This window comes from Rattus norvegicus, chromosome 2, assembly GCF_021556685.1.
Source record: "Rattus norvegicus strain SHRSP/BbbUtx chromosome 2, alternate assembly SHRSP_T2T, whole genome shotgun sequence".
Lineage (NCBI taxonomy): Eukaryota > Metazoa > Chordata > Mammalia > Rodentia > Muridae > Rattus > Rattus norvegicus.
The window spans coordinates 192,886,973-193,031,151 of NC_141535.1; the positions used below are offsets into that span (position 1 = coordinate 192,886,973).

Genomic DNA, 144,179 nt, shown 5'->3' on the forward strand with positions numbered 1-144,179 from the left:
AACAAATCCACACAAAGAAGTCTATTATCTAAAATTAGAAGAATTAGGGGGAATTAAGGGTCTCTTATTTACTGAACTTACCGAAGACTGCTAAGCATATCTAACAAAGAGAGTTAATCAAGAGAAGAGCCTCTGTGAAGGGATACTGCTTGAGACACAACAGAAGCTTGAGTAGGTGGTGGTGGGAATGGTCAGTCCAACTAAATAGAAAAATGTTCAAGATCCCTAAGCAATGGGAATGTGCTCAGAGAGGTCACTGAAGGCCAGTGAAGCTACAGAGGGAGCCAGGGGAGAACTGGGCATGTGCAGTTAGAGACAGTCTGGGCCAGGTACCAGGCCTTGGAAGCATTTAGGGCCTTTCCTTTCCTTTCCTCTCCTCTCCTCCTCTCCTCTCCTCTCCTCTCCTCTCCTCTCCTCTCCTCTCCTCTCCTCTCCTCTCCTCTCCTTTCCTTTTCTTTCTTCATGTTAAGAGCAATTAAAGACATGGACATAGGGATCACTTTCTTCCTAAAAAATTATGCAGCTTAGACAAGTATTTCAGAGGAGACAGAACATAAAGATGACATCAGCATTATCTTGAGGTAGAAACTTCATGTAAGATGGTGACTGTGGAATGGAGACAAATGGAGAGATCTGAACAAATATTTGCAAGATCAAACTTGAAAGAATAAAATACATTTTTCTTTGTTCTGTTTTGAGATAGGGTCTCTAATTCATGTTTCTTTTACTTTAGCCTCCCAAGTGCTGGGATTGCAAGTGTTAGGCTGCCATTCCTAGCAGAAGACTGGACAGGAGGAGTCAGAAGTTGTATGTTGCAAGCGTGACCCATTCTCTATTCAATATAGGAAAAAAATAACATTTAAATTTTTTAAAAGATTTATTTATTTATTATATATAAGTACACTGTAGCTGTCTTCAGACACAGAAGAGGAGGGCATCACATCTTGTTACAGATGGCTGTGAGCCACCATGTGATTGATGGGAATTGAACTCAGGACCTCTGGGAGAGCAGTCAGTGCTCTTAACCACTGAGCCATCTCTCCAGTCCTCATTTAAATTTCTTAAAGAACTTTTTATTAAAGATTATTTATTTATTTTATGTATGTGAGTACACTGTCACTGTCTTCAGACACACCAGAAGAGGGCATCAGATCCCATTACAGATGGTTGTGAGCCACCATGTGGTTGCTGGGAATTGAACTCAGGACCTCTGGAAGAGCAGTCAGTGCTCTTAACCACTGAGCCATCTTAATTAAGCTCCTCTTAATTAAAAAAAATTGTGGCTGTTTTGCATATACAGGTGTACACTGTGTGAATGCCTGTGGAAGCCAGAAGCAGGTATCATATTCTTTGGAATTTCAGTTAAAGACCACTGGGAGCTGGGAGCTGAACCAGGGTCCTCTGGAAAAGCATAAGTGCTCTTAGCTGATGGGTTATCTTTCCACCTCCTTGTGTGATTGTGTCTGTGAGTATCTGCCAGAAGTCAGCATCAGATACCCTGAAGCTGGAGTTAGTCAATTATGAGCCATTCAATGTTTTTTCTGATGATTGTATTCTGGTCCTCAGTAATAACATCACGCTTAATGGCTGAACCATTTCTATATCCTCCAGTATTTAAAGTATCTTTCTACTGTAACCCTTGAATCATAATACCATCACTGAGATTGGGAATGTGTGAGATGAGGAACATCTTCATGGAGAATGGAAGTTTTCAACATATTGAGTTGGTGGAGCCTTTCGGCAGTAAGAAAGAACCTAGATCTCAAAGGGCTGGAAGCTTCTAGCCTATGTACAATCTAATCTGCAAAGCTGGATCATGAGGCTTCGACTTCTAATCTCCACCTGCTAACCGAGGCCTACAATGTTTCAGCCTCTGAACTCTGGCTGCTTGGGTCAACTAAGGTGTTCTGCCTCAAACTCCTTTCCAAGCTGTCTGATCTAATCTCGCTTCTGTCTGAATTGCTCTGCTTGGAAAAACTGCCTCTGAACTCCATGAACTGAGCTCTTTCTCCCTGTGTCACTCTTTTTTTTTTTTTAAGATTTATTTATTATTTATAAGTACACTGTAGCTGTCTTCAGACACACCAGAAGAGGACATCAGATCTCATTACAGGTGGTTGTGAGCCACCATGTGGTTGCTGGGATTTGAACTCAGGATCTCTGGAAGAGCAGTCAGTGCTCTTAACCCCTGAGCCATCTCTCCAACCCCCCTGTGTTACTCTTAAGTAGCCTCTCTTTCCTGTGCTATTCTCCTGAGAGTTGGGTATATACTATCTTTGACTTGTAGTGTTAAATGTTTCTCTGATTCATCACTTTGTCTGCTCCTTAATCAGATGCCCCTTTCAAACATTGCTGTTTCCTTCTACAAACTAACTTTACCTTCATTGTTTGGGATTAAAGGTGTGTACTAAGGGCATATTTCAGCCAGATGGAGCAGATTAGGTCTTTGGATGTGATTCCTTGCCAGAGTAGCCATGTTGGATTAAAATTCTTCTACAGTTATTGTATCAATCGTAAATGAACCTGTGGCATGAATTTGTCATGAGAAAAACATGATTGAGATGAGAAACTACAGTCAAAATTTGAGAAACTCCAACGCTTGACAATTCTGCATGTGAAGTTTAGCTTTGTAGGCCTGTTCAAACTGTACACATTCTACCAAAAAGCTTGTCTTCAGGCTTCCTGGGAAATAACTCCAAGTCCTTGGAATATTCTAGTAAGAGTTTTTGTCTGCTCGAGGAATTGGCCATAGTGTACGTGAGATATCACGAGAATATTGCATGCCTATAGGATTGACTCCCAGTAAAAGTTCTGACAGCATGGCTTGGGTGAGCTTCCCTGATTGGGAGCACGATCTACATGTTGATACATATCACTGTTGGGCAAACTAATTTAACTCTAAGACAAAGGGACTCATGGAAACTTTGAGCCTGCTTTCCACTGGGCTTTGCTCTCCTAGACCTGTCAACTTCAATAAATTATAGCAGACTTTTGAAATTTTGTAGCTCCACTCAGCAAATCACTGAGCCTAAGGCTGGTACTGGGGGCCTCTGACACAGTCTGTAGTATGGAAACTACATGTTCTAGTGGCAGGAGGACAATTAGGAGAGGGTCATGTCATAAGAGACAAGGAAATTATTCTGACAAGGGAGATGGCAACAGTGTTAAATGGCCTTGAGAAGAAAATGAAGGTTTGGAATCAATCAGGCACACTGAATGTAAAAATATGCATGTAAACCACAAGGTTGGAGAAACTGTCTTGGCAGAGTGGTATGAATGGAAATCTGGGCAGTCTGGATTTAGGAGTAAATGGAATATGACAAAAAAAGAAATATCTTTAGAGACACATGAAAAAACTGAAAGGTGTTTTTTTCATATTTAGATAAAAATGCATCACGACTATTTGGTTATTTTTTAAAAATAAGGGTTCCTTTTTTGTCCACATCCTCTAACATTTGTTTTCAGTGCTTTTGATGATTGCCATTTTAACTGGGGTATAGCGGTATCTCGAAGTAGTTTTTATTTGAGTTTCCCTGATGACTACGGAAGTTGAACATTTTAAAAAATAGTCATTGGTCATTTATTTGCATTTTTTAAAGTATCTATTCCTTAGCTCATTTGATGACTGGCCATTTTAGTTGCTTGGTATTCACTTTTCCCAGTGTTCAGTAAATTCTGGGTATTAGGCCCTTGTCTGAGCTATAACTGGTAAAGCTTCCCTCCCATTCAGTGCAGTCTCTGTGCTCTACTGACAGCTCCTTTGCTGAGTAGAAACTTTCCCATTACACGTAGTCTCCATCTGTTTACACTTGTGGCTAATTCTGTGTTATTATTCTGTTTAGAAAGTTCTTGCCCAGCCTAGTGATTATTTAATAGCCTACGATATTGAATTTGTACTATGAAAAACCTTTACGATGGCTATACTATGTGAATCAGAGATTCCATTTTTAAAAATATTCAGAATAGAGACATGTGAAGTATAAGGCTTATCACAGTATTAAAAATTAGAAACTACCTTATTGTTTAGCAATAGATAGCCAAATGCATAATAGTACATTCATATAATATTAAAAATCTACTTATTGTCTAAACTAGTATACATTTTACTAATTGCCAGAGTTAGGGATAATATGCTTGGAAGCACTTTGTAAATTGGAAATTTCTGCTTCTGTACTGTTGCATTATTTCTGGAATACCAATGTGCTCCTCAGTGAAATACAGAAAAGCTGATGATTAGATGCTGATTAGATGCAGAACTGTTCTCTTTGATATTTGTGGTTTTCAAACTTGGTGACAGAGCATATGGAAATTAAAGTGTTCTTTGCACACCTTTGCACACCTCAGTGACATACTTCCTTCTGATCCTTTTAAGCAGCTCTGCTCCCTGGTGACCAACCACTCAAATAAATGAAACTGTGGAGGCCATTCTTATTCAAACGGGTACAAATGTTATCTCGTATTCCTCCTTTCCTTGTCGCAGCCATTCCACTCACACTACTTCCAGGGTCTGTGTTTGCCTCAGGCCCTTTGTTTTTTGCCACCTGCTCCTCTATCTGGAATACTCTTGTGCAAGCCAGGTTTCTTCACCTTATCAGCAGAGCCCTTGCTCAATCAGCACACATCCTTCACACCTGTCTTATTTCTACTCCATAGCATTTATCACTCCTTGATATGCTATCCTTGTTCATCCTTTAAACTGTCAACATCTTGAAGGCAGAGAGCTTCTTTGTTCTCTTGCAGGAGTCCCAATGTTTCTATCTTAACACATAAGTCGAAGAGATTTTGAAGGAATTGATGAAAAACCTTTTTCTGTGAATTTAAAAACTCACCCAAATAAATTTCCTGTAAAACATCTACTGTCCAGGATGGACTTCTGAGACTAACATTAACAGCTGTTGCACTACATCATGTCCCCTCCCCCATTTGTTTTTGGAGGCAAGGTCTTCCTCTGAAGCCTGAAGCCTAAGCTGGCCTGGAACTCAACAGCCTCCCCGCAGGTGACTACAGGTGGGCACTATATCGTGTTACACTTGTTCTGGCAGCGCTGGTTAAGTGAAGGTGTGATGGCAGCCTGAGGCAGAGGCCCGATAACAACAAAACAAAACCCTTTCAGAAAGCTTCCGAGACTGAGGTGGTGAGGACAGTCAGCTGGCTTACTCTGAGTGAGACCCTCAGGATACAATATTGGTTAGAAACGTGGTCTCCCAAACTGGCACATCAGCCACAGGGACTTTTCAACATTCATCTGCTTTCCAACTTCCTGATTCTGTTTTGGGGTGTGGCCCTGGCATCTCTGTTTAGAAAAAGCTCATTTGATTGGCTTTCAGGTATGCAGCAACGTTGGAGAATCACCTTAAGAAGCTAAAAATAGCTATTAGGAGACTTCTCTCTCCCCGCAGGAGTCTATATATCTGGAGACCTTAGGGGTGTGTGTTGGGGGGGAAGGTCTGCGCAGCCGCTCTCTGGAGTCACAGCCCTCTAGGGAACGCGGTCCAGCAACAACCAGCGAAGACCCAGGTGGTCCGCACCTCTTAGGTAGGAGGCCTCCGCGTCCAAGCGCGCGACCGGGGAAGCTTCCGCGGAGGCGCGCCCGTCGCAGGGGACGGCGTCGCCGCGGAGACGCTCGCTTGGGGGCGAACACAAGCTGGCCTCCTACCCTTGCACGTTTTCCCTCCTTTCTAGCCGCACTACCGCGGCTTCGGCGCTAGCAGCCAATCCCACGTCATAGAGACCCAGTTCCACCAGCTCCTACCGAGCTACAGAATTCCAGCTCTGTGGCAACGAACGAGACCGAGGCGCGGAGCAGCACCGCGGTCTACTCCGCGTGCGCGCTCGCGGACGGAGTTCCCGCCTCCCTCGGGAGGACGTCGGTGCGTACGTGCGCGCGCCCACCACTCCCGCCCCGCGACGCGAGGGCGGGGGCGCCGTGTGCGCGCGCGCTCTCGTGTGTTCGCTCGCTCGCTACTTCGCTCGCTCTCGGCGGCCGCTCTCGCTGTGGCTGCGGCTGAGGCTGGGGGCGGCGGCGGCGGCGCGAGCGGCGGGCGGCGCGGGGCGGTCCGGCGGGTTCAAAGAGGAAAACATGGCGGAAAACAAAGGCGGCGGTGAGGCAGAGAGCGGCGGCGGGGGCAGCGGTAGCGCGCCGGTAACCGCCGGGGCCGCCGGGCCCACGGCGCAGGAGGCGGAGCCGCCTCTCGCCGCGGTACTGGTGGAGGAGGAGGAGGAGGAAGGCGGCAGGGCTGGCGCGGAGGGCGGTGCGGCTGGGCCCGACGACGGGGGGGTGGCCGCGGCCTCCTCAAGCTCGGCCCCGGCCGCCTCGGTCCCCGCGGCCTCAGTGGGCTCTGCGGTCCCCGGGGGCGCGGCATCGACGCCGGCCCCAGCTCCTGTCCCGGTCCCGGTCCCGGTCCCGGTCCCGGTCCCGGTCCCGGCTCCGGCTCCGGCTCCCGCTCCGGCTCCGGCTCCGGCTCCGGGTCCTTCGTCGGGCCCGCCTCCCGGACCACCAGCCTCGCTTCTGGACACCTGCGCGGTGTGTCAGCAGAGCTTGCAGAGCCGGCGTGAGGCGGAGCCCAAGCTGCTCCCCTGCCTGCACTCCTTCTGCCTGCGCTGTCTGCCGGAGCCGGAGCGCCAGCTCAGCGTGCCCATCCCTGGGGGCAGCAACGGTGACGTCCAGCAAGGTGAGCAGCAGGCCGCACCCGGGAGAGTCTTGTGACGCGGGTTAGGGTGCCGAGGGTGCTCGGACGGTGCAGTGTAGAGATGTCTCCGAGACCAGAACCACGGCCCTGGGGACGGTTACCAGAGAAGCTGCACCGCCGGAGATACGGAGAGGCAGAAGGGAGGGGTGCCGGCAGCGAGGGGCTGGGGGAGGGGATGCAGAGAGGGAGGTTTGAGGCGCTTCTGCAGAGGGTGGACTAACAGACAGGAAAGGGGTCTACCGAACTCTCCGTGAGAAGTGTTTTGGTGTGGAAAGGCTTGGTCCGACAGAGTGTTGTTAGCTAGGGGTTAGGATGGATTGCTTTGGATTGGGAATTGACCTGTTCTCGGTTAGGAGAAAGAACTACAGATTAAATGGTAATGAAAGACGTTGGAGTCCTTGGGCTAAAAGAAAGGCACCATGATGACATTGCGATGAGGAGCTTGGTAAGTGATACTAGTTGTGAGGGGCCTACATGGTTAGGGGAAAGCCTGGGATTTGAGGATGAAGAGAAGAACTTGGAAGGGAAGAGTGTTAGGGAGAGTTGGGCTTCTGCTATTTAATTTGTTAGGCACTAATAGCTCAACATTCAGGGAACTGTGCTAGGACTGAATAAAATGCTCAGTGAGAATCTCATTTAGTCTAATAGTGGAATCTGTGTAACCTGAAGCAATAGAGGTGGGTACCATGGTTGTGGCATATTGGAAGGAAGGCCTGGAGAACTTCTGGTAAAGGAAGTTCTGGGGCATGATTCTTGAGGAGTGATCACTTCAGAGGGGTGGATAATATTCCCAGCACAGGACACTTTATACAACTCTAACTGATATGTAAAGTGAAGTTAGATGGAAGTTAGATTGGATTAATTGGCTAAATAGTTAAGGAAGTCCAGTTTCTGAAACTGTTAGGTTTAGATGTGTTTTGGATTTGAGATGCCATATTGGGTTTTTCTATTTCCTAGAAAGATCTCTTGCATAGTACTCTAGCCAGGGTACTACATTGCTCATTATGAAAAGTGTTTATATAGAAATTAAATGTTAATTGTGTAGATAACATCCTACAATTAATAGGTTTTGTGATGAGCTTGCTAAAAGGTTTAAATTTCAAAGCTTTTGAATTAATTTTGGAACTTCAGGAAAGGGATTTGTGGACTGTCCTAAAGGGTTGGTTAGGATTTATTCTGTGGACCAGAGGACCTTCCTGAAGGGTATCTTATTCTACCTAGGCTGGCTTTAGAGTGTGTTGAGTCTAGGATGACCTTGAACTTTTGATCCTCTTCTGCCTCCTTGTAAGTTCAGGGAGTTCAGCCATTCATTCACCACAACTCCAGGTTTTATGCAGTGCTGGTGATGGAATTGGGGGTTTCATGGTCAGTTGAACTAGCCCAACTCTTGAGGAATTTTTATATCAAGAGGAAAAATAATCAGATTTTGATCCATCAAAAATGTCTTCGGGCACTTGGAGGAATGAGGAGAGGCAAGACTGCAGGTGGGAAGACCAGTAAGGAGGAGAACCTTGGCAATTTTAGGTAAGAAATTGTGTGGAATGGGTAGTAAAGACTGATACTAGATGTTACACAAGGGCACATTTGCTATTACAGTGGGGGTTAGTTTTTTGAGAAATGCTGATTTTTTTTTTTTTAGGCTTTTCCCTAGGTCCATTTCCTACTTACGATCTGGACAGATGAATTAATTCATACTAATTTATCTTCTTCATTTGTAGGATAGGGACAGGGGTAGTTAGCACACTATCGGGTTGAGAATATGAAGTGAGAGAAAATCTAAGTGACTGGTACATGGTAGTTACTAACAGTGGCTGGTAGTTTATTATCAGTAGCTGAGTGTAAGTGGCCATAGAGGTGGAGGTGGAGGAGGGCAGTGAGATTGGTGTCAAGGAGACCACCATTGTTAGATGAATTGATTCTGGGTTTCTTGTTTAGTGGGTTGTACCTCTATATAAATGAAGAATTTCAGGCACATAATCAGGTATTGATGATGGAAGGATATGTGGTTTTTGAACATACAGGAAAGAATGGTAGGAATAAATTCCTTTGTTTTTGTTTTTGTTTTTTTTTTAGAGACAGTTTTTCAGTGTAGACATGACTGTCCTGGAACTTACTCTGTAGACCAGGCTGGCCTTGAATTCAGAGAAACTACTTCCTCTCCTCCCGAGTGCTGGGATTAAAGGCATGAACCACCACAGCTCAATCAAGAATAAAGTTCTGAGGTGAGGGTGGTGGCATATACCTATAATAATACCACTTAGGCTGAGGCATGATGATCACTATTGAGTTTAAGGCCAACCTGCTTTGCATACACAAAGAATCTGTCTTCACATAACAATATCAAATACATTAAAAATTGAATTTTGGTTGATAGAGATACTAAATTTTAGGTTTAAAGAGGATAACTGCATAAGGCCTGTAAGAGCATAGTAAGACACATGAGATTCAGTGTTCATGTGAAAGTCTGTGTTAGGGGATACATTAAGTGGGAACTGAAGATGCAATTGTATCTGACGATTAGCTGAGAGACTGAGGTTACAAAATTGTCTCTCTGAAATTTGTGCAGGAATGTATAAATTCCCTCAGTTCTCTTTTGTTTTTGAACTAAAATAAGTGGAAAGGAATAAACACAATCATTTCTAAGTAATGGTGCTTTTTGAAGAGTATATAAAACACATTGAGTATGAAATCAGCCATATTTTTAGTCAGGCAGTCTAGAAGATATTTTGTCAGCAGTAGTTTTATATATACCCTTTGCATTTCATAGCACAGTTGAAATCTAATTTTTTTTTTTTTTTTTTTTTTTGGTTCTTTTTTTCGGAGCTGGGGACCAAACCCAGGGCATTGCACTTCCTAGGCAATCGCCCTACCACTGAGCTAAATCCCCAACCCCGAAATCTAATTTTTTACTTGCTCGTTTCTATTTCCTGTTAGAGTATTGTAGAATATGTTTTTAATAAGTGGCTTTTGAATAAACGAGTCATTTAGAGCAGTGGTTCTCAACCTCCCTAATGCTGTGACCCTTTAATACAGTTCCTCATGTAGTGATGACCCCAACCATAAAATTACTATTTTTTAAAATGATTCATTTAAACTGGAACTGGAGTTGTAGACAGTTGTGAGCTACCATGTGGGTGCTGGGAATTGAACCAGGGTCCTCTGGAAGAGCAGTCAGTACTTTTAGCTTCTGAGCCATCTCTCCATCCCCCCAAAGTAATTTTTGTTGCTATTTCTTAACTAATTTTGCTACTGTATTGAATCATAATGTAAATAGTTTTGAAGAAAAAGGTTTGCCAAAGGGGTTACCACCCGTGGGTTGAGAACCACTGATCTAGAGTGACTGGAGAAATAGTCAGGGGTTAAGGACCTGTACCATTTTGTATTTTCAGGAAGGGGGGGGCTGTCCTTTGTGCATTAACCTTGGGATTTATGTCCCAGGAGTACATACACTGTATGGCTAGCTTCTGTGTAGCTTACCTAGGTGGGCACTTACATTTTTTTGTTATTGTTTTAAGATATTTTTAATTATGGATATTTATCTGTGTGCAGGTATGTGCATATAAGTGCAAATGATTGCAAAGGCCAGAGAATTAGAAGTAGTTGTGAGCTACCTGATGTGGGTGTTGGGAATTGTACTCAGGTCCTCTGGAAGAAGTGTACTTACAATAGTGTACTCCTCAACCCACTTTAAGCTTTTTAATTTTAATTTTTTGAGACAGTGTCTTATCATAGTCAAGTCTTGAACTCAGTATAGAGTTGAGAATGACTTTGAACTTTTGATCTTTTCTCAAGATAGGGTCTTGCTGCTATGTACAGACTGTCCTTGAACAAGATCTTGGTCTCTGGGCTCAAGTAATTGACTGATCCTCCTGGTTCAGTTTCTTGAGAAATTAGTACCTTGGGCCAGGACCACCTTGCCTGGCTAAGCAGTTTCTTAAGAGGTGGTCCACAGAATGTGAGTGCAGTTATCTCAGACCTTTTCATCGTTTGTAGGATTAAAACTTTTTCTTTAAAAGTAGCTATGCTGCTACATTATTTGCTTTAGTCACTGTGCTAACACAGTGATAGTAGAAGAGCAGTAGTGGCTAAAACTGTTGGCCTCATAGCATAAGATGGTGGTTTCATTACCACTGAGCTGTATCTCCTACCAAGCCTAAGTTAGTGTATTTTTACTGCCACTTTGTTAAGAGTTCTGAGTTAACTATGCTTTTTTTAATGGAAAATAATATTTTAATTGAAAGAGACTGACAGACGATATTTTCAGGCATGGTGTTTGGCAGTCATTTTCTCAAGAATGAATGAATTGAGCCTGTCACTTCTGTGAAAACAAGTTGCAGTATATGTTTGCCAAGGATAAAAATTGAGCTTTTAGATGAAAATTGCAATTTTGGAAAAAAGGGTATCTGTCGCTAAGAGTCTGACAGTTTTTCAGTATTTAAATCCTTTTCTGATGATATGTGTGTGCATGTGCATGTGGATGTGATCGTGCACATGTATTTATAATGGGTAATAAAATTTGGAAGAGTTGTACAACTCACTGAATGAGTATTATCCAACTGACCAAAGGAAAGAATCAAAGGACAACAGACTAAATACATAGATTCCACATTACTGTGGATACTTAAGAAATAAACTTCTAAAGTTTTTCTGTTATATCAAAGGATTGTCATTTTTTTCCCTACAATTACTTAAAAAGACTACTAAATGCAGTTTTCTCTTTTCTTAAGTATGTAGTTATGAGGTTACTTTTGTTGATTTTGCTTTTTTGAGACAGGGTTTCTCCATGTAGCCTTGGCTGTCCTGGAACTTACTCTCTAGACCAGGCTGGCCTTGAACTCAGAGATCTGCCTCCCTCCTCTGCCTTCCAATTGTGTACCACTACTACCCAGCATGAGGTCAGGTTTTTATGTGCTTCAAAGGAAAAAAAAGATTAAGTTTGGCTTGGTGTTGCATTTCTGAAGTTCTTGCTACTAGAGAACCTGATAGATTGCTTAAGTCTACAAGTTCAGGGCTAGCCTGCATTCAGCCTAGTGGAACCTTGACTAGACAACTCAGATTAAATGTAGAAGCGTAGATCAGGCCAGCTTCTATTAAAGCAGACACTAAGAAGACTGGAAGTAACAGTGCCGTCATATGTGTGTGTGTGTGTGTGTGTGTGTGTGTGTGTGTGTGTGTGTGTGTGTGTTACTGTGGTAGGTAATGATCATGTCCTGCAGCATCCCATACACATGCTTTACCACTGCATTATAAATTTAGATTATACTCCCCCCCCAAAAAACCTATTTTTCATTCAGTTCTTTTATTTTTTTTTTGTTATGTGCGTAGCATGTATATTTGTATATATGGGTACATGTATGTGCAAATATATGTTTATGTGTATGCCTGCTTGTGGAAGCCTGAAATTTATGTTGGGTATTTTCCTTGAATATACAACTTTACTGAGGCAGCATCTCTTGCTGATCCTGGATCTTGCCATTAACAGCCTAGCTAGTGGTTTTCCTGTCTCTGACACTCAAGTGTTGAGATTACTGGCAGGAGTCAGGCATTCCCCACCTTTTTTTTTTTTTTTTTTTTTTTTGTTCTTTTTTTTTGGAGCTGGGGACCGAACCCAGGGCCTTGCGCTTCCTAGGTAAGCGCTCTACCACTGAGCTAAATCCCCAGCCCCCCCCCCTTTTTTTTTTTTTTTTTTAATGAGACTGTTTCTGACTGGCTTGGATCTTTCTGTATAGACCAGATTGCCTTGCATTCATAGAGATCTGCCTTTGCTTTTGCTCTCTGCCCCTGCCTTCCTACTTTCCAAATGCTGGATTAAAGGTGTAAGCGATTTTGCTTAGCACTGTACTACCCTGGTTTTTTAAAACGTGAATTCTGGGGGTCTGAACTCTAGTCCTCTTGCTTGAACAGCAAGTATTTTATCCGTCGAGCCATCTTCCCACTCCCTAAAATACTAAAATACAAAGATTTTTTTAAATAAATTGATAAATATTTACAAAATTCTAAATATTGTATGTATAAATAGCTATACTGCAGACAAAAGTGCTTTGCATTCCTTAAGCACTCAAGATTCTGGGATCAAAATAAATTCTGGTTCCTTGCAGGACAATAAAAAAATAATTTACAGTCATTGAGACAGTGAGAAAGATAGGAGATAGTGGAGTAATCCATTTGAAGTCTTTAGATTAGGTCAGTATGCCTGCAACAGAATGTAAAACTGAAACATTTCTTACCTAGAGTTAGCTTTTATATAAATAGCTCACCATAACTTACTGATTTTGTTTTATGGCTATAATATTTTCATCGTATTTTTCTAGTGCCAAGTTCAGTGATTAGGCTCGGGGTGATGGATAAATTAACCTCTGTCTCTTTCTGTGAGTCACAGACTGCTCCTCTGTTCCTAGTCATTAGACTCACAGGAAAGTGGGAAAGAACTGCTGGAGTGAACACAGATGCATCCTTTGTAGAGAAATACTTAGGGTCTGTGGCTTAGTGATGAAAAGGCGTGTACTACATGGTACTGATGAACACCACACACACACACACACACACACACACACACCCACCCACCCACCCCAGGACCTTTACATGTCGTGTTAGACAAATGCCTTACTGTGGTGCTACACCACAGCTCCAGTTTTGAGTGCATGTATATGATACATGATTTATGTTCCTCCTATGAATTGTTTGTATGTTTTCTGTTTTTCTTCATACTTTTTTTGCAAATATTCTCAATGGATTCTATACATTATCTTTTGTTGAATATGTAAATTGGTTAATTTGAGCCCATGTATTCTGTTGTGGTAACCATCCTCTAAGATAGTATCTTGTTCTTGTCTTCTTGACTTTTTGCTTATGTCTACTGCTGCTCAGGGATGCTCCTATGACCAAGAGAGCACAATTAATAATGATTTCCAAAACAGCACCACCAGCTAGCAACCAGGTGTTCAATATCAGAGCCTAAGGGGAACATTTCTCACTTAAATCACCACAACAAACAAACAAGTCACACAACATAGAGTAGAGTGGCCATTTAGTGAAGAGGGAAGATGAGACTACAATAGAGTGCTCAAGATACATGCGTGCATAAAAGGGAAAAGAAGAGGAGGACGACAGAGTTGTGATCACTTAAGGTTCTAGGGGCTGGAAAGGAAAAATAAAACAAAAACAAACAGGAAAAAAAAAAGCCAGAAGAGGAGCCAGCTGGAGCCAGCTGTGCTGTGGTGGTATTATGCCTGTGATTTCAGTATTTGGTTGGTTAGTGGCAACAAGATCAAATGTTCAGTATTATCCTCAAGTAGAGCAAATTCAAGGACAGTGTGAGCCATATAAGACCTGTTTCTTCAAAGCAACTCCTAAAATATCCCAAGTACCTCCTCCAAAGAGGCTACAGTCAGAATACTAGGCCACAATGATCTGAAATGGAGTAGGCTGGAAGATGCAACATTGCTCACTCAGATGGCAGAAAACTCACATGTTTGCTTTATGGCCCCTTTCAAAGTATTATTAGAATGCTGTCATAGCACAACTTTACTTCAAGAATGAAAGATTGGGGTTGGGGATTTAATTCAGTGGTAGAAGGCCCTGGGTTCCGTCCTCAGCTCCAGGGGATTTGGGATGGTGGTTTACAAAGAATAAGGAAATAGTTGTGTGCCTTTATTGACTTCTCATGAGTCCCAGCAGACTTTCTTAAAAATAAAAAGTGAAAATTACTTTATGAGCAAGGTAAATTTTTGAGTGTCTTATTTCTAAACCAAGCAAGGAAAGTTCTATAGATGTAGGAATTCTATTAAATCTTCAGTTAAGCAAAATGTTTCAAAATTCTTCTAAAAAATTTCCATTTTTATTAGTAGAGCATTACAATTTTACTAAATTAATTACCTTTCAAATTTTTGTTAATAAAACTTATAGAAACTAGTTTTCTTTTGGGAAGTCCTCTCATGTCCTTGGTGTTGTATTGAAGCTTAAAATACTTCCCTTGTCTTCTGATACCACGTATTGGGTCTGGTGGGAAGTATTAGGTAATGGTTATGAGTTGGGTTTCAAGTTACACAGGATTTGAAAGAGTTCATTCAGAGTCTTACTTGAACCAATACAAATAATGGCTGGAGTAAGATGTTTGGAGCACTTTGGCTTCTTATACCCACTTGTGGTCTACTAATAGAATGCTAGTATCCAGACTATACAACATAATTTTTAGGAACAAGTCTCATATAATAAGTACTAGTGTACAGGGTGAACGTCATTCATTGAAAACGTACTCATTTTTATGTGGAATACGGTGGATATGGGGGTGGGGTGCTTAGAATCATTTCATTGTGATTGACTTGTAAGTCTGAAGAATCAAAAGTAACAAAAGCACTGCCCTTCAGTATTCTGTTTATTAGATTTTGTGTTTTCCACTCAACAGTATCTTCATGTATTATGAAGCATATTATAAAGGGTGTATGAGAAAACCTTGAGTCTGTTGAACCTTGCTGAGATGTTAGCACTCAAATTATTTAAAAAATGATGGGGCTGGGGATTTAGCTCAGTGGTAGAGCGCTTACCTAGGAAGTGCAAGGCCCTGGGTTCGGTCCCCAGCTCCGAAAAAAAGAACCAAAAAAAAAAAAAAATGTGAGATATTTTGTAACAGTAAATCAAATAGTCATTGAGATGTTCAAAAGTAGAGATTGTGACTGAGTTTGCTGCTTCTGCTTGACATTGGCTTGAAGGGTGATCCCTTTTTCTCATATGCATATTATATATGACTCATTTTGGTCTTTATCCTTTTAGTTGCAACTCAGGCTGTTCTTGTCGTGTGTCCCCCCCCCCCCCCCCCCCCGGAGCTGGGGACCGAACCCAGGGCCTTGTGCTTGCTAGGCAAGCGCTCTCTCTACCACTGAGCTAAATCCCCAACCCCAACTTAGGCTGTTCTTAACATCTATCCAACTATTTTCTCATTTGTTCCTCATTTAATATTGTATGCTTTCAAGATAGATTGTCTGAATTAATAAAGGCAGGAAAAATTAGCTGTAGACAATCATTGAATTATTCGAATATTTCCTATGAATTTGTTTAGACTACTACTATGTAAAATAACCCAAGTTCAAGCCAGATGTGTTACTGCTTGTTTATAATCCAAGCACTTGGGGTTTGGAATTTAAAGCCAGCTTGGCTTATAGCAAGAACCTCTGTCAAAAAACGAAACAAAACAAAGAAATGGTCAGTCTCAATGTGTAACAATTTCATGTTATCTTATTTGCTTATAAAGATTTGTTCAAAGAGATAATGTTACTTTTCTGGTGCTAAGAATCAAACCTAGGGCTTTGAGCATTTCAGTGAGCCATTTCTCCCTAAATTATTTGTACATTCATTTCTCTCTTGTGGAAAAAAATCAAGTTTCACTGTAAGCCCTCTCACTTTTTTTTTTTCCAAATTAATAAGGCCACTGAGGTAGATTGATAAAATCATACTTAAAAATGGCTCTTCTACGTTGGAGATACTAATGTATAAGATACAGGGAGTGATGAGAAAATCCAGCCTGAAATTGAGAAGAGTGTTGGACTGAACTGCAGACATTGTGAACTGCCATGTGGCTGATGGGTTCCTCTGGGATGACAGCCACTGCTTTTAACCACTTAGACATGTGTAATCCCTCAGTTTGATTTTCTAACTTTGAAGTTTAAGTTCTTTAAGTACTCAAGTAAACTTTTCCCTTTAGAGGGTTTCAGTAGCTATATTGAAATACAATATATTTTATTTGTATGTGTGTGCTGTCACATGTTTGTCTACAATCTACCCAGAAGCCAGAAGTTGATGTCAGATCTTCCCAAATTGATTCTAGACAAAGGGTTTCATGTTGAATTAGATTGAGCTAGACTGGTGTTGAGCAAACCCCAGAAACCTTCCTATCTCTGCCTCTCCAGTGTGTACTGGGGTTACAGTGTATATCACAGTGTTAGCCGATCTTTCTTTAAATCGGGGTGTTAGAAATTGAACTTACATTCTCCAGTGAGGTCATAAACACTTATCCAAATGAGCCTTTTCCCCAGTACTATAATATGTTATTAACAACAAGCATCATTATAATTATCAGAATTCACTTATTCACTGTATAAGAAGCAAATGAAGCATGCTTACAAATATTTGAATCTTGTAAAGTGATCGGAATGTTATGTAAATGGTTAGGTCTCAGAATTCACATAAGTCCTTTTAATTATGATATAGATGTCTTCAGCATAACACTAAAGCTTTATGGTGGGTATGTAATAGTGTAGAATATTAAAAATTTAAAATGTGTGTGTGTTCAGATGGCAGACCTAGCATACACCTTTAATCCAAGAGCTATTGTTTTTTTTTTTTTAAGATTTATTTATCATATATAAGTACACTGTAGCTGTCTTCAGACACACCAGAAGAGGGCATCATATCTCATTACAGATGGTTGTGAGCCACCATGTGGTTGCTGGGATTTGAACTCAGGACCTCTGGAAGAGCAGTCAGTGCTCTTAACCACTGAGCCATCTCTCCAGCCCTCCAAGAGCTATTGTAAACAGGATTAAATAAAGTCAACTATATGTCGAGGTAGAAGAAGCAGCCAGTTGACAAGGAGTGAACATAGGAAAAAAAGGAGTATGAAGAAGTGACAGAAGGATGTATAGAGAGATGCACAGGAAGTAGAGAGGGAGGGACATTCAGTTCCAGAGATTTAGAGCATGGAGAAGGAGAGCTGCTTTTTGGGATGTCAGCTGAGGAAGGTCAAGCTGGGTGTTTTCTCTGCCTCTGAGCTAGCAAGCTTTCACCTGACATCTGGCTCCTGAGCCTTTATTGGTAAAATTCAACGTTTAAGATTTTGTTAAAAATTTAAAAACAGTATTTGTCACTTTAGTGCATGGCACAACCACATGGAGAGAGAAATCACACCAGCTTTGGATTGACTGAGAAGCCATCTAATTTGATGAGTAACCTGGGAAGTCCTCAAGGGGAGAGTTAAGGATGGGAAATATTATAATAGAAGGTGCTAGAATCTTGTATAGTGCTACTTTTTCTTTAGATGGCTTGGAAGTTGAAGCAGAAAGTGAAAATATAAACAACTTACCTGGCATTGACATAATGATGATAATAATTACTGTCAGTCTCATAATTCATGTTATCTTTAATAGTCATAGTGGGTTTTTTGGCATCAAACCATCAAGTGGATTAATAAGATACAAGCCTTAGAAAGACTTGTAAATGAAAATAAGAAAAATACTCAGACACAGACAGAGGAGTTTAGACAAGACCCTGCTGCAATAGACATGATGAAACTGAAGAAGGGCGTCTCAAGGTTGTTAGAAAATCAACCAACCTTAATTTATCTAGTTATTATACAAGACCTACCAGCAGATAAGTACTCCCAAGGTTATAGAGAAATTAAATGGAATCTTACAGGCATATTAAATTTGAAGAGATTCAAGAGAGTGGGCGTTTTATATAGTATAGTATGGATTCATATATTAAATTCATGGGCAACTCAGAACAGTTATCCCCCAAGACTGGAAAAAATTGGGAACACCAATATTGGAAGCTAGTCCTCAGTTGAACATGGTGGAAAGAGGAAGCGAGGCCATAGAACAAAGATATAGGACTAGAGGTATTATTGGTAATATTTCCCAATATTTCAATTGATAGTTAAAGACCAATATGCTGATATACAAAGGCAGCTTGAATTTGATAATCACACCTTGGCACTATGCCTTTTAGCAATTTTAAATGCTCGGGACAGGGTAGAAGATTCAGGAAAAAGAAGTCTTAAGTCATTTTCTAAAATTATACAAGGTCCAAAAGAAGCCTTCATTGATGTTTTGCAAAGTTGACTTCAGCTGTAAATAGAATATCATCATACTCAGAAACCATATAAATATTAACTGAATCTTTGGGTTTTGAAAATGCTAATTCAGATGTGAAAGGGTGATTAGACCTTTAAAGGCAAGATCCATTACAATAGGTGAATGGATTAGAAATTTGGCTGATGTTGGATTTCATATTATGCTACTCTGATATGATAGCAGGCAGAAGTAATTTCTAAAAGGTCTAAGAAAAAATATAAGGGCTAGAGAGATGGCTCAGCGGTTTCTTGAAGACCAGTTTGCTCACATACATAAAATAAATAAATCTTAAAAAAAATCAAAATACCAGATTTTTCTTTTTAAAGATTTATTTATTTGTCATATACAAGTACACTGTAGCTGTCTTCAGACACACCAGAAGAGGGCATTGGATCCCATTACAGATGGTTGTGAGCCACCATGTGGTTGCTGGGAATTGAACTCTGGACCTCTGGAAGAGCAGTCAGTGCTCTTAACCACTGAGCCACCTCTCCAGCCCCCAAAATACCAGATTTTTTAATTGTGATAAGCAAAGTCATTTGAAAAGGGATTGTAGGCAAGGTGTTATTAGGAATAATTTTTTTTCTAGAGATAATCCAAAAACAACACTGCTGGATATAATCAAGGACAGAACAGTTTCAATAGATAAAACAAAAAATTCAGGAAAGACAAAATCAAACAAACAAACCAACAACCCCCAGAATCCCCAAGTATTTGGCAGACTGCTATAAATGATCAGAGACCAAAGCTAAAATACAAATAGAAGGCATGGAAGTTGAACATTTAGTAGTCACCAAAATCTTGGTATCCAGAGTGGTCTCTTCAGGAGGTAAATACTCAGCTTCTAGGGATTGGAACTTTATCTCAGGCAAAACTAAGCGCAAGATGGTTTGTGCGTATAGGGCCAGAGGGACAAATAGGAAAATTCAAGCCATTGTGGCTACTACAGACATGAATTTATGGGTACGTGATTTTTTGCAACAATGGAAAACCAGATTTATTACTCCAATCTCAGACACAAACCATAAAATAAAGAATGCTTCTGAGAAAAATATTAAAAGGTACTGTCAAGAACAGTCAGATAGTCCAGGTTTTCTATAAGTGGGGCATGACAGGTCTTTCAAAGGTACCACCACCATACCTTTAAAATGAATAACTGATAATACTCTGTATGATTGGATCAGTGGTCGATGAAAACAGAAAAATTACAGGTAATAGAACAGCTGGTACAGGAGCAGCTAAATGGTCAATATATTGAGGAATCCATGGAATTCCCTGTGTTAAAAGAAATCAGGAAAATTGAGGGTGTTAATAGATTTAAGAGCCATAAATAAGATCAGCCAGTAGGCTCTTTACAGCTTGGAATTCCATTGCTAAGTCATGGCCTTTGATAGTAATTGATTTAAAAGACTGACTTTTCACAATCCTTTTGCCATGAGCATGATAGGGAAAGGTTTTCTTTCTCAGTACCTACTTATAATAATAGTTAAATAAAGAGATATCATTGGAAAGTCTTGCCACAAGGAAGGTTAAACAGTCTTATGTTGTGCTGGTATTTTAGAAAAAATGTTTGATGAAGAGAATTTTGCCTTGCTGGGGATTTCAAATTGCTCCTGATAAAGTACAAAGAGGGAGATTCTGTTAATTATCTAGGCTATAAAATAGGTCTACAGAAAATTTGACCACAGAAAGTACAAATCAGGAGAGATCAATTACAAACTCAAGGATTTTCAAAAGTTGCTGAGAGATACTGACTATGGCACCAAATTGGATAAACTACTCAAGGTAAGTAATTTGTTTCAAAACTTATGAGGTGATAAGGACCTAAATAGTCTAAGGTTATCAGCTAAGGCTGAGAGAGAATTGCTCTGGTAGAAAAGAAATTACAGGGTGCACTTGTGGACCATTTGGATCCAAAGCTGGATTGTATTTTAATTATTTTGCCCTCTACCCTTTTTCTCACAGGAATTCTTATGCAGAGAGAGGATAATATATCTTAGAATGGATATTTTTAGCACACAAACAGTAAAAAGTTAAAAACCTATGTAGAAAAGGTTTCTAAATTGCTTCTGAAAGAAAAAAAAGTGAGACTTCATTGATTAGCAGGAATAGACCCAGCTGAAATTATGGTACCTTTTACTGATGCTGAAATTGCCTCATTCTGGGCAGAAAGTGAACATTGGCAAAGAGCTTGTAGTAATTTTTTGGGCGAGATTAACAACAAACATTGCAAAAGCAAGAGACTTCAGTTTTTATAAAGAAGTAATTGGATTCTCTCTTATGTAGTAAGAGACACCAATTTCTGGAGCCCCTACATTTTACACTGGTGCAAATAAGTCATGAAAGGCAAGTTATAAACCAGGAAAAATAAAGTGGCTCAAAAACCTTATGATTGAGTTGTATGCCATTCTTACAGTAGCACTAGATTTTCCTGAATCTCTTAATATAGTTATTGAGTTTCAATATGCAGAAAGAATTGTTTTAAACATTGAAACCACTAAACTTAGTCTGAATGATTCAGAATTATCTTCACTTTTTATTTAACTACAAGTATTCAAAAATAAAAAAAAAATCATCCATTGTATATAACATCAGATCCCATATGGTTTTACTAGGCCCTGTAGTACAAGGTAATGATGAAATTGATCAGTTTATTAGGAAATGTTCTAGAAGCCTCAGAATTTTGTAAGAAACACTAGTAAACGTTTGAAGATTTTTCCGTCACTTGACAATGAGGAAATTATAAGGAATTATACTTGTTCTTGGTATAACCAAACTTCATTACTTGCAGGAAGTAACCCAAAAGGTACCCAAAGAAATGAAATTTGGCAAATGGATGTGTTTCATTTTGCAAGGTTTGGAAGATTAAAGCATGTGAACCGTATCATAAATACATATTCAGGATTTCAAATGCTTGACGTTCTGAAAAGGCTGAATTTGTAATCACACATTTAATACATGTTATGGCTATCATGGGGATACCTGTACAAATTTAAGACCAAGAATGCCCCACATATGTCTCTAGTAAAATGCATGTTACAACATACAGGATATTACAGGTATACCACACAATCCTGCAAGCATAAGCAGTTATAGAAAGATCTAATTGCAATTTAAAAGAATTGCCTAATAAACAGAAATAAAGACCCCCCCAGAGATAGGTTACACAGTATATTAACTTTTGAATTTTTAAAATGTTAATGAGAAAGAGACGACAGCTGTAGAGAGACATTGGATAGTTAAAAAAAAAAAAAAACAAAAACCAAAAAACTGTTGAATTAAATTTAAATTGACTTGTATCTTTTAAAGATATGTTGACCTCAGAATGGAAACTGGGATATGTGTTGCATTGGAGAAGAGGTTTTGTCTTTGTTTCCACAGGAGAAGAAAAGTTGTGGATACCATCAAAATTGATAGATTAGATTCAAACAGGAGAGACCTGAATAAGGAGAGGTGGTAGGTAGTTCATCAGACAGCTTGGTTATTCAGTCCAAACTAATTTGTAAGGACTAAGAAATGCCTTTCATTTGATCAGTCATGAAAAAAACAAAAAAAAAATTTTTTTGAATGAAAATTTACCAAGGCACACTTGCCTTATTGGCATGAAAAAAAAAGGAGAGAAAAAAAGTTTTCTTAAATTGATTGTCTTAATTCCATGTTAGAATATTAGATCGTAGATAGCCACATGATAGCCGCATGGTCCACACCACATCAGCTTTTGAGTTTTCTTTTTTTTTTTTGAGCTGGGGACCGAACCCAGGGCCTTGCGCTTCCTAGGCAAGCGCTCTACCACTGAGCTAAATCCCCAACCCCGCTTTTGAGTTTTCTTAAAAAGGACATTTTTGTTCTTTGGTATTAGACACAATTAAGAGATTTAAATTGTTTTAAGTAAAGTCAAAGGGTTATTACAGTTCAAACTTGTTTTCTAAATATATAAGAGAGTGATTTGGAGCTAAGATAAAATATTTAAGCTGGATGCTGGTAACCCATACCTTTAATCCCAGTGGAATTCGAGAGTTATCATGAACAAAGTGGTGGCACACACCTTTAATCCCACCACCCAGGGACAAAACTCAGATACAGCTCCTAATTGGCATGTTTGCACACTAGAGAAATTACATACTATATTTATAGATTATTATAAAAACTCTCTACAGGGTTACTAGAGAGGCAGCTAATTTCCAATGGGGACAGGAACAAAGAACAGCTTTTTTTTTTCCTTTTCTTTTTCTTTTTCTTTTTTTCAGAGCTGGGGACTGAACCCAGGGCCTTGTGTTTGCTAGGCAAGCGCTCTACCACTGAGCTAAATCCCCAACCCCAAGAACAGCTTTTTTAACTGCCAGTAAGCCCATCTCCATGCATACAAGTGTGATCAATATTGAACCAAATGATACCATAATTGTGGATATCATATATTTATTGGTGTATTGGCAACTGGGGACTCTTCATAAAGCAAAAAGGAGTCCACTGCCATCTGCCTGTTGGCTTTTATTGCAAACATTTCTCATATATGGAAAGTAAATATTCTTTGAGAAACAAATCTGGACATTTTACAGGGCATGGAGAACCTTACCAACCACTCTATGGTTATAAAGGCACCCTTTATAATGATGGATTGGATCTGTTTGAGGGCAGAGTCCTTTCCAGCCATGGAAGGAAAGGTACTACAGTGAAACTGGTACCTGTATGAACTCCTTTTGACTAGGAGGTTGTAGCGAAGGGGTCTTGCCTTCCTGCACTGAGGAAATAAAACTTAGTTGGTTATAATCCCCATCCCTAAACTACTTACCCTTTCCCCCCAAACAGGCACCTATTGAACTGTGGGGACAGATGGGTGGAATGGTCACAACATTTGATTAATGAATGGTACTGATGGTTCATCAATCACTGATAGAACCAAAAGTAATGGGAAGTGGCAGCCTATAGACCACAGGATGGAATGGGAATGGCCAATACTGAGGAAAAAAACCACAAAATCAGTGCAATACTATTGGCTATCAGGCAGACAACTAGGAAAGCAAAAGGAAAATATCTTTTCCAATTCATGTCTATGTAATAGAATAGATATTGGTCATCAAAATGGAGAACCACTAATGGGCAGATTAACGGCAAAGGTATCTGATCATGGGAGGGATGAATGGAAATGGTAAAACCTACCAAAACTTAGCAGAGAGATCAAATTTTATGTAGCTCATACAGGCAAGAGAGACAAAATAATGAAAATAATGAAATAATGGACAAATTGGCATCAAGTTTAGTTAAGACCCATGCACTTCACCCTCCCAGCTTACTGCATCAAATGCAATTAAAATTAATGTACTGATTTTTACTTTGTAATAGATTCTGAGGACATCTTTAGAGGATCATTATTATTTCTATCTTAATACAGCCTCTCCAGTTATAGAGAGTTGAGCTGCCATGTAGGTGCTGGGACTCAAAACCAGGTCCTCTAGAAAGAAGATCTTAACTGAGCTCTCTCTCTAGGCATGTGTTACCATTCTTCTCACTGTTTGTATGACATTTTTTTCCCACTCTTCTATTTTGAATGTATTTATATATTTGAGTGTAAATCGTCTTTCATTTTCAACATAAATTAGATCTTGTTCATTGACTTTAGTCTAATTATATATACATATATAATGTGTATATATATGTATATGTATATACACACACATTTTTGTTTTGTTTCTGAGACTTGAATTGAGGGCTCTGTTTGTGTTGTTACCACTGAGTTATGGCTCAGTACCAATGTCTGCTTTTGGTTGGATTCTTTAATCCGTTCATTCTTTAATCCGTTCATACGTAATGCTATTATTGGTAGAGTTGGATTTATACCTGCTATCTTGGTTTATCTTATTTCTCGTGTATCATATGTTTATTTTCTAACATCACCTGCATTTATTTATTTATTTATTTATTTATTTATTTATTTATGAGACAAGAGTCTAATGTTCCAGCTCCCTTCCAACTTGTTATGTAGCCAAGAATGACCTTGATCATCCTGCCTTACTCTTACATACTGGGATTACAGGTGTGTGCCCATAACTGGCTTTCTGAGGTGCTGGAGATCAAGCTCAGCATCAAGATCATGCACTGATCATGCACACTTCCTGCATAGTAGGCAAGCATCTAACTCCTGAGCTACATTCCTATCCCTGCTACCTAATTCACATACTGTTTCTCTTCACTTCTAGCACTCTCGGTTGTTATTTACTGATTTTTGCCTAGTAGTTTAAGGGAATCATTTTATCAAAGTGTATATTCTGAATTGTGAAACCTGATGTCTAATTTTAGAAGGCATTGGCCTCATTTTTCACGAGAGGTAATGGATTTAGCAGGTTCATTATGACAGATTTCTGTTAAGTGCTTCTCTGTTATTACAGCTAGCAGTTAGGCTATAGTAAGTCTGTGTGTGTGTGTGTGTGTGTGTGTGTGTGTGTGTGTGTGTGTGTGTGTGTGTGTGTGTGTGTTGGGGGCACTGTTGTAGTTAGTTGTGTAAGTCTGTGTGTGTGTGTGTGTGTGTGTGTGTGTGTGTGTTGGGGGCACTGTTGTAGTTAGTTGTCCTCATCTGTCAGTCCTTGTTTCCCATCCGTTGGTGTGCCTCACCTCTACCCCTTACCCCACCTATGGCATGAGCCACATGTGTTTGAGGTGAATCTTAAAGAGATTTGTTCTGAGTCCAGAAGAATGCTTTTTAGTGGCCTTTTAGTTTCATTTGTTCTGTGATATCGCCATCTTCATCTTAACTGTTTGCCATCAAAATTTCCTGTTTTTGGTTGGGGATTTAGCTCAGTGGTAGAGCGCTTGCCTAGGAAGTGCAAGGCCCTGGGTTCGGTCCCCAGCTCCGAAAAAAAAAAATTCCTGTTTTTAAGAGTACTCTTAGGTTTGATGTTTTAAGTATCCACGAGCTCGAAGCCCTGCACCCCCTCCGTTCCAAATCAAGTCAGTTTTGGGATAAAGAGCTCGATCTTTCTTCTTAGGGCCTCCTTTTCCCTGAGTGGATTCATAGCTTCCACCTGTGCACCTGTGTGGCTACACATGTACACATCCATTTTTTTTCCTCACAGGCTCCATTGTGTTTGTATAAATGCTAGAGAACAAAGACAAGACAACCTTGGATAGCTGTCTCACCTTTTTGCGACAGTTTCTTTGTTTTGCTACTGCGTATGTGATCTTAGCTGTACTTGCAGGGATTCTTCTGTTTTTCCTTCCATCTTGAAGTAGTAGCATTGTGATTATATTACACACCTGTTTTACTGTGTGGTCTGGGGATTCTAATACAGGTTCTCACATTTGTGCAAGTGCTTTACCCACTGAACCATCTCAGCCCTCTGAGCAGATTCTTGAGCCTCTGCTTTGAAGTGCTAGATGGGAATAGTATCTTAATTCTTGATGACATGAACAAGGTGTTGGATAGAGGGAGCCATAGCTGTTGGTTTCGTTGGATTGACTTTTATAGAACAGATTCTTTGTTCTACAAGTGAGCTGCTTCAGCATCTCTTGGTCTGCATTGCTTTGGGCAGAATCTTTGCACTGGAAGTTGGGGAAAAAAGGAAACTCCAGATCTGGCTACACTGTCTTAGCTTTGGAGTTCAAAAATCAAACACAGGTGGGAGGAGAAATGCTTGTGGCTGGTTCTTCCTGGGAAGAAAATTGTAGTCCTTGACCTGACATTGGTGGATAGTGTCTTTTTGGCTATGTTCAACTGGAATGTTGCTTTCTGAGAAAATGTCATAGACTTTAGTTTTTATTTTTTCCAGTCAGGCTTTCTTTTAATTTGTATTTGGCGGTATTTTCATTATTAGCTCAATTTAAGATGATTATTGATGTGTCACAGCTTAAATATTCTACACGGGGTGTTCATCTTTTCTGACTTCACGTGAGATACCTAAAACATTTTTAAGATTTAAATTTTATTTAAGATTTTATGATTTAATATAGTGTTTTGGCTAGTTTCTTTTTCTTGAGACAGTCTTGCATTATATCCCTGGCAAGCTTGGAACTTAGAAAACAGCCTGCTTCTGCCTCCTGAGTTAAAGATTCGATTTTGTTTTTTAATGTGTATGTATTTGTGTCTCTGTATGGATATGGGCACATGAGTGTACATGGAGGCCAGAGATGTCCATTCCCCTAGGGCTGGAGTTAGAGGTGCTTGTGAGCCACTCTATTTGGGTACTGGGAATTAAGCTCTGAAAATGCAGTAGACACTCTTAACAACTGAGCATTTTCTCCAGCTCATCTAGTTTCTTAATGTCTGTTCTAGGTAAAATATTTGTAACTTTTAATTTGTTTTTATTGATGTGGAGCAAGTTAAAGAAACTTGAGGCTGAATGTGGTGACATACCTGTGATTCCATGTACAGCACTTGGCTGGGGCAGGAGGATTGACAGTTCTAGGCCAGACTGGGGTATATATGAGACCGTCTTTTAAAAAAAGCTTTCTCTAAAGACTTCATTTGCTAATGATTTTAATCTCAACTATCCTTTGTCACTGAAAGTAATGTGTTTAGGTTCAGTGAGAGACTCTGTCTCATAAACATAAGGTAGAAAATGAATGATTAAGGAAGACATCTACACACAAGTGAGCTCAACTGCACATGATTGCACACACTTTTGGGCACAGCACCTGTGTGCACCAGACCTTAGCCTAAGCAAAAATTTAAGTGTTTATTATGTGTGTGTAAGTTTGTGTACAGATGTGCTGGTACCCTCAGAGGCCAGAGGTATTGTAGATAGAATCAGTTATAAGCTGCCTAGCATGGGCGTTGGGAACCAAAGTCTCGTCCTCTGCAAGGACAGTACTTGCTTTTAATTTTAGATTGATTTCTAGTCCTTAAACAGACATTTAAGTGAGCTCCAGTTCTGTTAAAAGCCCAATGAAGTTTAACAGGGAAACAAAATATTTAATCTTTGTTTTATAAGCTTAGTCCTTTTAAATTTTTATTAAAAGTAGAGTGACATTTTGAGAAATGGCTAGGCAACTCTTAACAAAGAAAAACATTTAATTGGGGCTGGCTTATAATATCAGAGGTTTAGTCCATTATCACCATGGTGGGAAGCGTGGCAGCATGCAGGCAGACATGGTGCGGGGGAGCTGAGAGTTGTATCACTCGATCCACAGGCAGCAGTAGGAGACTGTCACATTGGGTGTAGCTGGAGCTTCTATGAGACCTCAAAGCCTTCCTCCACAATGGCATACTTCCTCCAACAAGGCCACACCTCCTAATGGTGTTTCTCCCTGAGCCAAGCATTTAAACTGGAGTCTCCTCTTCCTTTCTGCCTCCTTCTCTCCCCCTCCTCCATTTTTTTTACACTTAGGTTTTCTTTTCTTCTTCTTCTTTTTTTTTTCTTTTTCTTTTTTTTCAGAGCTGGGGACCGAACCAGGGCCTTGCGCTTGCTAGGCAAACGCTCTACCACTGAGCTAAATCCCCAACCCTCTTCTTTTTTTTTATATCTCCATTTAAGGAGATTCAATAAATATTTACTTCTTTACTTATTTTTGAGTGTGACTCCCTTTACAGGATCAACTTTGTGCATGACTTTGTAGTTATTGTTCTGTGGTGAGTCAGCAAACCATGTTAAACATGATACCCTTTGTTTTATTTGCCCTTTATTGACTACATTTTCAAATTAAATGTCTTATCCAAAGAATAACATCCTCACTGTTTTCTGCTCAGCTAGTACAAATGGGTAAGAATAGACCTCTTGACCTTTTCATTTGACTGAGTCTCTTAGTGTAGAATTTGGATAACCTCTTAAAGGAGTTAGTGAATAAGCGGTTATGGCAACTAGATGGTTGTGAGCTACCACATAGGTGCTGGGAATTGACCTGGGTCCTCTGGAGTAGCAGCTAGTATGCATAACTGCTGAGCCATCTTGTCAGCTGTATCTTGGCATTCTTCAGGTCAATACAAGTTATAGGAGTCAGTTTTCTGCCTCCCAACATGTGAGGCTTACAGTATTTGGAATAATTTTTATTGGCCCTATTTTACTTTTTTTTTTTCCTTTTTTCTTTTGTTCGGAGCTGGGGACTGAACCCAGGGCCTTGTGCTTGCTAGGCAAGTGCTCTACCACTGAGCTAAATCCCCAACCCCCCTATTTTACTTTTTAAACTAGCACATAGCTAACAGACTACATGTTGAAAAACCTTGAATACCTTATTCTAAATGATGCTGAATATTATTAATATATTGCTATATTTGATGACAAATTGACTCATTGGTTTCTGATTACATAATATTTTAAAATTTCAATTTGAAGATGTACAGATTTTTAAGAATATATGAAAATAAGATGTCACTAATTATTGACTATAATATCTATATTGTCTCTAGATAGATTTCATTGTTTGATACCAGAGTTGGGTTTAATATGATTGTGTTTGCACACATATTATCGCATAAATATAAATTTGATATTTTTATGCATAGTGCTAAAGCCAACTTGTGAAGTTTGCTGGATATTTATGAATATAATATAAACATGTTGCTATATGGTATTTAGAAGTTGAGCCAGTTCATAATTTTTTTTCTGTATTACAGATGCCAATTTTTTTCTTTATTAAAATTTATCTTATATGTAAAGATATTTGTCTGCATACATGTCTGGGCCCCATGTGCATACAGTGGATTCAGATGCCAGAAGAGGTGTTAGACCTTCTGAACTAGAATTAGAGATGGTTGTGAGCTGTCATGGTGATGCTGGGAATTGAACCCAAGTCCTCTGGTTCAATTCAGCGAGTGCTTTTTATGACTGAGCCATCTTTCCAGCCCCTATCCAGTTTCACCTATGTCAAGTAATGTTTAGATGTTTATTAATATGGCCTCTCTCATGGCCATTCTGCCCTTTTACTTTGTTGCCAGTTGTTTTGTCATAGTTTTAACACTTCTGACCTCCAGCTTTCCATATTCTTTTTGCTGCTGTGCAGGGCAGTAATTAAACACAGGACTTAGAAGCCCAGGGGAATGCTTTATCCTGAGCTATATTCTAGTTCTTATCTGGATTATTTAATTCAGACTTCCTACAATTTAATGTACAGGACACTCTAATCACCTGGACTGGCCTCTCACTGAGCAATTAGGGGCCTTATATGTTAATTCTAGCAGTTTTTTCCTTTAACTGAAAAGACATGTCTTTTTTTTTTTTTGCATATTTTCTGAGGAAGAGGGTTGTTTATAATTAAAAGATGTGAATGATATCAGAAGGAAAAGCTAGGGCTGAGTAAAAAGATTATTAGGTCGTGCAAAAAACTGATGATTAAATTTAATACATATTGGGGCTGGGGATTTAGCTCAGTGGTAGAGCGCTTACCTAGGAAGCGCAAGGCCCTGGGTTCGGTCCCCAGCTCTGAAAAAAAAAGAACCCCCCAAAAAAATTTAATACATATTTAAAGGAAATTATAGTGATGAGAAGTTAATTATAAGTGATTAATAGAAAATTATTTTGTTTCAGTTAAACATATATTTCAGTTTGAAATGTTGGAAAGTTGTTTTCTGTATCTTAGAAGTCTTTTTTCTCTTAGATGTGTGAATACTGACATATTCAAGGGCTCTGTGTCTAGGCTGAGGACTTAATATTAAGTCTTTATGCATGATAGGTAAGCTTTCTACCATTGAGATGCATTCTCATCTAGCTCAAGCCTTCCGCCCTTTACTTGTCTTTAGTAATCAAAGTTGCATTCTAGGTTTGATTTACTTATATCCCAGTGGTTCAGCTGAGAAGCAAGTTAAATAGTATTTATTCAAAACCTACTTTTTGACTAAAACCTTTCCCTTATTTTGAATAATTGTATATTTTCTATATGAAAATTAACCACATAGAAACATGTTAGTCACCCAGAATTCTTAATTTCCTTAGCTATAAATCTTACTGCATTATCATTATGAAGTCATTTCTTTACGTTTTTGTGTGTATGAATTTTGTGTGTTGTTGTGCTTCTTCAGAAGCTGTATACATTGCCTTTTTAAATAAATGGTGTGTGCGTGTGCCTGTGTGTGCGTGTGTGCGTGTGTGCGTGTGCGTGTGCGTGTGCGTGTGCGTGTGCGTGTGCGTGTGTGTGTGTGTGTGTGTGTGTGTGCGCGCCTGTGTGTGGTGTGTGGGTGGTATTTGTCAGCCAGGAAGAACTGCGTATCTGTTCACACAGGGGAAGACAAACAGTAATAACTAGAACCTGAAGCAAGTGGCCACTGATGTCTTCCGTAGAAATTTTAACAGCAGTGGAAGTGATAGCAGCAGATGTTAAGAGAATGATGATTTCTTATTGTCACAAGTAACTCCCCAGTTAGACCAAGCTGACAAGCTAGCAAACCATACTTGGCTTTTTAAGTATGTTCTGGGGATCAAGTTCTCAAGCACTTTACTCACTGAATTATTCTCTCTCTAGCCCCCACTTCAGTCCATTTGATTCCGCTGCATTTCTTCTTCTTTTAAAGATTGTTAGTTTATGAGTGTTTTTTTCTGTATCACATGCATGATGTGCTTGTAGAGTCCAGAACTGGGAATTAGATTACCTGGAACTGAAATTACAGGGGGCTGTAAAATGTCCTGGGGGTGAGTTGAACACAGGTCCTATTGGAGAACAGCCAGTGCTTTTAATCTCTAAGCCCTCCAGTTCTACACAGTTCCTTTTAATTTAACCAGTTAATTTATCATATATTTATTTTACTTTTAAAAATTATGAGCATACGTGTGGGGGTATGTTTATGTGTGTGCTGGTGGTGCCTGAGGAGGCTGAAGGCATTTGATTACTCAGAACTAGTTACAGATGGTTATGAGCTACCCGTTGTAGGTGCTAGTAACTAAATTCAGGTCCTTTTCCAAGAGCAACCAAGCATTCTTAACCATTGATCTGGGCTGGAGAGATGGCTCAGTGGTTAAGATCACTGACTATTCTTCCAGAGGTCCTGAGTTCAAATCCCAGCAACCACATGGTGGCTCACAACCATCTGTAACGGGATCTGATGCCCTCTTCTGGTATGTCTGAAGACAGTGACAGTGTACTCATATAAAAATAAATAAATCTTTAAAAAACAAAAAACAAACAAAAAACCCATTGATCCATCTCTCTAGACCCTTAATTTAATTTTCAAAAACATGTGTTTAGGTGTATGTGTGTGTGTTTGTACACATATATTGTTGTAAAATTATATAAAAAGAATGCTGTCTTTTATCCCACTCTAGGTCTGGCACCGTAGTGCTCCAAGATATCTTGTAGATATCTTCATCTCAGTCAGCAAAGCGTATCACCCGCTGTGCTCTATCCCATATCACACTGCCAATGGCTACTCTCTGTGCCTGGCAACAATCTCTCTACCCATCTAATTCCCAAGGCAGGTTGCCACCATGCCAGACATACACATCCCAGTTCTGTGACAGCCTAGTGTCTCCAGCCACCACACACTCTCTTAAATTCAACTAAATCGCCATGAGAAAGAACACAGAACACAATAACCTCTGGTCCAATTGATAAGATATAATTGCCTGCCTAGATAACATATAGTTTGCTCATCTACATACACAAAATCCTGTACACATCCATCCCTAAAGAATATAAATAACAACCTGTAAATGTGCAGAGAGGAATCTTAACATCTGCTTCCATGTTCTCTCGGCCACTCCCTTTCCCTGTCTCTTCTCCTCTCTAAAACTTTTCTTCAGCCCATCCTTCCTTCCTTGTCCAATGACAGGCCTCGTTCTATCTTGTGCTTGCCTTCACCTGCATAGTGACATCGTCCTACATACATATATAGGTGCCTGCCCTGCAAAAGCAGGAATAGGGCATTGGATCTCTGACGCTGGAATTACAGGAAGTTGTGAGCACCCTGGAAACCAAATTCTGGTTCTTTCTTTTCCAAGAGAAGCAAGTGCTTTTAACCTGATTTAACCCCCGCCCCCCACACCCTTCACACACGTATCTTATTTTTCTTGAAGCAGTTTCTCTTTTATGTACCTCTGGCTTCCTATAGCTTGCTATGTAGATAAGACTGATCTTAAACCCTCTTGTCTCTGCCTCCCAACTGTAGGGATTAAAGGAGTGTCCTATATCATGCCCAGCAACTTACTTGTTAGATTTAATTAATTAATTAATTAATTAATTAATTTTTATTTTATGTGTGTGAATATTTTGCCTGCCTATGTATATGTAAATTCATATTTCTCTATGGCTGTCCATACAAAAATGGTTTTGGTTGACCTTTTCCCGTCTTCTGTCCCCCATATCTTGGTCTCCTATCCCTGCTTAAATCTTTGCACTCCTAGAATTCTTACTTCTGTTTTCGTTTCATAATGTGTTCTACTATTACTATCCAGCCCACCGTATCCCCATTCTTTTGGGCTTTTTTTAGTTATGTGGCCTCTACGTACACTTCTACATAAACATATATACACATATATTACTTAAACTACTTTCCATTAATTATTCTCATCACTATCAATTTAGTTTAAAACTTATACACTATGTTTGAATATGCTATAAAATTTAGAAGTTAGAATCTGCATATGGGAGAGAACATACCACACTTTCTTAGTGTGGGCTACTTCAGTTCATGTATTTTCCATTTTCCTGAAGATTTAGTAGTTTTCTTTTTCTTTGTGGCTTAATAAAATTCCATTGTGTTTGCAAAGCACACTTTTCAGTTTTTCTGTAGTGGTTCCAATTCCAGATTGCTGTGTATAGAGCAGCAATAAAGAGGCCTGTGTAAGCATCTCTGTAGTATGGTATGGCATGGAGCCCTTTGGACATGATACTGCGGGATGGTATGAGTTCTAGTTGTATTTTATTTAGTGTAGATGTTTCCACACTGATCTTCATGGTAGCTGTATCTGTTGACACGTTCATCAACAGTGACTAGGAGTTTTCTTTCCTTGAGCTCTTTCAACTTTTTATTTTTTGTATGATTGTCATTCTTTTGACTGGGATGAGTTGGAATTACAAGGTAGTTTTAATTTGTATTTTTCTGTCTGTCCCAATCTAAGGAGTTAACAGTTCTTAAGTATGTGCTATAGTTCTTGAGATTTTGATTTAGGTACTGTGCGCCTCTGATCCATTTATATGTCCCTATGTCCTTAAATGAGTTTTCTACTCTCTGAATCTATTTCTTCACCTTTATAATGGGAGCAGTAATTGAAAGTACTTATGTTAAGTAGACTTAAATGAAACTAATAAGGTACATTTTATAACCTGGTATTGTGGAATATAGTGGTACATTCCATTGATCCCAGAACTCAGAAGGCAGCGGCTGGTGGATCACTTGTGAGCTTGCAAAGTGAGTTTCAGTCCAGCCAAGTCAGCATATTGAAAATGTATTTCAAAAGGAAAAGGGTAAAGAGATGGCTCAACAGTTTAGAGCAGAGGACCTGGGTTCCATTCCTAGCACCCCCTTAGCGGCTCACAACTGTTTGTAACTCACAGATACCCAGGCAGGCAAAACACTAATACACATAAAATATAAATAAATAAATTTTTTAAAAAGCAAAGATGACCCTTGTATTAATGAAAATTTAAATAAAACTTGGGCATTATTGACTCCTGTCTATCATAGCCCCAATTTACAAATGGACAAGTTAGATTGTTAAGTAAGAGAAAAGTGCAGGGTAGAACACAGTTTAACTGGGCCCAGAGCATCAGACAGACAGGAAGTGGTAAAGTGTAAAGATGTCCTCACTGCTTTCATGGGCATTTGGGGGAGGGGTTATTGAGTTTGTTTTTGTGGATCAGAAAATCTTGAAATTCTCATCCATAGTTTAGAATAGTTCTTGTCAAAGTGTGGAGTGAGGTCCATGAGAGCTGTAGCTTTCATGTGACGTTCAGCTGTTCTGTTACCCTCCAAAAGCAGTTACTGGCTGAGCTCTACTGATTGACTTCACAGCAACCGAGTTATTGTATGTCATTCAAGTTCTAGGTCTCAGCTATTGCGGTAATTTACTGTGTATCTATATTTTCTTTTCTGTTCTTTTCTTCTTCCCCCTTCCCTTTTTTCTTGATTGGCTCCTTGACTCTGAAATAGTCTTAGCTTGGCACCCTTAAGAAAGGGAATGTCGTTTTTACAATATGAAATGAACATGCATTAAGAAAGTTTAAGCCTATACAGCATTAAGTCTGAAGAACACTTAGTAAATGTAATTTTTTTCTGTATTTTACTGATTTTTTTTAAAACTTTTTTTTCTTTTTTTTTTTTCGGAGCTGGCAAGCGCTCTACCACTGAGCTAAATCCCCAACCTTTTTAAAACTTGTTATACTAAAGTTATACAGCATTTCTTCAAGTTTCACAAATGCCATTATTATATGAACTAAGAGCATGTAAAGAATTTTTTGCCAGACCTGTTCCATTTTCCCATTTTCTATTTTAACATCTTAAATTTTGAAGTGAAATATGTTTATATCTAAAATATAATAAATGGAATTTAGGGACCAAGTTTAAAAGATTAGTACTAGCTAACCATGTTTTTAAAGTATTTTTCACAGTCTCTTGGCTTTTACTTTTGAAAAGGCTGACACAAGCAACTCCACCTTGTCGGTTAGTTTTCACAGGGTATATGTTTCCTGGGAAGTATTCTTTTAAAACAGTAGTTCTCAACCTGTGGTCTCAACCCCTTGGGGAGTGTCAATTCTTTCACAGAGGTGCCTAAGACCATTGGAAAACAGATATTTACTTTAGGATTCATAACAGCAGCAAAATGACAGTTATAAAGTAGCAATGGAACAGTGTTCTGGATGGAGGTCACTGCAGCACAGGAACTGTAGTAAATTGTTATACCATTAGGAAGGTTGAGTACCATTGCTTTAGAATGAGAGGCAGGGGAGGGAGAGGGAGGGGGGAGCACGAGTGTGTGTGCTCGTGTGCTGCAAGTGTGAAAAATGGGGGTGGGGTGGGTCAGTCTTTAGTTATGTTGTCAAGGCTCTCTGTTCCCACTCAAGTGATTCTTGTGCATCAGCTTCCGCAGTAGCTTGGATTACATGTGCTTTCCACCAGACCTGGATAGATTGAGAAAATCTGTTTACATTTTTATTTTCTGTCAGAATGATTATATTAGATTCTGTGGTTTGTGTACTTACTATGTAGTTCTTGGAGACTTTGTTATACCTTGGACTTTACACATGGTGTTTCTTAGAGTTGTGTGTTATAAACTGTAAACAACACTAATTTTAGCCTTTGCTGGATTATATTTGTTTTGGTTTTGCTTATTTGTTTGGGGACAGAGTCTTGCTATGTAGTCCAGACTGGCCTTGAACTTAGGATCATTCTGTCTCTCAGGTTTTAGGATTAGAAACATCTGCCATCATGCCCAGCATGCCTTTTATTTTATTTTTATTTTTATTTTTTTTTGGTTCTTTTTTTCGGAGCTGGGGACCGAACCCAGGGATGCCTTTTATTTTTAAGTTATGTGTATGTGTGTGTACATGTGGATATGTGCATATGAGTGCAGGTGCTCTTGGAGGCCAGAGGCATTGGTTCACCCTTAGAACTGGAGTTACAGGCAGTTGTGAATTACCTGACATGGGTGCTGAAATCATACCCAGGTTCTCTGGAAGTCTTAGTTTGTGTTCGTAACTGCTGAGCCATCTCATCAGCCTAAACCATGTCATTTGTGTTGTGTATGCACCTTTAGTTCTGTGGTTGACATGTCAGTAGTTTGTTTTATTGACTTCTACGTTAATTTTTAATTCCCCAAGTTCCATATTTACCTCAGCAGTTTATCCTGTCTAATAGATCGTAAAATGGGAATAGGTAAAAGCATGGGTGCTTTTTCTCCCACAATCATATAGATTATATTAAGCACCAAACTAAATGTTATAGTATGTTTATTTTCTTCTCTTGCTACAACAAAATCACCCAAGAGTTGTTGATTGAGAACACACATACCTGGTACCCTTAAAGCTCTAGAGGCAGGAAGTTTTACTGGGCTAAAGGCAGCATTGACAAGACCGATTCCACAGGCTTTAGATGGAATTTATTCCTTGTCTTCTTAGCTCTTTCTTAGTGGCTGCCTTTCTTGGCACATCATTCCAGTCTTCTGATTGTCTTCAGCTGATGTGCTGTCTAATCTGCATCTGAGTGCTAGAATGGTGGGCTCAGTGGTTAAGAATATTTGCTCCTTTTCCAGAGGACCAGAGTTCAGTTCCCAGCACTTAGCTAAGGCTTAAAACTACCTGTAATTTCAGCTCCAAAGTATCTAACACCCTTTTTAAAAAAAAAAAAAAAACTTCCTTGGATACCTGTCTACACATACACACCAGCCTCATTCTTATAGGTTCATTCTGAATAATTCAGAAATGATTCTGTATTAAGCACAATGATGACATCTCCCTCCTCCTCGCCTTTTGAGACAGGGTGTTAATTATCTATCCCTGGTTGTCCCAGAACTATGTAGACCCGGCTGGCCTTGAACTTAAAGAGATTTGCCTGCCTCTGCCTCCTAAGAATTAGTATTAAAGGCGTGTGTCACAACTGCCAGCTGCAGTTTCTTTTATCTATTCATAGGCTTTGAAGATTAGCATTTATTTTAGGGCTGTCAGCTACCCCTTTATTATAATAAACATTCTTAGGGGGAGCATTTTAATACATGTTTTCTTTTCCTAAATGGGTATCATATTCCTCCAGGGAAATAACTCAGGCTGCTTTGTTCATGTTTTTGGTCTTTTCTGTAGTACATGATTGGTTTCTATATGGTTTTATGCAGACTTTCCTTCTTTTCCTTTTGAAGAACATTAACCCCTGCTTCTTTTTTCTTTTCTTTTTTTTTTTTTAAGTTGGTGTAATACGGTGTCCAGTATGTCGTCAAGAATGCAGACAGATAGATCTTGTGGATAATTATTTTGTGAAAGACACATCTGAAGCTCCTAGCAGTTCTGATGAGAAATCAGAACAGGTATGCATCTGTTTTTCTCTATATTCATGTATATTTTTCTTGTCATTAAAATGTAAATTATAAAAAATTTGATTAAGGGGGTTGGGGATTTAGCTCAGTTGTAGAGCGCTTGCCTAGGAAGCGCAAGGCCCTGGGTTCGGTCCCCAGCTCCTAAAAAAAGAACCCCCCCCCCCAAAAAAAAATTTGATTAAGTAATTTAGGCACTGCTATAGTTCTGTCTTTTAACTAGAAATTAAAGATTACTCTTCTATAGCTTCAGACTTGGTGGAATAAAATAGTTATTGTTTAAAAACTTAAAGTTTTACATAGATTTATGTTCTAAATATTAAGATTTTACCTGTCTGAATGTCTTATTGCTAAAGAAATATTTTTGAAGATACGGATGACAAAGTGATTTTATATACTGACTAAATGTTTTTAAGAGCAAGTTACAAAGTTTTCACTTATTCGTTAATCCACGAATGGCAAATGTGATGTAGATCTGTGTTTCTTTTGTAGGTATGTACTAGTTGTGAAGACAATGCAAGTGCAGTTGGTTTTTGTGTAGAATGTGGAGAGTGGCTGTGTAAGACATGCATTGAAGCACATCAAAGAGTAAAATTCACTAAAGACCATCTGATCAGGAAAAAAGAAGATGTCTCAGGTATGATATATATAGTTGCTCTTTTTAAAAAACGTGTGCATATGTGTGTGTATATACATATGTACACACTCATGCCGTAGTGCTATTTGTGGATGTCAGAGGACAACTTACAGGAATTGGTTTTCTCTACCATTTGAGTTCCAGGGATTAAATCTAGGCCACCAACCTTGGCAGCATATGCCTTTATCACTGAGATGTCTTGCTTGTCCCTGTACACATAGTTTCAGTGAGACATTTAAACTTTCGAACTTAAAAATAGCATGTTCTACTTATTTATAATCTTTGAATACTAGCACTTAAAAAAATAAAGAAAAATAGGGCTGGAGAGATGGCTCAGCGGTTAAGAGCACCCGACTACTCTTCTAGAGGTCCTGAGTTCAATTCCCAGCAATCACATGGTGGCTCACAACCATCTGTAAAGAGATCCGATGCCCTCTTCTGGTGTATCTGAAGACAGCTACAGTGTACTTATATATAATAAATAAATAAATAAATAAATAAATAAATAAATAAATAAATAAATAAAATAGAGAAAATTAGTCAAAAATCTTATTGTTCAAAAATGTTTTATTTTGTTACAGAGTCTGTTGGAACATCTGGTCAGCGTCCAGTATTTTGTCCTGTACATAAACAAGAGCAGTTGAAACTATTCTGTGAAACATGTGATAGACTGACGTGTAGAGACTGTCAGCTATTGGAGCACAAAGAACATAGGTACAGAAGTCAAAATTGTTTGCTAAAAATATTAGAAATAGTACTGATAAATTTGTTCTTAAATATTGGCCTCATATTTTGTCTGAGTATCTAAACCCAAATTTTATTTCTTGAAGCAATATATGTGTGATAAGGATATTTTTCATGTTCATATCTAGTTATATTTGTTATGGCATATTATTAATGTGAGTTCGTGTTTATAAGATTGTAATTATGTTATTTCCTTGCTTCCTAGTCCTATAGTTGAAATAAGGTTTTTCCAAATGCAGTGTATTTAGGCTAGAAGTTATGATGTGAAAAGGGAATATTTATATGGAGGTAACTGATAAAAGTTCTCATGTATATGGCTGATACTGTGTTTTAATATCTAAGCATAAACACATGGGTTTCATATTAAATGTATAATTGCAAGGAAACTATATAAACAAGTAAAACACTACTTAGTATAGCTATATTGTTAATACATAACTTTTTATTAATCATTTTAGCTGAATCAGCAGTATTCATGTATTTGCTTCATCAGAATTGTATTAGATTTGTACTACAATTTTTAGTTAGGCATACAACAGAATTTTTACAAGCTTTTTTTCTATGGCTTCTGTTTATTACAAATAATAGGTGTAACAGTTTTATCTACAAAACTAGAACTACCTAGTTTTTTTAAGAGTAGATTTTCTGAATCGATGAAAGTATGTTTTCGCAGTCTTCTGTTAAGAAATGGTAGTAAATGAGTAGCTACTCCAAACCCCAACCAACCTATATTTCCCACCTTCCCCTGTTCTTTTAATGAGGTCTTGCTGACTTCCCCCAAGTTGGTTTCCAGTTTATAATCTTCTGTCTCACCCAGACTCCTAAGCATCTGGGATTAAAGGAATATACAAGTAAGCCTGGAGTGATTGTTTTTCTTAGCTGTATGTTTACCTCAGTGAACTTATTGAGTTCACTGGATGGTACCATCTAAATGCTAACAGTTATATTTTATGCTGGATACTTTTCTCAGTACCAAGCTCATTTAGTTCATGAAGTATTAAGGTGCTGGTGCTCCATCTGTTTCAAAGGTAAAAGAACCTGCTCTCGGGAGGCCTTAGTAATTTGTATAAGTGGTGGAGCATGAATACCATTGTTTATGCTCTAAGTCTCTATATGTTCATTTCACCCCATGTTACAGTGAGACTAATAACACAATATATAAAACAGCTCACATTTGATTATATAAAAGTAACGCCCCTTTCCCCAAGAAAACCCTCACTGTTAAAATGCATTTTCTTAATCTTTATAGCCTTAATTTGTTCAGACATATTTCATGTTTCTCATCTGCAACTAGACTACCTGAAGTGACTAACTTGTGGAGGACTTTATTTTTAAGGGTAAATCACAGTGATATTTGTCCTCTAATTATCTTAGTAAAACATTTATTTATCTTTGTCATAGCTTCAGCAGGATTTTTGGTCCCTCAAATTTCTTATACAGCATTTGTTTGTTTGGTTATTTACTTATTTATATGTTGATTGATGGTCAATTCTCTGTGTAGCCCTGGCTGTCCTGGAACTCACTCTTTAGATCAGGCTGGCCTCGAACTCAGATCTGCTTTGCTCTGTATCCTGAGAGCTTGAATTAAAGGTGTATTTCACCACCACCCCAATATTTAATTTTTTTTTTAACTGCAGTTAATTATTTGCAGAGGTTGTGTAAAGCTCAGTGTGGAAGCCAGAGCACAGCTTTTGAGAATTTGTTATTTCCTATCATGAGTCCCAGAAATTGACTTAGGTTGTTAGGCTTGTCAGTGTCTTTATCCTGCTGAGCCATCTCTCAGGCTATCTCATATTCATTTGGTGAATAGCATAAGAAAAGGGAGATGGTATACTCTCCTGTGACAAGTTAGCTTCATTAGTCATTGCTCAAAGGAGCAGAGGGTTCACCGTTCATGGGCGGGGAGTTGTAGAAGAGTAGCTTCAGTTCCCTTCCCACCTTGAAAATTAACTATCATCCATTCCCTTTACCAATTATATCTTGTCCTAATTATATTAATATGTTCCTGTTTTCCCTGCTTCTCTTTTTTAGGTACCTAGAACTTGCTGTGTAGACCATGCTGGCCTTAAACTTTAAGGATCCTCCCGCTTCTATTTCCTAAGTGCTGGGATTACTGAGTGTTACCCCACCCAGTCCTAGTGTACGGTCTTGAGTATGAGGATGAGGTGGGGGTTTGATAAACCCTTTCCTTTTCCTACCTTTAGCTTTAGGACGTTTCTATGTTTTTATATGTTTGTTTCATTCTCAGTATGAACAGTTCTCTAACGCCAAGTAGATGTCATAGAATTCACTTAGAACACTTATGTACATGGAGTTTGTTTGGTTCAATTCATTAAAGGTTCTTTCGTGGGGTACCCCTACTTCAGAAACATTGTAAATTGGGTTATGATGCACAGAACCCGAGAATTTCCTTAACTTACAATTGAGAATTATTATGACGATATTTTAAATACAAATGAATAGCCATATGATTAGATATTAGAACGGGTGTGTCAGTAGGTTTATTGTACATACGCTCATCAACCTACAAGTTCCCCACATTTTACCTTTTTTTTAAAGAATGCAGATTCGTTATATAGGCATGATTGTAAAATCATTGTCATTTGTGACCAGTTCAATCTTCAAGCCATCCCTTTTAAGTTTAGAGGGACAGCAGTGAAGTTCTTTAATGACCGAGCACTTAGAATGTCCCCCACCATTAAGGGAAATACCACAGTACCACATCTTTCTCTTGTGTTTGTACTTTCATTTTGTTTCGGTGACTGTGTAATCCAGGCTGTCCTCAGAATTGCTCAGGTAGCTTATGCTGGTCTCAAACTTGCTGTCCTGCCATAGCCTCTGAGATTCTAAATGTTCCACCAGCCCAGGCCTACACACCCATTATACTTTGCCTGGATATGTGATTGTGGAATGTATTTAAAAAGCTCTGTCTTGCCAGGTGGTGGCGGCACGTGTCTTTAATCCAAGTTCTTCAAGGCAGAGGCAGGTGGATCACTGAGTTTGATGTTAGTCTTGTCTACAGAGTGAGTTCCAGGATAGCAAGGGCTATACAAAGAAACTCTGTCTCAAAAAACAAGACAAAACATGAACAAAACAACAACACCCACAAAAGCTCTGTTTCCTGATAATACAGAAGTTCTAACTGGTCTGTCTGCTTTGAGACCTGTTAATTTTTCTCTGCATTTAGTTGTTTGTATGTTGTTCATAAATTTCCAGTAACAACAACAAAATACTTTGAAGTAGTTCATCTATAATAGGAAAGATAAGTTTCAGTGTACCATACATTATATAATCTTATTTCTATTTTTTCTTCACCATCTGTTCACAAGATCATTTTTTCTTCTGATATCGTTTTCAGAGTACAGTAAAAGCCCAAATGTAAGTGGCATACCTTACATAGTGGTGGCCTTCTAAAGAGGATGCTGGTCACTCAGGCCATATTATTGTCTATAAACTATGCAATATTTTGTTCACCTAGAATAGTTTGATCCTAATGAAAAGATGCAGCAGCTCTTTAATTGATTCCAAAGTTACCATTATGGGGAAAGGGGGACTTGTTTATAGGTACGATGAGTACTGGATTTCATTCTTTTTTTTTTTTTTTTTTTCTTTTTTTTCGGAGCTGGGGACCGAACCCAGGGCCTTGCGCTTGCTAGGCAAGCGCTCTACCACTGAGCCAAATCCCCAACCCCAGGATTTCATTATTCTATAAAAAATTACATGTTATAGGATACTCTAGTGAAATTTTCTTTCTACATTACAGTTTCTCTCAGTACCTGAACATGTGATAGTTATTTCAGGTTTCAGGATTGATTTATCTCTGCCAGGGAGACAGCCTTGACTAATGTCTATTAGCAGCTAACTTTTCAAACGGTCTCCATTATCTTTCAGTATCTAGAAGTTTCCTGCTCCAAAATGCTTGCCATTGGGTAGCTCTTACAGGCTTCTGCCATAAGCTGTAGTCTGCATAACGGTGTTGTCATATACTTCTAGAAGTCACATGCAGTGTGTGTCATATATTTTGAGTGTGGCCCAAGAGTATTAAGAAACTTGGACTTTTGTGTTATAGATGTATAGCTTGCCTTTCTTCAGGTGTCATTAAAGTATTGGCTTATTTCAGATATTCCTCCCTCCCCCACCCCACCACTTCCAGTTTGGTTGTGTGTGTATGTTGGTTTTTCATGACAGGTTTCACTGTATAGCCCTGATTGTCCTGGAACTCACTTTGTAGACCAATCTAACCTTGAATGCACAGTCCTTGGATTTTGGATTGGGATCTTTTCCAGCATGGTATCTGGAATGCAGTAGATGGTATGATACTTTCTTAGTAGTAGACAGTGTTGCAAGGAGCTATACTTTTAGTAGTTATTAATTTAACATTTTTAAAAAGATTTATTTATGTATGTGAGTACACTGTCGCTGTCCTCAGACACGCCAGAAGAGGGCATTGGATCCCATTACAGATGGTTGTGAGACACCATGTGGTTGCTGGGAATTGAACTTGGGACCTCTGGAAGAGCAGACAGTGCTCTTAACTGCTGAGCCATCTCTCCAGCCCTTAACATTTTTTAATGTAAAATTTTGTGTGTGTGTATGACTAGCATGTGTGGAGGCCAGAGGACAATGTTCCACGTGTTCTTTCTTTCCACCTTCTTTCTGGGACAAGGGTCTCTTGTGTCTGCTGCAGCACTGCATATTCTATGCTGTCTGGCCTGTAAGCCTGCTGTCAGTTCTGGTTCTGCTTCATCTCACTGTAGGTGCATAGGACTGCAGGTGTGTGCCACTGCATTCGGCTTTTACATAGGTTTTGAGCATTGAAATAAAAGTTGTCAAGTTTGTATGGAAAGTGCTTTTACCTGCTATGACACCTCCCCAGCATGCTGGAAGTTTTAATAATGTTAGGGGTTAATAATATTCCCATATGTAAAACAGGCATCTTTTAAAATCCAAAAAAGACCAACTAAATCGTGGGCTTTTTGTTTAATTTTTAGAATAAGTGGAGAAAGCAATTTTTTTTTTTTAAATCTGTGAAATACCATACTCCCAGGCCATTTGTAAGAATTACAGCCATTTGGACAGGCCTTTCATTTGGTTTCAGTGAGCCTCTATTGAGCACATACATTCACCATTGCATTTAAGTCACTCTTTTAGAACTACTAATATTGTGTATTATTACATTTGAGATAGGCCTGTAACAAGTCTCTTAACCAAATCATGACAGTAAGATGGTGATTTGAAATTACCTAGTAGATAATTAATGTAAATTAACTGTGGAATTGGATTCTTATATGAAGGCAGAGTGCAGTTGATGATTTCTACCTAGAAACATGTTGGTGATGGGGAACCATAGTAAAGTGGGAAAACAGGAGCAAGATTGATCACTGAGTGTGACCGAACCTGTTGTGTGCTTTTAAAGCTAAGACCTGTTGAGCTGGTGGCATTACTTCTTTCCAGTGTTACTCTTTGTTAGTCTCTCTGACTGAGTCACCTTCTAAATAGTCCGTACATTCTTGTTGCACAGAGAATATATTGGCACTTGCTTCCTTTTTAAAAAAAAAATTTATCGGGTTTATTCTGTCTTAATAATGTCTGTACTTAACAAGTCAAGATTGTCCTTCAGGTTAACGTCCATGTTCTTTTGTTTGTTTGTTTCTGTTTTTTTGAGATAGGTTTTCTCTGTGTAGTCCTGGATGTCTTGGAACTGCTCTATAGACCAGCCTGGCCTTGAACTCAAAAAGATCTGTTTTCCTGCTTCAGACTCCCCAGTGCTGGGATTAAATGAATTAGTCCCTACCCTCTGGCTATTTGTAATACTAGGCAGGTGAAATGTTCACCAATTAGACCTGATATCCATACTAGTAATAATGTTCAGGTAAAAGAAATATAACCATATTAATTCCATTAAGGACATTTTAATATTTGCCTTTTTTTTTTTTTTTTTGGTTCTTTTTTTCGGAGCTGGGGACCGAACCCAGGGCCTCGCGCTTTCTAGGCAAGCGCTCTACCACTGAGCTAAATCCCCAACCCCAATATTTGCCTTTTTTAAAAAACACATTGCTACTTCCTAGTCTTAACTTTATTATGTGTGTTAGGACTTAGCTTTAATAACTATTAGGACAATGGGTTTTTAGAATCTTTTAAGTATAGACTAGAGTTTATTCAGAGCATGGGGAGGGAAGTTAAAAGAGAAGAAAGGGGTAGAGAATGGCAGGGAGGGACAGGAGAGAGAGTGGGGGAAAGGAGGGGGAGCGGGAGGGGGAGGGAGAGGCCAGCTATGAACATGAGGAGAGGGAGAGGGGAAAGGAACGGGGAGAGAAGGGACCAAGGGGGAAAAGGGTAAGAGCAAGAACAGGTTTTTAGAATCTTAGTGCATTGGGTTTCCCTATGAAATAGTTCATTGTCCTTTATGCACTACTTGACTTTTTAACCCAGTTATGATATGCAGGGTTCTTGAACATAGAGGTTTGAAATGTATGGACCCTGTTTACCCATGGTTTTTTATTTTTATTTTTATTTTTTTGCTATTAATGACATTCTGAAAGAACTCTCAGATAATGTGTAATAAAACAAAGTAAAATAAGAAAACTTGAGATTTTGAATTATTATGTCTATGTAGATAGTGGTGGTCTTTCTCATTTATTACCATGAAATATGTATGTATCAGTCTATTGGCGAAAGTTAATCAAAAGTTAAATACCATGTAATGGTATTTGTTCCACTTGACCATTTTTTATAGAAAATTTTTAAGTTGCATAAATGAGTGAGTGACCCTTGCTTTATCTTTTAAATTGGAGACCCTACTTGTCTATCTCGTGTATATGGTGTATGTGTATGTGTACATGTGGCTGAGTGTATGTGTTTGTATAGGCCAAAGGTCAGTGTCATCTATTGTCCTTGATTACATGCAGCCTTACTTTTTTGAGACAAGTCCCTTACTGAACTTCAAGCTTACAGAAAATCTCAACTAGCTGGCCATCAAGCCTCAGGGATCTTCCTGTTTTCTCTACCACCCCCTGCCTTGGGATTCTAGACATGAACCACACACCTGACTTTGTATGTGGGGACTGTGCATCTGAACTTGTGTCCTCAGGATTGTACAGCAAATTCTTTACCAGTGTAGCCATCCCTCTGGTCCCTTCTTCCTTCTTTTTAATTGGAATATTTCCTTCTGTTACATGTCTGAGCCTACTGTTTGTCTTTCCTGGTACCACTTAATGAACCCAGGAATTTGTACATGCTAAACATGTATTCTACCTTTGAAACACACATCTCTAGCCTTGCTATTCATTTGTATTTTACTCAACATCCCCAATATGACCTTGATGACTATTTTTTTTTTAAATCATTATCCACTCAGTCAAGTTAGTGCTGCCTGTCGGAATGTTGAGTGATCTTGTTATCTTGATTGGGTGTGAGATATTGTAGCTATAGTGAGTTCATGACTGTTATGACTGTGACAACCCCCAGGACATGTCACAGTTCTTTCTATCCTCTGGCTCTTACATTCTTAAGTACTTCTGTGACCATCTTTCATCTGGAGTAGAAGTTGTGTGACATGGTGGCATTGATAAAGGTGTCCCATTTAGGACTCACCACTCAGTAGAGACTTATTCTTAACACTTGCACCAGTTACAAATCTCTTCATTAACTTTAGTATTGCAGGGAGAAGCTCCTCTGGTTAAGGTGTAGGGAAGGCCTAATCTGTGGATCTGAGCATAAATAGAGAAGAAACAACGTGTTTAGTAAAAGAACAGTAGTGTGCTTCTTGACTAGGACCTATGACTTCCTAAGCCATGGGCCAGATATACGGTATGGGGCGCAAATTCTGTCTGTATAATAGACCTTAAAACCCAGCCTCCAATGTAATTTGTTACCCCAATAACTTATGCCACTATTGTATGCACCAGTGGGCTCATCTAATTTTCTTGTTGTACAATTAATATTGCCTTAATTGACCTCTCACATCACTAAAACATCTGATCTCTCACAGATGTCAGTGGTTTCAGCATCTTTGGCTATACTAACTAGTAACTAGTAAAAGTAGCCTGATCTCTGGCCTATGCTTCTGTCTTAAGCGTTCTAACTGTGCTTATTATACTGTCTCATTTAGGGTTGATATTTTTAGTCTTCTATTTCTGTTGTATGATCTTCTTAAGAGTTCTGAATTTTCACATTCTGCTTAGAATTATTTAAAGACTTCTCATTACTTAGAGAACAAAACAAAGAAATGGCATGGTATACCTGGCCCTTGATCCTTAGTTTACTTTAAATTAGATTTCGTCTCATATTTTGACATTTGAATATTCTTTGACCCTGATGAAATTTCAGTAAGTAATGTACTAAACATTCTACTTTTAGGATTTCTCTGTGAAGCATTCCTAGGTCTCAGACTCATTTTTTAGACACTCCATTTTTGATACAGATTATATCTCATCTCATCACAGTGTGGTATCAATGCATATTTGTGTCTAAGTATTACTATAATTTGAGCTATAGTGGTCTTTTTACTCAACAACAACAACAACAAAGGGACAAACATGCAGAAGAAACTTTAAATTAATTTGTTGATTTAATAATTTATAAACATGAAATTTTTCCAGTATCCTGGTAGCCCAGGGATCTGAACCTTAATATTAAATCTAAATTTCTAGTGTTATAATGAGAAAGGTTGAGCATGTATCAGTCATTGACATTGTTAGGATAAAACTTCATTGATATCTTTATTTGATAGAATTCCTTTGGAAAGCCTCATGAAACATAGCAGGCAATAAAACCAGATGCAGCATGGCATATGCATTATGACTATAGTCTTATTTAATATGCGTAATTAGGTTTATGGGCATACGTAAGTTTTAGAGTATTTGCTTAGCAGGTGAGTTTGACTTACAGAACTCAGCCACTGAGTTTATATACATTAGAATGGTAGCAGTAATTAATTTAGTAATTTTGATAGTATTTTGTATAGTATGTTGTATTTTATGATTTATGAAAAAATAGCACCCTCTTCTGATGTAAGTCAGAGTACTCACAGTTTTCTGAGGACATTTTTTTCATAATGGCTGTCCCAGGCAGATGGCATTAAATGGCTGTTGTAATACAAGTGACCAGCAGTTAAGAGTTATTTCATGATTGTCTCATGTAATTTACTTCCAGGGTCTTAATTTATAAAGTTTCTGTTTCAAATATAGTTTTTGTTTGCTTGTTTTAAGGTATCAGTTTTTAGAAGAAGCTTTTCAAAATCAGAAAGGTGCAATTGAAAATCTGTTGGCTAAGCTTCTTGAAAAGAAGAATTACGTTCATTTTGCAGCAACACAAGTGCAGAATAGGTAAGCCTGTTGCATAAAAAAATATAATTTTGTTTTAAAGTTTGTTAAGAAAGCATCCAAATTAAATTTATTTTTCTACTATATTAAACATGTAGAAGACACAATTTTTAATAGACGAAATGATAAGATTTGAAGTTGGTATATTAACTAAACAAGTTTACAAAAACATTTAAAAATTTTAGGATGTATCTTTGATCTTTTGTTTCATTTTCGTTTTTTGAGACAGGGTTCTTCTGTGTAGCCTTGACTGTCTTACAGATCACTGTGTAGACTAAGTTGGCCTTAAAGTCAGAAATTACCTGCCTCTCCCTCCAGAGTGGGGGAATTGAAGTCTTTCACCATCGTGGCTGGGCATCTTTGACTTTTTATAATTAATGAGACTTCAATGTATATTATCTTTGAACTTGGAAAATGAGTTAGTTAATAGGGTGGGGACTGAATAATAAAATTAAAAGCAGAGAGTATGTATAAGATACAGTATAAAGACAGAAGGATGCCTGGGGCTTGCTGCCCACTGGCCTAGCTTTAGGCTCAGTGAGAGACCATCAGTGAGAGACCATCTCAAAGAAATAAGAGGAAAGCGATAAAGCAGGGCATCCAACATCTTCATCTGGCTCCTTCTCTTTGCTCACACACACATACACACACACACACACACACACACACACACACACACACACACACACACACTGCCCCCCTCATGTGTGTGCATATGCTAAAGAACAGAAAACCAGTAGTGAATAAATAAATATATTATCAAACAAGGACTCAGAACTACTTATTTATTAGCAGTATTATAAGATTAATATACAGATTTGGAGTCCTAAGTACTTAGTTAGGTACTGTTTCTTTTATCATTGACATGACCATCAGCCTCATTACTATTATTATTTTTAGAGATGTTCTAGTTATTGTTTTTGTCTGTCTGTCTGTCTGTCTGTCTGTCTGTCTGTCTGTCTGTCTGTTTTAGGATTCATTTGTGTGTGTGAGTGCTTTGCCTGCATAGATTTGTTCACCACACATTGCTGCCTCAGGAAGGGGTGAGCCTCCATGTAGGTGTTGGGAATTGAACCTGGTCCTTTGCAAGAATATGTGCTCTTAACCACTGGGCCCACTCTTTAGCCTTCCTTATCATTTTATTATTGTTCCATTTAGGTACACTTATAAGCAAACTAGATTATTTAGAGGGTGAGTGGTAAGAATTTCTTAAGAGGGGCTGTTTACTAGGTTACAACTTTTGACACTGGGACAGCGTACTACACATTTAACTGGCACACTTCAAACCTGGAAAATCCTGAGAGTATGAATAGGGTTAGATTATATTTATTGTGTACTCATTGACATTGAAGCTTTGTCTTGATAGTAAAATCTATTAGCTTGTGATGGTTAAAATGACACATAATAAAATATACAAAGGTATTAAGTATTTGAATGAAGGAAAATAGTAGTTTATGGATGATGGAATGTTTTATCTTTAGTGAGATCAAAAGAAAAGAAAAGACAAGATGGACGAGATGATTCATCAGTTGAATATTTACTTAACTGCCTTTCCAGAGGATACAGAAATGTTACCCAGAATCCACAACCAGGCTGGCTTGTTGTGTGTGTGTGCAATCATCTGAACTTCTGCAGCAAGTTCCATTAATGCATCTCTCCATAACTCTCCTCCCCATTATTTAAAACTTTAATATTTTTCCATTTAAAATTGTTATTTATCTTTGTGTGTATTTGCTTGCTTCTCTGTACATGTACCAATGCATGCCCACAGAGGCTAGAAGAAGGGATCGTGACCCCTGGAACTGTAGTTACTGAGGGTTCTGATCCTCCTGGGGGTGCTAGCAATGAACAACCCTTCTAGCCCACATTATTTTTTTACTTTAGGAATGTATTTTTTATGTGTGGGTGTTTTGCCTGTGTATATATGTGTGCACACTTCATGCCTGGTACTTGAAGAGGCCAGAATGAGAATTTTGGAGCTCCTCAAACTCAAAAATGGTTGAGTTGCCATGTGGGTTCTAGAAATTGAACCTGGGTCCTCTGCAAAAGCTCTTAACCCTGTAGCCATCTCTCCAGCTGCCCTCCTCCCATTACTTGTGTGTATGTTTTTAAGTACAGTAAATCCATCTGAGATTTGTCTCTTTCCAGTATGCTTTATGTGTATTACTAGTGACTAGCAGCACTATTTTTTATTTTCTTATAAATAATTTTATATTTTCTTTGCTATAAGTATAAACAAGCAGTGATATACAGGCAAAGGAGGAAAGACTATTATATTTCTGAGTGTGTTAAAATTGCTTTGTCTATGTATTTGGCTAATGAAAGGCAGTTTATACAAAATTAGAAAAGATGAAGAAAGACTACATATTATGGTTAGTTTTGACGTCTTAAATTAATGAGATTGGCTGCTTCTCATTTTATAAATATGGAAGCAATCCACACTTTATAGTTGTAACCAAAATGATAATAAATATAATTGTAATAGTGGAGATATTTATTTTTAAAACATTTAGTGACTGTTTAAAATGGATCGAGTGTTTCAGAATCTTTGGAGAATAGAACACATTCTTAGCAAGAAAAGAAGCCCTGGGTCACTGCTAGCAGGCATTCCCTCAACCCCCAGTGATTTAGTAAGTGTTTTTACTATCTATAGTGTAAAGCCAGTTTGAGAGGAAATTATGAAGCAAACTTAAATTAGAACCCACATTTGAAATGATAAAGTTTGAAGTAGAACAGATGCTCTTATTTTAAATTCTTTTTTTTTTTTTAAGATTTATTTTACATATGTGAGTACACTGTCGTCTTCAGACACACCAAAAGAGGGCATTGGATCCCGTTACAGATGGTTGTGAGTAACCATGTGGTTGCTGGGAATTGAACTCAGGACTTCTGGAAGAGCAGTCAGTGCTCTTAACTGCAGAGCCATCTCTCTAGCCCCTTACTTTAAATTCTTGCTCTTTCAAAAGGTTAACTTATTGATTGTGATATTATTATTTTGTATCTTGTTGGCAGAAGCATTTTAAATGGAATTTTAAAAATTTAAAAATTAAAAAAATTAAAAAGAATTAAACAGAAAAGTAGTTAATTTAACACTTATTTATATATCATATTCATGCTATAGGAGTTTGGAATTGTTCTACAGAATTGGCCTTCATGAGCTTAGTTTAAATTATTAAATATTGAATTCAGTTTTTGTATTATTTATAATAAAGAGGTTAGGTCTGTTGAAACGTAAGTCATGTGCTTTGGCAAATTTTTAACTTTAATTACATTGTGTAAAGTGTCTACTTGGGTGAATGTAAGTGTTGATTCAGACACAGGTTGAGTTGATGACCTAATGGTGCATTTCTCTTATTCAGGATTAAAGAAGTAAATGAGACTAACAAACGAGTAGAACAGGAAATTAAAGTGGCCATCTTCACCCTTATCAATGAAATTAATAAGAAAGGAAAATCTCTCTTACAACAGTTAGAGGTACGGTTTAAAGCAAAAATTAAAAATGCTTCTCTTGCTCTACAGCTGTTTACAGTGTTTATTGAAAGTGCTTTTAAATGAGTTGGAGGTAAAATAGGATTTTTTTTCTAAAATAATTTTCTATTGGGAATGAGAACTTTTATTTAGTTTGTAGTTCATTTTAATAACACTAGTTGATGACTTTCTTTTTTGGCTGGCTTAGAAATCATCATACTAGCGTTGAACCTATAGAACCTGTCTGCCTCCTAAGTGCTGGAATTAAAGGTGTGCACCACCATGACTGACATAAAACACTGGCTTTTGTTTGTTTGTTTTAAAGCTATATATATTGGTAATAGTGATAACATCTTTGAAAAGAATTTTACTAAAAGATGATGTAAATGAAGACGAAGCAAGCACTTTGAATTTATTTCCTTCCTTTCTAGCAAAAGACCTCAGCTTAACTTCTTTATATGAATGCAATTGGACTTGTGATTGAGTCATTTATGTATTTCTGTAATTGGCCAAAAATTTTCCATGATTTGAATTATATAAACCCTAAACTTAATTATTAATTTTATACTATTATGTTTCATATTTTGAAATTAATATGTGAAGTTACAAGTTTTCTGAGGCACTCATGTTGTTTTGAAACCTAAGTGAAATTTTTGAGGTTTTTTTTCCCAAGACAGGGCGTCTCTGTGTAGCCTTGAATATTCTGAAACTCATTGTGTAGACCACGGTGGCCTCAACCTCAGAGAGATCTGTTTGCCTCTGCTTCCCATGCTGGGATTTAAGGCTCCACACTGACCAGCCCCAGATCAAGGTTCAGTCCAAATCTTTATTGTAGTTTGATGTATTTTCAGAAAATTTCAAATGTGGATTTTATAGCAGTTTCAAAAGATAAACGTTTCATATTTGAACATTTTTGCTTTTATGTAGGTTTATATGATATTGAGGATATATTTTATGCACCACTGAAAAGTTAGATTATCCAGAGTTTTTTCTAGTTATTGAACCCTTTAAAAATATGAGATTAATAGTCACATACATCCAAATGAAAGAATCTTGTGAGCACAGTAACTTAAACTTTGTGTTTTAAACACATTTGCGTTAAAAAACAGTGAGAATAAAAGACTCGAACACATAAAGTCAGTTGTTTCTTACCTATCCTACTTGTAGTCTGTTTTAATTTCTAGAATAACCACATGAATTCAGAGCAGTTATTAGTAACTTTGATACATTTAATGTATTATAAATACATTTACCTATGCATCTAAAGGTGGTAATTGTAAATTTATTTCAAGGACTTCAGAACTTAAAAACTCATTAAGTGCTTTGTGATAAATATTCCATATACTTTAAGCATGATAATAATTTTTAGAATAGTTTTTTCTTGTATAATATTTTTCTAAGCAATAAAAGAGATGTTTTCTTAAGCGTTGTTAAAAAATTGATTCTAGCGATGTTACAATTCTACTGTTCAATACTTTACCATTACTGATTTAAATTTTTTTTTAAGATTTATTTATTTAATGTATGTGAGTACACTGTAGCTGTCCTCAGACACACCAGAAGAGGGCATCAGATCCCATTACAGATGGTTGTGAGCCACCATGTGGTTTCTGGGAATTGAACTCAGGACCTCTGGAAGAGCAGACAGTGCTGTGCTCTTAATTGCTGAGCCATCTTTCCAACCCTCTATTGATTTATATTATAAAGTGAACTTGTTTCCCTTTGAAAAATAGTTTAGTAAGTGAAGTTGAATGATTTTCGGGGAGAAAATGATTAAGAAGTATGTAGGTTATTTTGTTCATACTGAATGTCAAAGTATGTAGGACATTGACTGTCCTTTCTTTGGAGTGATTACTTTTGAACATTTGATTTTTTTCCTTGCAGCGTTTTCCTGAAACTTTTTTCTTTGTGGATTTTGTTAACCAGTTTACCCTAATTTCATCCTTAGACCTCTGGAAACTATCAGGGATTTTGTTTGTTTGTTTGTTTTTGTTTTGTTTCTTTTGTTTTAGGTATTTAAGAAAAATTTTAACCTTATCACCAAGCCATACCAGTAGGTGGCACTAGTAGCTCAGTATTTTCTTTGACCCAGAAAGTATAGTTACCTAACAACAGGAAGATGCTATTTTGAACATTTATTATTTGATGAAAGAAAAAACCAGAAACTACTGCTAATATCCTGAATGGAGTTGATTACTCAGAGCAGAAAGATTTAGTCCCACTTTTAGTTTTAGTTACTTTCCTTCTGATTGTTTATAGATTCATTAAATAATTACAATTTTTGCAGTAGATAGTGTGTGGTATTTTATTTTTAATTCTTTAGTGAAGCTGTTGTTCTATTTCAGAATGTTACAAAAGAAAGACAGATGAAGCTATTACAGCAGCAGAATGACATCACAGGGCTCTCCCGGCAGGTGAAGCATGTTATGAACTTTACAAACTGGGCCATCGCAAGTGGCAGCAGCACGGCACTACTTTATAGCAAGCGTCTGGTGAGGCATACTGTATCTTTATTTTTACTTAATGGACCCATTATTTACAAATGTAGAATGTTTATATTGTAGTTCTAAAAAGTTTAAAGTATAAACATTTATTTTGACAAATGTAATCATCTTTAAATAAAGATTGAGAAAAGCTGATTGTGATGGTATCTAATTCCAGCAGCACTCGGAATTGGATTATACAAGAGAGTTGAAGGTTAACCTGAATTTCATATCAATTCTCAGACTCAAGAAGCTGAAAAACTTTTATCTGTTGCTCCCATTTACTTTTTATTGTATTTCTCTCATTTTCTTAAACTCTCATAAATAGAATCATGCCATATGTATTATTTTGAGGATACTAGTATCTTAGTACAATTTATTATCAAAAGTGGCAGAAATGCAAGTATGCATTCCATTTGCTTGCTAAAGATGTTGACACTGTCTTCTGTGATATCTGGGGCTTTATGAACTTTTAAAAATATCTCTAGTATGCTTCTTCAACTAACATTTAATTTTAATACCACTGTAAATTTTTTCCCTTGAAGATTACTTTTCAGTTACGTCATATTTTGAAAGCACGATGTGATCCTGTCCCTGCTGCCAATGGAGCAATTCGTTTCCACTGTGACCCCACATTCTGGGCCAAAAATGTCGTGAATTTAGGTGAGAAATCATTTTGTGAGTATTATTTGAACTATAAAGCTGAGAGGAGAAACCATTTTAGCAGATTCTTGATACAGTTTTTAAACTTTAAGATGTGAATGATTTGGGGTTGGGGATTTAGCTCAGTGGTAGAGCGCTTGCCTAGCAAGTGCAAGGCCCTGGGTTCGGTCCTCAGCTCCGGGGGAGAAAAAAAAAAAAGATGTGAATGATTTAAGAAACGTGTTAGGCATTGGAAACTATGTCTAGGCTGTTTCTTTAGGTCTTGGTGCTAGGGCTTGAACCCTGTGTTCCAGCATGTTAAACAATGCTCTCTACTTACTCCTCACTCTTGTAGAGTGCTTTTCCTTGTGGTCCATTTCTACCTTCTTTTTCAGAATTAATACTGACTTAGTAATGATGATTCTCTGACTAGTTACTTAGATGCTCCATAGTTTAATTATACCAAGTGGTTGAGTCGAGAAGGAACTTGGGTTCACTGAGGTGTTATAGCCACATTCTAAGGAATGTTAGACAAAAGCCGTTCTTTTCACTTGATAAAGAAATAGACTTTGCTTTTGTCTCTCCATATCACTGACCTAACGACCATGGCTGAGGGTGGTAGAGGTAAACAAAAAGCCAAGCAAGCGACTTTGTACTTTAGCTACTACAAGGAGATTGAGGCAGTGCTGCTCGAGCCTGTCAGTTTAAGACCCTGTCTCTTAAGTAAAATGACTCAGAATGAAATCTGCCATCCATTGGCCTTCACATTGAAGGTAATCATGCCCTTGAGATTTGAATTTTACTGTTTAAAAATAACATTCTTTGGATAAATAGAAAAAAGATACTCAATTTTGACTTTAGATGTAGCACTGGAAAATCACTGTTGTTTGGCTTACTAGATGAGGGGTGGTGTTGGTAGAGAATGTAAGAGAGAGAGAGAGAGAGAGAGAGAGAGAGAGAGAGAGAGTGTGTGTGTGTGTGTGTGTGTGTGTGTGTGTGCATTTCATTTTGTACTTCATTTCCAAAAAGTTTTTTATAAAAATCATTATTTGCAACAGGATTTTTTCTTTGTGGCCTGCCAATATTACCTCAAAGAAAATGACTGTGTAAAAAGAAAGGGACATGACCAGATAAAAAGGAAGGGCCAGTTTAAAGGTATAAGTGTTTTAAAGTATTCAGAATTTCCATAGGAAATTATTTGGTAGCTGGGTATTACTTCACCCTTAACATTGGCAGTTTGAAAGCAGATGGAGAGATGGCTCAGTGGCTAAAAGTACTGCCTACCCTTTAGAGGACCCAGATTTATTACTCAGCACCCATGACAGCTCACAATTATCTGTAACTCCAATTCCAAGGGATCTGGTAGCCTCTTCTGATCTCTTCTGAGAACCAGGAATATATTGGTGCACAGACATATATAGTCAAAACACCTGTACACATTTAGAAAGAAAGAAACGGAAGGAAGGAACGATGGAAGGAAGAAAGGGAAAAAGAAAGCAGATAGAATCAGTAACAGCCATCCTGAATATATCCTGGAGTCTTTGTCATGGAAGAATTGGTTCAGACTGACTGGATCCTTCCTCTAATAATATCTCTTTCAGTCTCCAGCCAGCTAGCCTGGGTTATGCAGCAGCAAAGACACCGTGCCTCAAACTAGCTGGAAAGGTGAGGACTGACATCCAAAGGTTGTCCTCTGACCTCCACATGGGCACTGTTCTGCATGCCCACAACCATCCAAGCCCCTCCAAAAAAAAGCAAATGCACACATACATCACACCCACACAGGTCTAACTAAGAACAGATAGTGTATTGTGAATGATCAGCTTATTTGTGGGAGGGTTCAAGGGGCTTTGGAATCTGTTGCGTTTCTAATTAGCATCATTAAACCTAGCTCTCATTTGTGATGTGCTGTTGGATGCTCTGAGGTGCTAATTGTCAGAAGGAGGAAAAGATAGTGATTCATCTTTGAAGTGGGCAATTAAGTTGATTATTTGTAAATCCTTCTTATTTTTTTAAACCCTCAGGTAATCTAGTAATAGAGAGTAAACCAGCTCCTGGTTATACTCCTAATGTTGTAGTTGGGCAAGTTCCTCCAGGGACAAACCACATTAGTAAAACCCCTGGACAGATTAATTTAGCACAGCTTCGACTCCAGCACATGCAGCAACAAGTGTATGCACAGAAACATCAGCAGTTACAACAGATGAGATTGCAACAGCCACCAGCTCCTGTACCAACAACAACAACAACAACACAGCAGCATCCTAGGCAGGCAGCCCCACAGATGTTACAACAACAGGTAAGCACTGTGCCCTTCCATTAATGATAGAAATTAAGATCACAAATCTACACATCATTCTGTGCTCATGAATTACACAATATGAGTTACTAGGTGAAGTTCAAAGGTCAGAAATATGGAGAATTTGAATAATAAAGGTGTTAAGTAAGATCATGGGAAGCAATGACATTTTGCCCCTTCCCATAATACATGCCCACACATAACACATATAGTTGTGAGCCAAAGAACAAGATTGTTTCTAAGCTCTGATGCATTAGGCATTTGCTGCAATTATTCTTTCCTTTGGTGTTTATGTCCTGCTTCACAATCAATGTTGTTAATTCCACAATGAGATGAGTTAATGTTGACCCCCATTTCATCCCTTCCTCCCTCTCCCTCCCAGAAAGGGTAGCTAGAAAAAATTTGGAGTGACTTTTTATAGCAATTATCAGTTCTGTAAGAATTGGGGTTGAAAAAACGAATATGGCTTAATACTGTACCCTTAATAATACTTAATACTTACACCATTCTGTTCTGAATTACTATTACTTTAGCATTTTATGATTGAGCAATAAATTTGTAGAAATATGTCTGCTGGGTATGGTTGGTACATTTCCTTTAATCCCAGAACATGGGAAGCAAAGGCAAGTGGATCTGTGAGCTTGAGAATAGCCTGGTCTACATAGTGAGTTCCAGGACAGCTACAAAGAGAAAGCCTGTCTCAAAACAAACAAACAAACAAACAAAGAAAAAAGGAAATATTATATGAATTAAACGTTCTCCTTTTTACAGCCTCCAAGATTGATCAGTGTGCAAACAATGCAAAGAGGCAACATGAACTGTGGAGCATTTCAGGCCCATCAGATGAGACTGGCGCAGAATGCTGCCAGAATACCCGGGATACCCAGGCACAGTGGCCCTCAGTACTCCATGATGCAGCCACATCTCCAAAGACAAGTATGCCTAGAGTTACATTTGTAAGAGTCACACGATTTTAAAACTAAAGCGATCATGTGTTCATAATTAGAATGGTTCATGAGGGTCTTTGATATTTATGATAATTTGATGTTTTATGTATATCTGCTTGTCCCAGAAAAATGTGCATTCACATGAAAATTTGTCTCTTTAAACTTACACTATGGATTAAGATACACTGGTTTATCTAAGCTTATTACCTAAAGAATGAAAAACAAGTCGAGGATCTTTTGTTTTACCCCTAGTCACAAACAGTAATTCTGAAAAATCAAGGTTAGAGCTTTAATTTTCTGATACTGTTAGTATGCTTTTTAACATGACATTTTGATAATAAAGAATTTTTAGTAAGGCTAACTATGTGTTTTTATATTTTTCTTTTCTATACTTGAGTCTTATTCTAAAAGATGTGCTTAATCTTAAAAATTACTGTGGGTTACAGTGTGTTCTTGAAATTCTGGGTTTGATCTCCATTACTGCCAAGAAACTCTAAGATAATAATAATAATAATAAATTATGTTGGGTTTAGTGGCTTTGATTGTTATTCCAGTGCTAGAGAGGTAGAGATAGGAGGATCAAAGTTCAAGGTTATCCTTGACTTTATTGAGAATTCTAGGTCAGCCTAGGCTACAGTAGTCCTTGTCTCAAAAAAACAACTCTTTAGGAATGTAGAAATGGCACAGTTATTAAGAGAAGACCTAACTTGGCCCCTCAAAACCACCTGTAAGTCCAGGTTTAGGAGTTGCAGCATTGGTTCTTGAGAGCACTGCGTACATGTTACACAGAAACTCATTCAGCAGGCACACACATGCACATAAAAAGACAAAATGTTTTTTATAAAGTAAAAATAAAGTGATTTAGAGCCAAATTTATAATCTTTAAATAAACGTACAATGTAACTATAAGAGTAATTATAAAATGAAGCCACTTTAAAAAAAAACAACAGTATTTTTTTTTTTTTTTACAGTATTCAAGCTATTAAAAAAAAAAAAAACCTCATGGGTGCTTTCTCAGAACATGAACATGGTTTAGGCTGAGTATGGTAGCACACACTTGTAATCTTAAGACTCAGGAAATAAAGTAGAAATAACATGCATGAGTTAGAAGCCAGGCTGGTCTATAGAGAGATTGTCTTAGAAATAAACAAGCATGCTGTAGAGGCTGGGAAGTAATTGGTTAGTTTAAAATGCAGTTGCAGTCTTGCTATAACAGATTCTGAGTTATAACCACTGTATTGGAATTTTGGGGAACAGGAATTTTGAGATAATCTATGAAGCACTTACTATTCTTTTGCAGAGGACCTAATTCCATTCCCAGCATTTTTTTTTTTTTTTTTTTTTTTTTGGTTCTTTTTTTTTTTTTTCGGAGCTGGGGACCGAACCCAGGGCCTTGCGCTTCCTAGGTAAGCGCTCCCTAGGTAAGCGCTCTAACCACTGAGCTAAATCCCCAGCCCCTCATTCCCAGCATTTACATGACATTTTTACCAACTACCTGTAACCTTCAGTTCCAGGGTATCTTGAATAGAATCAAATAATTTCCAGAAGGAAAGAGTATAAGCACTTGAAGCAGTGAGTCTCCAACTTTTTTTGGCTAACACTATCCCAAGAAAGACTTGTGAAAAAAAAGTTTATTCACCTTATATAAAACTTTTATATATTTGTTAAGTAGCTCCAGAAATACTTAGCATATTATAAATATTGACTTTAAAACTAAAAATGGGATGTAAGATGGCTCAGCATGTAAAGCCATTTGCCACCAAGCCCTGAATTTGCTCCTCACAAACTTCAGGGTAAAAGGAGAGATCCAAATCTTACAACTTTGTCTTCTAACCTCCACATTGGTGCTTTATGCAGGAACACACTCACGGGTGGACACGGACACACACACAGACACACACAGACACATACACACACACACACACACACACACACACACACACACACACACACACACACAGTGGTTAGAGAGATCGTGGTTCACAACCATCTGCAGCTCCAGTCTCAGGATCCTCTGGTCTGCGTGGTATAGTTCATATAGTGCACAGACACATATGTTGGGAAAATACTCTTACACACAAAAATAAGTAAATCTTGAAAAAGAAAACGAAGAAAAACCAAGCCCTACATTATTTCTTTTGAAATTCAGAATTTTACAGACTATTCTCCATAGACTTGAACTTCTCTTCCACAGCTTTTATAGAATGTTATCTTCTGTGTTTATATCTGACAGGCATAAGTTAACTTTTTGTGATTTTTCTGTACAAAAAAAAAATTAATAGAAGTTGGTGGTTGAATTGAGTAATAATGAAGGCTCCTATTAAGATTTAAAACCTTACCGTTGAAAAGTTACATTATTTGTATACAATTATTGAGACAAAAATATGTTTATATGGTTTTAAGACTAAGCTAAGAAGACTACAGAGAGATGGCTCAGCAGTTAGGAGCACTTGTGCTCTTGCAGAGGGCATGGGTTTTTTTTTGTGTTTTTTTTTTTTTTTCTTTTTTCTTTTTTCTTTTTTTCGGAGCTGGGGACTGAACCCAGGGCCTTGCGCTTGCTAGGCAAGCGCTCTACCACTGAGCTAAATCCCCAACCCCAGAGGGCATGGTTTTGTTCCCAGCACTCATGTGGCTACTCAGACTGTAACTCCATTTTTCAGGTATCTAATGCCCTCCCTCTTTTGACATCTGTGGGCATTGTACACATGTGGTGTACATTCAGGAACTGATATATACAAAATAATCAGATGATATAAAATTCTTTATACATTCTAGGAGTTAAGTGTAGTCTTTTTACTTCCTTTTCTGCTATATATTTGTTTACTGTTATTGTTAGAATAAGAATAATTTTTTATATCAAGTTTTTGTTTAATACTTGACAAAATATGTAATTGGAGAGTAGTAATTTTATTACAAGAATATCTCTGTGTTTTGGATGTTGTAACAGCTGTCCTTGAAGTTCAGTCTCACTGGTCAGGGCTTTACTGACCCATCATGTTGTTAGTCTGCAGTGCTAGCCAGCTTTTTTAACACCCATGTTAAAGAACTGTGCCTTCTCTGTTCTGCTACTTGCTGCCTTCCACACCTTCATACATCCTTGTTCTGAAGATCATATCAGTAGGCTGACTGGCTGACAGTGTTTTGCAAATCTGTTTTTCTTTAGATAGTACATACAGATGAGTGAAAAATGAAAAGTTTAGACTTCTCTTGCATAAGTTTGCAAGGCCCCACTTTGTCAGCTGCAGGTACTTTTTGTTTGAAGGATACACTAAAGATATAGTTATGATTGTTGCTAAGGTATGGTTCAGAGATGCTGGCAGAGCACATAATAATAGTGCCTTCTTTCCTAAACAGCATTCAAACCCAGGACACGCTGGACCCTTTCCTGTTGTATCAGCACACAACCCAATCAACCCAACAAGCCCTACCACAGCAACTATGGCAAATGCAAATCGAGGTCCCACCAGCCCATCGGTCACAGCAATAGAATTAATACCCTCAGTCACCAATCCAGAAAACCTTCCATCGTTGCCAGACATTCCACCTATACAGGTTTGTATTTAAGCTAAGCAAATCGTTTAAAATCTCATACTAATTGAAGAAGATATGTGTTTCAGATTTGTTTAGTTTCAGGACCCATATTTTCTTGAACCTTCTGAAGAATAAAGGATACATGTATAATATTTAAAGTTACTGTGCTGAAATTAATTCTCCTATGTTTTAAAGTTAGAAGACACTGAATACATGTTAAGAGTATCTGAACAGGGTATAGTAATAGACCAATACTAGCTTTGTTGATCTGCTAATTCTTCACACTTTTTAGCACTTTCCAAAGGCAACCCTCAATCAAATAATATGCATTATTAGGATTTGTAGCCTAGCTCCAGCTGCATCTGTAGCAGAGAATAGCCTTGTTAGGGCACCAGTGGAAGAGGAAGCCCTTGGTCCTGCCAAGGTTGGACCCCCAGTGCAGGGGAATGTTGGGGGGGTGCGGTAAGGGGGTGGATGGGGGAGCACCCATAAGAGGGAGGGGGAGGGCATAGGGGGGGGGTTTATGGACAGGAAACCAGGAAAGTGAATAACATTTGAAATGTAAATAAAGAAATATAGCCAATTTAAAAAGAAATGAATTTGTAGCCTAAAAGAGACCCAGGACCAAAATGGGTTCTCATCTTCTGTTCCTCTTTTTTTTTTTTTTTTTTTTTTGGTTCTTTTTTTTCGGAGCTGGGGATCGAACCCAGGGCCTTGCGCTTCCTAGGCAAGCGCTCTACCACTGAGCTAAATCCCCAACCCCTTATTTTTGATCCCTAAGTAAGGGTAGTCCACTCCTCATGTAAAGCACTTGGGTAGAGAAAGGCTGTGTTGAAGGGTTTAGATACCAGGCATGTTGGGGCATATACTAAAAGGGAAGAAACGATGAAAAAGAGAAGATGACTTGCTTCTGAGGTTTCTCGTTTCTTTCTGTTGAGACATTTTCCTATTAGGTGTCTTCCATGTCTTTTGACATTTCCAGCTTATTTGAATAAAACTATGTTCTTAAATATAAAAGACGTGAGGATTCTATTGTTATTTTCTCTTATTAGAGTTGGAGTTCTCCATGGCAGCAAGGTACAGTGAAGCTGCTAAAATAGTAGGACAGTTTTGTTTTGATTTGCTGAGGCTGGTTTTTACATATCGCTGGCTGGCTACCAAGTCACTGAGATCCTTTCTGCCTCCTGAGTTAGGATTGAAGCCATGTGCCACCAAGGCCTGCCTGTGTGAGAGTTTTAACTGATGCTTTTTTAACTTCAAACTTACTTGAAATCACTAACTTCTTGTGATTCTTTTACTTTATTACAGTTTCTTGATAGTAGATTTTTTTCCCTTCTCTTTTGGCTAAGGGAATGGTAATAGTATTGGTGCTGAGTGTATTAGACATATAATAAGGAAATAGTGGTGAGTCATTTTCCTATGCATGCAGTAGTTGGAGATGCTTGTAAATTTAGACTCTTCATTATCCATAGCAACACCAAAAAGATAGTTTGAGATTGCCTGAAAAGTAAGTTTTGTCTAGTTTTAGTATGTTTGCAAGATTGTTTTGCTATCACCTCTAATTCCCTGTGTTTTCATGGTTTCAAAACTGTAACATAGGCAGCATTCTCTTTTCTGACTCCTGTGTCTGTTATTCTGGACAATTTTTTTTTTTTTTGGTAAATAAACTACATGGTCTTTTATATTTTTATGCCTGTCCTTTCTTCACTTAGTGTATAGGTGTTTCTTTTCTAACTTAATTAGTTCTATGGCTGAATAATATTTCATTGTATAAAATTCTCTTTTTTTCTTCTGTTGAAGATAGGGCCTTGAAATGTAGTCTGGCCTAGAGATCACCATGTAGTTCAGGCTGGCTCAAACTAATTTTCTACCTCACTCTCTCACATGTAAGGATGACAGGCTTGCATCCCATACTTGGTTCTGGCTTTGTGTCTATGGCAGTGTATTCATTATTACTAGCTGATGTCTATTTTGGCTTCTACTTTTTGCCTATAAGGAAATAATACTAATATGGGCTTCTGTCTATAATAGTAGTTCTCCCCCTTCATGACGCTGCTACCCTGTAATATATAATGTGCTGACACCCAACCAAAAATTACTTTTGTTGCCACTTTATAACTATAATTTTGCTAGTTATGAGTCATCATGTAAATATCTGATATCAAGGATATCTGATAGTCAACCATTATGAAATGTCATTTAACCCCCAAAGAGTTAACATACCCACAGCTTAAGAACCACTGGTCTATAAGCTTTTTTGTGTGTAAGTTATTTCTCTAAGACAGGGTAAAAGTAAACCTGAATATGACAAAACAAATGGACAAGAAAAAAAGAGCCAAGGAATAAACACAAGAAACACATAGAGATCGAGAGGCACACATTCACACCATAGAAATTCCATAAAAACACAGAATTGATAGCCATAATATATAAGCAGAAGACCTTAAGGGGTTTTTCCCCTTGAGAAAGAGAGAGAGAGAGAGAGAGAGAGAGAGAGAGAGAGAGAGCGAGAGCGCGCAAGAGATAGATATTAAAAAACATCGTCCAGGGCTGGAGAGATGGCTCAGCGGTTAAGAGCACCTGACTGCTCTTCCAGAGGTCCTGAGTTCAATTCCCAGCAACCACATGGTGGCTCACAGCCACCTGTAATGAGATATGATGCCCTCTTCTGGTGTATCTGAAGACAGCTACAGTGTACTTATATATAATAAATGAATAAATCTTTAAAAAAAAAAATTGTCCAAAAATACCATACCATTGTGTTGGCCTTCTACTGATAGCCCTGGGACTTAATGTTAGTATGGTTAAGCATTAAATTTATGAAGCTTCTGGAGTAACATAGGCAGTAAATATTTTTTTAACATAAACTTTGGGTTAGGCATGTGGCTCATTGGTATAGTGCTTATCTAGCATGTTCAAAAACAAATCAACCCCTCCCCCCACCTTCCTTCGACAGAGCCTCAACAGCCCTGACTGGCCTGAAACTCACCATGTGGATTAAGTCATCCTCCCCCATTCAGAACCTCACTTGCCTCTGCCCCCTAAGTTCTGGGAAAGCAAAAGGAAATATAGTAAATACATATATCAATATCAGTTATTTTCATTATCATATTTTATGTGCAGTATACAATTGTACTTTTACATACCTTTTTCCTATGGCAGGTTTGTGTAATTGGCAGCGTCACAGACATGAATAATGGCTTTGTGTTGTGATTGGCATCATTAAGCAATAGACATTTAGAAGAATAGTTAAAAAGCCCAGAATGGTCATGTGTTCTAAAACACTGATTTGGTTGTGTCAATCCCATGTATAATGATGCTCTAATAAATTATGTGATGGCGCTGAAATTAGATTAAGATTTCACTTAGACAATCTAGCACTAATATAAATCAAAGTAAATGGATAGTACACATAGTAAGTTGAATACAAAATACAGATTTACATATTTTGCACATCTAGAAAACAGTTGTACTTGAGTACATGAATATGCTGTGTGGTTTGGCTGGTCAGCCTAATGATTTTGTTTTAGATGTGAAAATAGTATCAGCAATGGCTTAAAAGCATAAAAAGGCAGACACTATTGAGAGATAATAAAATACAGGAGAGATAGACAAAATGGAATTGGTTAGGAATTACTAACAATATTATATATAACCTTTTTACTAAGATGTTATAATTTTGATAAGATAGCTATAAAATAATAAGAGTGAGGGTATGAAAATTATTGCACAGGGGTTGGGGATTTAGCTCAGTGGTAGAGCGCTTGCCTAGCAAGCATAAGGCCCTGGGTTCGGTCCCCAGCTCTGAAAAAAACAAAAACAAAAACAAAAACAAAAAATTATTGCGCACCATACGTGTGTGTATGCGCACACATACACACCATACAGTAGTTATATGGAAGCCAGAGGAGAAATTTGTGGTGTCAAATTTCTCTTCACTCATCTTTGCGTGGGTTCTGGGGATTAAATGCAGATGGTGCAGCAAATATTTCTGCTGGCTGAGCCATCTTGGTGGTCCTAAAGTGAAAACTGTTGAAAAAAAAAAGTTTGCTTTAATGAGAAGGTACTAGGAGGTAGCAAGTTGAAACCAGAATGCTTCACACTTTAATGTCTCACAGAAACTTTCTGTGGTATGAGTTTGTCTACCTGTCCATCTATATATGTTTCTTTTGTTTTTTTTTCTTGTCTCTCTTTTGTCCGTTTGTTTTCCTGTCCATTTGTTTTGTCCTATTCAACTTTTTTTTTTAACTTTATCTTAGAAAAATAACTTACACACAAAAAGCCGATAGACCAATGTTTCTCAATGTTTCTCAATTTTAGGTCCATTTATTTAGTTAGAAATAGAAATTAGAGGTAGAGAATATTAAAGGTGTTGAAGGAGTGGAATAGGGTTGTCATTTTCCCATTTTTATGTGGAATGCAGCACTCTTTCTGGGGCTGGATGGATAGCTGGCTCAGCATTTGCTGCTCTTGTAGGGGACTCCAGTTCAGTTTGCAGCACCCACATGGCTCACCAGTGCCTATGATTCTAGTTTCAGAAATCTGTGCTTTCATCTGACCTGCAGTCACATACATGCTGTACATAAATACAGGCAAAACACTCATACATGTTATCATGTTACTAGTAAACCTTTACAAATATGAAATAAACAATAAAAGGAGCTCCCATCTTAAGTGATTATTTCTAGTTAACTTGAGAGTTGTAGCTAAGGATTTTAGTTACAGTTTACAAATAGATGTTTAACTAGTAGCTGTGACCAAGGTGTAGGTAGAACCACTACTACTTTTTCTTCTGATTAATTCAGCCTTCTAACCTTCTGCCCTTTTTGTCACTGGCTTGAGGGTTTTTTTAGGGGATTGGGAATTTACTTTTGCTTTTGAGGAAGATCTTGCCTGTCTGTGGTCGTGACTTGGTCCATTGTTAGTTAAAACAGCAAGTGTGGGAATAAATAGAGTAAGCAAGAGGATTAAATAGTAATAGTAAGCTGACAAAGTCTTAGGAATAATGTGGGTTTTCAGATACTTTCAACCCTTCGTGCCATTTACTTCTCGTGTAAATATTTTCTCACATAAGCATCACATTCTGCAGGAAGATGGCTTTTTTTAAGAGAGGAAATTGATGTTAGTTTTGTTTGTTTGGAGGGGGTGTTTCAAAATTGCAATGTTTTATCCTCTAAACTTATCCTACTGCCTTTTAAGTATGAAACGAGTTCAGATTTTCTGCTCTTTTCTTTCTTGTGTATAAACCGATGCACCCTTGTCAAGCTGAATGCTGATAAGAACTTGTCAGCTTAAAGTTGGTGTTTGACATGCATTTCTCCTTGTTTGAATGATTCTGATGGGATACTAAAATAAGAAGGAAGGGAGGCTCAGGACAAAGGTCTCCAGCAGTTTTGAGAAAAGAAAAGCGAAATGTTGATGTTAGTGTGTGAGAACTGTTTTTATATGAACAGCCAGAGCTTAGTGGCTTACTAAATTTGTCTTAGCAGCTACTTATTTGTCATGTAATATAAACTATAACATCAGTCACATGAATTTTATCCTGTGTGAGTTCTGAAAATAGCCTAAGGAAGCAATGGTTAGGTTGAATTTGATATTGAATAATCTGTAGTTTATAGTAAAGTGAGTCTAGACAGTGACATGAATTCATTCATCTTCAGTTTAATCAAAGCAAATTTATTTTTATCTTTCTTTAGTTGGAAGATGCTGGCTCAAGTAGTTTAGATAATCTACTGAGTAGATATATCTCAGGCAGTCATCTACCCCCTCAACCTACAAGTACCATGAATCCTTCCCCAGGACCCTCTGCGTTATCACCTGGATCTTCAGGTAAAACAAACAGGGATACTGCTTCATTGCTCTTAACACCTTAAAGCAGGGGTGGAGGAACAAAGGCTGTCTCCTCGTGTCTATATCAGGTGTGTGGAGATACAGGCCTTATGTCTATTGACTTTACACACAAGATGTAGTAGGGAGGACGGGAGAGGACAAGGAATTAAGGAGTTGGATCAGATGATTATGTGGTTGGCCATTGGCAGGTCTAACATTTGCAGGGCATTTATAAGCTGGACTCGGGAAAGAGTTACTTTGCAGTGTGGTGTCCAGAAGTAACATTCAGTAAGGACAGACATAACTTCAGCTCCTCAGGGTTCAGCTCACTTAAGTCAGGCCCACTTGGGTTCTGAAGAAGAGTTTGCTTTCCTCAGGGTCTCTTGACATTTCCAATTTTCATGCATATATGTTAAATGACATTGGCAATCTTTATCTTACTGGAGTGATGCTACTAAGCATACTGTGTCCTGTCTTTTGACAACACTAAAGCATCCAGCCACACTGTACTCACTCTTTGATGAGGTTGCAGTCTATTAACTTTTTATATCCTATGCTTTACAGTATAATGAATTGAGCTTTTAAGTTTAACTCAAATCAGGTTTTTTGTTTTGTTTTGTTTTATTTATTTAAGTACACCGTAGCTGTCTTCAGACATACCAGAAGAGAGGGCATCAGGTCTCATTACAGATGGTTGTGAGCCACCTTATGGTTGCTGGGATTTGAACTCAGGACCTCTGGAAGAACAGCCAGTGCTTTTAACCACTGAGCCAACTCTCCAGCCCTCAAATCAGTTTTAAAATGATGAAAAACTGCTTAATAAAGATAAAGAAAACCATGTGAATTTTCAAGTTGTAATTTTAAAATTCAAAGCTTAGTTTAATTGTTCCTGCCCTCATGGGATTTCAGCTGAGACAGTCAAGATTCATGATTGGAGTAATGCCACACATTACTCCATTAGTCCAGTCATTTATGATTAGACCTCTCTCTCCTCCCACCCCTTTTTTTGTTTTTGAATTTTGGGACAAAGTTTCACATTGTAGTCTAGGCTATCCTGGAACTTATTATCTAGCTTAAGTAGGTAAACTCTACCTGAGGTTCTCAAGTGCTAGGATTAGGGTCAAACCACTACATCCAGCTCTAAGTGTATTTTTTTTTAATGTAATTAATTACATTTTTTCTAATGTAAACTAAATAGGATCTTTTGTTTCCTAAAACTGAATGTCTGATTTTTTGGAGAAAAGATAGTTCAGATGTAAACATGGATGTTTTTGTTTGATTTTTCGACATGGTTTGTCTGTATAGCCCTGAGTGTCCTCAACCTCACTCTGAAGATCAGGGTGGCCTTGAACTCTGAGATCTACCTGCCTCTGCCTCCCAAATGCTGGAATTAAAGGCACGTGCTGCCACTACCTGGTGAAAACAGGGTTTTTTACTAAAGGTAGTTTATTAACATTTTTTTGAATTACATCGTTGAGTGTTAGAATTTTTTTCAGGACATTAAAAAAGAATGAATGCCTGGTTGATTTGTGTGCACCTGTAATCTCAGCTCTCAGTTGGAGGTCAAGGCCAGTCTGCGCTATGTAATGAAACACTGTCTCAGTTTTTCAAAAGAGTACATAGACTATTTTATGATATGAAGAAGTGACAGTTTTCTCAAGTTGCTGCTTTTTGCTTCTGAGTAATATTTTTTGGAAGAGGATCCTAAAGTCATATCTGAACTCAGCTGAAAGAAACTGGTGATGCCTACTAATGATTCTACTTGCCATCTCTGATTTTACCACTGTCTTTGATTTACAAGAATTTGAGTCGGGTTGTATAGTTTGAACATTCTGATACTCAGTTTGACGTGCTGTTTTGTAGGCTTATCCAATTCTCACACACCTGTGAGACCCCCTAGTACGTCTAGTACTGGCAGTCGAGGCAGGTGAGTAATTTTCTTTCGGTATTATGTTACTTATAACTTTTTAATAAGAAAATTTTCAAATGAAAGTAAACTAATTTTCATATCCCCAGTTTCAACAGTCAGTAGTTATGCCTACTTTTCTTCCCTCTGTATTCCTTTCTACTCCCTTCCTCTCTGGATTATTTGAAACAAATCTCAGAAATTATGTCGTTCTGCTTGTAACTATTTTAAGTTTTGTTTAGAGCCAGGTATTAAAGTTCCTGATTTATGCACACTGAAATGAGCCCTATATACTATGATCAGTAGATGTGTTTACATAGAGTTTGTTTTTGCAGATGTAGAGGTGTCTCTTCTAGACTTTTTTTATTTCTCTCATTATTTAGTTTGCCTTTTCTATATATACACACATAATTAAAAATAAGAATGAGAGATTTGATCAAAATTCAGGTTTAGTTAGGTGGAAATAAGAATACTTCAGTTGTTGGGGTTGGGGATTTAGCTCAGTGGTAGAGCGCTTGCCTAGCAACCGCAAGGCCCTGGGTTCGGTCCTCAGCTGGGGGGGGGAGGGGGGAATACTTCAGTTGTACTGTGTGCTTCCTTTGGGAGTGTGCTTTGTTTGTTTGTGTAGTTTGTATACATGTGGGCAGCACATGTGTCAGAGGCCAGAGAATGATGTCAGATGTCTTATTCACTTCTCCACCTTACTTTCTGAGAGGTGAACCTGGAGTTCAGAATAGACAGGTTGGCTGGCTGATCATTGAGCTCCAAAAATTTGTCTGGTGTTGTGTGCATGTATGTATTATGTGTGTTCATGTGTGCATGTAGACCAGAAGACTTTTGTGGGGAGTGAGTTTTCTTCTGTGTGGGTCCTTGAGAACAAATTGAGGTTTGACTTGGTGGCAAGTGCCTTTACTGGCTGAAAAGTGTTGTTTTGATAATTGTTCATTACTTTAGAATATATCTGTGAAGAAACTTTGTCAATTACTATGTTAAGGGAGGTAGGAAACTTTTTCTTTATTGACTTTTGTGATAAGCTGATTCCCAGTTTGCTTCGGTGACCTAGGAGTTTGACTATGACCTACTTTTATGAATCTGTATATTTCAACACAGTTTCAATGTTCTTGTAGCTATTAAGGACATGTTCATATTTTCCTTTGGCCTTTTCAGTGGCTAGAGCTAAGAAATATGTTTTTAAGATTAAATATAATGAATATTGTGTATAATATTCATTGAGCTATCAAATTTTAATCAGTTAGAGAATTGCGGTTTCCAAGTACATGTATATTTTGAAAACTGTTCCTATAAAAAGTACTTGGTTGCCTTTTCAGCCAGTGCTTTCAGAAACAAGCAGTGGAAACTTCATTCTGAGTACCTATACTAGTCTTACAAGGTCCTTCACTCAGTGGTGAATTTTTGTTGTTGTTTTTGCTTTTTATGGACCTCTTTAGCCATGTTCCTGTACTCTCCACTTTGCTTTTACTGATTCTGAACTTTGCTAGGTTGTTTGCTGTGTGTTTATCATTGCCCTTTTGTTTCAGTCCCTTTCTCAGATCTGAAATGATCTTTCATAGTGAGGCTTTATTAACCACTTCTGCTGATGTTGTACTCTTAAGATATTTTAGGTGGTAGCATTGAAACTATTGCTAGAAAGTGACACAATCACTGATATTTTGTGCTACAAGTTGAGCATCTCTAATCTGAAATTTGAAATGCTCTAGTAGGAGGCCCCACATGGAAAATTCCATACCTGATGCCATGTAGTAGGTTGCAATCAAATTGCTGGATGCATTTAATATATTATATGAAATTGTACACCATATATATAGTAAGGAACTAAATGGATTTCATGTTTATACGAGTCTTATCCCAAAGACATCTTGCCCTGTATAGTAAATGTATCAAAATAGGAAAAAAAAAATCTTAAAACCCTAATCTCAGTCAGGTGTTAAGGAATGCTTAACTTAAATCATTTTACTCTTCAATGTTTTAGATCAGGAAAGGTAATTTTAAGGTCTGTCCTTATGTCTTTCACATTTCTATTTGAGGTGACTGCCTACTATCGTTAATAAATAGTACTTTTACTTTATGCTATACAATCAAGCATGTGACTTTTATTGTTTCTTATTAGCTGCGGATCATCAGGAAGAACTGCTGAGAAAAGTGCTCATAGTTTCAAGTCTGATCAGGTGAAGGTCAAGCAAGAACCTGGGACTGAAGAAGAGATATGCAGCTTTTCAGGAGCCGTGAAACAAGAGAAGACAGAGGATGGCAGGAGGAGTGCCTGTATGGTAAGTTCTCACCAGGATTTGACAAGCTGTCAGCAGATCATCCATCTCAGTAGGCATATTTATTTGTCTTTAAATTCTTGTTTCTGACACAAGCTAAGTATTTCTACTTCTATTTCTGCTCTTCTATTTCTCAGCTATAATTAATCAGAAAAAACTTAATTGTCTTAAAGTATTTACTTAGTATTATCTTGACATTTCTATTTAGTTAATACTAATGCCATGGGGCTAAATTATGTTCTATTAATGATCTCAGTGTACACATAGGATTTCAAGGCCACAACAGAACCTTAACTGTTGACTATAACCTAGGAGCTCAACACTAAAATTGTTCATACAAAAGAAGATGGGCCAAAGATAGATTTTCTTTTTGTCTTATAATAACCATTCTAGAGTTTCTTAGATGAAATAGTTTATACAATAAAAACAGAATGAAGGAGTGTCCAAAGTCCTCTTCATATAGAAGTTTCCCTTTTTGTTATTCTTTCTGCCCACCTTTTTACTTTTCTACCTATGTTACTGGCATATAGGCATCTCAGCATATCACTGTATTTGGTTCAGTGTATGGATTGAAGAACTACAGCTTTCGCTCAGTGTTTATAACAATGCCATCTCTTCCATTAAAACTCTTAGTTTAGAAAGTGCCCCCATAAAAATACAGGATGTGATGCAAGATCTGCTTTGCCATAGTCTTCCATTGGTTAAATGATATGCATAGAAAGGCTTTTTACTACTTTGTGCATCCTTTTTTCTTTTACCCTTTTATGCCACCCTCTCTCAACCCCCTAGCATGGGATAGGAGAGAAAAAATGATAGAGGGGAAAGGGGCAATGTTATCATTAGACTACTTTGTGCTGATTACGGGCATTGAGTTCCTTGGCAGGTTTGCTCTTCACCATCAGGATTCTAATTTCTTCTTGTTGTTTCTTCTTTGCTTAATAAACCATGACCAAGAACCCATACAACCTCTTGGGGTCCTAGCATTTTATAGCCTCTGAAAAGTCTCCAGAATTCCAAATGTCACAGAATCATAGAATCTTATCTGCCTCTTGCGTAATCACACCCGTTAAAGTATGAGGAAAACCATATAGTCAGTTGCTGTGGACAATCTGAAGCAGCCCCATATCCCATCCCTGGGTTTAAAATAAGAACATTCTTAAATTTTTCTGTGCTTTTTAATGAAACCAAAATTCTCATTTCAGATATGTGTGCCAAAGAGTGGTATAAGATTGTTTTCAAATGTTATTTACCTGATCTTAGTTTTTTGAGACAGGGTTTCTCTGTGCTCTCACTGTCCTGGAACTCACTTTGTAGGCTCAGATTCACCTTTCTCTGCCTCCCAAGTACTGAGACTAAAGGTATGCTCCACCACCACTAGGCTTATATAATTGATTTTGATTGGAAAAATAGTGCCCTGTCATAAGCTCTCTGTAAGAAAGTCATGATTGTTTGTGTATAATGGTTTAGTTAATTTCTGAGTCAGCTGAGTGAACTAATATTAGAGACAAAAACCTCTAAAATCTTGTTAGCATATGTAATAGGTTATTAGCATTCTTTTATTTCACTAGTGTGATTTACAGAATAATTTTAGTATATTAATGTAGCTTCATGTATATATTTGTATGTATACATACTGTATACACCTAGAATTAAATGAATATTTTAAAAATTTGTCTTTGTTTTCTTGTAGTTGAGCAGTCCTGAGAGTAGTTTGACACCACCTCTCTCAACTAACCTCCACCTAGAGAGTGAGCTGGATACCTTAACAAGCCTGGAAAACCATGTGAAAACCGAACCAGCAGATATCAGTGAAAGCTGCAAACAATCAGGACTCAGTAGCCTAGTTAATGGGAAGTCTCCAATTCGAAACCTCATGCACAGGTCGGCAAGGATTGGAGGAGATGGCAATAGCAAAGATGATGACCCAAATGAAGACTGGTGTGCCGTCTGCCAGAATGGAGGGGATCTTTTGTGCTGTGAAAAATGTCCAAAAGTCTTTCATCTTACTTGTCATGTTCCAACACTTCTCAGCTTTCCAAGGTACCAGCAAAATTGTTGATTTGAGTTCTTTTTATTCCCAAATCTAAACATATACAGAAAGTTGTTCAGGGCTTTCCTCAAAAAAGCCCATTTTAAAGATCAAAGTTTTTTACTGAAAAAAATCTGAAACTGATATGATATATGTAGTCCAGTAGTAGAACATGGTGCCTAGCATACATAAGGTTCCTGGGTTCAGTCTCAAACACTAAGATGGGGAAAGAAAAATAGCTATATAAACAGTGCCTCATAGTTTATTACATTACTTACTTACTTGTGTGTCTGTTTGCAAGCATATGTGTATACAGATACTGTGCAAATGGGACATGGATGGAGGTCAGTTTTTCCTTCCACCATGTGGGTTCTGGGGACTTGAACTCAACCTCAGCCTTAATGGCAAGTGCTTTACTTTCTTGTCATCTTGCTGGACCCTTTTTCTTGGGGATATATTGGAACATTAAGATTTGCCAGTTTTCTTTGTTCTTTTTTTTGGGGACAGGGTCTCTCTATGTACTTGTGGCTGTCCTGGAACTTGCTATTGTAGACCAGGCTAGCCTTGAACTCACAGAGATCCTCCTGCCTCTGCTTCCCTGGTGCTGAGATTAAAGTCATGTGCCATCATAACTGGCTAAGGTTTTACCAGTTTGTCTAAGGTTTTACCAGTTTTCAAAGGCAGATAGTTTGGAATATAAAATACCTAACTTCTAGAATTAGAATTTATTTATCTACCTAGATTACTATATATATCATATATATGGGAAAAATAAAAATATGAGCAAATAATTTATAAAATTTATTAATTCAATAGAAATCCTAAGTTAAGAAACAGTAAATATTTTATCTGACTTAAAAATTAAGGGGGTATATATAATTGTAAGCACTTATGTAAGTTGGTGGTGTATTTAATACACTAGAGAACACTGTAGATGGCTCAAGTAACTCCAGAACACCTACTGTTTTCTTGTATGTATGGAAGGGTACATGTGTAGGCCTGGGACAGCTTTGGGTGTTGTTGCTCTGTTGCCTACTTGAACTACTCAGATAGCTAGGCATGCTTGCCAGTGTGCTCCAGGGTTTCTCCATCCCTGCCTGTCCAGTGATGGGAGTTACAGGCATCAACTAGGGCTTTGTGCTACCAAGAACGTAAATGATGATTGTTTCCTATCACAGATGTAGGACCATGGGATGCTAATATGGGGACTTTAGGGGGTATTTTGCTGCAGGTACTGGTCATCGAGTTTATGCCATGAACAGACTGGTGTTTACTGTTGAAATTCCATTTTATAGTTTTCTAGAAGGTTCTCACTTGATGTGTGATTGGGTAAAGTTTTAGAGAGTTTATTATGTAAGAGATGTAACAAAACAATTCATGAATGCATTAGAAAGAAAAGGAAACCTACATACTTGCACTAAGGGCCTATCTTCTCCAGAATAGACTTTTTTCTAATTATGTAGACTAATGGCCTTTTTCCCTGTGCAGTGGAGACTGGATATGCACATTTTGCAGAGATATTGGGAAGCCAGAAGTTGAATATGATTGTGATAATATGCAACATAGTAAGAAGGGGAAAACTGCACAGGGCTTAAGTCCTGTGGACCAAAGGGTAAGTTTCAAAGCTGACTTGTTAATAGAGATTTGGTGGTTGTCAGCCTGTGTATATCATGTTCCCTACCCCACCATACAATCCCTACCCCTACCCCTATGTAATGTGCCCATGACCTGGTAGGTGTTGTATCATCTAATGAATCATCTTATGACTTCTAAAGCCTTGAATTTTTAGTTCAAGACTTTTTTTTTTTTTTTTTTTTTTTTGGTTCTTTTTTTCGGAGCTGGGGACCGAACCCAAGGCCTTGCGCTTCCTAGGTAAGCGCTCTACCACTGAGCTAAATCCCCAGCCCCTAGTTCAAGACTTTTAAAAAAGATATTAGTCCCTTGTTATACATCCCTAGCTGTGCTTGAGTTTGTAGAACTACTCCTTTCTGTATGCTGAGATTACAGACATGTTTCCTGAGGCCAGACTTCATACATGATATGTTTTGATTCAAATCTTGATTTCTGGCCTTCTCCCTCAAAAAATAGCAAATACCAGACAAATAAATCCTTATTTGTCCTTAGCATTCCTTATTACCCTGTTCACCTCTGTTGTGGTTAGAAATCTCTAAGATAAAAAGTCACATGTTGTTATAATGCCATTTTCTTTCTTCTCCCCATCTAAAACATCCATAATTCCTTATGCAGACTATTGTGATAATTTGGTGATGATTTCCTTGTTTCTTCCCCTGCCCCTTTAGTCTGTTTTTCTATATTTAAATTGTTCTTTTTCTTTAAAAAAAGTTTACCACTTCATTTTTTATAACTCTTTAATACCTTCCCATCATGTTAAAAATGAAACCCAAATTATTTTTATTTCACTGAAATTTTTACTGATCTTATTGTTCCCTGATTTCTAATGACAAGGATGCCTTCACATAGTTCTATGGTCATTAGAATTAAGTTTAGTTCTAATCTAATATGTAAGCTTAACAATCCTTCTGTGAAGAGAAGGAATGTGTTTAGGATATACAAACATTAAACAAAGTTTAAGTAGAAACTAAATTTTAGTATAATAGCTCTTCTAAAAATCTTGTAGGAGACAGAGACAGGAAAGTGGCTACAACTTTTAGGCTTGTTTGTCTTTATAAAAGTGCTAAACAAGTCAGAGCTGCATAGTGAAACCCTTTCTCAAAACAGATAAAAGGTAAAATGAAAGGGGAAGGTGGGTATTTTGGCGGGGGTTGGAGGTTTAGGGGTTTTGGCAATTGGATGAGAGAGAGAGAGAGAGAGAGAGAGAGAGAGAGAGAGAGAGAGAGAGAGAGAGAGAGAAAGAAACCTGAGTGTAGTCACTGAAAGGCAGAGGAATAAAACTTGGTTTTACCTCCCTTGGGGAATTATAGTGACTTCTAATAGTGAAATTTTGTTTACTTGTTTACTATAAGTTTTTGTGACTCATATACCTTTTAAAGGATTTTTTTAAAATATTTATTTCATTTATATGAGCGCACTGCAACTGTCTTTAGACGCACCAGAAGGGGGCATCGGATCCCATTACAGATGGTTGTGAGCCACCATGTGGTTGCTGGGAATTGAACTCAGGACCTCTGGAAGAGCAGTCAGTGCTCTTAACCACTGAGTCATCTCTCCAGCCCTCATATTTTTGTACATAAGAATTAATTACATTAATTTTATTAGAATAAAAACTCTTAAAGTAGAATAGATCATAGTTTTAAAATTAATTCAAAGCAAAATTTTTTCTTTGATACCTATTATATAGCAAGCAATGTTCAGTTTGTTGTAATAATACTTTATAGCTATATTCTACAGACTATTTTATCGGAAAAAAATAGTTTCATCTTTTTTTCTCTTGGGGGCCAGAAATGTGAACGTCTTCTGCTTTACCTCTATTGCCATGAATTAAGTATTGAATTCCAGGAGCCTGTTCCTGTTTCGGTGAGTTACATGACTTAGTATTACCCTGGTACAGAAGTCCGTGGGCTGTGGCTTAGATGGGGCTTCTTCAGTAAGTTCCTTAACTACTCTGACTCAGTATGTCTGATACTTCCTCCCCATCGTTGTTTTAGAACTTAATTTTAATTGACATGTTATGTATACTTGTAGGGTACAATATGATGTTTTAACCTACATACAAATTGAAAGATTTAATCAGACTAACATGTCTATTACCATCAATTTAAATAATTGTAATGAGAATGCAATGTCAAAACTCCTTTATATAATTTTGAAATATGCAGTTTATCATTAAATGTGATTTACATGTAAGTAAGGCAGTAGATTAGTAGAACTTTTACACCAGCCTAATTGCAGTTTCATATTCTTTGGGCAATGTCTTTTTTTTTTCCCTTGCCTCTCATTCCAGACTCTGTAATCACCTTTTTATTTGTTTGGTTTTGTTCGTTTGCTTGCTTTTTGTTCCTGAGATAGGGATTGTACATACCCTTAACTATCCTAGAAATCAAAGAGAACTGCCTTTCTCTGCCTCCCCAATGCTGGTATTTAATGCTCTGTAAACACCTTATTAAACATAGTAATTATTTTTGTTAAATTTATTTTTGTGTGTATAGTTATTTTGCCTGCACGTATATTTGTGCACCATGTGCATACCGGTGATCAGGGAGGCCAGGAGAGAACATTGTATCTCTTAGGACTGTAGTTACCAACAGCTGTGAGCTGTTCTGGTTGCCAGAAATGGATCTCGGGTCCTGTGAAAGAGGAGCCAGTGCTCTCAACTCCTGAGCCATCTCTCCAGCCTCTAAAATGCTGATTTTACTATTTTTAAAAATGTATGAGTGTATGTGTTTACTGGGTGCATGCCCGGGGTCATGGAAGTCAGAAGATGGTGTCAGATACCCTAGAATTTGAGTTTCAGGCAGTTGTGAGCTGTCATGGATGGCGAGAGCCTGAGTCCAGGACCTCTTTTTCTTTTCTTACAAATTTATGAATTATAGGTAGATAATTTGATAAATGTTTATAGTGTACAGTAAAATGTTTTTGTTGTTTTTCTCTTTTTGGGCTTTACTTTGACTGTCCTAGACTCACTATATAACTAGGCTGGTGTCAAACTCAGATCCACCTACCTCAGCCTCCTGAGTGCCAGGATTAAAGATGTGCACTCAGAAAATAAATCTAAATGTTGAATAATTGTGTACTGTTGAATTTTTCAAAATGGCATTTCCATTTTTTTTTAAAAGAATATTTATTTTATTGTATGTGAGTACACTGTAGCTGTCTTCAGACACACCTGAAGAGGGCATTGGTTCCCATTACAGATGGTTGTGAGCCACCATGTGGGTGCTGGGATTTGAACTCAGGACCTCTGGAAGAGCAGTCAGTGTTTAACCGCTGAGCCATCTCTCCAGCCCTGGCTTTTCCATTTTTAAGCCCTCTTAACACAAATAGTGAAGATTGAGAAAACACACCTAGGAAACTTTATGCGTTAGTGATTGTTTTTGTTGTTGTTCATTCTGTAGAGACTTGGAATAAAGACTTTAAAATACTAAAAGGAAGGGCTAGGGAGTTTTATTGCTGAATTAGAATAAAATATGCTATATGAACTTTATTTGTTAGCTGTTTATTGTTGAATGTAAGTATGTTAACAAAATTAAATGTTACTTGACTACTTGCTAAGTAGGCTAAGAAATCAATTTTAAAAGTACAAATATTTTGACAGATAAAAATTATCTTGTACAAGTATTAGTCATTTGATTCCCAAAAATCTTTTTCATCTTTTAAGTTCATGGATTTCACAGTAGAAAATAACTTCCTAATGTTTTCTTTTTATGGAGTATTCAGATATGGTAGTGTATGTTAGTAGTCCCAGGCTGAGGCAGGAGGATCTTCAATTTGAGGCCAGCCGAGGCTGTATAGGCTGTCTCAAAATAGCAGTACTATATACACTTATATCCCACAAGTAGAAGATTTTGGCCAAAGGTGGTGTCAGAATAAAATATAATTTTTTTTCAGTGTTCTGAGATTTCTTGTGAAGCTTTAGTATCTTCTATCACACTGTTGCTCTAACCATAGCATACATATACTTTCAATTTTTTTTTCTTTAAACTTTTTAAATAAAAACTAGAAGTCATCAAGTACCAAGTGAACCAGATATGACTGTTGGTCTTATGGGAGGCAACTTCTGCTAGTTGCCCCGCGGCCCCCCCCCCCCCCATTTTATACTTGCTAATGAATGATAGGATCTTGGAAATTTTGAGAAACCATGTAAACCAGCACATATTCTGCAGTATGATTTGATATTAAAGATATATTTGGACAGAAAACTTGACGTACATTTGGTCTACCTTAAATGTAATCAATATGCTGTACATTTTCACATTAAACAGTTCGATATTTTGGAGAATTCTGACCTGCCATGATTTATTTTTTTAGATACCAAACTACTATAAAATTATAAAGAAACCAATGGATTTATCAACGGTAAAGAAGAAGCTTCAGAAAAAACATTCCCAGCATTACCAAATCCCAGATGACTTTGTGGCTGATGTCCGTTTGATCTTCAAGAACTGTGAAAGGTTTAATGAAGTATGTTAGCTTCCAAATATAGAGTATTGGCTGTTAGTTTCAGTTTCCTTTGCTTGGTTCTTTCCCCCCTTGTTGAAAGAACCACCTAATTTGACCTGCCAAAGCCCCCACCCCCTCATTGTATAAAAGCAAAATTTGTTTTTTTTTCCCCCCTCAGCTCTAGAAAAGAACAATTACTATGTGTAATTTGGAGTATATTCTTAAATATAAGACACTAAGAGTTTTATTGAATATCCTTTCCAAAGGGAGTTGTGGTTGAATAGGAAAGTAGTCTGAAGTTAAGTAACTTGGTGGGATATGGTCATGCACGCCCACATTTGGGGCACTTACAGGAAACTTAACAGTGCCTGTTGCCTGTAGTGTTTAGTTCCATCACTGACCACGTAAAGGAAGAATGTTAAGACGAAACTGCAGGCCTTAATATGTAGTGGTGAGGGTTTGGTTTCTACAGTGAGTCTTGGTTAACTCCACTTCTCAGAAGCTAAGGATGCCTTACCTATAACTGAAGGGAAAAATGTGACATAATCTGTCAGGGAAATTGCTTTTTGTTATCTTTGGAATAAAATAATTTGTTATTGTTATAGATTTTCTTCATTATAGGAGAAGAAAATGGTATTAGATGAGAATCCAGGTCTACTCATAGTAGTCTCTAGAGGCATCAAGGTGGCACTGTAACACACAAACCAAATTCTCTGTGAGATGTAAAGTGTGGTCACCTTGACATCAGTATGCCACAGTACATCCATACAGACTTACTTCAGAAGTTTACAAGTTACAAATTTTTGTCCTCTTTAAACTTTCGATTATTTTCAAATGAATATGCTATTGTGTACTGTCGTTGAAAGAAAGATATATTCTGCCTGTTTTAGTGCATAGTGGTGCACTCCTTTAATCCCAGCACTTGGGAGGCAGAGGTAGGCAAATGTTTGTGAAGTCCAGGCTAGCCTGGTCTATAAAGTAAGTAGTTCTAGGATAGCCAGGGCTATGCAGGGAGACCCTGTCTCAAAAATAAACCAAAGGAAACAAAAAGTTAGTTTGTGATTAAAATATTGCCATAAAGATAAAATTCTGATTATCTTGTGGAATGTTTGACCATTTTAAAAATAGCATTCTAATTTTCTCTTGAGTAGATTGATGCCTTCAGACAAGTTTCTACTGATTGACCTAAATAATTTGGAATGAGACTGTTATTAAGGTTTCAAAGTAACTTTATTAACAGTTCTGTACAGAAAGTGGTTCCATGTTCAGCAGAATTTTAGATAGCACTTAATCTGGTTTTAGCAATTTGTTCTCCCTAGAATGGCTGACTTTCGTCACCAATCCTATACAGTTTCTTAACTTTAGAAAGGATTATAATTTCCCTTTTTTTTTTTTGACTCTGGTATCCTTTTTAGATGATGAAAGTTGTTCAAGTTTATGCAGACACACAAGAGATTAATTTGAAGGTAAGCTTTTCAGACCATGCAAACTTGGTGAAGGAATATGCGTTATCAATAGGTGAATATCCTATCTTTTGCTTGCAGGCTGACTCAGAAGTAGCTCAGGCAGGGAAAGCAGTTGCATTGTACTTTGAAGATAAACTCTCAGAGATCTACTCAGACAGGACCTTCGCTCCTTTGCCAGAGTTTGAGCAGGAAGAGGATGATGGTGAAGTAACAGAAGACTCTGATGAAGATTTTATACAGCCTCGTAGAAAACGCCTAAAGTCAGACGAGAGACCAGTACATATAAAGTAAAATGACGTGGACTTAAATCAGTTGTTTTTAAGAAGAAGGAAACAAACAAAACACTCTTTTATTTAAGTGTTACTGGAATATCCTGTGTACAGTGGTTTTTACCTCCTTACAGAAGCTGGTAGCTTTCATACAGTATTAGATTGAAATAATGGACACAAAAAACATTCTTGTCAAGAAAAGGAGAGAGAACTCTGTTTGCTACTTTAAGAACAAAATTAGAAGTGAAAAGGTTTGGGGATTTGTTACAAATGAAGATGGTTCTCTGGCTGTTAGAAATGTAGATGATCATGTGTGTTAATTGGTGCAGGATACTGAGTCTGGCAAGCCTGCAAGGCTCATGTTGGGAGATGTGTCTCTGCTAGAGCACACAGTTACTCAGACACTGTAAAAGCCTCTCCTCCACAGACACAAATGGGTTGTTTTCTGGTTAAAAATGAGTAGATCCGATTCCACTTGAATGTCACTAAAGATGCATTGAATCATGCCACTGTATTTTCTCTCATTTTGATCTATCGGGCCTTAGTTTTTAAATTGGTTTAAAGAACTCAGCAGTAGTTTTATTTTCTTCTTAGATGTAGGGTCTAGGAACATAACCATTGATCATTTAGTCAACTTCAGTGGTGTACTAAAATGATAACTTTCAGTCGTGGATCATACAGAAAACCCTTCTGGAAATTACACTTACTGGTCAAATCATCTGATCACGCAGTTATTCCCTTGAAAGACAGAACATTTATTTCAGAATTTTCTGTATAGGTAAATTAGATTGAGAAGGTGACAACTAACTTTAACCCGGTCTCTCTTCATACCAGTTTCCAGTAGACCACTATTGGTAAACAGAAATCTGTCAGCTACCAAATGTGTACAATTTTCTGTATTTCACTTTGTCTTATTTGTAAATAGTGAGCTCAGACTTCTGGCAGATCAGCAACATTTGCTGAGCCTGTTTTTTAAGCTAATGTGTATTCTTACTAATGTTCCTATCAAGAATGGATTTGTAATATATGCTGTCTATTTCTAATGTTCACATTCATATTTTGAGGTTCTATCTTATTTTAATAGAGAACAGACGTCTCAAAAAATCTTCAGAAGCAGCTTATTATTGAAATATCAAAATATTGAAATAAACCCGGTGGGGTTAGATTACTCATCTGTCCACCAAGTGGGACACGTGCATGGACTGGGGGCTTTAAATGACTTAGAAGAGACCTTTAAGTAAATCCTGAAGACGAGCCAATCCCCACTTGAATGGTAATTGGAACAAACCTAACGTTATTTACTACCTGATGGCAGGAGCAGAACCTGAAGCAGATAGACCTACTTGCTCTGGTTTATTTTTCTCCTCTTCGTTGTGATGCTCAGATCAAGTGTGCTCTAGACTGTGTGCGCCTCTCCGCTGGATTAAGAGTTGTAGTCCTACTTCTGTACGGACACAGTAGAATATAAAGTGACCAAAGTAGAATTCAACATCAGAAACATTTCAGGTGTCAGCAGATGTGTGGCAAATCATTTGCCTCTTAAAAAATTCAACGTAAGCAGTTCAAACTGTAGACCTCCTCAGAAAACTATTTGACGTAATTGTCGAAGAAGTGAATATTTTTAGTGTGCATTGAATCAAATAAAGTGCTCTAAAGAAGTTACTACACAGATTCCTTTGGGTTTTTCTTAAGGGATATGGGTAACGAGGAGTGGGACTTAGGCCTTTCTATATTACACTTAAAAGGATTGTCATTCTTACCTCATCTCCTGCTTTCCATTAGCTTCTCTTCCCTTATAAATTAAGCTTCAGTTTTTTTGTTTTTTTTTTTTTTTTGTTCTTTTTTTAAATGCTCCAAACCATTTACTATTTTATTTCATTTTTTATTAGGGGAAGAGATTTTGTTTCTAAAATATTTTTTTTATTTATACCTATTTTCTTTGGCGTCCATGATTTTAATTTGTAAGTAGATGAATCTCTAAGGGTACATTTTTGGCAGTGGGGGAATGGGGGGTTGACTTCATTTTCTGAAACCTCTGAGTTCAGTGTTTTATATTTGCTTCTCATATGAATCCTTTTCAAAATTTTTAGCAATAAATTACAAATAAGCTCTGTTAAGTGGGACAAACACAGGTTTTTCAGCAAATATTTCTCAATATTTGAAGCCCTGAGAGAGAATGTGTTTCATAAAGGCATTCTTATATTACATGGTGTTTTGTTTCCCTTTGTTTAAGACCATCAATTCAGAAGCTTCTCTCCGACCAGTGTTTCGTAGGCTCTGTTTTTGTTAGCAAAGGTGCCCCACTGCTGAGGAATGGATTGCTATCAACAATACACTCTTAAATGATAGTCACTTTAACTTTTATAAAGCCCTTTTTTGCACACTGATCATTGTGTTTTCTAGGCTTTAACATAAGTATGTCTACAAAGTAGAAAAACAATTCTTATTTAAATTATCTCGTTTCCCTGTTTATATTTTTAAAATACAAATAACAGAATATCTGTTAACTCCCGGATGTGGGTATGATATTCCCATGTTGTATTCTTTGTTAGAATCTGTACCTTAAATTTTGAGAAGTCCACATAATGATGATCTCTTAAAATCCTTCAAAGTTCTTGATGAACTTAGGGTCATTTTTTCCATCAGGAAACTAAACGTTCCTCAGCCTGCTCTGCTGGCCTTAATTTATGTATCAATTTACATATCTCAGCACTTGACTCTGCTACTTGATTGAGTGAGTGAACTGTACATCAGGCCCAATGTTAAGGGCTCTAGGGTCTGGTTTGATCATGGACTTTGCTCTATATGCAAACATCAAACTATTACCACAGAGCTATGATAAAGCATTAGATCCCCTTTGGAATCAGCGGGTTTTTTCCACTTCTGTTTCTTATGAGGGAATTTTAGGTCATTACAAGTCAGTTCTCATTCTTTTAACAAGTTTGAGGTTTTTTTTTTTTTTTTTTTTTTTTTTTTTGTTAACCCAAAGACATAATGCTTCAAAGTGTGCAAATTATAGTTTTATCGATTACCTCAGCAGGTATCCTGCCACGTAATTATTAGTGAGTTAGTGTCAGTAACCTAAAAGATTCAGGTCTTCCGACTATGCCCTTAAGTTGTGGCTTACCACTTGTTATTGAACAGTTTTTTCTAAAATGTGGATGGGGAGTAGATGCTGTACTCCCCTCTCCTTAGCTTTTACATCTGGTACCCAGCCTCATTCGCATACAGCACATAAAGTACAAAAACGTCTATATCTTGTAGCCAGCATTGGATTGGATCAGTAAGTGGTTTTCTTAATTAAAAAATTAAGAAAACAAAAGACTACCAACCCTAACTCCCTGAGTTGAAATAGCTTCTTTGAGCTGGACAGATGACATGAGTAAAAAGCATGAGTGCCACAAGCATGAAGATCTGAGTTTGAATCCCCAGCACCTACGTACAGGTGGGTACAGTAGTGTGCATCTAAGCCCAGTGCTCCTACAGAAAGATAGGCAGAGGTAGTTTCCAGAAGCCCTTTGAGTAGCTAACCTGGCATATTCAGTGCTGAATCCCTTTCTCAAAGGTCGAAGGTGAGGACTAGCACCGGAAGTTGCCATCTGACCTGCACCCTAGCACATATGCCCTCACATACATGCAAACATACAGACCTCCACACATGCACCCTGGCATACATGCCATCACATACAACTTGTGAGTGTATACACCACGCATGTGACCTCAAAACATGCAAGTGGATATGCCAATTTTGCCTCCTTGCTAATTATCTGCTGAAAGATGTTTAAGATTTTTAAAGTATCAAAGTTGGATCATAAACCCAACTTCAATGTTAACTTCTTTCTCCCAGTTAATACTTCCTTGATAAAGCAATAACGCTGCTTTGAGTCTGTTGCCTAGTAAATAGCATGTCATAATCCTGCTGGATGGTGATTTTATAGGAAAGTTTGTATGCATATCACCCAATCTATCTTTTAAAAAAAGTAAAAAATTTAAATGTATGCTGGAAGTAATGACAATATATTGTGGCATTTTATTTTAAAAAAATTGGGGAAAGTTGCATATTTTTTTAAAAGTAGCTGTTTGAGTAAAAAAACTGAAGGTACTTTTTTAAGGAAAAAATTTATATGCCACAGTTTACATAGACATTTCCAATTTCAGCATTTACTCTCGGATATACTGGCTTCTTTACTTGGATAAATGCATGTTTTCCTTGGTCAAAAGTGCATCACTCTGAACTTAGTTACTTATGTTTCCTTACAGTACCCTTTATATATTTTTATTGTATCTAGAAGCAAAATTATCTTTAAAAAAATAAGTTGGGCATATTTGTCAAACTACAGAATGTATAGAATCAAGGCTATCCCTTTTCTAGCAAGTGTTACTTAAAACTGAAAACGATACTGTGTTACAGTCAAGAGATTCCTATGAAGGCACAAAGGTGATTTTCTAAGTGTCACATACTCCATTCATTTGTGGCCTAAATTTCATGTTGAGAATGCCTGCTTCTGCTCTGAACAATGTGGGCATTTACTCTGTTTTACAGCAGTGAAACATGGATGTGAGCCTACGGTGCAAGGTGTGCGCAATTGGAAACCTGTTGATTTTTCTATGTGGACATATCTACACACAAGGGTTAAACTCACAGCCTTACTAGTTCCTTGCTTCCAGTATTTCAACTGGTCTCCCCTCATTACTACTATTTTTGCACATAGTTAAACTACCCTTCAGAATGATTCTTAAAAAGTGCTGTTTCTGTGGTATTGTATTCTCTAAATGATCATATTTAATTTTTTAAACAAGGTTACAATTTCTAATTGTTCTGTTCCTGTGTTTTTTGCTGCGTGTAATAAAAGCAAGTTTTTCTTTTTATGGTTATTTAATACATTAGCTGCCTGTAAATAATTCTTGTTACAATGCTCTGGAATGTGTTGTAGAAGTTGTACTAGATTAGTTTGAAGCCTTGTTTAAAAACCACATTGTTTTGGCTATTTCTATTAAATTAGAAAATTGCAAAAGTTTTCAAATGAATTTCCTTTCTTTTTGAGACCTAATTGCAATTCATTAAAGTTTATATTTTGCCAGACACTTACTATAAAATACAAGCCCCTGTCTTCATGTGTCTTTAGACTGTTAATAGTATAGTGATCAGGATTGGCACAGGAGACCTATAAGTTGATCACAGGTGATTAGTGTTTTCCACAAAGGGGAGAGATATTGGTGATTTTGTTTTGGCAAGTGTTAAAGATAAATTGGGTTTATCTTTAGAGCCATAGACAACTCTGCATTAGGTGAAGATTGAACATTAACTTCCTGGCAAAGTGAGTAAGGTGGGTGGAGACCTAGACGTTGTCCCTCTGTCTTCAGGTTGTACAGAACTTAAGTCATGAAAGACCAAGTTAAACAGGAGACTGGAAATCATTGTTGTCATCCTTTGTAGATAGGCTTAATGTAGTAGATAAAAATGTCTTTTGGGCATTCACTATACAGGCTTGGTTTGAACCCTAATTTTGCCCTTTGCTTCTGTGAATCTTTCGTAGTCATTTAGCTCAGTGTGAAATAAGAATCAGCATGTCTAGCTTGTGAACTCCGGGAATATAGGCTCATCCTAGCACAGGGATGATACAATAGGAGCTCCTAAAAGGCTTATTATTCTTTGATTTTCCAAGACAGGGTTTCTCTATGTGTATCCTTGGCTGTCGTGGAACTCATTTAATTTGAAGATCCACTGCCTCTCAAGTGCTGAGACTAAAGTCGTACACCACCATGCCCAGCTTTAAAAAAAAATATTTTTTTCCACACTAATTCCAATACCTGAGAGGTGGAGGCAGGAAATTTTTTTTAGTGAGACCAACCTGGGCCACGAAGTGGGACCCTGTCTCAAAAACATAATTTTGAAAAAGAAAATGCATTTCCCTTATAGTGATGAAAAAGATCTTTTCACACTAGACATTTTAAGTCTGTCCTCAGCTCTTTTTCCCCCTCCCCCCTCAGCTCTTACAAATTGGTAATTTTTAAAACTAACTTAGTTGATCAACCTAACAACCTTAATAAAGTTTTGAAGCTTAAGAGAATATAAAGGTGAAAATGTAACGGAGATTTTTGTCTCTAATTTTCCCCTATGCATATTACATAGCCTCAGATAGTGATAAACACATTACTGTTTGAGGTGGGTGGGTTGGGTGTTTTTACTCATTTGTAAAGATGTTAATGATCTGGAAGGGCCATAAAACTTAGGAATTTTATAATTTATTTTGAAAACATTTAAGTGTACATATTCTCAAAGCTCTACCGCACTGTTGGTGTAGCATTTGGCCTGAGTCTAACAATAAGGAAATAAAACTGTAATGTGGGTACATCCATAAGACCTTTGGTCTTTATTTTTAAAAAGAACATAAGTCATGGGTAGTGTACCAGAGACCTGATGGAAGGAAAGTGGTATAAATATTTAGAAGGCAGTTTGACAGTATGTCCATTTAGCAAAACAACAGTAGTAGTAATAGGTTCCCCTCTCAGACATGATCTCTCCACCTTGGGCCTTTGCCCACTTCCATAGTACCAGGTATGAATTCCCTTCTAAGCAGCAGGCCCCAGAGCCATCCAGGAAGCATCTTGTTACTGTTCATGTTGATTTCTGTGGCTTTGATGGAACATGCTGAATAAAAGCAACATGGGGAAGAAAAGAAAATGTTTGGCCTCCATGTCAGACCATCATTGAGGAAAGTCTGGCGGGAGCTCAAGCAGGATCTTGAAGCAGAAATCATGCTAGGTCACTCATAGGCTCATGCTTAGTAGCTTTACACAGCCCAGAAGCACATACACAAGTGAAGTGATGATACCACAATCTGGGGCTGGACCCACCTGTATCAAGATTATCTACAAACTGGTGTAGGCAGTTCTTCAGTTAAAGCTTTTCAGATGACTAGGCTGCATCTACTTGGCGTTGCTAAGTAGGACAGTTGTGCCCATAACAGTCATGCCACCATTACACAGTGGACACATCTTACCTGGCAGGTTGATTTGTAACTTGCAGGGTCTTCTGCTGGGTATAACTTGAAAATATTTGGTAGAGTGCTTGCCTATCATGCACGATGTAATCCTTAGCACCACATAAACTGGGTGTGGTGGTGCATGCCATTAAACTCAGCACTCCGGAGGTAGAGGCAGGAGGATCAAAAGTTTGAAGTCAGCCTGGTTACCTAGTTTGTTCATGAGACCCTATTTTTAAAAAAAAAATTTTTTTAGCACCTTAAGCTCACAGGCTTGCTTTGGTCTGGTCAGTTTCCTTTTTTTTATTCAGTACAGAGCCACCTGCTCAGAGGTGGCTGGGCCCTCCCACAACATCTAGAAGATACCCCACAAACATATCTACATGCCTGTCTGATGAAAGCATTTTCTTAACTGAGGTTCCTTCTTCCCAGATGACCTGAGCTGTGTCGGGTTCACAAACTAACCAGCTCCAAAGGAAAGCTATTAAATGACAAGAGCATTGAAAAGTGCCATTTAATGCAGCCCCAGTACTGTGGTTCATTACCGGGTATGCCCCTCCATAGAAACATGCTTGCTTACAAGGCACTGCAAAAACCAACAAATTAAGCTAGCTGTGCATAGTAGCATGAGTAAAGGTGAGGTCCTACCTATTGGGGAGGCTGAGGAGGGGAATGTCTGTTGGGTACAAGGGTTGTAAACCATGCTGGGCAACACGATTAGACCCTGTCTCAAAAAACTAAAACTGCTCTCAGAACTAAAGGAAACCAATCAAAAGGGGTTGACACATAAAATGACATTTGTATCAGACTGACAGTGAAGTACACTAGGAAGTACTAAATAGAAATTCTTCTGTGACAACTTTAATCCAGAGAGGAGAGAAAGGAAATAAAAAATATTCAAAGAAATAATGGCTGGAAACTCCTCCAGGTACCTGTATGAACCCAAGTGGGATAAGCACAGAGACCCACAATCAGATGGGTCATATAAAAAGAACATCAGACAAGGAACTCTTGAAGCAGCAGAAGAAAACTCCATGTTTAAACAATGAAGACAGAGTAATGGCAGGTACCAGGCTGGCCTCAAATTTGCTATGTAGTTAAAGTCTTGAACTCCTTTTGCTTCTGTTTGCTGGTTTTATGGAGGCATTTTCTCAAGTGAGGCTCCCTCCCCTCGGATCACTCCAGCATGCATCAAGTTGACATAAGAACTAATCAGCACACCCTCCTATTCAGTTGGGTAGGAAACTGCTGCATATCTCAACAGCAGACATCTATAGAAGGATGCGCAATATTTCCAAGGGCTAAAAAGTGCTGCAGCAGAGACTATATTACCCTTTAAAAGAAACTTCAATGAATGTGAACTAAACACACACATACAAACAAATGTCCATACACAGACATGCACATGCACACACACTGTGCAGGCCCATTTGGCTTTACTCTCTGCTGTTTTTGTTTTGTCTGACACAGGCTCTCATGTAACTTTGACTTGGCCTGAACACACAGATCTTCCTGTCTGTTTCTAAAGTACCAGGATTAAAGGCATATGACACTTGGCAGGCGCGTGCGTGCGTGCGTGCGTGCGTGTGTGTGACTCAGGACAACTTGTGAGAGTTGATTTTTTCCCACATGTTGGTCCCAGAGATCAAACTTAGATCATCAAGCTTGGCCATAAGTACCTTACCCACTGAGCCAGGGCCACCAGGTCCACTAAACTTACTGACTTCTAATTAAAATTGTATCATTAATTGTAAGAGGCAACCTTGGTTTTCCAGGCCCAGACTCTCTCTCAAGTCTTCTAGAAAGATTGTGATGAAAGGAGACAATCTGAGAGCACAGCCTTACCCCCTGTTCCCTCTCAGGAGGACTGCCTCTCTGAGCTGCCTGTCAGCCTCCAGCTCCCATCTGCCACCCCATCTGCTTCCCCAACCACCTTGTTGGTGCTTGTGCTGTGCCTTCTCACATCTGCCCTGCCCCTTAGTCTTTCCTGGGAGCTGGTTGCCTTCACTTTGCAGCCCTTCCTCTCACACTTTGAGCCCAATTCTTTCACTCCTAGGGATGACTAATGTGGGAGGAGAAAATTGACTCCCACAAGTTGTCTTCTGAGTGCCACATAAGGTGGCACACACAATAAATGCAAAATTTTAAATATAAAAAGAAAAGTCAGTAACTTCATTGGACAAGATTCATTTTGATGAGAATTGGGAAGTGTTCTCTGAGTGGCAGACCCTCCCTCAGTGGGATGTAGGAGAGGACTGTTCTGCTTCACAGGAGACACTCAGTCTGAGAGGATAGCTGCTAGTCCTGTAAGAGATCAAGGTTCCATTCTTAACAGTCAAAGGGCAACATCAGCCCTGTCTCTCCATCACACATGTTAACCCAGCTCAGGTAGACGGTCTCTCTACTGAGAGGAAGGCCAGAGGGTCTTATGTCAGGATAGGTCTCCCTTGGTGTCTGGCCAGCTCCCCAGATTAGGAACAGGCAGGGTTTTGTTCTTTGGTAGGCTCTCAGGTATCAAGTCCAGGGGCAGATGGGAAAATAGAAGCCCTTTGAGAGAGGCAAATGTACCAGAGGGAACCTGCAGGCTACCTGTAGAGCAGGAACTAGTCACAGGTTCTGATCTCATTCCGAAAACATTTACTGTCCATCACCTGTCTGCTAGTTAATGAGTTAGATACGGTCCTCCTTGGAGAAGGTCTCTGTCCATCTGGGTCCATCCCAGGGTTCTTCGACACAAGTGCAGGTGCTAACGTGGGATTAGCTTTGGGATGTTACCAATTTTCCTACTCCATGTATGGCAAGGGTTTTTCATTCCCACAATGGCCTTCAGAGGTCAAACCTACTCCGTCTTAGAACCAGCCTCCATCTTAAAAGGAAAAAAAAAAGGAAGGAAGGAAGGGAAAAAATATCGAGAACCTGACCTGCAGCTGAACTCAAGCTGCACACAAGTACCAGGAAGGACCCCACAGCTTGTCCTTGGCCAGAGCTACTCTCTAGCTACTTCCTAGCAACAGTTAATCAAAGATGAGTCTGATTGGGTCAGATGTGCTTTCAGACTGATTATATACAGTCTTGCTTCAGAGCACCCATCTATGGGCTTACAATAGTCATTCAATCAGGGGTTGGGGATTTAGCTCAGTGGTAGAGCGCTTGCCTAGGAAGCGCAAGGCCCTGGGTTCGGTCCCCAGCTCCGGAAAAAAAGAACCAAAAAAAAAAAAAAAAAAAAAAAAAAAAAAAAAAAAAAAAAAAAAATAGTCATTCAATCAGATGCTTGCCAGGATAGCTCACCACCCTCACTTGCTTCCATTTCCCATAAAACCTTGTCCCAATGAGAATTCGGGGCTACTTCACCAAACCGTCCTGTAGGTCCTGAGCGAGTAAGCCCAAACTTGAGTTTGCAATAAAGAGATTCTACTGTGACTGCATTAATGTCAGCTCCTGGTTGGTCTTTTGGGCTCAAGAATGAGGCACTACAGCCTCAGACCCACAGCCTCAGCCTCCTGAGTTCTGGGATTAAAGGCTGGATCAGGAGCTCAAGGTCATTCTTAGCTACCTGGTGTGTTCAAAGCAAGCCCAGGATATATGAGACACAAGTCTATTTTTGAAAGACAGGGTTTCTCTGTGTAGCCCTGGCTGTCTTGGAACATGATATATAGACGAGGTTGGCCTCAAACTCACAGGGCTCCATCTGCCTCTGCCCCCCAAGGTGTGTGCCACCATGCCAGCTGAGTCTCTGTCTTTAAAGGGGGGGGCAGGGATTTAAGGGAAGCATCTGGGAATTTATCTTGGTTAGTAGAGTGCTTGTCCAGCATGCACAAGTTTCCATCACCACCACCACTGTAACTTAACAACACGTCCTGGGATTGGAGTGACATTCCAAAGTGGTGCTGAGGGAGACTCACACACTCCCCTCTCCTGACCCGGGACATTAATTACTACTGCTGTAGCCACTCAACAGGCTGCAGTGTGTGGTTGAGTTGGGTGTGGTGCTACTAGCTGCTTGGTCTGGGATAGGGGTGTGACCCCTAAAGGTGGTGTGCTACCATAATGCATTATGTGACATTTGTTCCTCCAAAAATTCTAACAGAGAAAAGTAGTTAGTCCAAAAGCTGGACCAGCCTGGCATGGGCTTCCCATTTGTGCACCCCAGACTAATTCATTGAAATAAGTCTTGTAACCCCTCCAGTTTTATTGCTGCCTCCTTGCAGCCATGGGGGTTACATCTGCTTTTTTGTAATTCCTTATGGTTTGGGCATGTTGTGGTAAACTAAAAAAGTGGCTGAACGGTTCCCGCATGTCCCCTGGTGGTCTCGCTCCCTTGCTAGTTCCGGCTCCAGGGGGCATTGGAACTATGGCTAATTCCTCTCACATTAGTGTCTCTCTTGGCGGCTCTCTGCCAGCCGTGGACTCTCTGGTTCCAGCCACCTGGCAAAATCATGATTCTAGAAGTCCAGCATGGGCTGGCCTATCTCGGCTCCCTGCCATGGACTCTGCCCACACTCCCAGCAACTGCCCCCTGGTGGTTAAAGTAAAAACTCCCGGGGCTGGGGATTTAGCTCAGTGGTAGAGCGCGTACCTAGGAAGCGCAAGGCCCTGGGTTCGGTCCCCAGCTCCGAAAAAATGAACCAAAAAAAAAAAAAAAAACAAAAAAACCAAAAACAAACAAACAAACAAAAAAAAAAACCCTCCCAACTACCTGGTAAAATCAAGACTCAATAAACTGTAACCCAACAATCAGATTTATGTGTTAAATTCTCAATCCACAATACATCCACAGTATAAATTCACTGCCAATTAATAAAGATAGAAACCACCCACCTAGACAAGATAAAATTTACCTAGACCATGTGGATCCGAATCATCCTCCTCCTCTATCTCCATCCTCCTCTCTCTCTCTAAAACTTTTCTCCCGCCCATCCTTCCTTCTCATCCAATGACAGGCCTCGTTCTATCCTATACCTGCCTTCACCTGCACAATAACATCAACCGACATGGGCAAGGTTTCCATCTTGCTCAGTTAGAAGAACTGTGCATTCATTCATTCAAGGTCTGCCTTTAGGCTAGACCTTCCTTTAATAGAGAAATGAGCATCTGTTCTGTAACAAGCACCTGGAGTCTGTTACAACAGCAGTGTTCTCCTTGACATAATTCGACATATAAGGGATTGGTTTAGGAGTCTGAACCCACAGGAATTCTGGGTAAGAGCCAGCTGTTGACTGGAAGATGGTTCGGTGGTAAAGAGAGCTTACTGCTCTTGCAGAAGACAGAGTGAGCTTCAGTTCCCAGCAGCTGCATGGCAGCTCCAATCTGTAACTACAATTCCAGGGCAGCCTCTTCTGGGTTCTGTAGAAACCGGGCAAATAAGCAGTGCACTTTCACAATGTAGGCAAAATAGTCATACAAATACCATAAAAAATGTAAGGCAGGGAGGCGGGAGCTGCTGCAAGAGGCTGTGATGATGAGTACCTTGGTAAACAGTTGTCATTGGATGGCTGTTCCACTGATCACCTTGTGTCTTTCAGATGAGTGGAGGAGGACTTGAACAGCCATGGCACTTACATAGACCTGCATCCTTGGGGAGAGTGATGTCCATGCCTCAAGTTTTTACTGCCTTTTGACCTGGGATTGATTGATTATTTACTTATTTATTTATAGATGGTCTCTTTATGTAGTTCCTGGACTGTCATGAATATCCATGCCTGGCATTCTTGTTGTGATTTAATAAAGGTACTTTAATATAAATGTGAGGGTAAAGAGAAAAAGAGGTTGTTAGGTGTGATGGTGCATGGCTTTAATCCCAGCACTTGGGAGGCAAAGGCAGGTGGATCTCTGAGTTTGAGGTCAGTCTGGTCTACAGAGCAAGTTCTAGGACTACATGGAGAAACCCTGTTTCAAAAGCAAAACAAAACCAACCAATCAACCAACCAACCAACCAATAAACAATAGAGACACAGAGACACACAGAGACACACAGAGACACAGAGACACACAGAGACACACAGAGATACACAGAGATACACAGAGACACACAGAGATACACAGAGACACACAGAGATACACAGAGACACAGAGACACACAGAGACACAGACACAGAGACACACAGAGATACACAGAGATACACAGAGACACACAGAGACTCACAGAGATACACAGAGACACAGAGACACACAAGAGATACACAGAGATACAGAGATACACAGAGACACAGAGATACACAGAGACACACAGAGATACACAGAGATACACAGAGATACACAGATACACAGAGACACACAGAGATACACAGAGATACACAGATACACAGAGACACAGAGACACAGAGATACACAGAGACAGATACAGAGATACATAGAGATACAGAGATACACAGAGATGCACAGAGACACACAGAGATACAGAGAGATACAGAGAGATACAGAGAGACACAGAGACACAGAGACAGAGATACACAGAGATACACAGAGACACAGAGATACACAGAGACACAGAGATACACAGAGACACAGAGACAGACATACACAGAGATACACAGAAATACACAGAGACACACAGAGATACACAGAGACACAGAGACACAGAGACACAGAGACACATAGAGATACACAGAGATACAGAGATACACAGAGACACAGAGATACACAGAGACACACAGAGATACACAGAGACACAGAGATACACAGAGACACACAGAGATACACAGAGACACAGAGACACAGAGATATACAGAAATACACAGAGACACACAGAGATACACAGAGACACAGAGATACACAGAGACACAGAGATACACAGAAATACACAGAGACACACAGAGATACACAGAGACACAGAGATATACAGAAATACACAGAGACACACAGAGATACACAGAGACACAGAGATACACAGAGACACAGAGATACACAGAAATACACAGAGACACACAGAGATACACAGAGACACAGAGATACACAGAGACACAGAGACACACAGAGATACACAGAGATACAGAGATACACAGAGACACAGAGACAGACAGATGGGGGGTGCTCAGAAAGAGTGACAAGTTACCTCCAAGAACATAGACCTAGACCTCTCAAAGATGTAACAGTCCTAAGAAACCCAAGTTTGGGTGAGACAGCTCTGTGTTTGAACAAGAGATCTCAGAATGCTTCTGTATTCTGATTTCCTGTTTCCTCTTAACACCTGCTTCCTGTTTCAGTGTCCTTGTGAGAACAAGCTGAGCTGCAGGAATGCCAGTTCCCAGATCCTCCAGAGCCCTGAGCTGTGTGGCAAAGAACTAGCTGGTCACACGAAAAAGACATTTCGATCATTTAGAATTAGGAAGCTTGAGAAGGGTGGCTGCCAACCTCATTTCAAAAACATCTGGTAGATGCTTGCATCTAATCAAACAGGTGGAGATGCATAGATCCTGCCCCCTCCCCACCCCTGGAACATCAGTCACTGCAAAGCACATCCTCTCTCACCGAGACCAGACAAGGCAGCCCAGTTAGGGGAATGCGATCCACAGGCAGGCAACAAATTCAGGGGCAGCCCCCACTCTAGTTTTTGGGGCACCCGAATGAAGACCAAGCTGTACATCTGCTACATGTGTGTGTTGGGGGAGGGGGAGCTAGGTCCAGTCCATGCTCACTCTGGTTGGTGGCTCAGTCTCTGGGACCCCCAAGGGTCCAGGTTAGTTGACTCTGTTGGTCTTCCTGTGGCGTCCCTGTCCTTTTTGCCTCCTTCAGTTGTTCCCCTGACTCTTCCACGAGACTCCCCGAGCTCCATCCAATGTGGGCTGTGGGTCTCTGCCTCTGTTTCTGTCAGCTGAAGGGCGTAGGCTCTCAGAGGACTACCATGCCGGGCTCCTGTCTGTAGCATAACAGTATCATTAATAGTGTCCGGGATTGGTGCTTGCCTATAGGATGGGTCTCAATTTGGTCCAGTCGCTGGATGGCCATTCCCTCTGTCTCTGTTTTACCTTTGTCCCTGTACATCTTGTAGGCAGGACACATTTTAGATCAAAGGTTTGGTGGTTTCCTGTTCTTACCCCTCCTCTGGGAGTCCTGCTACAGGAAGTGGCCACTTCAGGATCCATGTCCCCCGCTGCCAGGTTTTTCAGCTAGAGTCACTCCATAGCCACTCTGGGGCCTGCGTCTGCCTCAGGCCTCTGGCACACCCTCCAATCTCCATTCTCTCTCCTCTGCTCTCCTCGCACCTGATCGTTTCCTCCTACCCGCTCCCCTCCTCATCCGTCTTCCACTCAGTTCCCTCCCTCCCTCCCTCCGTCCCTCCACCACTGATTTTACTTCACCTTCTGAGAGAGACTCCACCGTCCTCCCTCGGGCCTCCTTGCTACTTGGGTTCTTGGGGACGTAGCATGACCGCCCTTTACTTCATGGCTAATACTTACTATCAGTGAGTACAGACCAGGCATGTCCTTCTGGGTCTGGGTTACCTCACTCAGGGTGATATTTTCTAGTTCCATCCTTTTTCATGATGCCCTTGTTTATTTATTTATTATTTATTTATTTATTTATCTATTTATTATTTATTTATTTATTTATTTATTTTGTTTTTTTTCCTTTTTTTTTTCTTCAGAGCTGGGGACCGAACCCAGGGCCTTGAGCTTGCTAGGCAAGCGCTCTACCCCTGAGCTAAATCCCCAGCCCTGATGCCCTTGTTTTTAATAGCTGAACAGTATTCCATTGTGTAAGGAATCCCTTTGCAGACAGGAATTCTAATTCATAGGCCAGTGCATTTGGAGGTGTGTGTGTGTGTGTGTGTGTGTGTGGGTGTGTGTGTTTGAGCATGCGTGTATATGTGGTATGTGTGTGCATGTGTGTGTTTGTGTATGTGTGTTGTATGCATGAGTGTATGTGGTATATGCCTGTGCTTGGATACATGTGTGTGTGGTGTATATGTACAGTTGTTGGGAGCAAAGCCCTTGAAACCCTCCATTATTGATGTTAATATTATGGTTAGAGTTAAGTATGATTGGGTTCATGGAAAATCCCCAGCCAGATGCAGAAGACTAATACAAATCTGGTGGTCAGGATGCATAATGATATGATAAAGCTGTGTCCTTGCTGAGAAATACATCTGACGTCAAGATGCCCAATGTGATGACCTGTAACCTTTCTGAAAAACCAACAATCTGCTGACTAATAGATATGACGAACCTGTGACCTTTCTGACATCCTGTCGACATCAGCCGATTCCCTGACCACAGGAATACTGTGTCCTTGGCCTGCGTAAATGTTTCCCACTTCCCCCCTCTCTCTGTTACCCCTGTTATGGTATAAATTCAGCCTTGGAAAAAATAAAACTGTCGCCTTGATCAGACTCTTGTCTTGGCATCCTTCTTCGAGTCTCTCATCTCCCATTCTCTTCCAGGTACCCTCAGCACTCTCGTTGACATACAGTATGTGTGTGTGTACCTGTATCTGTGTTCCTGTGTATATGTGTTCCTGTGTGTATATGTGAAGCCACCCCTCAGCAGGGCTTTGGACAAATTTATTTTGTTCCCCAAATGAGTGACCTAGTGGCTAACAGGTACCTGAGGCCATTTTGTTCCAAGTCAGAACACAGATCACCCAAATGCCTCCCAGTTCTATTTGAAGGGAAACTTGCCCCCACAGGCATTTTGTCAGATAGTCCTCTCTTCTTTCTTTAGTTTACCACACAAGAATATCAACAAAAGCTGAGGTCAATGGTACTTTGATTAAATAGTCTGAGGACCTAAAATTCACTACTCCACTAGTGAGTCAACTAGATTTTCTTTCATTTTTTCCCTTAAAAAAAGATTTACTTATTTATATTTTACGTATGAGAGTTTTGCTTACACATATGTGTACCATGTTCATGCCTGCAGAGGCCAGAAGAGCATCAGATCCCTTAGAGTTACAGATGGTTGGGGGCCACCATGTAGGTGCTGGGAAGCAAATCTGGGTTCTCCGAAAGGGCAGTCAGTGCTTTTAATCACTGGGCATCTCTCCAGGCAACTGTTTAGATATTGTTTTTAATCGAAGGAAGACCTGTTGGAACGGGACTGCTGCAGTAACCATGGGCGGGGCACCTGCTCACTTGTTCCCACTTCCTGGTTTGTTGAGAGTTGTCATAGTATCTGCCACACTGGGGACTCACTGTTTGCAGCCTTCCAGGTCCCTCTGTGAGTAGCTGCGAGCCTGAGAGGCTGGCCTGGGAGGCTGGTGTCCCCTGGAACTCATGGGTAGTTGGGATACATGGGCTGCACTTGTTCTTGGACTCACCCTGCCTTCTTTTACTTTGCCTATTCTGTCGCTGAGCCAAGAGAGTGACATGGGTGGGCGTGACAGTCTGGGGCTAGACACGGAAGCCTGCACAACTCGGTGCAGTCTACCCCACACCCACCCTCCCTCCCGCAGGGCCCTGTGGAACCGCAGGGGGTGGGGTGGGATGGGGGGAACAAACTGGAAAATCCTTGTAGACATCCGTTGCCCTTTGGTACTCCAGAGCTCTTAGGCACCCCCGGGGCTATGCCTGTTCTGCCCGCTGAAGCTTTGCTGGGCAGACATCCCAGTTCAAAACCTGGAGCCAGTGACACTGATGGCCAGGAGGCTGCGCGGCAAGGAATGCTTTGGTGGGCATGATGATGGAGGTACTCTGGTGGAACATTGTAGAGTCTCTCCTTTAAGCAGCATTGAGACCCCTGCTCCGCCTCTGAAGCCCCTTCAAAAACTGGAGGAAGGGAGGGTAAGCAATTATTTTTATTTACTTTTTTTTGTTGTGTTTTGTTTTTTGAGATAAGGTTTTCTGTATAGTCCTGGATGTCCTGAAACCCGATTGGTAGACCAGGCTGACTTCAAACTGACAGAGATCTGTCTGCCTCTGCTTCCTAAGTGCTGGGATTAAAGGCATACACCACCACTGCCTGGCTTTATCTATTTTTTTTAAATGTGTGCATGTGTGTGAGTGCATGTGCATGTGTGTGCCAGTGCCCACAGAGGCCAGAACAGAATGTCAGATCCCTTGGACCTGAACAAGTCCAGTGTGGAAACTGGACTTAGACTTGGATCTTCCTAACAGAAAGCAAGCTCTTAAAGCTGTTGATCGCTCTCTCCAGTCCGGGAAGAAATTATTTTTATCAATAAGAATGAAATTTCCCCTTGTTGCCTAGAAGTGCTAACTCACATTGACATAGGTGTCTTAGGTCACTGTAACTGTGATTAAACAGTGACTAAAGACAATGAGGGAAGGAATGTACCCACTTCACCTTCCAGCTGTTGTCCATCAGCCGTGGAAGAAGTCAGGGAAGGAACTCAAGGCAGGAACCTGGAAGCAGGAACTGAAGCAGAGACCCTGGAGGAGTGCTGTTTACTGGCTGCTCCCCAAAGCTTGCTCAGCCTGCTACTAGGGTGGCACCCTTCCCCAAGGCCCCTGGGATCGTCCTATGCACACCAGTCATAAATCAAAAAATGACCAGATTTGCTTACAGGCAATCTGACGGAGGATCCTCTTCTCAGACAACCCTAGCTTGCATCAAGTTAAAAGAAAAACCAGCCAGGACCACAGGTGTCTGTTTACATCACAAGCAGAAAGCTTCAGACTTGGGTCGGGTACTTGTAGCCCATCTTCTAGGTCCATCCTACTTTGCAGAGTCCTAGCTGAGAGGACCTCACACTGACCCTTTTACACTCTGCTTTACTGTGAGCCTCATGAGGCCCTGACCATTTAAACGTCACAACTCAACTGTTTCTGACATCCTATAATAATCCCAGAGTGAGACATCTCAAGGTTTCTTTAGGATAAGAATCCTTCACACCAGGTCAACAAACCTGACTTTGTTGGGGTCACCCTGTTTGTCTCTACTGTTGGCCTAAGACAGACATTTAGTTCGAAAGTATGAGGAAAAACAAGTCAAGCAGCACAGGACTGTGCCTAGAAGGCCGCATGGTTACAGGACAAGACGAGGGGGTGTCTGAGGGGTCTTGGGAAGTTGCAATGTAAGGGAAACAAACTGGAGGGGCTGAGGCTGTCAGACAGAGGACAGAGAAAGATGAGAGAATTCTGGGTGTGCAGAACAAAACGTAGAGAGCTTCAGCAACAAGCCCTTTGCTTATTAAGCTAGAGGCTTGCCTGGTCTGGTGAGCCAGTGTTTCTGGGTCTGCTCCCAGGGCTTGGGGTGTTTGGGTCCTGAGTTAGACTGTGAGCCTCTGCTTGCTGACAAATCACATCTTGACAGGCCTAGCTTTGGAAAAAAAATTTTTTTTGGTACTGAGGATCTCTCCCCGAGGCCTTATATAAACTAGACAAGCCCTTTCCCATCGAGCTGCACCCAATTCCTTATTGTTGCAGATCTACTGGCTTTATTTTTGATTCTAGAACTGAACATCTACCTAGAACAAAGTGCCTCACTCTGCATGGGCAAACTCTGTCCTCCCCCACCCTCTCTCCAGGGCCTTACACAGTGCTGCATTTGGGGTTTTACTGCTGTGAACAGACACCATGACTAATGTAAATCTTATAAAGGACAACATTTAATTGGGGCTGGCTTACAGGTTCAGAGGTTCAGTCCATTATCATCAAGGTGGGAGCATGGCAGCATCCAGACAGGCATGGTGCAGGAGGAGCTGAGAGTTCTACATCCTCATCTAAAGGCTGATAGCAGAATAATGGCTTCCAGGCAGCTAGGACTAGGGTCTTAAAGCCTATTCCCACAGTGACACACCTACTCCAACAGTGCCACACCTGGGCCACTCTCTGGGCCGAGCACATACAAACCACATACATAGGATAGGCAAGCACTGTACACAGAGGCCAGCCCCAGAATGCCAGGTTTTATTTATAGCCAGAGAACAGGAAGTGGGCTGCAGAACAGGAAACCCAGGACCAGAGACAGCTAGATTAGTAACAGCTGGAGGGTTCCTTATTTGAAAAAGGTTTGAACATCTGTCTGCTTTTGATTGGCTGAGATTCTGTGACTTATTACAGGAGTGGGTTGTACTCTGTTCTCACAAGTTAGGTTACAGCTCACTGTGTTCAGAGAACCAGTAGGCAAATTTCACAGTTCTTTGCAACATCAATAGTTTAAGTGATGCCTTCACTACTAAAATCTCAGATTTGAGACTAACCACATTCAGAATAGGAACTACATATGCAAAGGCTTGCCTCATTCATTCATTCATTCATTCATTCACTCACTCACTCACTCAAGATATGTGTGTGTGTGTGTGTGTGTGTGTGTATTTTAAATTCTTTCTTCCCATAGGCCTTTGAAAACATTTATAGTGTAGTAGAAATAATTCTGTCAACAGCCAACTCTGGACAGTATTGTTTGTGCTGGAAATCTCACCCAGACAGGAAAGAATGTGTGTGTGTGTGTGTGTGTGTGTGTGTGTGTGTGTGTGTGTGTGTGTGTGTGCCATAGAGACCTAGAAGCTACTATTGCTGAAGGCACTGACTTGGACCTCTGGATGTCTTGTGTGTAACTAAAAGCAAAATAAAAAGCCCAGTTCAGTGGTAGAGCACTTGCCTAGCAAGCGCAAGGCCCTGGGTTCAGTCCCCAGCTCCAAAAAAAAAAAAAAAAAAAAAAAAAAAAGAAAAGAAAGAAAAAAAAAAAGCCCAGCAAGACAGCAGGATGGCCCAGTGGCTAGAGGGGCTTGCCTTGCAAGGCTACCAACCCCTGAGTTCTATTCTAGGAACCCATGTAAAATGGAGGGAGGGAACTGACTGTCAGACATCCTCTGACCTTGACATGTATAGGCCACTTCTCCAATAATTGTAAAATAAGTAAGACTTCTGTGTAGGTTGATGTCATCTTGTAGGTGAAGGCAGGTACAGGATAGAACGAGGCCTGTCATTGGATGAGAAGGAAGGATGGGAGGGAGAAAAGTTTTAGAGAGGAGAGGAGATGGGAGCAGCCAAGAGAACATGGAGGCGGGTGTTCCGATTTCTCTCTGCACATTTACAGGTTGTTATGACTATTCTTAAGGGATGGATGTGTACAGGGCTTTGTGTGTCTAGATGAGCAAACCTATCTTATCTAGGTGGGTTGTTTGTACCCTTATCATTTGGTTGTGAGTTAATTGTGTGGATGTATTGTACATTGAGTAATTAACATAAATCTGGTTGTTGGGCTACAGTTTGGTCACTCATGACCTCGCTGGGTTGATGAGAGTGTGAGCAGAGTCTGTGACAGGAAGCCATGCTAGTATAGAATGCTTGGGGCTAGCGTGGCGTGGGGCCACACTAGCACGCCCACGGAACTCGATGTGTGTGTCAGGTGTGATAACATCCCACCAAGGGGACAGTGTGTAAAAGAGGCTGACAGAGAAACAGCTAGAGTGTGGGGATCCTCACGGAGTGAGAACTTGCGGGAACTGGTCATGCATGTTTTTATTTATACCACAACATTCTGGCATTTCCATCTCCATTTTGTACCGTGTCTATCCTACTGCCTCTTTTTGGAGGTTGTAGCAGGAGAGGGAAGTGACCTTGTACACCTCTATCAATGAACACAATGGATTTGAATCTTGATGGTTGCAAAGCAACCGTAAGCACTGGGAACACACACACACACACACACACACACACACACACACACACACACACACACACCACACACGGAGTAGAATTTATCGCCTGTTGCAGGAGAAGAGAGCAAGGGTGTCATTTTCAAAGCAACGCTCTCCCTGAACAAAGATAGAATGTGGTTTCATTCAAGGTGGCTATTCATATAGGGGTTAGCCCATTCCTAAGCAGGCTCCGTTTATGGTCATAGAGATTAAAATGATGGACAGGAAGGCCTCTACGCATGCTCAATTTGCACCATAAAGTTTCAATTGACAATGGAGAGAAGTAGCCTCTGACTGTGCCTGCCTTGCACAATGGATATCTCAGTGTTGGGAGGGAAGTATGTGGAGTGGTGAGGGAGGAAAGGGACCCATGTCTAGACAACTAGATCAGACACATCAACCCCAACGGTTACTGGGGTGACGGTGTCACAGCCAGATAGCCCTTACGTCCTTTACCTCCTCTATCTCTCCTGCACACAGCAGGCTAATCATCTAAGGCTCATATGTATTAGAGCTAGCACATGCCTTCAGGGCCTCAAGGCTGATGACAGAAGTAACTAAGATGTTTTCAAAGTGCCAGGAACAGCAAGCCAATCAGTGTATGTCGTGTCTAAGTTGCCCTGAACCCCCTTAAGCAGGATCAGCTGTCCCACTATGGATACTGGCTTGTTCCTTCCAGCAATAACATCTTCCCTGGTTTCAGAGCCAGATGGCAGATAACCATTAGTCAGACCAGGGTGTGAACAGTGCTTAAATGCATATTCCTTGCCTCTTCCCCCCCAGATTCCTGAGACTCTTCCCAGTGTCCCCAAAGACAAACTAAGAATGTGTGAGTCTGTGCTTCTTGACACGGCCCTATGGAGTAGATTCCCTCCCCCCCTCCTTCCCCCACTGCTTCTTCTGGGAGTCATTTTTGGGGTGGATGGACCTGGTCATTCCCTAAAGTCAGCCTCCACTCCCACTTTGACCTAGGACTCATATTAATTAGGCAAGGTGAATCTCTATTGGGAAACAACCTGACTGAACTGGAGGAAAAGTCCAAAAGCCACCCCTAGCAGTGCTCAGGGTGGGCACTTTTCTCCCCAAGCAGTCCAAAGGGGACTGGATTGGTTCTTAAGACAGATACTCTTAGGTTACTTGGTATGACCCACTCCTTGTAGACAGTCTAGGCAGACTGATCACAGGGGTTGGTTGGAAGGAGGTGACTAGAGAGAAAAACAGGATGTCACTTCCTAAGCAGGCCAGGGATGGGGTGCCAAGGGCAGTAGGCTATTCCTAAAGACCCCTTCTTTTCAAATATGGCAAATGCCGTCATAACTCCAGGTCCCAGGACACACTCTGGTTTGGGATGTGGGCTTTGCTGCCTTGCATGGATCTGGATCTGCATACACAGGCTGCAGCCGTGTTGTTGTCTGTAGGGAGCTCAGCACAGCCAGCGCACACCAGGGTTGACCCAGGGCATCTGGATGAGGATAGAACTGCCCTGAGCAGGAGGAGGGGAGCTATGTCCCCGGGGTTCCTCTCACTTTGTGAGAGTGAATGTGTGCGTCTTGGGGTCTACTGGCTCCTCTGTAACCTCAGACCTGAGTAATTTCAGTTTCCAGTCTGAGAGTTTTCACCCGTGAGGAACACCAGGTCTTATCTAGTTCATAGGGGAAGTCTGAGGATTAAACGAGGACGATTCCATGAGAACTCTGCAGAATTTAAAGGTCTCAATGGCGGCTTTTTAGTCCCACTGGGCTTTCGGAAGAAATTAACGGTTAGTGGGTTCTCCTGTGCTACAGGAGACTAGGGATGCTCTTAGCTGAATGAACCACTGAGTTCATGACCTGGCCCATGACTGACTCCCTGGAGGATGCCCAGCAAGAATGGTGCTGAAGCACCTTCTCCACAGAGCAAGTAGCTCAGGAGTAAGGCTGGAGGTCAGTGGAAGGCAGCCAGCACTTGCCTGATTCATCAGGTTCAGGGTTGGGCTCTTAGGTGGGGATTGTCCCTATGGTCCGAGACCTCAGGAATCCAACGTGGCCACAGAAATCTCCTTTGGCCAGACTCTTTGTGCTTTGTCTGTATCGGCTCAGCCTGATGGCCTGCTTCTTAGGTAGTCAGGCATGGCCTGGGCATGAGAATGTCTCCCAGGAGCCTCTGTGAGCTTTGCCTGGAGCCTTGACGGTCTGATGACTGGCATTTGACCAGGTGTCTGTCTGCTGTCATGTGTTGGTCATGGCCCCACACCTTCTTCAGTTCCCTGCATCCTGAGTTTCTAAGAGACAGGTTTCAGGAATGGGGCAGGAGAAGCAGTTCTGGGGGGCAAAGAAAAAGAACTTGGGTGGTTTTGATGAAGATACCCTGAGAGAAAAAACAATTGTGATGTTACAGATGAGAGGAAACGCTGCCCAGTAGAGCGGCCACACCTGACGCACACACCGTAAATATGGAAAAATTTCCTGGAAAACCATCTGATCTGTTTCAGAACCATATTCACGGGTAAAGTAACATTCCAATCTGTGTTATCTTGGATGAGGTCACCTCTGTGAAACAATTGTTAGGCTCCCTGAAACTTCAGAGTTTCTATATTGAATAATAATAATTTTTTAATAATTTTTTTTTTTTGGAGCTGGGGACCGAACCCAGGGCCTTGCGCTTCCTAGGCAAGCGCTCTACCACTGAGCTAAATCCCCAACCCCAATAATTATTTTTTTTGCTTTTACTTTATGGGCACTGTTGTTTTGCCTGTATGTATGACTGTGTGAGAGTATCTTATCCCCTGGAACTGGAGTTACAGATAGCTATGAGTTGTGTGGTTGCTGGGAATTGAACCTAGGTCCTTTGGAAGAACAGCCAGTGCTCCTAACCATTGAGCCACCACCACCACCACCACCACCATCATCATCATCACCATCATCATCACCACCATCACCATCACCATCATCATCACTAGTGAGGAGAGACACACATATGTTTCTGCACACATGTGGAGGTCAGAGAACAACTTTTGGAGGTCAGTTCTTTCTTCACCCTTTGGGACCCAGGGGCACAACTTTGGCGGCCATCACTGCACGGTGAGCAGTTTTCCCTGCTGAGCCATCTTACTAGATGTTTCCCCCATGTCTTTAGTACAAAGATCTTGTTTGTTTGCTTTTGTCTGTGTTCTGTGTGAATGGGTGTCTTGCCTGTTTGTCTGTGTGTGCAGTATGTGTAAGCAGTGCCCTGGGAGGCCAGGAGATGACATCAGATCCCTGGGAACTGGAGTTACAGACATTTGTGAGCCTCTAGAGGGTGCTGGGAACTGAACCAGGGTCCTCCGCAAGAGCAGCCAGGACACTTCACCTCTCCAGACCCCAGCCTCAGTTTTGCTGAGACGGTCTCAGTATGTAGCCCAGGCTGGCCTTGAATTCATGATCCTCCTGTCATCTATATCTCTTATGTGCTGAGATATTCCAATCACACCTGGCTAAAAACACCTTTGTTGTTTTTGTTATTGATCTGATAACTACAGTGGATCCACTTACTATGTTTCCAAGTTCTCAGGTGTGCTACCCAGGAAGAAGTAAAGCAAAGGCCTCTGGGAGCTTCCTGGAGGACCATAGTAATTGGAGCCTGTGAGACAGGAGGTCAATGTAATGTAATAGTAACACAAGAGGGCAGTTTTTAAAGGACCTGGAGATGATCTGTGGGTCCTGCTGACCAGGATTCCCTAACGTGGGCTCTGACCAGTTCAACCTAGTCTTGAATTCCCAATTCTCACGCCTCAGCCACCCAAGTACTAGGATTACAGGCACAGTTGTTTCTGAAGAGCACTTTAAAATTGCAAGCAAAGGGCTGGAGAGATGGCTCAGTGGTTAAGAGCACTGACTGCTCTTCCAGAGGTCATGAGTTCAATTCCCAGCAACCACATGGTGGCTCACAACCATCTGTAATGAGATCTGTTGCCCTCTTCTGGCCTGCAGTCACATATGCAGGCAGAATGCTGTACATAAAATAAATAAAAAAAAATCTTTTTTAAAAAAATTGTAAAGTATGCATTGCAAGCTACCATTAAACACTTAAAAACACCCAAAGAGGGTTCAGTTGATGAATGTGCCTGTTGCTAAGTCTAACAGCCCAAGGTCAAACTCCAGGGCCCACATTGGTGGGAAGCAGAGCACCAACTTCTTCAAGTTGTCCTCTGACCTCTATATGCACAATGGGACAAATGAATTTGTCCCCGAAATAAATAAAATGAAAAAGTCCCTGAGGGAGAGGTAATAGCTTAGGTCTTCAAATAACCTGCGAGAAACACTAAAGACAAGATTATTCTGGGCCAGAAACCCTTAGGGTTGAGATACCATTGCAACCATTATCATGGTTGTTTATTAGCATGATGAAGAGGATGATGACGACGACGACGACGACAATGACTTCAAGGGACTGCCACAAGGGATAGGAAACAGTTTCAATCTAAAAATCCTTAGACTGCATGTGCAGGCAAGTTCACACCATTGAAAGAAGCTGGTGTTTGTGAATGCTGCAGTCTCCTGCTGTAGCATCTTTGAAATTCACGGTTGCATCCGGGCAGGCGCGTCGGCGGTCCTCTCAGAGGAGCACGCGCGCCCTCTGGTGGACAATACTGAGCAGACCGCCAATGCCTTGCAAAAGCGCGACGGTCGCTAGGGGAGCTGCAGATGTCACAGGCTGGTGAGCCAGAAGGTTTGCAAGTGTTTGGACAGCTTTGAGAGGGCACTTAAGCTTCTTTCTGCCAGCCACGTGTTTAAGCTGGGGCAGGGAAATCTTATGACACAGATGGAACTCACTGGACAAAGTTTTGTTTTGCTTTGTTTGCGGTCACTGTTCTAAGAATACAAAACACAATCGCCAAGCAACCTAACCCCTTTGCTTTTTCTCATTTTAAAATCCACGAACATCTTGACTAAGACTTTGGAAAAAGGAGATGGAGAAGGACAGAAGGATGTCAGGGGCTGCGCTGGTCTGATGTCCTGGTGGCTCTAGGAGCATGGGAGTTGAGGTCTTCCTTGCAAACTAACACTGTGCAAACACAGAGTTGGGGGCCTGGCTGTGGTGCTGGAGGAGAGTCTTGACATTTTTAAGCTACACTGGCTCCCCACATAGTGGGTGTTTGTTTCAGACAAGGGGTGCTCTTGTTGGACAACAGAACCTAGGAATCTTCTCTGATACAAGGCCTCTCTTCCCCACGCCAATCTTGTCTTTGCTCTTCTTGACATAACAAAGCCGCTCACCAGCAAACAAATAAAAAACCTCAGGCTGTACCTAATTTTTTTTTAAAGATCACTAAATGAAACTGACAGTGGGGAGATCACACTTGATAGAATGTGTCAGACTAAAAATTAACTGAAGAATACATTTATGTCACTGAATGGATAATCTGATTAGAAAGCAACAGGAACAAAAGGAAAGTTCGGGCTGCAGTTCTGTAGTTGCTGGAATAGAAGGGCCTGGCTCAGTCAGCCATCTTTATGATGTAGAATTTATATAGGATAATTGCTAATGAAAAGAATTTCAAGAATATGATGATGGCTAATGGGAAACCTTGGAAGATTTCAACTGCTCAGAAAATAGATCAAGAAATGAAGTTGAGGGGCTGAGGAAACGGCTCGGGGCTTCATGTGCTTGCCTCACAAGTGGGAGGACTGGCATTCAAATCCCTCAAACCCGCATAAATGCTGGGGGGGGGCATGGTGGCCCTTCTGTGATTCCAGCCATGGAAGGTGGACACAGGGGATCCCCAAAGTGACCTGGCTAGCAAGAATTAGCTGTGGGAGAGCTCTGGGTTTGATTGAGACACCCTGCTCCTACGAGTAAGCCAGCAATGGAAGCTGGCTCTTGCCGTCAACCTCGGATTTCTACACAAGCATACCCACATGCATCCACATGTGTGCCCCACCCCACATGCAAATATACACACAGGCAAAACATGCACATATACATATATATATGTATATATGCATTCCACGCACATATAAAAATGGAAAACAAGAAAATGATAAGAAATGAAGTTGAATCAAAGGCATTTCCCCTGAAAGATGAGTTTTCCCCACGTGTGATGTCCACTCCCTGTCACTCTTTCTCCTTACAGCGCTTGGGGCCATGTGTGAAAGGCACTGACCTACTTTGTGCTTTGTTCACAAACAGAATAACCCCAGTTCCAAATACTGAGCTTTGAACTGAGTTTCTTTGTATTCAAGTCTCTTAACTTCCCGAGTCTTTCACTGGCTGCTCCCCACCCCACCCCCAGGCACACTGCCAGCTCCCACTCCTCCCCTTTATAGATCCCTGTCTCCTCCTTGCAGAGATTCTCTCTGTGGCTTACTCTTATCTACACAGTCACAACTTCAAACCGCACCTGCGCTGACAGTCCTGCTTGAGCTTCCTGTATAAGCAGTGGCAGTGGGTAACCAAGGCAGCAAGAAGAACTTAATGGAATGACATTAGGTCTGTCTAGAACTGGCAGGCAAGCTGGAGACCAGGCAAGTAAAATGAGCAGGAGTGCAGGGGAAGCACAATGGTCAGGCACTGCTCCAGGGGCATACCACAAGGGCCGGCTGGTCAGGACCTGCTGGTCCCTCAGAGAGAACACACTGCCTCCCAACATGGGCCACAGGAGAGTGGCTGGGTGGAACTTGAACTGTCCTGTGCCACATCCTGAAATGCTCTGGGTACAGGGTCTGGGGAGAAGGGGCCTTGGCGGAAGGAGGGGCTCTTCCTCTTGCCCTCCACCCGTGGCAGATTCTTCATACACAGGAAGAAGGTTCAGAGGCATGACACCTACCACACCTAAGATGTTTACCAGTTGACCTACTCCACAGAAACTGTCTCAATTCCATTTTAGGCAAGGAGACTGCCTGGTTCGTAGTCACAAGATTTTTCAGGCCTGTCTTGTCTTGAACCTTCCTGTCTTTTTGCTTCTGGTTCGTTCCATCCATTGAGTCTGAACATGGATTTTTAAGCCTGAGGACCCTGGCTCTGGCTTGAAGACCTCCTTCATGTTTCATACTCTGCCCTCTGCCCCTCCCTCACCACACCCTCAATTTAATGGTGCTTATTTTGAGGGCACCTGAAATAAGGTGTAGGTGGTAGGGGAGGGGAGTGTGTGTGAGAGAGAGAGAGTGTGTGTGTGTGTGTGAGAGTGTGTGTGTGTGCGTGTGTGTGTGTGTGAGAGAGTGTGTGTGAGTGTGTGTGCATGTGTGTGAGTGTGTGTGAGTGTGTGCGTGTGTGTGAGTGTGTGTGAGAGTGTGTGTCTGTGTGTGTGAGTGTGTGCGCGCGCGTGTGTGTGAGAGAGTGTGTGTGAGAGTGAGAGTGTGTGCGTGTGTGAGTGTGTGTGTGAGAGAGTGTGTGAGAGTGTGTATGTGAGTGTGTGAGAGTGTGTGTGTGTGAGTGTGTGTGTGTGTGTGTGTGTGTGTGTGTGTGTGTGTGTGTGGTGGTGGCAGTGATGTCGGGGCCCGTTGTTTTGCACAGAGACTCTGAAGAGGTTTGAGTAAAAGTCAGTCTATGGCCATGGGGCAACTTTCTGCTCCCAGATAGTTCTGCTACATAAATAACATCACATAACATAACATAACATAACATAACATAACATGCCACACCATACCGTACAATATCATACCATACATAACAGCTAATCAATTAGATGCACTTATCTAAGGCTGAGGGGTTTCCCAACCCCCTTTTTGACATGTGTCTTACCTTTAACCTTTAACCTTTCTGGTAGGAACAAGCTGGGGTTCCTGCTTCCAGGCCGCACTGGTGTCTGACTGTCTTTAGAAACCCACAAAGCAGTGAGTGACAGGCCCTTCCGTCAGTCAGAAGCAAACACAGAGGGCACAGGAGTTTCAATGTTCAGGGTGTTCGAGTCCTTCAGATCTTATTGTTTTTGGTTCTTTTTTTTTTTTTTTTTCCGGAGCTGGGGACCGAACCCAGGGCCTTGCGCTTCCTAGGCAAGCGCTCTACCACTGAGCCAAATCCCCAACCCCCCCTTCAGATCTTATTAAATGTCCTTACAGTCATTCCTGAACTTGAACCACCATCACTGCAGCTGGAGGGTGGGGGGTGGGTGTCAATTCAGCAGACGTTGAAGTCTGGCTGTGCTTGAAGAGGTTGTTTTAGCTCATTTCTTGGGGTTGGAAAAGAGAGGCTTAAACTTACCTATTTTTTTTTTTCCGGCTATCCAGTCTTCGTAGGAGAAGCCACACTCACAACAGCTCCTAAGATTCATGCTTTTCATTTTGCTCTGTGCGAGTAGCAATATGGCCTTCAAAGTTTTGCCTGAATGAGTTTTTTTATTCCAGGTGACTCTAAGTGATAATTTAATTTTAGCAATTTACCACTGAGGGCCAGCAGCTGCCATATTCTTTGTATATTAGCTAGATTTTACTGCCTTGTTCTTGAAAATCCAATCCTACAGTCAGCCCTTAATTTCCCCATAGCCCTTGTTGATTCTTTACTGTTGGGTCCTTGAGTGAGAACCTCAGAGGCCAGCCTAGGATGACTTGGGAAAGGAGCTGACTTAGGGAGGACCTGGACAGCACACGGAGTCTACAGGTCTAGCCAGCCAGGATTAGAAAATGAACAGGAGCTGGGAGGGGTAGCACTCAGGAGTCAGAGGCTGGCGATCACTGAGTTCAAGGCCACCCTGGTCTACAAAGTGAGTTTCAAGACAGCCAGGGCTACACGGAGAAACGCTGTCTCAAAAACAAAAACAAAAACAAACAACAACAACAAAAAATAAACAAAAAAACACCAAAAACAAAAAACAAAAAAAACAAAACCCCAAAAAACTCCCAAAAACCCACAAACAAAACAAAACAAAACAAAATGGACAAAAACCAAACCAAACCAAACCAAACAACCCCCCACTCCAAACCCAAACCAAATCAAAACCAAAACCAACCAAAAAAAAAAAAAAAAAACCCAAATAAGAAAACAAACAAGGGGTTGGGGATTTAGCTCAGTGGTAGAGCACTTGCCTAGCAAGCACAAGGCCCTGGGTTCGGTCCCCAGCTCCGAAAAAAAGAAAACAAACAAATACAAACAACAACAAATTACACTTGGGACATTAAACTTTAGCTGGGTGGTGGTTGCACCTGTCTTTTAATTTCAGCACTCGGGAGGCAGAGGCAGGAGGATCTCTGAGTTTGAGGCCAGCCTGGTCCACAGAGCAGAGGTCCAGGATAGCTAGGGCTACACAGAGAAACCCTGTCTGGAACCCACTCCCTGAAAAGGAAAATGATTAAGAGTCAGGACATATTCCCGAGGGCTGCTGTGGGCCCTGTCATCACCGAGGCCACCTGAGACTTTGCGTTCTACTTATTTTTCATTAATGTGTAAGTGTGGAGTAGAATGACCAAGGAGTCACACTGGTGTGAATTCCTGAGTTCTGGGAACTGTTAGATTACCAGTTCCAAGGACCAAAGGCAGACACACAGACCCACAGACAGACAGACAGACAGGCAGGTAGACAGACAACATACTTTCCTCCTCTGTCCTTCTGTTCTGCCTTTCATGGATAGTGTCATGATTAATCCTGATTGTCAACCTCTCTACATCTGGAATCAACTGAACCCAAGCTTCTGGGGGATATTCTTGATCAGACTGTTTGAGCCAGGAAGAGCCCCCCCCCCCCCACCCAAGTCTGGGCCATACCTTGCGGTGGCAGCTCAGATAAAAAGACACAGGAGAAGGAAGTTTTGTTTTTTTGCCTGCTTGTCCCCCTCCCGCCCCCTTTGTTGCTGTCAGTTTCTTTAGGACTCTAACATGGACTGAACACCACCAGCTCTCCAGGGACTCCAGATTGGGGCTGCTGAGACAGCAGCCTCAACGGCTGGACAACTGCCACATTCTGGGCATTTGTGCCATGAGACAGCCATTGTTGGCTGACGTGGACCCCAGCCTGGAAGCCACTGTGATGTATACATGGTCAGCTCTGTTCTCTGATACAGATGGGGTGATACCTACTAGAGCTGCCAGCGGGACGCTCTTATTCCTTCTGCTCTTCTGCTAGTCTCTCCTGGAAACGCCCTCACAGACAAACCCAGAAACTGGACATCTGCGAGGCCCGTCAGATCGACACAGGGAATTAGTCAGTGCAGTCAGATTTATTTAAACAGAGACCGGTGGGAACGGCCTGGAAGCTGAGCTAGAAGAAGCACATGATTCAGGCAAATAGGTTGGAGCCGGACATGTGAGGAGCTTGGGTATCATCTGTTTTGGGTGATAACGAAAAAAAAAAAAATTCAGGCTAGAAGGCAAGGGACCAAAGGGAGGGAGATCTCTGCTCTGAGATGGACTCCAACGCCTGCACATCACAAGACAAAATAATGGGCTCCAATGTGTTAATGGGTTTTAATGTTGCACATGTAGGAGCAACCTGTGGCCTCTTTGAAGAAAAGTTCTCAAAGCAATGTGGTCAGGCTGCTGCTGTTTCAGGGCTTTTGGGAGCCTTTTAGGTCCCGCCTATGTAGGTGCCTAAAGTAGCATTCGTGGAGATGCCTAGGAATCAATACATCTATCTAGATCACCGACATCCCGTATGGCTATTAGATTCCAGAATGGCTGGAAACCATCCAAAGCTAGCAAGAAGTTTCTTCAGCAGCCAAGCCTTGCCAATTTAGAAACAACAACTAAACTGTTTATCAACACAAACGTTTAGGGGCACCCTGTGTATCATCTGTGCTGCAGGTTATAAACATCTATATTTCTAGCTATTTCCCTTAGCAGGAATAGAAGATGTTCTGAAGAGCTTGATCAGAAGGAAAAAAAAAAAAAAAAAATCACAGCTAAGCTGCTACCTGATTTCCTCAGAGTTCCCCAAACGGCTCCCCCGGACCTTCACTAGACAGGGAAATGTGTCGGAGCCCCATTGATCATGTTCACGGTTGCACTCTCCCCCAAAAGTTTGTCTTCCAACCTGCTTTATTAGCCATGAAATGCTTCTCCTCTTCATGCATTATTGAAAGTCTCGGGTTTAATAGAGCCTAAAAATATCAGCAATGGGTAGAGCTGCTTTCAGAGTGGAGACTGGGGAATGGGCAGGCTGCACGGCTCGGCCTTTCGGAGAGGAAACCGAGATGGAAATGGGGGATGGGCCAGTCTTTTGGTTACCCCTCTCTCATTTGCATTAGAGGAAATAGTCTTTTTGGTTCCCGCCACTTTCGCGGCTTGTTTCAGCTTTGTGCCGAGATGGGGTGGGGAGATACCAGGGTGACACAGTCATGTAGGAAAGGATGTCGCTTTACTTCAGTTGCCAGAGGCACAGGCAGAGAAGATGAACTTCAAGGCAAGGAAGCACGCTCAGGGATAAATGCAGGCTCTTTCACAGGGATCGGATGATCGGGCCGGAGAAGACAGTAAGCACACGTGTGCACCTAACAGTGGCTTCAGACACCGTGAGTCGCCGGCCCCATCTCAGCAACTGATAGAGAAACCTGAAAAAAAATCACAAGGTTTAAAGGGTCCGAACAATGCAACCAACGGCTCTCTCCTAATCGATACGAACATCGTACCCTCCATCTTCAGAATTTGAATGCTTTCTCGATGGTGTGCTGTGATCCCCACAAGAAAGACCATAGGGTCGGCCCTAAAACCCGTGGAGCACACAGTGTGCTCTCAGATGCCAGCAATTGACAGCAATACACAATCTAGGGAAATGGAACCACCTACTTCTAAGTAAGCAGCAGAACACTAGGGAATTCAGAGCGAAGTTAGAAAATGCTTGAACTTAAGTGGAATTGCACACCCACCATGATGAAGTTTCCGGAATGTAGCTGAAGCAGAGTTTAGACGGATTTTTGTGGATTTAAATGCTGACATTAAGAAAAACAAATAAACAAACAAACAAACGAACAAACAGGTCGGGGGCTGGAGAGATGGCTCAGTGGTTAAGAGCACTGGCTGTTTTGGGTTTGAATCCCAGCAACCACAGAGTGGCTCACACACATCTGTAGCTCTAGTTCCAGAGGATCTGACCCCTCTTCTGACCTCTGTAGGCTTCAGCATGAATATAGCGCACAGACATACATGCAGGCTAAACACCCATACATATAAAATTAAATACATAAATACAAAAAATTTAAAATCTCTGCCCCTAGAAGCCGTGCAAGTGTGACTGCTATGTCACAGGTTGGCCACTAGGTGGCAGAGAGGAGAGAGGCCAAGTCTATGCTCTCTTTAGTAGCCTACATTCCTTTTTTTTTTTTTTTAAGATCCAATTGATAAGATATAATTATCCACTTAAACATACAAAGCCCTGTACCATCCATCCCTTAGGAACATTGATAACAACCTGTAAATACACAGAGCACAATTTTAACGCAACCTGCCATATTGTCCTGCCATGACTTCTCTCTCTCTGCCTCCTGTCTCTACCTTTCTGTCCTAGTCTCCTCCTCTTCCTTTTTTTTCTACATGCTTAATTCTTTTTTTTCCTTTTTTTTTCCTTTTTTTTTTTTTTTTTTATTAACTTGAGTATTTCTTATATACATTTCGAGTGTTATTCCCTTTCCCGTTTTCCGGGCAAACATTCCCCTCCCCCCTCCCCTTCCTTATGGGTGTTCCCCTCCCAACCCTCCCCCCATTGCCGCCCTCCCCCCAACAGTCTAGTTCACTGGGGGTTCAGTCTTAGCAGGACCCAGGGCTTCCCCTTCCACTGGTGCTCTTACTAGGATATTCATTGAGTAGCCTACATTCCTGAAGTGATCCTGAGATGACCACCAGTATTGCTCTACACAGGCCCTGAGGGTGGAGGCAGACCATGCCTGAGATGACCATGCCAGGTGCCATAGTACACCAGTCTGGCACAGCACTCCAGAGACCATTCCTGAGCTGACCCAGACTCTCAGACTCCTGGCATCACTAAAAAGAACAAGTAAGTGGTGGTGAAATAGAGGAGAAAGAGAAAGAGAAGGATGTGGGCACAGTGCAGAGAGGCAGAGCTGGAGACTCAAGGACAGTGAGAAACAGCCTGGTGTGAGAAGCTGGTGATGCTACCTGGGACGGTGGTGGTGTCCTGGCCTGTGCTACCACAGGGGGCCGCATCTGGGTCTGTGACCCTCTAGCAGCAGGGGTCTGTTATCACCAAAGGCCAGGAAGACGCCCCTGCCACTCAGGGGCATGGTGATGTCTGAGAATTGTGCAGAACTGGCTCTACTTCTCACCTGGGTGTCGTGGAAGAGCTGACCCTGGGGGATGGGAACAGGAGTGCTGACCCCACCCCTAAGCCGCTGAAGTGCTAGGGAGAGTGCCCTGTACAGTGCACACATTGCAGGAGGTGGGAGTGACCTTCCACCACAGGATGTTAGCCAGTGTGGGAGACTGGCCCCGCAGCTAGTCTCCATGCAGTGGTACAGAGGAGGAAGAGATGCTCTCTTCCCTCCTCACCCCTCACCATCTGCAGCAGGCAGGAGACCTGACCTGGGGCCCTGAGAGCAGGCCCTGCCTCTCACCTACTGCAGCACTCAGAAAACAGGCCTTGCTCCTTGCCTGGGCAGCATAGAAGAGCTGTGGTTCGGGTTGAGGATGTGAGCATGGGAGAGTTGGCCCTCCACTTGTCTTCTGTCAGACCCTCCTGGGTCCCCTGCAGTGTTTGTCCCCTGCTGAGCCCTGCTGATGCATGTAGAAGCCTTTTGTTCCTAACAAAGGAACGCCCTGGCCCAGGTGTACCACCCAGGTGTACCACCCAGGTGTACCACCCAGGTGTACCACCCAGGTGTACCACTCTGGCGACACACCTGGGTGGTACACCTGGGCGATGGTTCACTCCTGTCTTTTGTTCTTCAGTCTTTGTTCCTGGGGGCTTAGGCTGTTATTCCTGAATTTCTCCCCAGTAAACTTGGTCTTTTGTTCCTGAGGCCATAAGCTGGTTTTTCCCACTGTGCTTCCTGGAATTTTCCACCAGTGAACTGGGGGTATATATGTGGTGAGTGAGGCAAAGGATCTGGCCTTCTCTTGACACGAATGACCGGAGTCTGTGTGTTTTTTCTTTTTTCTTTTTTTTTTTCTCTTTTCCTTTTTTTCGGAGCTGGGGACCGAACCCAGGGCCTTGCGCTTGCTAGGCAAGCGCTCTACCACTGAGCTAAATCCCCAACCCCTGATTTATTGATTTGAGCTACACCCAGTGTGACAGTTTTTTTGGCTGCCTTTGGATCAAGACGTAGAACTCTTGGCTCTTCCATCACCACATCTGCCTGCACGCTGTCATGCTTTCTGCCATGAAAATAATGGACCAGCCCTCTGAAACTGTAAGCCAGGCCCAATTAAATGTTTGCCTTTATAAGAGTTGCTTTGGTCGTGGTGTCTGTTCATAGCAGTAAAACCCTAAGACAAATGGCGTCCTATAAAGAAAGTGGTGTTCATTTGCCAACCCAAGCCACCACACAGATGCTTTGCCTGAAGGGAGTCACGTCCTACGGGCCTCAGCAGAAGGCCTTTATGAGCTCTCCCCACTGAGAAATATAGGATTTTAGAAAAATGCACATTTAAGACTAAAGCTTAATAAAAATTAATATTTACTTTTTAAAAAAGTGTGTTCTAGGGTCAGGAGAGAGAGCTCAGCTGCTCTTGCAGAGGACTCTGTTCTCAGCACACACATGGTGGGTCATAAGCATCTGGAACTCCAGCTCCAGGGGATCCCATACCTCTCCTGACTCCATTATGATGCCTATACATACATTTATCAAAACACTCATATACATAAAATAAAAATAAAACTAAAAATATTTTTTTAAAAGTTCTGTATTTTATTTTCTAGACAGGTTCACACTATGCTGTTTAGGCTGACCTGGAACCCATGGGCTCAGCCTCAGCCCATCTTATGATCTGCTTTGTCCTCCCACTGGGGCCCTGAGGCCCATCTCTCAAAACTCACTGATTCAGACAAAGCCTTGGATCAACTCTCCAGGGAACAGAATAGACAGAAACCTTTCACTAGAATGGATCCTAATTCCAGTTTATTTAAGCAGAAAAAGATTTACTGAACAGATACTGAGGCCTGCAGAGGTAGGCATGTGAGGCAAACAGAAAGAATTGGAAAGAAGTACTATGCTCAGGACGTGTGTGTGTGTGTGTGTGTGTGTGTGTGTGTGTGTGTGTGTGTGTGTGTCTGTGTGTCTGTGTGTCTGTGTGTGTGTGTGTATGCGCATGCACACACAACAGCACAGCCTGGAGGTAGCCACTGTTTCTGGAGGCACTACTGACCCCAGCTGTGGCATCTTGTGTTACTGACACTCCATGGTCTCTGGGGACTGCTGTTACAGTTGTCATCTGGAAAGATCTCGACTGAGTGTGGCTGAAGCTTTGATTGGCTGAGCTATGTCTGGTCTCTGTGGGTGAGGCAGCAGCTCAGCTTCCTACCAAGACATGTACAAAGCAGGTTCTCTACAAACAGGAATGAGTTTTGGAAGTTAAGTCTTGAATAGCAATTGGTAGGCCCTCCTCAGAACCACCATGGGCTGCTTCGGCTGGATCTGTCGTACACTGCTAGAAACAACCACACGTTGGTCATTGGAGAGATGAGTTAAGGGAATTACCAAGAAGACAGAAGAAGCGAGGGAGCTGGGAGGAAGAAGGCTGTGTCTTGTAAAGTCAAAGGGGAGAGAGTTTTGAGAAGCAGACAGAGTTCTGGGTATTGAATTGTGTTGAGAAGTTCAAGAAAACTGAGTTCCAAGAAATGTCCCTCTGTGAATCCTAAAGTGCCTGCAGACCTGCTCCTTCCCTCTAGTCCATCCTCATTGCACAGGGGAGGGGACCACTGTCTGTCCTCCCAAAGCCAGGGGAGGTGGAAGTGACATTTATCTCACCAAGTGTTCTTTGGGGAAAGGGCGGTGAGACACATCTGGATAACCATTTGAAAGCTCACACTGTGAACTGAGCCTTGGGCTGGGGTAGCTCAGTGAGTAGCGTGTTTGTCTAGCATATATGAAGCCTGGCTTTACTCCCCACCATCGTCACACAGACCTGTTGTGGTGGCTCACATCCGGGAGGGAGATACAGGAGAATCAGAAGTTCAGTGCCATCTTCCGTTACATAGTAAGCTTAGGGTCAGCTTGGGACACAGAAGACCCTGTCAGAATAAATAAAAAAAGGATCTTACACAGAGGAAAAAACAATACAGCAAGACAGCAAACATCTACATTAAAAAGTTAAAGTGCATACGAGGCAAAATGCAAGGCACAAATGAATACATTCCTATCTCTTTTCAGCACTTGCTTCAATTCTCTGAGATGTCGTCCTTGGGAACTCCGGCCTCCTATGTGTCCAGTGCCCACTCCATGTCCCTGTCTTAGTGCCTCTGGGCCTGCCGAAGGCCTACTCACCTTTCAGGTTTCCACATCAGCTGATCTATGGTGCCACTGGGACTTGATATGTCTACTCTTCTGAGTGCCTCCACCTCTCCATCTTTCCCTTATGTACCTGCTCACCGATCTTGCTGACAAGATAGAACCTCACAGAGGAAGGAGCCTGTTAATATAATTTACCAACGCAGGGCTTTCTCACCACTGTACCCCTAGCACACAGACCTTAGTAGATGCTTCATGAATGTTGGTTGAATGAATGTGCAAATTAGCATTTGGACAGCTCAAAGCTAAGTATTGCTGTCTCTCATAGAGGACTGATCTGAACGGTGGGAGGGACCACAGAAGCTTGCTGCTGGAAGATGAAGTTCTGTGTAGGCTTGGGAAGGCAGACAGATCAGACTGGCAGGGGCCAGAGATACTAAATTAGATGGTTGATACCTTTTGAGTGTGCTGGAGGAAGGACTTGTGTCACTGGAGGGACCTGTCTATTTTGGGTAGTAGCTAGAAATCTTCTATGCGTTTAGATTCGTGCTTCCTCCATACCCATGTCAGGATGTGCCGTGGGGAAGGTAGCAGCTGAATAAGCCCTTCCTCCTGGACCCTTCTCTACCACCATGCCATGACAGAATGGCTGGAGTGGGGTGCAGGCGCTTTGCAGCTCTGCAGGAAGAGCCAGCCTGGTGGTGGAGGGGTCTGTGTGTGCAGTATGCAGCCAGCCCTGGCCGCATGTCAGGATCACCATCTGCACCCGCAGGCGATGCGAAGCTGCAGCTGTCTCAGCCTAGTCAGGCATAGTTGATGTAAGCTCAGCAAATAGCTTTTCCAGGAGCTATGTAAATTTCCAGTCTGCTGGGCCACGTTCCCCGAAACTGCCACCAGCCAGAAGCAAACTGCATCCAAGACCTGAAGGGTGATCAGCAAAATATAAGGACTCATCACAGAACTGGAAAGGAGTCTGGGGCTCAGGTGTCTCCCCCTCACAGCCCCCCAAGCTCTTCCTAAGAATGGGGCTGATGCTCCAGCAAGAATTCTGATGCCGTGAATAGGATTTGTTGTCAAATCTTCCCAAGTGTGGCTGTCTTCACACATAGACATGTCCTCCAGACGCTGCATGTAAATCGAATCTTGGTTACTTTAATACAAAAGTAATGTGATTTTTAAAAAATTTCTTTTTAAAAAATCATCATCTTGTCTTGGAGTCACATGTGATAATTATATATATCCATGCACAGTGTGATTCTTCAATTTAACAGAGCCTTTAATGTATTTTTAAGGAATTCCCTAGTAAGCATTCCTTTTGTTAGGGTAAAAAAAAAAAGCACGGCCTGTCTTTCATGTAAATTGAGTATAAATGTGGATGCATTTCCAAGTGCGCGTTTGTATCTGCTGTGTGCCTGTGTTGGGCATCGTTCATCTCTTTTGGGAAATGCAGAAGAGGTTAGCTCCCCATTCCTGATTTAAAAGGGAGGGGGAGGGGTTGGCTGACAGGTACGAAGTAGTAGGAATTAAGATTTCAGTATCACTGTCCTCCGCACATCATCTGCACAACAAAGGCCAAGCCATATCGCACTGCATTCTGGGATGATCGCGTCCATAGCTGTGTCTCAGATGCGGCTTCCTGAGATTTTAGTGCCCGCAGAGGTTGAAAGTGCTCACTAATTGAAGAACCAGGGGACGTCATTGTTATAGCTTGTTATAGAAAACATGCATTTATAAATGTGATATAAATCATCTGGGTGCCTGGAATGTCCCCAGGTCCCAATCTATCTGGCTGAAACAACCGCCCCTCCCCTCATTTCCATATTGGTTAACAAGCAGCTTTTGTAGAAATTAGCTTTCCAGATGACTCCGAGTTTAACTTTGGGAACATAAATACCTTAGAGAAAGAGACTTTGATTAATTAGAAAGGAAAATACAAAACAAATCCAATTGTCTATTTTCGTGGTACTGGGGGTTGAAAGCAGGACCATTTGCATGGTAGGTGAGCGTTTTATCATTGATCTACATCCCCAGCAAGGATAACTAGTTTTAAATGCTCATACAACAACGTGAGGTAGAAGGATAGATCTTTGTGGCCTCCATGGGGCTGGTAGGGAGTGGGGGTGAACTGGGGGTAGGGGTTGGGGATTGGGGGGCTGGGATTGGGGAGCTGGGGCAGTCCTTTAATTGTGAATCAAAGGAAAAGTACATGACTTTGAATTTTTGAGGAATTCCCAAGGTGCACATTTTCCCTCTAGCAAAGGTCTCTACCCTGCTTTTCTTGGGGATTCTCTGTCCATCCCCTAAAAGGTCCCGGAGGCGAGGTTTCCTCCGCTGTAAAGAGTTATTGAGAGCTAAAGCGTAAACAGGGACTGTGTCTCCTGCTTTACCCTTGGCATCTCCTATGGGCTACACAGTTGGCAAATGACTGAATTAACGAGCCAGTGATTCTAGGAAGCTCAGTTTAGGCTGTGGCCCTGTGCTGGGTGCGCTCAGGAGGGAGAGACAATGGACACCTGGTAGAGCTAGCCCAGGATGGGCAAAAGGAACTTAAAATTTGTGCTGGTATTCCTTCACATCCCCAGCAGCAGAAAAGGGCTGACCTAGGCTATGCCTTTCAGCTGGAACTTTCTCGCCTTGTCTTGGCCTAATGCATCGACCCTGGGAAAGGCACTCGTGTGGCTAAGTAGGGACTCTTGAGTGGCTATTGGTGCTCCAAGAGAGAGACTAGACGGAAGTGGAGCTCAGCTATAAAGTGTTGAGTTTTGAGCCAAGTGTGTGGAGCTGGAATGAGGGAGGAGTCGAGTGTGGGGTTGGGGGAGACTGTTCCTGAGACCAACTGCCCTAATAGTCACGTGCCTCAGGTCACGTTGCTTCAGAGGCCAGCAGTCTTCGACTAAAGCGAGTTTCCATCTTTGTAACCAATATGCTGAAGATAATTCATTTTTGTTTCCTGATTATGAATCAGTGAAACTAACATTGGTTTTGAAAAGTATATTTCAGGGCTGATGAGATGGCTCAGTAGGTAAAAATCCACCTAGCTGGATGACCTATGTAGGGTGTCTGTACACGATAGCACGCAAGTGCAAACACACACACACACACACACACACACACACACACACACACACACACACACACTGCAACCTGTACACGGAGACCAAGGGCTCCATCGCTCTCCTCTCAGAGACCAGAGCAATTGCCACTTTGCTTCACTATCTACTGTGACAAAGCTGTTTGAGGAGTGGGGCTGAATCAGATCACGCTGCTCAGGGCTCTGGGACCTCCCCAGAGAGACAGCGAGCCTGATAGCAGTGAAGGGAAAGAAAGGAGGCTGCGGTTAGACTCTCCTCCCATCATGGGAGGTTCCCCAGTGCTGACCTTGTCTGATTTACATTTGACAGCTCCGCTGAGACAGGGCTTGAGGCTTTCACTTTTATGTTATTAATGAGGCTCCTCTCCCAACTCCCGGAGCTGGGGACTGAACCCAGACCCTTTTGCGTACTAGGCAAGAAGCACTCTACCTTTGAACTGGAGCACTGATGCCTTTAATGGGGCCTTATATAAAACAGCATCTTAGAATCCGAGCAAGTTTCACTTGTCGTTTTTTTTTTTTTTTTTTTCTTTTTCTTTTATGGTAAGAGCTTCTTGTTTCCTAACAAATCACCATTTACCAAAAATCTAAGATTTTTCTCCTAAGCCAGTCATGGTAGTGAAAGACCCCCAGAACCAGGAGACCCTCACTCAAGTCTCGGGATGAATCAACCCCCCCCCACCCCAAGAGCTCACAAGAGACCGTCCTTGCTGTAATCACACAAGGTTTATTGATAGGAACCAGTGCACTGGGGTCGAGACTCGTATCCCACGCAGGGGTAGAGGAGTTTGACCCCAAGTAGCTGGGAGAAGGAAGAAGCCACAACCCAAGGGGGTAGGGATGGCGTCATTGGAAAATGTCGAGAATACCAGTGAAAAATCACAAGGAGAAGCTCCCTGTGTCTCAAGATTGTTTTCAAGATTGTAATCTAACTTTATGGTCAGCTAATTCCTGGGAGAGAGTTGTTGAACTGGCTGGTGTAATCATCAGTTCTGTGGTCAGTCAAGTTCCTGGAGCAGAGTCACTGAACTGGCTGACCTACATTTTTGGCTCTACTCTGTTTGCCAGGGGTCTGAATCTTTCCTGGTCCTTCAGTAGCACCTGCCTTTAATCCCAGCATTTGTTGAGGCAGAAGCAGGAGGCTCTCTGTGAGTTGAAGGCCAGCCTAGACTACATCGTGAGTTCCAGGACAGCCAGGGCTATATAGAGAGAACCAGTCTCAAAAATTCCTCCCTGGAAATTTGCCAAAATAGCTTTGTTGTGATTTTCCAAAACTCCTTTGGCTTTTTCACATCTTTTGCATGTTTTAAAACAAAATCTCAATCATTCGGTTTTACCAATGAAGATGCAGAATTCCAGATGCTGAGGTAAAAGCCTGCTAGCTCAGAGAGGCAGAGAAAGCACCCAGCTGACCTTCTTCCTCAGCCTACATCCCAATAGGAATGCCCCTTTCTCATAGCTCTCAAAAAAAGAAAAAAAAAGTCCTTCAAACTGAATGTCCCTCCCTCTACTTTCCGTGCTTCTCTCCATCCGGTCTCCTGACTCCCTCTTGCTATTGACGTTTTTTCCCTATGTTCACTTCCTGTCAGCAGGTTGCTTGCTCCGCCCCTGACTGTGGTTGACTTTATTTAATCCTGTTTACCATATTCAATCAGAAAACTCTTGGATTAAAGGCAAGTGCAAAGGCACAACCATACCACAGCTAGAAACAGGCATTTCCAGTAAATGACACAATCTCGGGGTTCATAGTGGATCAAATTTCTGCAACATGCACATGCAAATTTTAGAGTCAACTTTTCAATTTTTATCAGACAAGCAAAACAAAGCAAAACAAACCCAAAGTGGGTTCTTTTAAGAAACGTGTGAGTGGGCTGGAGAGATGCATCAGTGGTTAGAGCACTGACTGCTCTTCCAGAGGTTCCGAGTTCAAATCCCCACAACCACATGGTGGCTCACAACCATCTGTAATGGGATCTGATGCCCTCTTCTGGTGTGTCTGAAGACAGCTACAGTGTACTTATAATAAATGAATAAATAAATAAATAAATAAATAAATAAATCTTAAAAAGAAAGAAAGAAAAAGGAAGGAAGGAAGGAAGGAAGGAAGGAAGGAAGGAAGGAAGGAAGGAAATGTGTGAGTAATCTGGGCGGTGGCGGCACATGCTTTTAGTTCAGCACTTGGGAGGCAGAGGCAGGTGCATCTCTGTGAGTTGGAGGGCACCATTGTCTACAGATCGAGCTCCACGACAGCCAGGGCTACAGAAAGAGACCCTGTCTCAGGAAAAAAAAATCTGTGAGCACATCACAGGCTGCAGGTCAGTGTGGGACGTTTCAATATGTTCAAACCTGGCACCTTTACAGTATGGAATCCTCGCTTCGAAGTCGCGCTTGTTTACTGAGACCCTGCGAGCTTTTCTCTGCTCTGGGTTGCAGCTTTCATCATGCAGGGTTCACAGGTATCTTGGTGCAATTACTTCTTAGTACTTCATGTTTTTGAAGCTATCTCGGAAACTGGTGGCAGGAGTGCAGGAGAGCTGGCCCGAGGGCCTGGGCACAGGGGAGAGCTGGTCCTGATGGTGTGAGTACAGGAGAGCTAACTCAGATGCTGTCCAGCCCCAGATCCAGGGCTTGAGCTGGCCCACCCCAGCATCTACCTCATCCAGGAGCTGCTGCAGCACAGCAAGGGGCTAACCAAAGCTTTAGGATCTCCATGACACAGGGGTCACACTCGGCTATGAGAGGAGTCCTGGTGACAGTCTTGAGAGTATAGCAGAAGCCAGAAGCCTCAAACCAGAACAATGACTCACTGCAATGATCAGTTGCAGGTAAAACTTCAAAAGGGTGCACTGTGGGACACACCACAGCTTCCGAGGTGGAATGCTTTGATTTTTTTGTTTTCTTTTGGTGAGGAGGTTGTAAGGGCAGAGGGCAGAGATGGAGGGACAGGGATGAGTGGGATTGGGGTGCATGATGAGAAATTCACAAAGAATCAATAAAAAGTCTTAAAAATTCCAAACTCTGGGGGCTGGGGACTTAGCTCAGTGGTAGAGCGCTTACCTAGGAAGCGCAAGGCCCTGGGTTCGGTCCCCAGCTCTGAAAAAAAGAACCAAAAAAAAAAAAAATTCCAAACTCTGGTCATTTGTTGCTATCTATAGAGTTATGATTGATGCCAGGTACAGTGATTCATGGTTATAATGCCAGTATTCAGCAAAGATGAGGAGGCAAAGTGTGGTGAATAGCAAGATTGTCGCAAAGAAAAAAGAAATCAGTGTGTGTGTGTGTGTGTGTGTGTGTGTGTGTGTGTGTGTGTGTGTGTGTTGTATGCATATTTGTGCACAAGTGTTGGTTTGAGGCTATGCATGCTCAGAGGACAGAGGTTGATACAGAGTATCCTCTCCTGTCACTTGGTCTTCGAGACAGTCTGTCACTTGCCTCTGTGGTTTGTCAGCCTCCTGGGAGCTGCTTGCTCCCTGCTTCTCCAATGCTGTGGTTACAAGGTGGGGTGGGAGTGGGGTGGAGGGGTTGGGGGTGGGGTGCCACTAAGCCAGATTAACACAGGGGCTGGGATCCAAGGTTGAACAGCAATCACCTTACCCACCGGACTGCTGCAGTCTCCTGAGGCCCTGAGGTTTGTCACAGGGTTCAATACATTGCTAGTCTCACTCATTGGTCAGTTCTGGGAACTTTTTTTGGAGAGATTTAAAACAACAGCAGCCCAGGCTGGCCTCTGGCTCAAGATTCTTTTGCTTCAGCCTCCTGAGTGCTGGCATTATAGACTGATTTCTCTTTATAACTCCTTAGAATTTTACATGAACATGTTTTCTGTGAATGAAGATAATTTGTGCATGTGTGTACATGTACCTGTGTGTATATATATGTGTGTCTAGCTGTACATATGTGTGCATGTGTATATACAGCTCTGTGTGTGTGCATGTGTGTGTGTGCATGTGTGCCCATACATGTGCCCCAATGGTCTGTCTTTCTTTCTTTCTTTCTTTCTTTCTTTCTTTCTTTCTTTCTTTCTTTCTTCCTTCCTTCCTTCCTTCCTTCCTTCCTTCCTTCCTCCTTCTCCTCCTCTTCCTCCCTTCCTTCCTTCTTTCCTTCCTTCCTTCCTTCCTTCCTTCCTTCCTTCCTTCCTTCCTTCCTTCCTTCCTTCCTTCCTTTTAGCTGAATTCCAGGATTCAACATTCAACAGAAGAAATGAAAGTGGATATTGTCTTTTTCTTGATTTTTGAGAGCAATCATTTAATTCCTTACCATTGAGCATGACATTAGCCACAGGCTTTCCATAGATGTTGTTTATCACGTTGCTGATTAAATATCTTCATGCATTCGTGAGCAGAATTTTACCAAATGTTTTTTTTCTGTATCTCTTGAGACAGAAGGTTTCTCTTCAATTCTCTTAACATAGTGAATTGCAGCTTTAGTTTTTGAATGTTAAACCAATATTGCATTTCTGGGATGAACTCCCTGAATAAGTAAATATTATTGTTGAGTTAGGTTTTCAATATTTACTAAGAACTTTTATTTGTATATTCATGATGGATATTGGTATTTAGTTTTATTTTCTACTTTTCTTGTTATATATATTATATTTATATTATATGTACATATATATGGAAACATATAATTTATAATATAAACATATAAATATACTATATTATTATATAATATATTGTAAATATTATATTGTGTGTGTAAGCTTGACCTCATAAGTGAGAGGAGTTTCTTTCTTCTTTCTCTCTTTTTCCCTTAGATTACACAGAAGTGGCTTTATTTCTTCCTTAAGTACTTGAAGGAAATTGCTACCTGAACTTGAAGTTTCAGTGTGAGAATACTTTAAATTATAAACTGTATTTCCTGTAATTGATATGGATTTCTCATGGATTTTACTCCTCCTTGTCTTTTGTTTTAATAACTTACTAGGTATCAGTGCTTTGCCTGCATATGTATGTATGCATGGGCGCCTGGAGACCAGAAGAGGGCATCAGGTCCCCTGGAGCTGGAGTTACAGCTCCGTATGAGATGCCAGCATGGGTGCTGGAATCAAACCCCTGAAGAGCAGCTGGTGCTGAGTCATCTCTCCAGACCTTCTTGTATCATTTTGGCAGTATTTATCTCTCTGGGTGCTGTGAGGTAAGGTATTGTGGGAGCTCTTGGGCTCTCTTGCTGGGGGTGGGGTTGATTGACATTTGAGTGCTAGGCACACTGCAATCTGGTCTTACTGTGCCTTTCTAGGTAGAGTTCATAGGGTCTAAGTGACTCTTTTGACTCTGGGACTGCACAAAATATCTCTCCCCTTCCATCATCCTCCACAAAACAGATGATTCCACGTTCTCAACTGCCGCAGTTCCTGCTATTAAACATGATTCTCACAGTTGGGTTAGTTCACACACAGCTTGTTTACTATCTTTTATTCTTTGGGTTTGTAGACAACTTGCTGAATTAATTTTTCTATCCGAATGATCTTCAAAATAAAGTCTCTTGCTGGGTGTGGTGCATATGTCTTTAATACCAGCACTCTGGGAGGGGGAGGCAGAGGCAGATCTCTGAATTCTAGGCTAGCCTGGTCTACAAAGTGAATCCAGGTCAACTAGGACTGCATAATGAGACCCTGACCACATCAAATAAAATAAAATAAGGTTCTGGAGCAGGAAGATGACTCAATGAATAAAGGCACTTTGCCACCAAGACTGATGATCTGACTGACTTTGGTCTTCTAAACCTACGTAGCAGAAGGAGAGAGTTGATTCCTTTGTGAGTTGTTTTCTCAGCGTATATACCAGATTTACACACACACACACACACACACACACACACACACACACACACACACACAAGGACAGATTCTTTCATGATTTAGTCTATTGGCACTGAAGGCAGATTGAGACAGCTTAAGAGGGCTCCATGTGAGTGGCTGCTCTTGCACTGCCTGTGCTGACACAAGTGTGCCCAGCATGGAGCTCAGCCTGTCGGTGCACACGGGGAATTGAGGCACTCGAGTGGCTATAAATTGGCATGGCTGTATGGCAGTTCTGGAATCTCACTCACACCCCTTCATGTGGTGAAACTAAGTGGGCACCTGCCCTCTCACACAGTAGTTACGGTCCAGAGAGATTCTTGAGGAAAGGAACATTGAAGTAAGTATTGCTCCTGCAGAGGGAGCCACCAAGAGTTTGATTACCCACCCAGGGTAATCCGAAGCCAGCCTTTCTCAATCTGTGGGTCATGACCTCTTTTGGAGTCACATATCAGATACCCTGCATATCAGATATTTATATTACAATTCATAACAGTAGCAAAATTACAGTTATGAGGCAGAAGTGGAATAATTTTATGTTTGGGAGTCCCTACCACGTGAAGAACCGTATTAAAGGATCTGAGCACGGAAGGTCGAGACCCGTTCCCTAAGCACTATTAGGTTGTAGCAGAGGTGACAGCCTGGAAGACTCTTCTGAGTGTGGCGCTGGATACTGTTCACATCGAGTAAAGCCGAAGTACACATACAACACGGTGTTCATAGATTCAAAAGGTACTTATGTTACCAGAGATACTCATGTCTCTGGTTATATGTTAATGCACGTGCTAATATATATGGCATGTATAAACTAAACACAGAGTTTTCTATACATAATTTTTATATGTATAATATTTTAAAATGGGTTTGTCTTGAGGGAAGGAGTGTGAGAGTGGAAATTTAGGATTGTGTAAACATTTTTTCATTCTTTTCTCCCTCTTTTTTTCTTTTTAGGTAGGGTTGTACGTAGTTCAGGCTGGCCTGAAACTTGCTAGATAGCTGAGTACAGTCATCTTGAGTCCCTCCCACTTTACCAGGTTTTGCAGTGCTGGGGATGAACCTCCTTGGGCGACTCTGTGAGTGTAACAACTTCTCTAACCGTAGTCACTCCCACGCCTCTGTGTGTTACTGAACTAACACATTTTGGGTATGCTTTTTTTTTTTTTTTTTTTTTGGTTCCTTTTTTCGGAGCTGGGGATCGAACCCAGGGCCTTGCGCTTCCTAGGCAAGCGCTCTACCACTGAGCTAAATCCCCAAACCCCTTGGCTATGCTTTTAAGACATGGCTGAATAACAGTAGTAAAAGTTGATAAGATGTAGCAGCCTTGTTTTGACCATGATGCAGTGGACCATACACAAGGCTGACTAACCCAGACTTAACATCAAGGAACCGAACACAGCAGCATCACCCAGAGCTCCCCAAATCATCCTTGCTTGCCGCCCAGTGCAGGCTCGGACTTCTTTGCACTGGCTCATCCTTATAGGCTAAGATTGTGGGCTCATCAGATAGATACATTTACAACAGTTCCTACCTCCCACATCCTCAAAGACCAAGGCGAGGAGTAAGTGAAGCAGAGAGCTTCACTGGCTGCTGGCCCTTTTAGAGCCTGTGGCATTGTGCACTGTCAGTAAGACCACAGCACTCGAAGCCTTTCAAAGCAGCCTGCATCTTGGAGAAGGCTTCAGTTTTGTGTAAGTCTAGCATTCTGAGAATCTCATTTAGAGGATGGTGCTGTGCAATGTGGATGTAGTCTGATGTGTGTGGGGGGCGGACAGAGGGACAGAGAGATAAAAGGATAGGGATAGAGGGGGGGTTGGGTTACATGTGAGGGACTTTTAGGATTCATCTGGCCAACTCCCAGCTTCCATGAAAGGAGGCACCATAGTCTCTGTCTAAAGGACACATCACAGACTGAGAGACCAAAGCAGAAGCTGGGCCTTCCATGTGGGACTGCTCTTCTGTCATATGGCGGCCTTTCTCCCAGTGTTTAATCATTAGTAAACTATTAAGCACACTCTATTAAGTCTAATGCACTACCCAGGCCTTACATTTGATGGCATATTTCCAATAAATCAGCAACAGTTTCTGAGTTTTTAAAATATAAGAAGCACAAGCTAGCTAGCTCACATGCTTGGAGTTGTTCTGTTTTTTATAAACATTTCTCAATTTACAAGCCCTATCAAACTCAAATAATTAAGTTTGGGGGTATACGCCTGAATCTTTCTCTACCATTACTGATTTCAAAATCATATTTTAAAGATTGATTCTCCATTTTTCTTCATTTTTATCTGCTAGGGATGATCTTTAAGGACAAAGGGCTTAAATTGAAATTCTTCTTCTACCCACGGCAGTAAATCATTGCTACCCTAAGTGTGAGAGAAAAGAAATCAGCAGGAATCTCCCACAGGTTTTCCAGATGATCTGGGAGTCCACAAGCGTGAACTGATCGGAACACCGCTCTGCACAAGCAGACAGTACACTCAAATGCCTGCTAAGTGACGGGATAGGCTTAACCAGGGCCTTGTTACCAAGATGCAAAATTTGGGTGTGTGTAGGGACAAGTTCCAAGGAAACCATGGGATAATAAGTAGTTTTCTCCTTTTTATTGTAAAGAAGAATTTCAATGCAGACTATATTTTTTTCAACCAAGGGAGGGGGAAAAAAAGCAACCCAGCCACAAACCCCAATCTCAAAGCTTTAAAGAAAACTAGCTTCCTTCAGCAAGACTTGTTATTACTTGCTCAGAAAACTAAATAGCTTCATTACTCACCAGCAGAGAAACCACATGATGCAGGGGTATAGAACATACCTATTAATACTGGGCCACTGGCTGGCTCTCCAACTGGGAAGATGTTGGCTCAGCCGACTTTATAAATCATATCTTCTCCTTCCAGAGAACCTATATTTCCTTTGGTTGTCAAAAATAGCACTGGGTGGAGAGAGCTTCTGGAATTTTCTCTTCCAGATGATGTATGCGGCGTTCTAACGTGTCCTCTCCACCAGTCCTTGATGGGTGTGTCGCTGCAAAGGGCCTCTGAGAAGGCCCTTTGGTGGGCTGTCTTTCCACATGAACACAGCGATGCTGGAAATAGGTAGAGGCTGGACTGGGGTGTAAGAGCGCCATGTAAATAACTGCCCGGCAACTTTTGTTGCCAACATGAACCTCCCAGAAGCAGATTTCAGTACGTCCATGTTGGGAGACTGAGAGGTAGAGTTTGATGAATATTTTATTCTGTTATTCAAAAAAAAGGTATTTTTTAAAACACCAATCCTTTCTGTGTGAAACATTCTGTGTTTCTAAAGAGAGACTATTTCAGAGAGAATAATTTAGGGAGCCCAGGGACCTCAGAAACTACCAAAAGAGGCCAAACCAGAGCTGCTTCTTTGGAGAGAAAAACAGCAAATGCATTTTCTAAAGAAAATTAATTTTGCTACTTCAAGTTTGACCTCAGTGAACTTTGCTTGGTTTTCCATGTTTAGTGCTTGTGTTGGAGGCTCATTTTGAAGGCAGCCTTTTTTTTTTTTTTTTTTAGTTTTTTTTTTTTCTTTTTTTCGGAGCTGGGGACCGAACCCAGGGCCTTGCGCTTCCTAGGTAAGCGCTCTACCACTGAGCTAAATCCCCAGCCCGAAGGCAGCCTTTCTTAAGCGTGTAATATTTCCACAGACTTTAAGGACCAAGATTGTCTCCTTTACAGCTTTTGAATATATAGGGTCAGCATAGTGTGAATAGGACTTTCTTCTTAAATATGAGTGAAGTATGGCCTTAAGAACCAGGATTCTCCTCTGGGCCCAGCCCTTGGGAAGCTGACCAAGACTGAGTTTGACACTAACCAGGCTCAAATAGGCAGTTCCAGGCCAGCCTGTGCTATGCTGAGAGCCTGTGTCAAAGTTAGCCTGGAATAGGAGCTCAAAGTCTTTCTGGAAATTGTACACCTATTTGGTAGATTTCGAGTCTTTACTTCAATTCCTGCTGCTTAAATTCTTTTTAGATTTTCTGAAGTTGGATAAGGGGGCGCACACCTTTGATCCCAGCACTGAGGAGGCAGAGGCAGGCAGATCTCCATGAGTTCCAGGCCAGCCTGATTTATATAGGGAAACCCTGCCTAAAAATAAAAGAAAGAGGGGTTGGGCGCTTGCCTAGGAAGCGCAAAGCCCTGGGTTTGGTCCCCAGCTCCGAAAAAAAAAAAAAGAACCAAAAAAATAAATAAATAAAAGAAAGAAAGAAACACACACACACACACACACACACACACACACACAGAGAGAGAGAGAGAGAGAGAGAGAGAGAGAGAGAGAGAGAGAGAGAGAGAGGGAAAGGGAGGATGGGAGAGAGAGAGAGAGAGAGAGAGAGAGAGATACTTTGATAGTTCTCCTTATAAAGTATTTTAAAAGTATCTTTATCAATACTCATGACAATCGCTGTCTGGAAGAGGCTCAGTCTAAGTAAGTGACCTGGGAGAGACATTCTCCAAACCAGGGTGTGCAGTGAGCTCCAGGTTCCCAGCTTTGTGAGCTGTCCTCCATGCTAGGGCTGGCTTTGGCTATGCACCTGTCTGTCTGTCAGTTATTTCTACTCCTGTAAATTACCACTCACCCACACTCCTGTAAGTAACCCCCATAAAACTCATTGGTTCACCAAGTTGGACTTTGCTGTTGCTAGTTTCTTATCTGGAGTGAGCAGACATTTGTTCATATCTCCTTGGGTACAGTGTCAAACAACATCACGTTCTTGGCTGTTTTGAATGCTGCCATTCTAGCTGGTGAACCTATTTTTGGAAACCGTGGAACCTTTCGTAGGTTAGGACTGATATAAACAGATGAGTAAGACTCTTGAAGGTTCTGTCTGACTGTGGGTTCCTACTTGGTCCTTAGGTCTGGGGTGTGCCATCAAAGGGGCTGTGGTACTGCTAAAGTCTTTGCTACCTTTTGTCTTTTGCTTCTTTGCCATTGAGCAAGGCATTTGTCCTATGTCCCCCATCACTGCCACCCAGCAGCAGCCAGCCCAGAGTGCTGGGTCCCTCTACCTCTGGCTGAAACCTCTGACCCTGGGAGCCAAAGCAACCTTTCCTTTTTTTCTTATAATTATCTTAGGAATGTAATTATAGGGCTCGAAATCTGCACCTAATTAAAGCTGTAGAAATGTTAGCATACATCCAGATAAAATGGAGTATGAAGAAAATTATCCTATTTTTTTATCTAGAAGATAGACTATGAGGAAAAACTTTTAGACTATAAGAAAAGCTTTACTCTCCATTTGTCTATTTACATATGTTTTAAAAATGCTTTACTTCTGGAAGCAGAAACATTTGATGGATAGCTTTCTGTTTTGGTCAGACAGAGGACCCCAGCAGTCAGATAGAAATGCTGTCGCTGATGAGGTGTCTCAGGCTTGACACGTGTTAGGACTGCAAACTGCGTTTACTGACTTTCAAGCAATGTACTGGTCTCTGTTGAGACAGTAGGAATTGCCAGCATGAGTCTTCCACAAAACTACAGTGTTTACGCACACTCAGTACGCCTCAGCTTGATTCTTTTTGCCCTGGGAGGAAATTCCCTTTTGTCCTTGGGGGTAAGGTCACCCTATTATAGCAACTATTCCAGGTAAAAATATAGTGTGATGTAAAGATAGGGACAAGGTTATGAGCAGCCCGCTGTTCTGGTCAGATGCTTCTCCAGGGTCGCAGCCTCAGCACCAATCAACACTTTAGTATGGATACGCTGCTGTCCTAGAGGCTGTCTAGTGCTCCTAGGAGTTCAGCAGTGCCTCTGGATCTGTGGTCTAGGTGCTACAAGCACATCTTCAGCCACTGGATCAACACTGGCATCCCTGGAGCCGCCACACTGTGGCTTCCCCAGAGCCAGCTGGGCCCTGTGGCTCTGCTGGGGCTTGGAATCAGGGACAAAGATTTTTCTCGTCCTGGCTTTGACTGACCACAGTCGTGCCCAGGATCCTCCCCGCCCCCTCCCCACCCCCTGTCCCCGGCTTCTCATTAGGCCTGCTCTTTGGCCTTTTGCCCTAGCAGTCTTTCCACAACGAGCCAACTTGAACCTACCAGACTGTAGTAGACAGGAACCAGCCAGGATGAGGAGACTGTATCGGGATAGAACTTTCCATGTCCTTTCTCTTGAGCCCCCATCCACCCCTTCCACCACCCCAACCACTGTTCCCACCATTCACATCTGCACATGCAAATAGACCCACAGGTCACAAGCCCAGCAGCTTGACAATGCCAGTGTGGATTCATCCCAGCCAGGACAGTGCTCATCTATTTGCTTCCTCAGTATCCTCAGAGAATCCCAGGGTGAGGTCAAACAGGACAAGAGCTGCTACATAGAACTGCTAAGTGAAGCAGAAGACATTAAGGAGTCGGAAGATGACCGTGTGTCTGTTGTGTCTACCCAGTGACATGGGCTTGTTGTAGGAACTCTTAGACGTCAATAATGCTTTGGTTAAACAGACATGACGAATGAGACGCTCATCATCCTTAGTTAAAGATGCAGATATCTAAAATAAATCACCACCAGCAACAGCATCATCACCATCATCATCACCGTCACCGTCACTGTCATCGTCATCACAATCATCACCATCACCAGCAGCAACAGCAGCAGCAGCAGCAGCAGCAGCAGGAGCAGCAGCAGCAGCAGGACCAGCAGTTCTCAGGAAATGAGATACTGGGCCCCGCCTGCCTGCTCACTAACCTGTCCTGCCCTACTACTCTGCGTGTATACTTAGCTCGGTCACCTAGTTAGGTTGACAAGCATTTTAAATGAACTTGGCTTCTACTGCTCGAGATAAGATCAGATTTGAGATTTATAGAACTCAAACAGAAACTCGGGGCTTAGGCTTGGCAGCTTTTCAAATATTTGTCTATCTAGTCACTTGGCAGAAAGGGTGAATTCGATCGCGTGTGCCCTGCTCTCATCCTGCCTGCTTTCTTCTGACCCTTGGTGCTGGCTGTCCTTGCATTTTAATTTAATTGGTTCCTTTCCAGGCACTGTTAGAACAAACAAGATAGCAGTTCAGAATCCTCCCATGGCTGCAGAGACACTGTTTCTTGATGTCCAAGAGCAAGAGTGATTTTTTTTATTAATACGAATAAAAGTTCATCAAGGATTAGCTGGATATGGTGGTGCAGCTTTAATCTTGGCAGAGGCAGAGAAGCAGAGAGGCAGAGAGGCAGAGAGGTGGAGAGACAGAGAGGTGGAGAGACAGAGAGGTGGAGAGGCAGAGAGGTGGAGAGGCAGAGAGGTGGAGAGACAGAGAGGTGGAGAGACGGAGAGGTGGAGAGACGGAGAGGTGGAGAGACGGAGAGGTGGAGAGGCGGAGAGGTGGAGAGGTGGAGAGGTGGAGAGGTGGAGAGGTGGAGAGGTGGAGAGGTGGAAAGGCAGAGAGAGACAGAGGTAGAGAGAACCTGAAACAAACTGTCGGACAGGAATGTGCACAGAACTGAAAACTTGTTTTGTTTTGTTTTTTTTCACTTAAACAGAACTGAAAGAGAACATGGGGGAAATGACTTTCACACCAGATCAGTCAACATCATTTATTCCTGTATGCCAGCTTGCAATAGCGTAAAACAAAAACCCCATACAACAACAACAACGCAGAGATTGAAGCAATCTGGGAAATAATATTTGCTATAAGGATCCAATGTGAGAGTCATTTGTCTCTGAAGGAGAAACAGAAGAAGCACATTAAGGATGGAAATGGGGAAATGTGTCAAAGTTACAGTTGACGCAAACTTGTAGGATAAAGGCATAAAACACGTTCCAGACTGATGGGCACCCAAGCTCCTGGAAAGGTAGCCTACACATGACTCAGGACTAGCTTGAGCCCATTGCTAAATTAGAAAGACCATAGAAAACAAACCTTTGGGAGCTAGTTAGAAAAAGCAAATGAATGAAAGAGAAGCTAAGTTAGACTGGCCTCAGTCTTGACTTTAAGGAATGCAACATGGTTACTCATGGTAGTTCTACTGCTGTGAAGAGACACCATGGCCAAGGCAGCTTGTAAAAGAAAGCATTTAATTGGGGGCTTGCTCACAGTTTCAGAGGGTCAATCCATGACCATCATGGTGGGAAACGTGGTGGAAGGCATGGTTCTGGAACAATAGCTGAGAGCTCACGTTCTGAGACATATGCATGAGGCAGGCAGGCAAGCAGGTGCGCACGCATACACACACACACACACACACACACACACACACACACACACACACACACACACACACGCACACGGAGACTGTACCTGGTGTGATAAGGCCAGCTCCCAGTGATGCACCACCTTCATACCTCCTAACTCTTTCCAAGCAGTTCTACCAATTAGGAACCAGTCAATTATGTGAGCCTGGGGGTTTCATTCAAACTACATTACAGAGAAAACTGTGGCTGGAGATTACACTTGTCAGTTTCTAGCTAAGGACAGAGTTAGAACAAACATCCTTAGACATCAAGGAGGGAGAGGAATATGTATCAGCAGCTGTGTATTTATGTATCAGGAATTGAGAAAATGTGCAACAATGTTTGGTTAATATTTTACTATCGATTGGGGGAGGTGCATGCCTTTAATCTCAGCACTTGGGAAGCAGAGGCAGGTGAATCTGTGGGAGCTTTGAGGCCAGTCTGGTCTTCAGAGTGAGTTCCAGGACAGACAAGGTTGTTACACAGAGAAACCCTATTGGGGGAGGAGGGATAAAAAAATAAAACAAACAAACCATCTTACCATTGAAATATAGAGCTAAGACTCCCTCTAGGATTTTGTTTCAGAACATAATATTAATATAAAAATGCTTGTGAAATTGTAAATATGATATATCAGAAATTCTGAGGTCAAGTAAGATGCTGTTTCTTTAACTTTCTCACCATGTGCCGAGGATTGAACTCTGGAATTTTTATCTCCTAGATAATCATTATACTATATTTTTGTCTTTAAATCTTTTTATCTTTGAAAAAAATTGTTTTATTGTTTATTAGAATAGCTGTGTGCTATGCACACATGTGTGCAGTTCCTGAGGATGCCAGAAGAGGGCATCAGATGCCCTGGGACTGGGTTAACGGGGGTTGTGAGCTGCGGAAAGTGAGTATTCTGAACTCCGGTCTTCTGAAATAGCAGCGAGTGCTTTTAACCACTGAGCTGGCTCCGCCACTCCTCGTCCTTTTCCTTTTCTGATGTTTTAGTTGCTCGCCAATAGCAAGCTATTTAAAAACTTAGGGCCCTAAGATCATCTATCTGATCAAAATTAGGCAATTTGGGCCAGACTCAGAGTGAGCCCATTTTGCACTTCTGGTGTAACTGAAGGGTTCACCTGAGGCTGGAGGGCTGCCCCAAGAGGCTTACTCGGTGGCTGGTGAAGCAGATGCAGGCTGCTGACTGGGCATTTGGGTGGGGCTGCTAGCCGGGAGGCTCTCCCGCCCCAAGAGCCCACCGTGCAGCTGCTTGAGCTTCCTCACAGCCTGGGGGCTGAGTTCTGAGAGAAAGAGAGCTGCCAGTTTTCTCAAAGTCGAGGCCCAGGATGGGAATAGCATCATTTCTACTGTACTCACAGGGCCAAAGAAGTCACAGGCCCAGCCCAGACTCATGGGTGTGGAGAAACAGACCAGTTTACTTCTGGAAAAATGACAGACCTGTCAGTTGGAGAAATGACCACAAATTTATGAGCATTCTGCTGTTTCTTCTGTGTCCCTGCGTATTTCTTGTAGTAAAACAACTTTTAAACAACTTTTAGTTTTACTTTCATTTACTTTTCAAATTAAACTTGAGTATAGCATTAAACTTGATTTTTTTTTTCCTAAGACAGGATTTCTCTGTGAAGCCCTGGCTGTCGTGGCTCTCACTCTGTAGACCAGGCTGGCCTTGAACTCAGGATGCCTCTGCTTCTCAAGTGTTGAGATTAAAGGCACAAACCACCACTGCCTAGCTTACACTTGATACTTTTACCAAAAAAGACACATGTCCACTTCTGTAAAGTGAGTCCCATCCATCTAACCTTTTCTGTCAGAACACATCCATGGAGCTGTCTAGAGTTTAACACATATTACTTTTATTTCTAGATATAACACTGAGGATGAATTTTTAATTTAATTTTTTATATTATGTTTTTGAAAATATTTATCTATTTGCTTTGGGGGGACACCATGGTGTGTGTGTGTGTGTGTGTGTGTGTGTGTGTGTGTGTGTGTGTGTGTGTGTGTGTATGTGTGCATGTGTCAGGGGACAATATTCAGAGGTCGTTATTTCCTATCATTGTGGGTCTTGGACATGGAACTCAAGGTCATTAGGTTGGGTGGGAGCGCCTTTCCTGTTGAGCCATCTTGCTGACTCAGGATGGATTTTTTTTCTTTTTCTTTTTCTTTTTTTTCTTCTTTTTCTTTTTTCTTTTTTCCTTTTTTCGGAGCTGGGGACCGAACCCAGGGCCTTGCGCTTGCTAGGCAAGCGCTCTACCACTGAGCTAAATCCCCAACCCCTCAGGATGGATTTTTAAAAACTTACTTTTCATACTCTTCTATTTTGCTTAAGTATCTTACATGTAGCATTTCTAAGACCAATGAAGTCACTGATTTTTATTAAACCTTGGAAGGGAATTGTTGGGAAAAAATTGTCTCAGTAGAGAACCAATACTCACTCAGCAGTCAGTGGGTTGGAAGTGATGCGGGAAAGCACTAGGTACCACTTTAGGTGTGAGGAAGAAGAGGAGAGGCAGACAGTGACTCGTGTGGACTCACACAACTCTCCCTATTCAGACCCTGGAAAAAGGAGAATGATCGATTACTAGTAATTGATTACCCAGTCCATTACCTCCTCCCTGGAGTGCAACAGGAAGACTTACTGAGTTGCATTGTGCTGCTGTTATCAAAGGGCAAAGGACTGAAGCAGCCCTACCTTCTCTAGCACAAACCAACCATTCGAATGTAACATGGGAACCGGGAGCCATGAATGTGCTCAAGACAGGAAGGCAGAAAAATTTAATCACCAGCCTGCCTTCTAGGCCCCCCGAGCAGAAGTTAGAAAGGTTTCTTCTGATCCTTTAAGTCTAAGTTCCTGACCTGATGTCTCCCTCCTTCCTGGCCTATCCAGAGAAGCCATGTGTCTGTATCACAAGAGCCCTTTGAGGTACACAAGGATGTTTCCAGAGGAAGGACCCAGGAGTTCCCTTGAAAATGGAGTCTGAGGGGGCAGCTCTGCTCTGCAGGAAGAGATGGGCTCCGGAGGCTTTAAATTGCCCCTCTCCTCCTAATCATAGAAAGAATTTCTTGTTGGATTTTTTTTTTCCAAGTGATTTTCTGGGAGTCATCAAAATGGCTGGGAGTCCTGCTGAATTTCGTGTGGTTAGGGAGGTCTGTCACGGGCCTTTGTCAGTTGCTAGGACTCTGGGGGGAGGGAGGACTGTGGGTCCGCCCCTCCCCCACCCCGCTCTGGTCAGCCTGCCTCTGTGTGGGTGACTTCTCGATGACCTCTCTGTGTGTGATCCCTGCCAGAACCGCTGGTGCAGAGGCCCCTTTCACTAACTCTTCCCTGACATTGTGCTGAGCTATTTCCCAGCTGGCTCTCTGGTGACCTTAATGGGAAGGGAGCCAGCCTCCAGCAAATCTCTTTTTTTGACAATGGAGAAACATGACCAGGAAGCAGGTAGTAAATACAGATCCAGGGCAGCAAGGATGGAAACCTGCTGTTTTGTCCAGCTGCATCAAGGACTAGAAACATGCAGAAATCTGTTTTGTCTGATTCGATTTGCTGATGTTCCTGCACAAGCTCTTGCTTTCTCAGCTGCCAGCAGAGGGCTGGAGCAGTTTGTCTCTGTGAATCCAGCCAGCTCTTCCTGTCTCCTCACTGTACCACAGATGACTTCAGGAGTTAGCAAGCTGCCATTAAAGTCATGTCTCACTCAGGATATGTTTGAGCAGTATGGCCAAGAAACATAACCAGGCAGGGTTTGAACTGTTTGGGGAACAATGTTTCCTTTGATTAACTACATCCTAGGCACCAGGTATTGTATTCAGCTCAGGGCAGCAGTTGAGCAGAGTAAGGGGGTGAGGAGAGCATATTGCATGTGGGGAACTCTCAGGGGTTCTGAACAGCTTCAGTAAGGGATAACATATGACTCCCGTTGTATTTGGAGAGAGAGGAAAAAGATAAAAACATGTTGGTTTATGCAGTTCGATTTTTAGGTTTTTAATGAAAAAAGACGGAAAAGAAAACAATGTGCTCAAAACTGGGTGCTGTAAAGAAAGAACGTGGGAGCTGAATCAGCCAAGGAGAATGGAGGCGGTGGAGGTTGAGGGCAGGCTAAGGAAGGTTCTTGGAACAGGGCAAACTCCAACTCAGGGAAGAATGGTGGGTAGAAGACTGCCCCTGCAGTCAACAGCAATGAAAACAGATTCCAGACAGTGCTGGCAGGGTACGCAAATGCTTGCAGGCCTGAGGACACATATCACAGGGGGGAAATTATAAATACACATCATTGATGGAACAAGCAGCCAGCGCTCTGTGTGTGTGTGTGTGTGTGTGTGTGTGTGTGTGTGTGTGTGTGTGTGTGCCCATGTGAGCACCCACATGTGAAAGGTAGGGTGAAACAGAAATGAAGCAAGATTGACATTTTTACCCTGGGCTTCACGGGACACTGTGAATCCGGCAGGACTGGAAACTGCTCCAAGCACTCATATCTCAGCTGACCCAAAGTAAAGTCTGCCCACTGTTTAAGGCGACAGCCCATTTCCAGGGTGCAGACTGCTCCCAGCAGAGATACCTACTCACATCAGAGCTTACAGATCCCTCAGAAAACCCCTCTCTGCTTATGAAGAATCTGACCAGTGAAGAAAGAACCATCTTCAGGGCCCACAGACAGCTTCCCCATTTTCCACACCACCCTCTGGCTTCAATCGCCCTTCTAACCTCATATTTTCCAAAAAATGCAACCCCGGAGAGCCCTGGTTCTCTGGAGACCTATCTTGATGTTGCTTGGTCTCTTCATTCAGCTTTGAGTGGCAGAGGCTCACACTGGGTCATTGGAAATGATTCGATTTGTGCACAGCATGTGGGGGGCAGGAAACCGTAGAGCCCGCAGGGCAGGCAGGCAGCCAACCATGGACCTCAGAAGAATGGAGGAGCTGACCTCCTCCCCGGACTGCAGCCACCTCGCTGGAAGGAGTTTTAATTATGTCCCCGAATTGTATTTGTCTTATAAAAGCACATCATGAATGAAATATTAAAAGGGCACACACTCTTTTCCAAAAGAATGAGTTTTCCTGCCAGAGTATTTTATTGTAACAATAATCCTGACGAAATCAATGTGACACCGGAGCCCCCACTAGGGAGGGTTGATGAAAGTTGAGGGTTTTGGTCTTAAAGATACTCTCTTTATTCAGGAAAGATTATTGACATTGTACATTTATTGGTTATTTGACCCATGTTGCATGTAGGGAGACTAAAGATCAGGGGAATTTGTCCAGAGTCATGGCCAGTAAGTGTCTGGAGATGAGAATTTAAACAAAGTCTCCTGACCAAAAGTACATCACATACAGCACAGCACGTGTGTTTTTTAAAGGTTTATTGTATTTATATGTGAGTACACGATAGTTGTCTTCAGACACTTTCGAAGAGAGCATCCCCATGAGCCACCACGTGGTTGCTGGGAATTGAACTCAGGACCTCTAGAAGAGCAGTCAGTGTTCTTAAACACTGAGCCATCTCTCCAGCCCCACAGCACGTGTTTTAAACAGAATCCTTTCCCGACAAAATAGCGGACAGACCCACTGTGCAGGAAGTCATCCTTGCTAGGTTAACCTCTCAACTGATGGGGTGAGATCCAGCACCAAGAGGGGCAATCTGAGTGATTTGAAGTTTTAAGTCTTTTTTTTTTTTTTTTTTTTTTTTGGTTCTTTTTTTTCGGAGCTGGGGACCAAACCTAGGGCCTTGCGCTTCCTAGGTAAGCACTCTACCACTGAGCTAAATCCCCAACCCTGAAGTTTTAAATCTTAATCTCATCTAAAACCTCCTTCCTTGGAAACAATGTTCGAATAGAGATCTGTGCGTCTAAGTTCTTTCATACAAAAACATAACCTTTCCTACTACAGACAGCTTCAACTCTGTTAGTTATTTGACTTGGGAATTCCACATTTATTTTAAAAATGTATGTGTGTGTGTGTATGTGTGTATGTGTGTGTATGCGTGTATGTGTGTGTATGTATATGTGTGTGTGTACGCATGTGTGTATGTGTATGTATATGTGTATATGTGTATGTTTGTATGTATATTTATGTGTGTGTATGCATGTATGTATGTGTATGTATGTGTGTGTATGTGTATGTATGTGTGTATATGTGTATGTGTGTATGTGTGTGTATGCATGTGTGTATGTGTATGTATGTGTGTGTATGTGTATGTATGTGTGTGTATGTGTATGTGAGTGTGTGTGTATGTGTATGTGTGTATGTGTGTGAATGTGTGTGTATGTGTGTATGTGTGTGTGAGTGTGTGTGTATGTGTATGTATGTGTGTGTATGTGTATGTGTGTATATGCGTGTGTATCTGTGTGTGTATGTGTGTGTGAGTGTGTGTATGTGTATGTGTGTATGTGTGTGTGAGTGTGTGTGTATGTGTGTGTGAGTGTGTGTGTATGTGTATGTGTATGTGTGTATGTGTGTGTATGTGTGTGTGTATGTATGTGTATGTGTATGTGTCTATGTGTGTGTGAGTGTGTGTGTGTACACGCTCACACATGAATGTGCATGCATGTATTCAACACACCATATGTGTGGAGGTTAGAGGACAACTTTGTGGAGGTGACTCTTGCTTTCCAATTTACGTGGATCCCAGGGATTGGATTCAGGTCTTCAGGGTGACACCAGGCAGCAGTCACCTTTACGCATTGAGGCATCCAGCCACTCCCCATGTTTCCTTGAAGTGTGCTTTTGTCACCATCTCTAGTTATTATCATCTTTGTTCTTTTCTAGAGGTAAAAGCCACCCATGTAAGCTTAATGCTTAGCAGTCACCAACAAGTTCCTAAACTGTCACAGAACTGAAAAGTTCTCAGGCCACTGTCCTTTCTTGAGCATCCCCTCTCCCTCCCTGGTTCTGTGAGCTGCTCAAAGCTTAGCTTTACTTTAGCCGTACTATGGCCCTGAGAATTACTTTTTACCTCCTTTCTGGATTTTTACTCCTTACTGCTTATCCCCCTTTCCCTCCCCCTTCCCTCCCCCCTTTTCTCCTTCCTTCCCTCTCTCCAACTTTTCTATTTATTAATACTTGAGAATTTCTTATATTTGTATAAGGTATTTTGATCATATTCACTTTCCAGTCCTCCCCCAAGCCCCCTACCCCCTCTCAACTTAATGTTTGCTTTTTCAAATTGGTGCTGCCCATATATACATGGGTGTGGGCCCCTCCTTCCTTTAAAATGTTAGTGTGGTATACATCTCAGTGGTCTCCTGGGAAAGGCTGCATACAGGAGATTTTTGAGACCTTGTCTATCTGAAATGTCTTTCTTCTTCCATTGTCCTTCAGAATGTTAAAGGCATTGTTCCACTGTTTTCTGGATGCCATGGTTGGAGGATTGGTAATATGCACTATGGCATAATTCTAGTCAGGAGCCAAGCCAGAAATATTGTATCAAGCTAATCTGGGTTACACAGTAAATTCCAGCCTCTTTCAAAACAAACAAACAAACAAACAAACAAACAAACAGGAAGCTGGGCTTTGGGATGGGCAAGGGCGCTTGCTGCCAGGCCAGGCAACTTGACTTGATCCCCAGGACCCACACGGTGGAAGGAGAGAACAGGAGAGTGGTCCTTTGATTTCTATGTTCTTGTTGTGGCCCATGTATGTGTCCATGCTTATGTAAGAAAGTAAATGAATGGATAAATGAATGAATGAATGAGTGAATGAATGAATGTGATTTTAAAGAGGACACAAAAGGGAGAATTACTGCTCTTTTGAGTTGTAACCACCCTCAGAAATTTGTATTTCTAATTATTCTACTCTTCCAATTTTATTATCCCTAGAAAAGGTTTATTTTATTTCTATTTACTTACATTTCTTTCTGTGTTCTCTCTCTCCCTCCCCTTTCCTGCTCCCTCTCCCTTCCCCTCCTTCTCTCTGTCTCTCTGTCTTAGTCTCTCTGTGTCTCTGTGTCTCTGTCTCTGTCTCT

At 41.0% G+C, this 144,179-nt stretch overlaps 1 protein-coding gene and 1 pseudogene across 10 annotated transcripts; both read left to right on the plus strand.

Annotated features, from left to right (window-relative positions):
* The first annotated feature begins 5,580 nt into the window (after nucleotides 1–5,580).
* On the plus strand, nucleotides 5,581–86,368 carry Trim33 (tripartite motif-containing 33). 10 transcript variants are annotated; one of them, XM_087629062.1, is made up of 22 exons: nucleotides 6,715–7,134; nucleotides 8,016–8,213; nucleotides 8,763–8,911; nucleotides 37,280–37,398; nucleotides 37,897–38,041; nucleotides 38,623–38,755; nucleotides 47,995–48,111; nucleotides 51,468–51,582; nucleotides 53,922–54,068; nucleotides 54,605–54,722; nucleotides 56,726–57,000; nucleotides 57,772–57,936; nucleotides 61,302–61,499; nucleotides 67,175–67,307; nucleotides 69,171–69,234; nucleotides 71,342–71,501; nucleotides 73,189–73,538; nucleotides 75,016–75,139; nucleotides 76,948–77,022; nucleotides 79,474–79,626; nucleotides 81,021–81,071; nucleotides 81,150–86,358. In XM_087629062.1, exons 9-22 carry the CDS (start codon nucleotides 53,943–53,945, stop codon nucleotides 81,360–81,362), a joined length of 2,205 nt encoding a protein of 734 aa, XP_087485188.1. In that variant the 5' UTR covers nucleotides 6,715–7,134; nucleotides 8,016–8,213; nucleotides 8,763–8,911; nucleotides 37,280–37,398; nucleotides 37,897–38,041; nucleotides 38,623–38,755; nucleotides 47,995–48,111; nucleotides 51,468–51,582; nucleotides 53,922–53,942; the 3' UTR covers nucleotides 81,363–86,358.
* A 28,583-nt stretch (nucleotides 86,369–114,951) lies between these two features.
* Nucleotides 114,952–115,056, plus strand: LOC120101328 (small nucleolar RNA SNORA17; annotated as a pseudogene).
* Nucleotides 115,057–144,179: the final 29,123 nt, after the last annotated feature.

What these genes read in the sequence shown, in the direction of transcription:
- Trim33 (XM_087629046.1), top strand. Translation starts at nt 6,080, where the DNA reads ATGGCGGAAAACAAAGGCGGCGGTGAGGCAGAGAGCGGCGGCGGGGGC. An exon ending in CTGATGAGAAATCAGAACAG is followed by an intron (nt 37,399 to 37,896) that starts GTATGCATCTGT and finishes TTTCTTTTGTAG; the next exon opens with GTATGTACTAGTTGTGAAGA. An exon ending in ACACTTCTCAGCTTTCCAAG is followed by an intron (nt 73,539 to 75,015) that starts GTACCAGCAAAA and finishes TTCCCTGTGCAG; the next exon opens with TGGAGACTGGATATGCACAT.